General features: G+C 56.8%; 2 protein-coding genes across 14 annotated transcripts; one reads left to right on the top strand and one right to left on the bottom strand.

Annotated features, from left to right (window-relative positions):
* The first annotated feature begins 28,244 nt into the window (after positions 1 to 28,244).
* ALPL (alkaline phosphatase, biomineralization associated) lies at positions 28,245 to 47,352 on the top strand. The gene is made up of 11 exons (XM_037135881.2): positions 28,245 to 28,355; positions 32,665 to 32,784; positions 33,118 to 33,233; positions 34,290 to 34,464; positions 35,227 to 35,402; positions 38,515 to 38,658; positions 40,593 to 40,662; positions 42,704 to 42,838; positions 44,839 to 45,030; positions 45,532 to 45,651; positions 46,347 to 47,352. The coding sequence occupies exons 1-11, from the start codon at positions 28,295 to 28,297 to the stop codon at positions 46,610 to 46,612; spliced, it is 1,575 nt and encodes a 524-aa protein (XP_036991776.2). The 5' UTR covers positions 28,245 to 28,294; the 3' UTR covers positions 46,613 to 47,352.
* Positions 47,353 to 59,818: 12,466 nt separating this feature from the next.
* On the bottom strand, positions 59,819 to 121,940 carry RAP1GAP (RAP1 GTPase activating protein). Of its 13 annotated transcripts, none has more exons than XM_053660516.1 (26): positions 107,834 to 107,941; positions 105,722 to 105,757; positions 88,194 to 88,287; positions 82,122 to 82,157; positions 80,988 to 81,035; positions 79,733 to 79,771; positions 79,164 to 79,349; positions 75,823 to 75,926; positions 75,507 to 75,585; positions 75,062 to 75,115; positions 73,956 to 74,039; positions 73,662 to 73,762; positions 73,401 to 73,530; positions 71,986 to 72,141; positions 71,467 to 71,538; positions 70,743 to 70,829; positions 70,164 to 70,301; positions 68,362 to 68,493; positions 66,230 to 66,484; positions 65,430 to 65,539; positions 64,378 to 64,491; positions 62,979 to 63,102; positions 61,931 to 62,033; positions 61,472 to 61,575; positions 61,258 to 61,295; positions 60,797 to 60,858 (listed from the first exon to the last, which is right to left on the bottom strand). In XM_053660516.1, exons 1-25 carry the CDS (start codon positions 107,875 to 107,877, stop codon positions 61,287 to 61,289), a joined length of 2,439 nt encoding a protein of 812 aa, XP_053516491.1. In that variant the 5' UTR covers positions 107,878 to 107,941; the 3' UTR covers positions 60,797 to 60,858; positions 61,258 to 61,286. The 13 variants fall into 13 exon arrangements, 12 of the variants coding, with proteins under 12 accessions (XP_053516496.1, XP_036991785.2, XP_053516489.1 ...); XR_008390689.1 differs by having other exon boundaries at positions 60,807 to 60,858; positions 61,472 to 61,606; positions 107,834 to 107,942; XM_053660521.1 differs by lacking the exons at positions 61,258 to 61,295; positions 107,834 to 107,941 and adding an exon at positions 121,837 to 121,921 and having other exon boundaries at positions 59,819 to 60,858.
* Positions 121,941 to 129,559: the final 7,619 nt, after the last annotated feature.

Below are 129,559 nucleotides of genomic sequence, written 5' to 3'. Positions count from 1 at the left end.
GATCCAAAGAGCTGACTTGTTCCACTCCTTCTGCTATGATCTACAGTACCACATCGGGTGACAAACAGAGGTTAGACATGTCATTAATGCATTAAATGGGAAGATCTCGTAAAGGAGGCTCTGCTGCTGACCTATGAGACTGTCAGAGAGTCTGCCTTCCGGGACTTAAGAAGCTGGTCTTCTCCAAGCCTGAGGTCTTCAAATAGTTTAGGGCTTGGTGCTCCTAGCGCAACAATGCAATTCAGTTCACGAGGTATTTTGGCAACTGTCAATCTGAGCAAGAATAGGGGCTTCTGAAAAACAAGGCTTTGAGAAAGCTTGTCCTCTGAGTAACAGCCCATTTTTCAAGTGAGGAAAGGGACTCTGGTGAAGCAGCCACTCTCCGGAGCTGCCCCAGTGGGTGGACCAGGAGCCGCTGTGGTTTGAATTCACCTCTGTCCAACCTGAAGCCATGCCCCGTCCCCACTCAGTCTGGGCAGTGCCGGACTCTTGCACTTCCTCGCTCACCAGCATCATTCTTCATCCGTGACTGTGACCCCATGTCCCCCGTGGAAAGGGGAGCTCTTCCCTTTGGGCCTGCCGCATGCAGGCAGAGGAGCAAGAGAAGGCCTCTCCACTTTGCACGTTAGAAAACTGGGCCTGGGGTCAGACAGCGAGGAAACCGTGGTCCCTGCAACAGAGAACTCAGTGTCCTACCTGGTCCCTGGGCCTCGCTGAGCAGGTGGCCCAGGGGAACCAGGGGCAGGAGTGCTGGGCCTGCTGTGAGGTTGGGCTTACATCCTCATCCCAGATGGACCCTGTTTTAGTCAGCCGTGTGATCCTGGGTGAGTCACTTTAACACTCCCAAACTCGGTTCCCAGGCTTCTATCATACATTTCTATTTTTTTTTAAGATTTTATGTATTTATTTATCTTTAGAGGGGAAGGGAAGGAGAGAGGGAGAGAAATATCAGTGTATGGTTGCCTATAGTGCATCCCCTGCTGGGAACTGGCCTGCAACCCAGGCATGTGCCCTGACTGGGAATTGAACCATGATCCTTTGGTTTGCAGGCCCACACTCAATCCACTGAGCTACACCAGCCAGGGCCATACATTTCTATTTTGAGAGCCCTTTCCTGTTCATGAACTCACTGACTCCTTCGAACAAACAGCCCCACGAAGCACGATTATTCTTTTGAGGATGGGGGTGCTGAGGCTCAGGTCAAATCAATGGTAAAGCCAGCCCTCAAAGTCAGGTCAGGACCCCAGGCTAAGATCTTTCTTAATGTGTCCCCTTTGCCTTTGCACCCACTGTCCCCTCCCCTGCAGGGCCCACCCTGCCTGTGTTGCCAGCTGGCATCATTTCTGTTTTTCTAGAATTCGCTCAGAAATTGGGAGTCCTTTGAAATCTGATTACCCACATAGCGCCTGGCTCTCAGGAGATCCCGGAATCATTCGTGAATTCCAGTGTCTGCCCAGGTCACAAGAGCTGAATGTCCTGGAGTGAGCGAAAGGTTGCTGCCACCCTGGCAGGGGTTTCCGCAGCCCTGCGGGGCTCAGTTCCTGTGGGGAAACCTCGGGAGGCTCCCCCGTTGGCTTTGACACTGGAGCCACCCTGGTGTGGGCCCGGCCGCCCCTCCCAACAGCTCCCCACTGACGACACCGGCTCACAGCGCCTTGTTAGCGATGGGCAGCAGGACAAGCCAGTTTTCCTATTGACGTCTGGGGCCCTTAGTCAGGTTCCCCCAATGTCGTACCTCACACCAGGTTTTTTGTCCGCCTTGCTCACAGATGTGTCCTCTGTGCCAAACCTTCGTTTCTTTAATAATAATAATAGAAATAGCTGTACATAGAATAGCAAATCTGTATGTACCGTGCTTCTGGGTGCACGATACTTAATACGTATTTGGTGAGTGAGTGATCACTTGTCACGACACCCCAAGGCTGGGCCCGGGTGGAGGTGTTCAGGAAGGGAAACTGACCCGTCCCCTCACCCTTGTCTGGGGCAGCCCCCCCACCCCCCACCAGTGTCAGCTCTCTAGTCCCCTGGCACTGCCTAGAAGCACGGACTGCACCCCTCCAGGTGGGGAAGGAATATGACGGCTCTGAGGGAGATAACTGCTGTGATCTCCAGTGTGCAGAGGCAGAAACGGGGCTCAGAGTGAATAAGTGACGGGCGTGGGGTCGCAGAACTGGTGGGTGGTGGAGCTCGGATTTGAACCCAGAGCTTGGAGTCCTTCCCCTCTGCCTCCCAGTCTGCTGAGCGGACTGGGTTCGGCTCTGATGAGGGAGGATGTGTCTGTCTTGGGGATGTCTGGTCCAGAGAGCCAGGCCGGGCTCCAGACCATTGTAATCTGTTTAATAACAGTAAAAGCTGTCACGCACTGCCTCTCTATACAGGGCCTGACCAGTAAGTGTTTTCCATACCCTTTTTAATTTGGCCCTCTTAATCTCACATAGGGCAGGTACTTGAATCGCTGTCTTTACAGGTGAATAGGAGCACAGAGAAGGGACAGGACTTGCCCACATGTCATGCTGCTCATGAGTGGTGAAGCTGGAATTTGAACCTGGGCCACCTGGCTCCAGACTGTGGGCCTGTAATCACGTAATCAGAAAAATCTCTGCAGGCCAGATGTGTAAACTTTTCTTGTGATGACTTTCCAGAGCCGGTCTCAGGGAGGGAATTCGGGGCAGGAATGGCTATGTAACACTTCCTGACCCCTTGAGCTGAGAAGTGTGGAGTTTATCTGCCCCCTGTGCACGGAGATTCCGGGGGTAAGGGAGAGAGGGAGGTAGGGAGCACAGCAGGGCCATCCCCGTGTCTCTGGGACCAGGGTCGGGGGAGGTGAGAGCAATCGGCCTGGCTGAAGCTGCTGCTAGCTCAGAAACCTGTGGCGGCCGGGCCCCAGCCTCATCCAGGCCTCTGGCCTCAGGCCTGGCCCTCCTGGGTTTCTGCCTCAGCCTCCCCCGTGTATTCCTGGGGTGGGGAATCTCAGTGTGCCGGCTTGGGTGGACAACTTCGCTCTGAAATTTCCTCCTTCCACACCCAAACCCCTGGGCTGGCCTGCCTGCCTTACTTCCCCTTTTCGGAGGAGTGGATCCATTCCCGCTGGGTAGCTACATGATTTGAATAATCAAGTGTTTCCCGCCTGGCCACTGGCCAAGCAGAGCGAGCTGTGCAATGCCTCTCGCTGGGGCCCCAAGGCAGGCCTGCCAACATCCTCATTCCTTCAGCGAGGACGAAATATGGGGAAAACACCTGTCTTGTTGGCTTTGCTGGGCCAGGCCCCAGATGATGTCCTGTGACAAAGGCAGTGCCAGCTTTGTCTCCTCGCTGCCCAGAAGTAGCTCCTGCTGGAAGGAAGGGGCTGCCCTTGTTCTAGGACGTTCCTGCCACAGTGGCCTTTCTTCTCAGCCCACACGGGTGCCGGTTTCTTGGCATCTGTCAAGGCGGAAAAGGAGAAAGCAGAGTCAGGAAGGGAGAGAGTTGAGTGTAGCAGTGCACTCATTCATTCAACATTTTCTTCGCTCTTCTGCCTGCTAGGCCCAGGGCTAGGTGCTGGAATTCACAGATGAATCTGATCCAGTTTTTGCTTTCAAAGAGCATCTAATGTGCAAGGAAATGGTTGTGTTAACAGACCTATTCAGGGCCCCAGATGATGTAGTGTAAAGGAGGATGCAAAAGCCGTGGGAGCACGGGGGGGCCACCTACCCCTGCCTTGGGCAGAGTGACCACGAAGGATTTCTGGCAGAGGTGGTGCTCAACCTTTTTTTTTCCCCCTCCAACAAATATTTACTGAGCATCTTCTAGAGCAGGTGTGGCTCCAGGTGCTGGGATACAGCAGTGAACGGCAGTCTCACTTCCTGGAGCTCCATTGTACTGGAAGAGAGACGTTGAAGTCTTTGAGACAGTTTCAGGCGGTGATGAACACCGAAGAAAATAACCAGGGTTGTGAGATAGTGAGGGAGCGGGGTGTGGTGGGGGCTTCTGCACCCGCTGTGGGCAGGGAAGGACTCAGAGAATGTGGCCTTTGAACTGAGAAACGAGAGGGGGTAAGCCAAGCAAGCGTTTCTGGCCAGAGCTCAGCCAGTGCAGGAGTCCTGAGGGAGGAGAGAGGGGCGCAGAAGTTCTGAGGGGTGAGGGGCGGGGGTCAGGACATGATGTCAGAAAGACAGGACCCCTGGTCGACATCCAATCGGCTCTGGCAGAGTGAGCAGGGACCTCCCATTATTGGATGGTCCCTTAAAAACAGTTTGAATGGGGATGGCTTTGGGGGCTTGGGCTCCAGCCTTCTCCAGGGACCAATGGGGAGGCTGAGGCCCAGAGAGGAAAAGCGACCCTCCTCCTGAGGTCACACAGGATGTGGCGGGACTGGTCCCCTCTTCACCCACCCGTTCTTGCCACTATGCCCTCATAATGAAGGTGGACATTTATTAATCATTTACTGTTTGCTAAGAAAGTTACATTCCTTTGCCTAGTCTGACCGGAGATGGTGAGGCTGAAGGACCTGGTTAAGGGTCATTCAGATCTGGATTCTCTTTGATTGACCCTAGCCAGGTGACCACACCTCAGCTTGCTCATAAAGTGGGGCCAGTACTACAGTAGTCCCCCTTTACCCATGGCATGTGTTCCAAGACCCCCAGTGCATGCCTGAAACTCTGGAGGGTGCCAAACACCTGTGATCAAGTTGAATGTATAAATCAGGCACAGTGAGAGGTTAATAACAATAACTAATAGTAAAATGGAACAGTTATAACAATATACTGTCATAAAAGTTATGTGGAGGGAGTCTTCCTTTCAGAACATCTTACCGTGCGGTGCTCACCTATCCGCTAAAGGAAGCACTTTGCGGCTGCTCTTTGGTAACTCCGAATTGCCAGCATCACTACTGTTGCGCTTTGGGGCCGTTGCTAAGTAAGGTACGGGGTGTTTGTGCTGTGATACCTCTGTAGGTCATCTGATAGTGAGGTGGCTACTGGGCAGGCGGCGGCTACAGCACGGACACGCCGGACCAAAGGGTTCATGTCCTGGGCGGGATGGAGTGGGACAGCACGGGATTTCATCATGCTGCTCAGTACGGTGCACAATTTGAAACTTAGGAGTTTATTTCTGGAATTTTCCATGTAATGTTTTCAGACTGCGGATGACCACAGGTAACTGAAACCTTGGAAGACAAAACCACGGGTAAGAGGAGACGACTGAAATGCTTTCTAGCTTAAAGGGCTGTTGAGGATTCGGTGAGTTCCAACGCACGTCAGCAACTTTCTCTAGTGCTTGGCAAAACGAACACCTCCTGAGCGCTTGGTTTTCATTTAAATTATGTGATGGACCGTGGGGCCTACAAATGGACTGATTAGTCATGGTCCTTGTTTCAGGCACTCTCATCACTGGTCCATAATGGCTCTCCTGTCTATTATTAAAAAAATGTTTAGATGCCTATGAGCTATTATCCAGTACCAGGACTTCCTTTGGACTCCTTCATGCCCTCCCATGCACCCTCCTTTATGTGGGGTACCTGCTCTCCTGAATCTGGGTTTCTCTTTCTCCTGCCTTTTTTTATTAGTATTTAAAATTTTTGATTTTTATTAGTAGTATTATCACACATGCATGTGCCATGTGTATATCTGGAGTTTCTTATTCCCTTTGCCTTTTCAATTAGTATTTAAAATTATATTACATAGGTGAAAAATAAATTTATATCTATATGAAAGGTTATCATGCACAATCTCCTGAGGCTTTATTTTTTCACCCAATCTTGTATTGCTGAGATTCACTAATATTGTTGTATGGAACTGTAATTCTTTGACAGTTCCAGTGGGTCACTGTTCCACAATTTTTATTTATTCAGTTTATGGCATTTGGCTTCTTTTCTGTTGTTTGCTAATGTGGAGAAAAGCACCTGTGAATATTAATATACATGCTTTCTCATGCATGAACTTAGGGGTTTTCTCTTGACATAGGAGTGGGATTGTTGGGTCATTGGGTCTGTGAAAATGTGCTCAGTACTACAAGGTGAGAGCAAACTGTTTTCCACAACGGTTGTATCAGTTTACACTTCCATCGGCAACATACAAGTCCTAGTTCTCTGCACCTTCTGCAATACACAGCACTATCAGACTCACAATTTCTCTAGCCACGTCGTAGGTGTAACAATTTCTCACTGTGGACCCGACTGGCAATCCCCTGGTCACCAGTGGGGTTGAGCAAGTTTGTATGAGTGTGTGTGTGTGAACCCTCCTGGGAATGTCTTTTGCCCTGTTTTCTATTTGTCCTTTTATTACTAGTTTGTAACCGCTCTTTATATTCTTGAGACTAAACATGTTTTGGAAATGGAAATCCTAAAATTTAATACAGTCTCATTTAACAATCTTTTATTTAATAATTAGTGCATTTGGGTCTTGTTTAAGAAAGTGCGCCTTACGCTGAGGTCAAAAAGCTATTACCTACAATTTCTAGTAAACGCTTTAAAGGAGGGTTTGGTTTTTCTTTTTCCCCATTTAAGAACTTGATCCACATAGTGTAAAGGATACATCCAATTCAGTTCTTTCCACCTAGAAACCCCTGCTTCCTTGTCGTCTTTGTCGCTGATGTATAGGAATGCAGCAGGCCCTTTTGCATTTTGAGCTTGTCAAGCTAACTGGCTAAGTCCTTTTTCCAATTATCTGTCTGTAGAGTCTATGTAGACAGTTACAAATGATAGTTTTCTTTTGTGCTTTTAAATCTTCAGGATTTTAACATTTTGCCTTATTTTATTGAACTGGCTACAGCTGCCAGGACAGTCTTAGATAAAAACAGGAGCAGCGAGACCCTGACCAGTGTGGCTCGGAGGGTTGGGTGTCGTCCAGCAAACCCGAAGGTCGCCAGTTTGACTCCCGGTCAGGGCACAGGCCTGGGTTGTGGGCCAGGTCCCCGGTCGGGGGTGTGTGAGAGGCAGCCCATCAGTATTTCTCTCTTGCACATCGATTTTTCTCTCTTTCTCTCTCCTTCACCCTCTCTGTAAAAATTAAAATCTTTGAAAGAAAAGAAAATAGTAGTACTAAGTATCTTTGCCTGGTTTTTATTTTAGAATATTCTAAACTTCCCCCATTTAAAACGTGTTGAGGATTTTTTTTTTAAGATTTTACTTATATTTAGAGGGGAAGGGAAGGAGAGAAGGAGAGAAATATCAATGTATGGTTGCCTCTTGTGAGTCCCCTGCTGGGAACTGGCCTGCAACCCAGGCATGTGCCCTGACTGGGAATCGAACTGCGATCATGTGGTTCGCAGGCCCGCGCTCAGTCCACTGAGCTACGCCAGCCAGGGTGAGGATTTTTTATAATATTCCTTTTTTTCTGGTTAAGGAAGCTCTTTTCTATTCGTAACTCATGGAGGGGTTTTTAAAAATAGTCATTTGTGTTAAACTGTATTGAATGTTTTCAAAGAGTATTTTCAGATGATAATGGTTTGTCTCATTCTGTTAGTACTTTATAGATTTTCTAATATTAAACCACTCTTGAATTCCAAAAATAAACCTAATTTGTTCATTATATAATGAAAAATAATATTCTGAGGTGCAGATTTAAGAAAAACATCCTCCCTAGAGGATACATTTATTGATTTTAGAGAGAAAGGAAAAGTGGGGGGAGAGAGAGGAACATCCATGTCATTGGTTGTCTCCCGTCCGTGGCCAACCTGGGATTGAACCCCCAACATTTTGTGGTGGATGGGATGGTGCTCCAACCAGCTGAGCCACCTGGCCAGGGAAGCTGTAAGTAATCTTAAATTCTACTGTTGCTTTTCTTTGATCCATGAGTTATTTAGGGATGTTTTTAATCTCTATGTATATGGTGAATTATTTATCCTTTTTTTTTAAAGATTTTATGTATTTATTTTTAGAGAGGGGAACGGAGGGAAAGACACACCAAACATGTGGTTGTGGCTCTCACGCCCCCTACTGGGGACCTGGCCCGCAACCCAGGCATGTGCCCTGATTGGGAATCGAACCAGCGACCCTTTGGTCCACTGAGCCACACCAGCCAAGTGTTCGTCCTTCGAAAACAGAACTTAATTGTATCATAGTATAAGAATGTACACTTTGTGAAAACCTATTATTTAAAATGTGAGACTTGTTTCATGGTCAACTTTTAAAAGGTCTGAATGTTCCTGAAAAGAATGTGGGTATGTACTTTGTTTCTATCATCCTGCATTTTGATTTCAATTTATCTTGATTTTTCTGTTTTATTTTCATTGTTTATTACTTTAAAAAAATTGTTGGCTCGTGCTTTTCCCCACAAACACAAGATGATGGTCTTCTCAGGCCTGCTGGTCCCCCTGGCCCCCCCTCCGCCTTCATTCTCCACCAGCACGCCCTCCAGCCGCTTGACATCACCTTCCCAGCGTCTGGAACTCTGGGCTCTTAGTTATTGCAGACACGTGTTCTTCTTGTTCTTTTCTCTCTTTTTTTTTTTATATACTGAACTATTCAGTCTTTATTTCTGCTCAGTGATTAAATATGCTTCCCTTTGCTTTTGTGTGCTTTCTGAAACATGATTATCTCTGAAACAAAAAGGGAAAACAAGTTATGGATTGATGTGTGTTAACTTCACTAAGTTTATGGCTCAGTCTTCACCTGCCCTGGGTATCATTTGTGGGATTTGTCTCTGTTACTTAAACTGTTAGTTCAGAATTTGTTTTGGTAGGAGGGAAGTCTCTTTTTGTACAAACATGAGCCCTTGAACAGTTGTGATTTTTTTATTAACCTGTAACATTTGAATGACAGTTTAGCTGGCTATAAAACTTGCAGTTCAAATGATTTTCCTTCAGCAGTCAATTCAATTTGATACTTATTCCTTCATTAGTGATCTGTTCTCCTATTCAATATCTTAATGGTGTCTTTTTGATGAGAAGCCATTTTAAATTCTGGTTAAGTCCAATTTATCAATTTTATTTTTATAGTTAGGACTCCTTGCCCACCCCAAACTCATGAAGATATCCTCTTAAGTTTTCTTCTAGAAGCTATATGAATCTGGTTTTATAATTTGGTTTATGGTCTGTTTCAAAGGAATGGAATAGGATTGGGGTTGTTGATGTTTTAACTGTTTTAAAAGGATTTATTTATTTATTTTTAGAGAGGGGGAAGGGCAGGAGAAAGAGGGGGGGAGAGAAACATCAATGTGAGAGAGAAACATCGATTGGCTGCCAGTTGTATGCTCCCGGACCAGGGACCGAACCCGCAACCCAGGCAGGTGCCCTGACCTGGAATTGAACCAGCGACCTTTAGCTTTGTAGAATGACCCCCAACCAACTGAGCCACACCGGTCAAGGCTGATGTTTTAACTTCCAACTGGTGTTTTACCTTTTTTTTCATATTAACTCTTTCTTAATCCTTCCTGGCTCCTTCACGGAAGCGTTCTTCCATCTGATAGCCTGGTTCTCCGTTTCATTCCTCAGCTGCCGGGTCCATTCGACTGTTTATGTTTTTTCTTCCAACTGGTTTTTCATGTAGAATATTTCCATTTGAGTCCTTTAATACTTTCTTGTTCTGTTTTATACCACTGCTATCTTTGCTTATTTCTTTTGAATACCTCCTAGTGCTTATTTAACACTCTCAGCCCATTTGTTGAATACGACTGATTCCAGGGCTGTCTCTAATCTGCTTGTTTCTTTTGAAGTCCTTGTACTCCTTGCATTTCCTGTTTTTAACCCAGGGGTGCATTTCTTGGGGGTCTCCAGCTATTCTCTCTGATGCTGGTAAGAATTTAAGCCTGACCCTAGTTTGCGTGAGCACTGAGCCCAAGGAGATGACAGTCCTGGAGTGGAGACCACCCCTGACCCAGGCACCAGAAACACACAGTCCGTCCCTCACTGGGTTTGGCACCACCACCACCCTCCAGCCCCTCAGGGAACTAACGCCAGAGGGTTGGGCCTGACGCTCAGTGCCCCAGGAAGAAGCTCCAGGGGAGGGGGCTGCCTGCCCAGGTCACAGTCCACCAGAGAGGTCTGGGAGGGGCAGGGTGGCGGAGCAACTGTGGAGCCCTGTCTGCATTCCCACAACTCCACGTTGCCTGCTGCATTGCCCTGCCTTACTCCAGCAGGGCACCTGTGCTCTCTGCCTGGGCCTCTGATGTGCAAGTGACGGTGGGTGTGGGTTTGGGGGAGAGGGGGGGGTGGAGGGAGGTAACCAGGGAGGGGCAGAAGCACGAGCAGAAATCAACACCTATATTCTTTCTTACAATATTCTCCACCACCCTCGAGACATCGCTCTGCCCCCTCTCCTGGCAACAGCACCTCTCCCACCCTACACACACCAGCTTACAAACCCTTTCCTTCTCCCCAGGAGTGCCAGGTCTCTCCATACTTCTCAAGGTTTAGCGACACTTTGCTCTGTTATTACTCTGGGGTTGGTTTGGGGAAGAGGGCACAGGAGCCATGTATGTCCATCTGCCCTCACTGCTGGTGTTCGGGCAGCGTGCGGCCGCCACCGCGCTGCGCCGTCAGCTGGGGCACAGTGGCTTCAAAAGAGAACCTGCTGACCTAGTAGAGATACCAGTGCGGTATGGGAACTGATGGACCACTAATTTTACATAAGCATCAGAAACACATGAAAGAACTAAGGAAAGTATTGGCAACATAAAACAATAAGAAGTGTTTTTAAAAGACAGGCAGAAATATTCAGTATGAAAAACGATACTCATCCTCTGTCTGCCCCGGCTCCAACCTTTGCACACGCCTCAGAGCTCACTAGTCTCAAAAAGAGAGACCTGCATGGCCTCTAGACCTTTGCATGGGCTGTTCCCTCTGCTTGGATTGCCTTCTGCTGTAAAAATTCTCTTTCATCCTCAAGACTCCTTTCCTGATGGCCCCTGCCAGCCCTGATTCTTCAAGTAACCAGCTCTGCAACTTCGGACAAGTCACACTACCTCTCTGGACCTCAGGCTTCTGCTGGGGGAAAAAAATGAAAGTGTCGGGTAGGGCTAGACTATTCCTGGAGTCCCTGTGAGCTCTGACAAGCGGGTGCGTGGTTAAGAATAACGGTTCTGGAGTGGGACTGGCCATGATCCCCTCCTGGGTCAGCACTTAATCACTGTGTTTCAGTGGGCAGTTTTTTCAACTTGTGAAGCCTCAACTTACTAGCCTAGCATAAGGGTTAAGACCTTGTACTTTGGAGCTGGACACTTTGGGTTCATAATCCCTGCCACTTGCTTGCTGTGTGACTGCAGGCAAGTGATTTAACCTCTCTGTGCTCTTTTTCCTTCTGTAAAATTGGATAGCAACTAACAGTGCCTACCTCAGAGTGTAGGAGCACAGTGAATGCAGTTCTAGCTCTGCTGGTGGTGGCTGTTCACCATTATACAGACTTCTCCATTCAGTTCAGCAAATTTTTGATGTTTGTCTGCCGGGTTCTGCTAAGTCTTCTCTCTATACGCTGTTAAATCTTATCTCTTGACAGACACTCTCCTTTGCCTTTTATCTTTGTAACAACCTTGCAAGATACGGATGACTAGTAGTGTTTTTCTAAGGAACTTGCAGCCTCAGGCGTAAGGTCACTTTCAAAACTGCATGGCAAAGACTTAACCTATGACCACCTCCTCCACGGCCAAGGTCTTTCTAGTACACTGCAGTGTTCAGGAAGATTGGACTGGGGCTTGGGGATGACTGAACAAATTCCGATGGGAAGCTCAGCAGTGAGCGTATACCTCTTCCCTTCCAGGTATACTCCAGCTGTCTGCCCACCCTGTGCCATAGAGAAGATGTCTTTTTAGGTTTCAGGCAAATGTGGGCTTAGTGATGGGCCAGAAGTTAATTGAAGAGGCAGAACAGGGGTGGTTGGACATTTAGGGACTCATATGACCTGGGAGAGAGGGCCAGAGGGACTGTGGGAGAGGGAAGAGGACTCTTGGAGGACAGCAAAGAGGAGGATCGAGTTTCAGCAAGCCCAGAGCCGGAGCTGGAGGGGGAGGTCTATGAAAGCAAGCTTGGCCTTGCCAACAGACCGAGGGCTTCCCAAGGGCACAGTGGGGCTGAGCGCCAGCCCTGCCATTGGTCCTGTGTGTCTGGGCACAGGGCTTCACCTCTGAGAGCCTCAGTTTCCTCATGTGTTGAAGGACTCTAGTGCCGTTGGTGCACTTAGGAGAGAGGGCCCGTGGGAGGTGGGCAGCCTGCACTGCGGGTTAGGTTGGCATGCATGGGCTTGAGATTTAATCCCAAAGCTTTCATTTCCCCCATCTGCGATTTGGGAGTCACATTTTTAGCTGCAGGGGATTATTGCAAGGCTACAGCAGGGTGATTTTTGGGAGAGATCGTCTCTGCCCTGTCTGTTTAAAACTGAAGATGGCCCTTCTCCTCCCCATCCTCCTCCCGGCCTTATTCTTCTCCATTAAACTTACTCCCACCTGACGTTCTATTCATTTTCCTTTTTCCCTTTGTTGTGTACTCTCCCCACCAGCAGGGATGGGGCTGTTTTGTTCAGTACCTAGAATGGCCCCTGGCATATAGTAGGTGCTCAATAAACAGTGGTCAAACTGTTTGGATGTCCGTTGAATAACATAGGGAAGGCCCGAGTGCATACAGGATGTCAAGTCAGTGTCAGTGGGATCTCAGAGGTGAAGGGCAGAGGCACGAGACCGGCCAGCACAGCTCGCTTGGGGTGCCAAGAGTTGCCCGTGGAAGCAGCAGGGGCCTGCATTTCAGTGTAGTGCCTGGTCTCTCTCTGTTCACAGTCTGAAGAAGGTAAGCCCCGTGGGAGAGTAAGGCTGGATGGGCTTGGGCACTGGTGGGACTTCTCAAGGAGCCAAGACCCTTGGGCAAACAGGAGGCCCGTGATTCTTAGCTTTCCTCTTTTCTCTGGCTTTTTAAACCACTCTGACTGCCCCTAAGTGGAACAAACTATCTCAGAGAAGTGGCCAGTTACATCCCTGCCACCCCAAAGGCTAAGAGAAAAAGCTCTGGGTCTGGAGCCAGGTAGATGCTGGGACATGGCCTGGCTCTGCCTCTCTTTAGCAGAGGGACTTTGTTTCCTTCTCTGTGAAATGGGTGCAGATGTATGTCCCCATGTGCTGAATTCCTAGGGCTTTTGTGTAAAACCCAATAAAAATATGTATCACGACCAATTGTCGCTAGACTGAAGTGCCTAGAAGGCAGAGCCTGCACCTGCAGCCCCCAGCGCGGGCCAGGCACACAGCTGGCACTTGGAAACTGGTGGTCAGAATGGTTTTAAACTCGGCCGATAGCAGCCTGTTGTGAGAAGAGGGGCCGAGTCCTCCACCGAGTAGGAATGTTAGGCAAATCCCATCCAAGGACCTCCTACACTTCTACAAGTTTATAGACTCCGAGGAGAAAACCTAACTGGTATTCAGTTGGACTCATTTTATAATGCACTTGAAACTTACTGACCCAGCTTGAGCTTGTTTACAAGATTTGTTCTTGGGTAGGAACAACTGCCTGAGTATGACATGACGCATTTTCTTACAAAGGCTGAGAAAAGTTGAATGGGAGGCCTGAGGTCAGACTCTGTGTTTCCAGTAACCAAAAGTCCAAGGCAGACCATAAGAGGAATTAATTAGTTCATGTAACTCTACTGTTTCAATGTAGGCTTCAGGTATGGCTGCACCAAGGTGCTCAAGTGATGCCACCAGAGACTCTGATTCTCTGTTTCTCTCTGTTAACCTCCCAAGGGGTTGCTTCTCCTTCAGGTTCCACACAGTGCCCTCCCCACCACCTCACACCCGCACAACATACCATCCATGTGGAGAAAGTCTTCCAGCCCAGAGGTACTGGGGCTGGGATGGTTCGTACCCGAACCACAGGCTGCAAAGGGAGAGAGCCACTTCCCAAAGGAAACTTTGTCATATTCTGAGGAAGGAGGAAGGGATTCTGAGTGGCCAAACATTACAGCAAATCTCCACTACACTCGTCGAGGGGAGCGGTGGAGAGCCACTGAAACACCCGCTTAGCACGTCACAGCATGCAGAGTTCCTCCTCCCAATGCCCAAGAAGCCGATGTTGGTGGCAGAATGGCGTTCATCATCCCTGATTCACAACCCTAGAGTGCACCGCCTCTCTGTGCAGAATTAGGACCGCAGAGGGGCTGGCCTGGGAGCCCCGGGCCCAGTGTGACTGAAGCCTCTCTCTCCTTTTATGGAAGCCTCCCAAGGAGGCTGCAGTCCCGTGAAAGCCCAGAAAGAACAGGTCCGGGGAGGAGGGAGCGCCCGACAGGAGGACAGGTCACATGGCCCTGCTGGGCACAGAGCCCCAGTGCACACGTGCGTGCACACACACTCATGCTCACTGGGGGAGTGAGGTCACCTGCCACTCTGAAATGGGCCTCCTATATCTGGGGTGGCTGGGACATCAGGTCTTCCATCTGGGTGGAAGTTGGCGTATGACTGGGATCGGAGCCAGAAGAGCCTGGCCTAGATCCGAGCTCTCCCACGCTGTTACCATGTGACCGTCCAGCCCCCTCCCCCCTTCAGAGCTTTAGCTTTCTGTTCTGATCCTGAGCTGATGACTCCCACCTCCCTGGGTTCTTGGAAAGCTGAACAAAGCTCCAGGCAATGTAGTAGGTGCTCCCTTAAGAGTTTCTCCCCTTCCCTCTTCAGAGTGTCCTGTTTACAGCTGTGTGTCCGTGGCCAAGGCACTTCTCTGAATTGTGGGAGCAGTGATGGCACCTCCACGTAGTGCCGTGGGGAGGGTTAAACTAACTAATGCACAGACAGTACACAGGACAGTGCCTGGCATGCTTCTCATCACTGTTACTACTGACTAACGTTTGTTGAGTGTGTAACGCACGCCAAACCCGGGCCTTTATCTCGTTGTTTGTTACTGAATTCTCATTCTTACCATAGCGCAGTGACAGAGGCACTCACTGTGGTCATCCCCATGGGCACGTGAGAAAGCTCGGGCCCAGAAAGGCAAAGCGACGTGCCCAAGGTGAAGAAGCCAGTGAGCATGGGGGTCTCCGCCCAGTTGTGCGCCCCTGGCTACTTGTCTGGGGGTTGGGACATAGCGCTTGCCCTGCAGCCTTCCAGGGTCACTGAGAAGGTCAAACGCAGTAGCGACCGGGAGCTTCCGCCAGCTGGAAGGTTCCCTGGGAACGTGAGCCTGGTATCTGTGGGCCCAGCCACAGCACGCACTATCCTGGGGAACATCAACATACCCCCCGCTCTGACGCAAGCTGGGCATTTGCAAACCCCCTGCACATGCCACCCAGGGCCACTGCTTGTGTTGGCCACCACCCAGCAAGTTACAAGTTCATGGCCCATTTCCCCACAATCCAGAGCTGCTTCAATCTCCTCTTCCAGGGCCGGTGTGGGGCCCATCTGCGGAATGGAGGCTCCCCCTCCCCGGGGAGGGCTTCTCCCACACGCCAGGGCATGTGGGGTGTTGGGGGCCGGAAGCAGGGACAGTCATGGTGGTCAGGTGTCCTGGGCCAGGGCCAGCTGAGGTAAGGGATATGGGGGGGGAGGGCTGTGTCTAGGGTCACTCGTCTGGCCACCGGTGGAGGCAGGTCTTGAGCCTAAGGTCCTCCCCTGCCCCTACTGCAAGTCCCAGGTGCCTGCTGATGCAGGGCAGGCCATGGGTGCGGCACGCAGCTCTGGCGCTTGGACTGAGTCACTCGCAGAGGTGATTTGAGGCCACTTTCTCACTGTGTGGCCTTGGGCAAGTCACCTCACCTCGCTTCTGTAAAGCAGGGGGTTGGGAGAAGCCCTCTCTCTGGGGGCTGTGATGCACGCATGATGAAACGGCATTTGGGAAGTAGGTTCAGTGAGTTTGGGTCAACTGGCAGCAGCAGGTAATCCGTCTACAATCACATAATGTACGCACCGCAGAGCGAACAGGTTCGTTCACATCTGGCTTCGTAACATGCTGGCTGTGCCACCTCGGGCAAGCTACTTACCCTCTCTGTGCCTCTTTTTTTGTTAAATGGGGATAATATTGCCTACTTCCTAAGTTGTTGTGAGGTTAAATGAGTTAATATTGGTAAGGTATTTAGAACAATGCTTGGCACAGAGTTAGGGCTATGAAAAGGTTCCCTGTTACTAAGAGTACAGCTTTCGAATCAGTGGAGGCAAAGGTGCACTTTCGGTTGTCCTGAATTCACGTTCATTCACACCAGCTGCCTCTACCATGCACTGAAGTTTGACCCCAATAGGATCAAAGTCGTACACCTGAGGGGCACCGGCAGGGGAGTTAGTGCCCCCTCCGCCCTGGCCCCCAAGATCGGCCCCCTGGACCTGTCTCCAAAAAATGTCGGTGATTTCACCGTCAAAGCCGCTGGTTACTGGGAGGGTCTGAGGGTCGCAGTGAAACTGGCCATTCGGAACAGAGAGGCCCGAACTGGGCCGTGCCTTCTGCCCCTGCCCTGATCTCAGCCCCCTCACAGGACCCGTCCGGGACAGGAAGAAGCAAAAAACCAACAGAACGAAACAAAACGCCATTGAGCACAGTGGAAACACCACTTTCAACGAGGTTGTGGACATCGCCCCACAGTCATGTCACCGATCTTTAGCTAGAGAACCCTCTGGAAGCATCAAAGAGGTCCTGGGACGGCCCAGTCTGTGGGCTGCCACCTTGATTGCCGCCACCCTCGTGACGTCACAGGTGACATCACAGATGACCTCCGCAGTGGTGCTGTGGGAGTCTGGCTAGTGAACAGCTGCAGAGGAAAATATTTCAACTAAAGGTCATCTGACAACCAAAAAAAAAAGTACAATCACAAGTGAAATAAGGATTTTTCTCAAATAGTCTCAGTTCGAAGTGTTCTCTTCAGTTGACCCAAATCATCGTTAACGTCTAGAATCTCAGGACACTGGCGTTGACGCTGCGCCTCGCAGACCACCTCGTGCTTCCAGTGAAAGCTCCTCAGATCCTTAGCCGGTTAGTGGGAGACCTGTCCCTCTCGCTGATGTGCTGTGTGACCCTGGGGAGGTCACATGCCCTCTCTGTGCCTTTCTGATTGTGGAGTGTGAGAGCAAGGATGGGAGAGCCACATCTAGTGCCAGAAGGGGTCCTGCTGGGGCTGTTGACAGAGTATGGGGACACGGGTGGCCAATATCTTAGGGAAACAGTATATGCCCCTCACCCCCATCCTACTCAGTTTCCAGGCTTGACCCCGGGCAAGGTGGCCTGGAACACAGCATCCCTCTCCGTGGGACAGTGGAAGCCTGTGTGCCCACAGTGCAGCCATCCCTGACACTCCTCTGCGTGGGCACTGAGGCACAGTGTCCCTGGGACCTGCCAGCTCCCTCCCCCATCTCCCTGCAGCCAGCTTTCCTCCCACCACCGAGTACTGACTGGCTCCAGTCCTCTGCCTTCAGAGCCACTGTGTGGCATTGAGGCTGTCCGGGTGCCCAAGGGAGCCCCAGAAAACCTTTGACTCTGGAACCCAGACCCTTGGGGCTTCTGGTCCCAGCTCTGCTGGGCAGCCTTGGGCAAGTGGCAGGCCATCTGAGCTTCAACATCCTCACCTGTAAAATGGGCTGGCGATGAGGCTCCTAAAAGAGACAGGCATGTCGTAAAGGGGCTGCTGTCGACCAGGCCGAGCTCAGGGAGCAAAGCCTGTCATGGTCGGGCCAGGCCGCCTCTCTGTCCTCCACCACCAGCTGTTGGCGCACGTCTTTCTCCCTGACCTCGGAGTCCTGCCCTGTGGCCTCCTCGCCTTCACACATCCAGCCTCCTATCAGGACTGTCTTTCCTTTCGGTTCATCTCCACCCTTCCAGCCTGGCTGTCTTCCCACCCCCTCCATGGAACCTTCTGGGTTCTCTCTTTCTCTCTGTCCTTCAGGACGAAGAGAAAACATCAGACTGCCTGGTGGGCTGCTCCTCCCACACGAGTCTGTGGGTGTGTGAGAGACACAGAGAGGCAGACACACAGACCTGGTTCTCTCAGGAAACAAACAGCCCCTTTCACTGGAAGAGCTGGGACCTCTACCCTTTCAATCAAACACCCCCAACTAAATGGAGGTGCTCAGGAAGCTGGTGAGCTTTTGGTTTCTAGAGTCTTAGATCTAGAAAGACCTTGTGGGCCTTCCAGGTGAGCAGCTCAGCTCCTGGCTGCCTGGCCAAGTGGACAGAGAAGGGTCTGTCCACTCTCAGCTCCGATACCTCCTCTGCCCTACTTGGCCATCAGTCCATCCTCCCTGCCCCATAACCACAGCTGCTGGCCAACACTCGCTGAGCACGAACCCTGACCTGGGCTCTGCTTTAAGCCTTTCCACGTATTAACTCATGTCATGCTTACAACGCCCTGTGGCTTTTATGAGTCTCCCACTCGGCAGGTGGGAAACCCAAGGGCAGAGGCATGGGATCATTAGCCCTGAACTACCCAGGTTGAGGCGGGCACAGGCAGGATCTGAACCTGGAGCCCTGGCACCAGAGCTCGCTCTTACGCTGCTGAGTGGCCTCTGCAGCCAATCCCCCTGGACCTCGCCACCCGTCCACCCACTTACGGACACGTCCTACTGGGCTGGCAGTGTGCCCGGCGCTGCCAGCACAGGGGCTGCGGCCATCAGCAGAGGGAGATCCCTGCAGCCCAGGAGCTTACCCCGTGCTGAGGAGGCAACATGGAGACACTCGAAAATTCAACAAGGTCTTGAGCGCCTGCCCGGGGTTCTGGGAACTTGGGGAGAAGCTGTAATTGCCTGCTAGGCTGGGGTGGGGCAGGGCAGTCCAACGGAACTGAGGTGGAGGTGAAGGGGTGGTGTTAGGACGTCATCGGGTGAACGGCAGGGAACATTCCAGACCAGAGAACGCAATGTACAGAGGTACTGAGTCTGGAAGTGCTCAGGGGACAGCTGGCATCTCATCAGAGCCCTAAAGACAAAATGGCTTGAGAGCGGGCAGGCAGGCTGCCACCAAGCCTCCTGGACACTCCCATGTTTGTTCTGGGACGGGAGACGTTCAGCAGCTAGAGGCCAGAGTCGTGCGCCATGCCCAGCACCTGGCCCACCGCCCTCTGGGAAGTCCCTCCTTGGGTCTGACCTGCAGTCCACTCTGACCACCTCACATTCCCTTCTGAGCTGCTCTTCACTCAGAGGCTGCTTCATGGCAGCCGTGAATGATTCTCACAGTGAATAGATGAAGTCCCGGCCAACCAGGCTTGCCAGAGGCACTGGGCTTGGCTGAGGGAGAGAGTCCATGTTCCCAGTCGCTGACCCTGCAGCTGAGATGTTCCTGGGCTGGTCCAGTGCTCTCTCCCTGGGCAGCTGCTGCAGCCTAATTTGGTCTTCCAGGGCCACCCCCCAGCCCCCATCCCATTCCCCTAACCCACGGGGAGCACTCAGCACTTCTCTGAAGCCACAGCTACTTGGAATAGCCAAGAAGGGCCCAGCTGACAGCCCAGAGGACTGGCTCCCAGCTGGCTCCAGGCTGGTTCTGACGGTTCCCTGTGTGTGTCTATGGGGACTCGGAGCTGGGAGACCTGGGGTAAGTCTTCCTTCTTCTTGGGCCCTCAGTCTTCCCATCTGGGCAATGGGATAATCTCCAAGGCACAGTTTCCCAAGCAAAATGCCTGGGAGATTCTGACTGAGCAGGTATGGGGTGAGGGGAACGGGAATTTATTTGCGGGGTTGTGTCTTTCTAATTTCTCTTTAAAAAACAGATTTTATTTATTTGTTTTTAGAGAGGGGGAAGGGAGGGAGAAAAACATCAATGTGTGCAAGTTGATCAGTTGTCTCTCACACACCCCCAACTGGGGACCTGGCCCCAAACCCAGGCATGTGCCCTGACTGGGAATCAAACCTGTGACCTTTTAGTTTGCAGGTTGAGGCCTCAGCCACTGAGCCACACCTATGAAAAAGAAATGAATATGAAAGCAATGGTAAAACATCGGTTGAGAGTTAAAACATCAGCCTTGACCTGTGCGGTCAGGGCAAACGGTCAAAAGTTCTAACTTATATTGAACAAAATCTCCAGAGGGGAGAGGACTACACAGATGCAGAAATCATGCAACAACGGAAAATGCGCTAATTAGGTCTAATTTCTCTTCTTAAATTTGAATACAGCCACTCCCTTAAACTAAACCCTTCCTCACCCCCCAACACTCCCATAACTCAATTCTTATTGGATGCTCATAACACCTAAGACAGGCAGGGTGGGGTTAGTAGCCAGTAGATGAGTTTTTGCACGTCGTACCAGTACTTTTAACTGCCTCCCAGGTCATTGCAAAGAACGCTTCCGTCGCCCTGGAAAGTTCCTTCATGCCCTTTCCAGTCCGTACTCCGCCTGGGTAACCACTTGGGAATAAGACTTTGCCCAATCACCCCAAGTGATGCTTGCGGTCTGGTACCCTGAGCCCAGACATTCCAGGATCAGGACCTCGGGGTTGGAGGCTCTTGAAAGACAAACAACTGCCCCTCCGACCCCACGAGCTTTCCCCCCCGGGAAGCTCAAGGCTGGCTGGGGGTGGAGTTTCAAGGCTAGTGGGTGTCCAGGCCTGGGAATTGGGTGGGCTGGGTGGTAGTGTCCCTGTGGCAGAGAGAGCCTGGAGTGGGCGTGACTTCTGAGTAGGTCCCTTTGCAGGGCTTGGTTCAGCACCTTCCATCTGCATGGCTCTTGGTCACATTCCCAGATGCCCCAGAGTCCCTTCCCTCACCTGGGGAGAGGGACAGCTGTATGCTGCTCTCAGGGTGGTGAATGAGGATTGACATAAGGTCAGCTGGGTTGTTCTCAGCACACCACAGGTGCACTCCTGCATGGGTGGTGGATACCCAGAGGTGCAGGAACGGACAGACCCAGCATCGCATGGCTGGGAAGTGCTGGAGCTGGGGCCTGGGCCGGACTTGCTGGCTGTGTGACCCTTGACTGGATGACTTTGCTGACAAGCCCCAGTTTCCCCAAACATCAAATAAGCCCCAGCCTACCTTTTACTGCTAGGATGTTCTAAGGATTTGATGCAATTCGAGGTAATGGATTATTCAGAAAGAAAAAGGTTTGATAGAGTAATGCAACTGTTTTTCCTGTTTTCATGGTGACTTCAGTGGCCTTTCTGGGGCAAGGAAGAAAGGATCATCCTTGGCACCAAGAGGGTAAAAGCATTTCTCGTGATCTTGGAACCCAAGGGGCCCCAGGAAGCAGGAAGGGTGATGGGGAAGGGCTGGCCTCTTGGGCACATGGTGGCTTTCCTTCCAGGCTGTGTGTGTGTCCAGTAGCTCCACTTGGAACCTCAGTTTCTGAGTCTGAAAGAGGGGAGCCCTGACCTGCATCCCGACTTCTTGAGATGCTGTCAGAACCCAAGAGAGGATGGAAAAGCGGGAGGGGTGCTTCAGAAGCAGAAGGTGCTGCTGTAAGTAGTTGGCAGCTCAGCCACCTCCAGCCTGTGTGTTGTCTGAGGGGATCACTGGCTTTGGGCCAACACCTGGTGGAGACTTGGCTGAAGCCTCGCTGCTGCCCTGCAAGGCTGGTATCATCCAGGTCCCCAGACAATGCAGGCTGGGCTGGGGTCACAGTCCTGGAGGCCGGCAGATCTGGGCTCAAACTCAGGGGCCACTATTGCACCCCTGAGCCTGTTTCCTTCATCAGTGAATGAGGGTAGTAGCGCCTCGTTCCTGTGGGGCGTGGCACACAGCTGGTGCTCAGTAAGAGTTCCTTGGCCCTGGTCACGTGGCTTGGTTGATTGGAGCATTGTCCTATAGACCTAAAGTTCGATTCTGTCAAGTCATACACCCAGGTTGCAGGTTCAATCCCTGGTCGGGGCGCATAGGAGAAGGCAACCAGTCGATGTTTTTCTCCCACATTGATCTGTCTCCCCCACCCCTTCCCCTCTCTCTAAAAGCAGTGAGAAAATGTCCTCAGGTGGGGATTTAAAAAAAAAAAAGAATCAGAAGGACAGCTCCCCGTATTCTGGACGTGGGCTCCCCCCTCTGGGTGGGTGGTTCAGCGCACACTCAGGTTCCTGGCCTTGTGGATGGGGTGCACGGCCATTGTTGCTGCTGCTGGGAAGACTGGCTGTGGCCTGGCTGCGGTTCCTTCCCTGCCGTTGTTTTTATCCCACAACACGCCAGCACCATGCTGGTACACAGTAGGTGCTTTTTCTACCCTGGCCAGCCAGAAATGTCCAAGGGAACAGAGGCCGTGTCTGCCCTCTTCCCTCTGAGTCCCCGAGGCCTAGAACAGACCTGGGCAGACAGCAGGTGCTCAGTAAATGTTTGGGAGTGGAGGGTGAATAAACCGAGGTGAGCGAACAGGCATCCTGCTGCGTGAAAGGATTAGGCGGGGGGAGGGGCGCTTTGTGGGCTAGTCCCCTCCCTGTTCACCCCTCCTGGGCTAATCCCCAAAGATTAACCTGGGCAGGAAGCCAGGTCACCGGCCACTGACCCAGGGCTTTGGAGTGAGCATGCAAGGGTAGTGTGGCCAGACGTGTACAGACTGTGGAGGCCACTCCTAACAACCCTTTTCACCTCAAGATGGCCCTCCTGTCCCCCACCCTGGACCTGGTCCTCACCGCCGCCTTCAGTGTCCTCTTCCTGGTGCTGGCCCTGGGCCTGCTGTGCTTCTTCACCTGCCGCCTGGCCAGGCCGCTCAGGTAGGACAGCTCCCCTGGCCTGGCTTCCTCTCCTGCCAGATCTCCTTTAGCTCCTGTTTGCTCTAGTGGGATAGGACAGGGTGGGCACAGCTTCTCTCCCTGTCCGTGGTGGAGAAACTGAGGCCCAGAGAGGCTGCATCAGCCCAGGGTTGAATTGCACTTTCGTGGGGCGCAAGCTTTGCTCAGTTTCCTAAACTGTAAAATGGGGGGCGAGCAGTACTTGGGAGGATTCAGTGAGATCACAGAGGGTAAACCCTTAGCTCACGTGGGACTGGTAGGAGTGCCCAAGAAGTGGTAGTGATTTCTATCAGGTCTAGTATTCTGTCACTTGTCCGGGGCCTTGGAGAGCCAGCCCAGCTCCCAGGGCTCCTGTGTCTTCTGCCCCAGGATGCTGACTCAGGGCCAAGGCCCAGCCCCTCAGCTCTCTCCCTTGACCTGCCAAGTAGCAGCCCTTCTGCCCGGCCTGAGCCAGAGCCAACCGAGGCGTCTGCACACTCGTCATGAGTAATCAGGGCACGTAGCTGGGAGCCTGGCAGAGACAGTCCGGCTGGGAGGTGGCGTGATGGGGTGGACACACACTCGGGTGCTCCATTATGAGCTGGTAGCGCATTGGCAGAGGGTGGTGGGCAGCCGGGGCCCCCACAGCCTCGGCTGGGCCCCACAGAGCCGGTCACCCAGGGCTGCCAGAGAGCAGGCTTGGAGCCTCCATGTGGGGGTGGGAGCACAGGAGGCGGAGCCAGCAGGGCAGTCTGGCTTCTGAAGGGTTTCCGGGCTTCCCAGTTTGCCACTCCTTCTCCTTTCCAAGCAGAGGCCATGGGAGGAGGCACCTGTCAGTCTGCAAGACAAGCCCCTCTCAATGTCACATCCCTGGGGCCAGAATTCAGAACATTTCAGCCGTTACCATGGGCCTTTTATTCGGTCAGCATTACAGAGCCGCGTCAGTGTGCACGGGCTTGGAGATGGGTAAGGTGGTCTTTACCATCACAGAGCGGCCGTGCAGCAGGGAAGAGCGACCCACAAACAGGCATGCTGGTGCAGGGCTGGATGAGCCTTTGGACCTCCTGGGGCCACCCCTTCACTTTTATCTTTCCTCATTGCTCGTTTGTTTTGGACTCTAGGTGCGGAGTTGAGTAAGTCCGATCTCTCAGTGCGTGGTGTACAGTCGTAAGATCGGGTCTGGTTTTATTTCTTATTCTTCCCCTTCATCCCTGCTCCCTGTTGCCCATGACCAATCCCCCTACTCCCCAAAGGTCCTCATCTTAATGTGTTTAACACATCCTTGAATTTGTATGTGTGCTCATAAAGTATGCTGTTTTCTGCATGTGGGTGTGGCCTGCATAACTCATTTGTATTCTTTGTATTCTTCACCCCGTCCTGTGTTTAAGCTTCATCTATACCACTGTTGTGACTTCTGGTTTTAATGCTTCTGCCCCATAGATATTGCCACCATCACCTTTATTAATTCATTCCTCTGGTTATGGACAGAGGGGATGCCCCAAATCTTTACAAGCCGGCGGTCAGGGGAATATGCCAAACATGTCTCCAGAAGCATGATGGTTTCTGTAGGTTTTTGGTAGAAAGTCTTCGTTAAGTTAAAGGCGTTCTTTTTGATTCCTGGTTTTCTGAGGGCTTTTCTCATACAGTGGTCTCTGTCCCCATTCCCTCTTCCTAGATGGTCTCGTCAAGTTTCATCAAGGCTTAAATATCACCTGTATGCCCAGCTTTCCCGAGTGCATACCTCCAGCCAAGACCTCTCCCAAATGCTGGATGTGTATGTCTAGCCGTCCACTAATGTCTTCACTCCTAAAAGACATCTCAGACTCAACACGTGCAAAGCCACGTTGCCTATTTTCCCCACCAAGTCTACCCTATCTCCCACCTCAAAACACCACCCCAAATGCTGAAAGACCGAATGCTTCTCCGCAAGATCAGGAACAAGGCAAAGACGTCTGCTCTTGCCTCTCCAGTGTAACATGGTGCTGTAAGTCCTAGCCAGTGCAGTAAGGCAAGAAAAAGAAATAAAAGGCATACCAATTGGGAAAAGAACAACTAAAACTCTCCCTGTTTGTCAATGCCATGATTATCTACATACATGTTGGCAAAGAACTCACTACATACGCACAAAACTCCTAGAACTAATACGTGAGTTTAGCAAGGTCCCAGGGTACAAGGCATTTATTTATTTACTAGGTACAGTTGTATTTATTTGTACTAGCGATGAAGTAGGTAAAACAATGATACTGTAATAGTGAGCCCTAAAGTGAAATACATCAGTATAAATTTAACAAAACACACGCCGGGTCTGTGTGCAGAAGCGATAGAAGAGAGGCTGTTCGTGAGTGGAAGAGCGGACGTTGCAAAGAGGCACACCCTTCCCAACCTGGTTTACAGAGTTAGTGCAAGACCAAGCAAACGACAGGGATGGAGAACAGAGCTGAGGCGGCCGGGTTTCAGGAAGGGATGGGTCAGTGGGGTTGCGGGGAGGCTTCTGTGAAGATAGCGAGACGGCCCGAGAGAGCTTTTTGGGGCCGTGGTGCCGTCTCGTGTCCTGAGTGTTGTGGAGGTCACATGAATCTGTACACGCATTAAACCCCAGAATCTCTGTTCTATCCCCCCCACCCGGACAGTCCCCCCATGCCAGCTTCCTTGCTAAATCTGTGGTCGGTTACTTGCTACCTTCTCTGCTACCTGCTTGTTTGTGATTCTGGGCAAATCACATTTCCTTGCAGAACCTTGGCTTCCACACCCACAAAGAGATCAGACGTCCTGCTCCATCTACTGACCAGGTTTTTGCATTTGTTTCCATGTCCTTTGTAGATTGTGGAAATAGGCTCCCAGAGAGTAGCACTTTCATATTATGGAAGTAAAACACAGGTGCTGGAAGTGTCCATATCATAAGCTGACAGCGTATCGGGTTTTCAGCATGAACGCACCCAGCACCCAGGTCGGTCAACAGAACAGCACAGCCCCCGGGGCGCCCTCCAGTCTCCCTACCCCCCCAGTTGGGACGTCATCCTGTAACACCCTCGGTTAGTTTTTATACTTTGTATTGTGAGAATCACACTACACATGCTCTTGGGTCTGCCTCCTTCACTCACCTTCCCCTTCGCAAGATTCATGCAAGTTTTCGGGGTCTTGTCGGTTACTTGTTTGTTGTTGCGTGGATTTCCATCTTGAGAACCCTCACCATGCGTTTGTCATCCTGCTGAAGACAGACACAGTTTTGAGGTCACTGGGCATGGTTTTGAGGTGACTGGGGACAGGGCTGATAGGAACATCCCTCTACATGTCTTTTAGTGAACTTGGGAATAACGGGTGGAAGGGCGTGTGTATGGTGTCGATCCTGCGAGAAGCTGCCGGTTTTCCTACGTGGTTGTGCCAGCCTACACCCCACTGGCAGAGAGGGGATGCTCGGACTTTTCTACACACACAAAGGAAGGGTTTGGGGTGGTTCTCTCCTTCCTCCTGTGACCTCCCCCCGCCTTAGAGCCCTGGCTTTCACTGAGGTAAATATTTACTGTGCGAACACTGGAGTACAAACAAGGCAAGGTCCCTGCTCCTGGAAGCTGCCGGTGTGGCGGGTGGCGGGTGAGACAGACCAGGCAAGAATCACCACTTCCGAAACGGGGAGGCACGTGCAGAAATTGAAATAGTGTGAAGTGCGGAGATAACATAAGGGCGTGAGTTATCGTCCTGGAGGCTTCCCGACTTCAGTTTTCAACTGTGTTGAATAACAATTAAATTTTTTGGATTTCTCTTTTTAGAAATTATTTTTAGAGGGGGGGAAGGGAGGTGCCGGGGGCCCTGACCTCTGGAGTCCAGCGTGTATGATTCTCCAGCGTGTTGAATCAAGGCCCCTCCCCCAGGGGTGGAGTGTTTGCTTATCTATCGGGGCAGCCGTGGTCGAAGTCTCTGCATCCCCTCGGTTTCTTACAGCGCAACCCCACCACGGGGTCGGAGCTGCCCGCGCTCGTTACCCCTCAGACCTTTGGGGCATTGAAACTGGGCGAAATGACCTTTGGACCGGGCCCTAAGTCAGCGCTGCAGTCAGACAGATGTTCGCAGAAATAACAGAGAAAATGACTATGACGCTCTGACTGAACACTGGTGGCCTTCTTTCCGAGTTGTCACCACCGTGCTACTCGGCACCTGTAGAGAAATCCCTTCCTCGGTTTCTCTGCATCCTTAGAAATCCCTTCCTTTCGCTGATGTGATTATGCCCCTCCCTCCTGAACACCTCTTACCTTTACCCCCTAAGCTGAATGCTGTTTGGGCTTCTGCCTGAACCGCTGCTTCCCAGAATTGCAATTCTTTCTGGATCTCTTGGGACTTAAAATAAATTTCCTTTAGGTTATCACAACAAATGGAATCATCATTTTTATCTTGGTTTTGGTGGAAATAATAACAGTATTTCCCAGTAAAGCTCTTGCCAATTAAAATTCTTCATCTTCCAATAACATTTGTACACAAGAGTTAGCACATTTCTTAGCTGTCAGTGGGGTTATTCCTCATGAGCCTAAGAGGATAATCACAAGTTAAAAACATTCTTACAGCCCTGGATGGTGTGGCTTAGTGGACTGAGTGCCGGCCTGTGAAGCAAGGGGTCACTGGTTCGATTCCCAGTCAGGGCACATGCCTGGGTTGCGGGCCAGGTCCCCAGTGGGGAGCGTGTGAAAGGCAGCCACACACTAATGTTTCTCTCCCTCTCTTTCTCCCTCCCTTACCCTCTAAAAATAAATAAAATCTTTTTTAAAAAAAGAACTGTTCTGACAGCCACACTATTAAAAAAATCATTCTTATACCATCATTAATACATGCTCATTTTTAAGCAATTTGGATAATTCAAAAAATAAAAGAAAGAAGAATGACGGACGGACTGACTGACTGAATGATCACTCAGTCCTACTGCCCGGAGAAAGCCACAGTTAATATTTTGGTGTGTGTCCTTCCAAGTCTTTTTTTAATAACATTTTTTTAAATGATAAAGATAACATCTCAACGCAGAAGAAAAATTGGGAAATCCAGACAATACCAGAGTCATCTGTAACATTACTATGCAGAAATGCCCACCCTTATCAGCCAGTCTTTTCCTGTATGTCACCATGTATGGTATCTGACACCATACATGACAAGCTCTGGAAGAGAAGGTAGCAGGTGCCCCTCTAAGGTTGGGTGCTTTTTTTTTCATTCTGAGAACCATGGTTTTGGATGCTCTCAGGACACAGGTAATTAAAAGCCTGGAGACCAATGTTCTAGAACGGTGCTTTTCAAGGTGTGGTCCAGGAACCAGCGGCAGGGGCGTCACCTGGGACCTTGTCGGCAAGTGGTCAGAATCTCTGGGCAAGGGTGGGGATTTGGGGGCAGAAGACCTCCAGGAGTTTCGGACACGTGCTGAAGTTTAATGCAAGCTGCAGAAAGACTGGACTCTGGTGGGTCAGGATGGACTGAAAGTGGAGGTTCCCTCGGGAAATGGGGGGGCCCGCTCTGCGGCCCAGTCCTCATTTAACATTCAACAGCTGTGTGATTAAGCTTCCTGAGCTGGGGACCCCCTAGGTTTGTACCCCAGGCTCCAGCCTGTAACAGGTGCTCAGCAACTGCTTAATGAACGAGCCAACAAAGAAATTAAGTGAATGAACATAGGATCTCTGAAGCTGTGGCCCATGTGTCTTTTAATTTTTTTGTTGTTGTTCATTTCTAGGATTGGAACATCAGCTAACATCAGCTAACGGGTCGACCACTGCCAGCCCATCCCTCCTACCCACCACGGCAATCGCACCCCTGGGCTCCGGAGAGAGAGAGCGGGTCTTGGAGTGCGCCATGATCTCACCGTTCTTAGTGCTGGCCATCGGCACCTGCCTCACCTCCTCCTTAGTGCCAGGTGGGAGTGGGGTGCACGGGTGGGGGTGGGGGAGACCTGCTTCAGGGAGGGTGGGATCAGGGCATTGTCTGGGTTCAGCGTCATGGAACCATCCAAAGTATTTAAGAGCTGGAAACAAGCGTTCACAAGGGAAAAACTCACCTCCACCTCTGCCTGTGAACGTGTTGTAGGTCACGCTTTCCCCCTTTATATTTTCCTGTTCTTTTTAAATTTTTAAAAAATTGTATTGATTAGAGAGAGAGAGAAAGGGAAAGAGCTATTTTTCTATTCTTTAATTGGGGTTTCTTTTTTAATTAATTAATTAATTTTTAGAGAGAGGGGAAGGGAGAGAGAAAGACAGGGAAAGAAACATCAGCGTGTGGTTACCTCTCACGCCACCCCTCACTGGGGATCCGGCCTGCAACCCAGGCATATGCCGTGACTGGGAATCGAATGAGTGACCCTTTGCTTTGCAGTCTGGTGCTCAGTCCACTGAGCCACACCTGCCAGGGCTAGGGTTTCTCTTTTCTCATCTCTCTGAGTATCTGAAATATAACTTAAACTCTTCCAAATCCTGGTCTGCTAAGTCTCCTGTTGGTTTTGTCTGCTTCACTCATGGACTAGTACGTCTCCTTGTGGTTTGTCACTCTTGCTTGTGAACTCATCTTCAACGGTGTTTTGTTTTCGATTGCAGACTCATATGCAAATGTTTCTACAGTGCCCTGTGACATTTGATTTTTCAGTGAATTCTAGATCGGTTTCATGTTAATTTCTCAGTTGGAGGTTCTTAAGCTCTAAACTCAGACCCCACTTAACCCTGGCTCGGATTTGGAGTTGGGGTCACATGTCTCACGACTGGCTTCCTGTCCCCTCCCTTCCATAGCTCCAAGGCCAAGTGCGCCCATTCAAACAGCTTTGACCTAGAGCTGGGTCTCATCTGACACCCCAGGGTCCCTCAGCATCTGTTCCTGTTTACCTCTCTGCTTTTGAATTTCTTAATTGTTCCGCTTTCACCCCGCAGCATTTCAGTATCAGTAGTCAGAAAGGGGAACCCTCCTTGGTGCATCTGTCATGGGGCCGGAAGCTCCCCGCTTGCCCTCTTTGAGCCTTAATTTCTCCATCTGCTCAGCGGAAGTAACTTCTCCTTAAGGCTCTCGTGGGAAGGACATGGCACAGCCCTCACGTCTGGCAGGGGCGGAGCTCTCAGGAAGACTAGGGAATTGGGGTACCGAGAAGGCCTGGCCCCCCCAGACCACGCAGAGTCTGTGCCAGAGCTGGGACTAGGACCCGGGCTGTGGGGTTCCCAGGCCATTGCGCACTCTGTGATCCCACGATGCCTTTCGGTGTGTGTCCGTGGGGACCCGGGTCACTCTGGGACTGAGTCCCAGCTTTCGCAGCACTCCCAGCCCGCCTGGGTGACGCGTGAGTGAGCAGGTGGGTGAGAAGGGAAAGAATGAAAAAGTGACGAAATGAGAGATTTTCGAATATTCAGCAGTTTGGTTTTTTGTGATCTGTTTCATGTGAGCCATTCTGATGCATGGGCTGCGGTGGCACCTTGTGTCATCGTCGTCATCTTCTCCTTCCTCTTCTTTGAATATTTGGTGTAACTCACACTAAAGCACACAGGTCTTATACATGTAGCTTGATGAGGCAAAAGGACATTTCTGGTCATGGGACACCGAGGTCCCTTCCTGTGTCCTCCTGCACCAGCCCCCACCCTGGGGCCGAGCTCTAGTTCTGCCGCCACAGATGCGTTCGGCCTCTTCTGAACCTCGTGCGAACAGAGCGCACAGCACGCTCCGTGCGAAGGCAGGTACTCTTTACGGAGCGCTGTGGCCTGGGCATTTACACGTGCCATTCATTGGTTTCTGGATCCAGTGGCCCCCTGCCACCCGGTTGTCCAAAGCCCTCATGGCTTAAAGCAGTTCTCTGACAATGAAGTCAGCTTGACAGCCACTGTACTGCTCCAAGGACAAAGTCCTGCAATGGTCTAGTGAGAGTGACAAGGGCCCTGCAGGGAGCAAACACAGCAGGAAACTTGGCAAACTGGTAACAGAACTTGTGTGGAGAAGGAGCAACAGGTGCAGGGCAGCTGGGGGTGGGGGAAGAGGCAGGTTGTAGGTGGTCAGGGTGGGAAGAAGTTCATTGCCACCCAGATGGCACCCAAACGGCCACAGGAGGTCTTGGACCAAAGCCTGGGTACTGTGGTGTGTGGGGAGGGAGGCAGGAAGGAGAAGGGGACCAGCCCAGAGCCAGTGGGATCCCTGGTCTGAACCACCACCGGGCACTTTCCTGGGCTTTACCTCGTTTAACCCCAACACTGCCTGCAGGTAGTTCTGTCCCCCCACTTTCTTGGGGTAGAAACTGCAGTGGCAGGGACCCACGTGGATGCACACAGCTGGTGGGTGGGCTAGGGCTCCAGCTGGGGCCTCTGCCACTGGAGTTTGAAATTAGTGAGCTCAGCAGACCCCTTCAGAAGAGAGAGACAATGCTGGGGGCTGTCCCGGGTGAAGGAGGTAGGCTAAGGAATTGGGGTGGGGGTGACCTCAGGGGAGACCTCTTGCGGGAGAGATGTGAATTACGGACGGGTCCAAGGCTGGAGTTTGAGAACTGCTTCTTTCCACCTCCTCGCCCACCACCCCGCAGGCAGGGGTGCAGCCCCATAGGTGTGTGGGTTTCCTGTTTTTCTTCTTCACCTTGATCTCGGCACCCTGTGTTTCATTCTTTAATGTGGAGGAAGTAATTGCAGCGACCCCAGCAAGCTGTGTGTGCGCAGCACCTGCACTTGCCTGGAACCGTGCTTGTGAGAAAGGAGCGCTGTGCCCTTCACCCACCGCTGTCCCAAAAGGCAGCTCAGGCTCCAGCTGGGCCCAGGCAGGAGGGTTGTGTCCTCAGCCCAAGAACACACAGCGTGGCCTTGGATAAGACCCTTCCACCCTCCTGGCCTCAGCCCTCCCTTCTGTGCAATGGGAGGCTGTTTAAAAAGAGAGTCCTTACAGAGCTTCCATCTCCAGGCTTCTGCAGGCCCAGGTGCAAGTTTAATGGAGCCCGAGTACAGAGCAGAGTCTGCAGAGTCCGCAGACAGTGGGAAGGCCCCTGAGTCTCGAACATGGGGAGCCTGGGCCTCTGTTTGGAAGAATAAGGGAGCCCAGGCCTCGTGATGGAATTACTAGGGGGTGGGGGGCATTTAATCCTCTCCTGTGGGTCAGGTGTGTCACTTGCCTTATCTAATCCAGTCCTCGTAAGACCCTGAGAGGAAGGTCCAAACAGCAGCATTTGAAGGGGAGGAAACTGAGGCTCAGGGAGGTGACTTGTCTATATAGCTGACACTTGTCACAGCAGAGCGGGGGCGGGGGGGGGTTGAGGTACATCAAGCACCACAGCTGTGTTCTTGCCCCTGGAGGGTTGACCACTGCACGCACACAGGTGAGGGAGAGAGAAAGGGAAGAGGGCGTGCCTGCTTCCATTTTATCTCAAGATCAGGGATGCTGAGCATGCTGATTTATTCTAACAGGAGTGAGATTGTGCGTAGCTATTTCAACTTGCCACCTTAAACAAAAGGCAGGTCTTCACACAAAAGGCAAGCCTGGCTTTTCAGCACCACTGTTAATTCTGTCACTAAGTCGGGTTTCTGCTGAACCTCCTTTAATGAGTAAGCCGAGCAGAGTATATAATTGATGGCTGCAGATGTCTGGGGACTCCTGCAGTTGGAAGTAGTTTGTCCTCTTGAACAGCTTAAACATTACCTTCCTAATCGCACCAACACAGGTTCATTTGCTGCCTTAGCAAAATGTCCCTCTACTGGGAGGAAGGAAAGAGCCCAGGCTTTGGAGTGAAACCCAGCTCTGCCAGTGTCTGCCAGTGCTGTGTGGCCTTGGGCCAGTTGCTTGGTGTCTCTGAGCCTTGGTTTCTTCATTCTGAGATTTGAGAAGACCCATGGTCCACAGGCTTGTTTGGAGAATTGGACTGGAGTAGGTTTACAAACCACACGATGACTTTCAGATGGGCAACCACTGCTCCCTCCCCAAGTCCTGGCACCTTCCTTCAAGCATGAGAAGTTGGGGTATATGTCAGTCTGGAGATTAGAAGCTAGCCACCCAAGCCCTGGCTGGTGTAGCTCAGTGGATTGAGCACGGGCCTGCGAACCAAAAGATCTCGGTTTGATTTCTTGTCAGGGCACATGCCTGGGTTGCAGGCCAGTTCCCAGCAGGGGCCAGTTCCCAGCAGGGGTTGCACCAGAAGCAACCATACACTGATAAAAAAAAGAAAAAGAAAAGAAGCAGCTAGCCACTCCCAAGCCAAATAACTGTCTGTCTTGCTGTCCATACAGAGAAAGAGAAAGACCCCAAATACTGGAGAGACCAAGCTCAGCAGACCCTGAAAAATGCCCTGAGGCTCCAGAATCTCAACACTAACGTGGCTAAGAATACCATCATGTTCCTGGGAGACGGTGAGGCCTGGGGCCCCCAGGGTGGGGTTGGACGGGGCACTTAGGTAGGGGCCCATAGAGCCAGCCAGAGAGGAAGGGGGCTGCGTGCAAGAGGCTGGAGCCCTGGGGAGCATGTTTAAGAGGATGGGAGGCCAGGCTGTGGGCCCGTGGAGTCTGCTGGGTCGAGTGGCCCCCTAGGGACTGGGGAGGGAAGGGGGGGAAGGGATGCCCAGTCGCATTTACAGAGCCCTACTCTGGTGCCCACTGCCCAGCCTAGAGAGCTATGGGTGCCCGAGAAGGCTGATTGGAGAGGCAAGAAGCTGGAGAGGCTGAGGCCCCCTTTCCCCACCACAGGGATGGGTGTCTCCACGGTAACAGCAGCCCGCATCCTCAAGGGCCAGTTGCACCACAACCCCGGGGAAGAGACCAGGCTGGAGATGGACAAGTTCCCCCACGTGGCCCTCTCCAAGGTGAGCTCCCAAGCCCGCCGAGCCCAAGCCTTTCGCCTTGCAGCTTGACAACACGCACGAAAGGGCCCTGGCAAGGCGGTCAGCCCTCCTGGAGTCTCTGAGCGCCCCCTGTGAAATGAAGACAGCAGCAGCTACTTCCCAAGCTTCATTTTGAGGGTTTTAGCTCACCGATGTTTTAAAAATCCATTGAACAAGAACATACACAGAGAAAAGTGCACGAGTGCACGGCTTAAATATTCACACACTGAACATGGCGGCAACCAGAGGTCCCCCTGGACTCCTGTCCCGTCCCTGGGCCCTGCTTGCCCACCCACAGATCAGCTGTTCCTGCTTTTGTACTGGGTATGAAGGGGGTCGTGCAGTGAACCCTCTCTCCCCCGTGGTTCTGTTGCAGCCATTCCCTCCCAGGGTGGTTCAGGAAGCCACTCAGATTACTGAGGCCAAGTGGTAGCTATTGGTACGGGGGTCTTTGTCCTGCTGGTGGTGGTCTGTAATAAAGGTCCTCTACACACTCTCAGGGAATAGCAGGGACTGGCTGTAATGCCTTTTGGCCTTCAAGGAGCTCTCCAGCTGGTAGGGGAGGGAGAGTTTCAGGATCTCTGCTAGAGGTCTAAAGGAGGGGGGCCTCTTCCTCATATCCCCATTCTAGACCCTCCTCCCCCTCACTTTCCCTCCCTTCTCCCTGTCCCCCAATTTCTTCAAGAATCCCCCTCCCTTCTCCAGGATTCACCTGTCTCTCTCGCCCCCTTTCTGGCCCCCACAGCCCCAGGCCCAGACCCAGAGGGAGGCCCTAGCTGGCCCAGCCCTGCTCCTCTGCCCAACATTTCCATGTGCCAGACAGTTGCCTTCCTGCCCCTTCCTGCTGCTCTGGCTGCCAGGGCAGAGGGAGTAGGGGCAGGAAGCAGGCAGCTAGGTGATCCTGTGGCTCTGAGGGGACCTCAGGGCTCGGCCAATGCTGTGGGAGACCTCAGTGCCTCCCTGACGTCCTGGGCCCCGTGGTGTGAGTGGGGGAGGGCCAGGACCGGGCCATCTCCCAGCCTTCCTTTCTGCCCGCAGACCTACAACACCAACGCGCAGGTCCCCGACAGCGCGGGCACCGCCACTGCCTACCTGTGTGGGGTGAAGGCCAATGAGGGCACCGTGGGGGTGAGCGCAGCCACCCAGCGCTCCCAGTGCAACACCACCCGGGGGAACGAGGTCACCTCCATCCTGCGCTGGGCCAAGGATGCTGGTGAGTGGGGGCGGCGGTGGGCAATGGGCCCCGCTCTGTGACCAGCCCGGGCCTTCAACTTCCCAACTGTAGGAGGACAGGGTACAACAAAGATGCTCTCGAGCGCTCTTCCAGCTCCCGTGTTCTGAGGGTGTGAGACGCCCACGGGATCCTGTCCAGGACAGGAAGGCTAGTGGCTCAGGGTCCCACTCCAGTGTGGGCTCTGGGCCTGGAGTGATCCCCTGAGGCTGTTCCTCTCACTGTAAAATGGGCATGAAAACATAGTCCCCTCATGGGCTTGGTGTGAGGACGGTGAGGGGCCTAGCCCAGGGCCAGCCCCCTGGGGTTCAGTACATGCCTCCTTCTCTCTTCCTGCTGGAATCGGGAGGCCCTGACCCATGTCCCCAGGAACTTTAGAGTCAGGGTATGGGGCTGGCTGACACAGGTGACAACACTGCCACTCCAGAGCCCTTAGGAGGGACCCCTGTGTTCTTGCAGGGCATTTGGCACAATCGAGGTGCTTTCTGCAGGACTGGGGTTCAGCAGGGTCCACAGTGGAGGGGAGGGCCCCAGCCCAGGAGCTCACAGCTCAAGGGTCCTCCGGGAGGCCGACTGTCTGATCTGCCAGGGATATGGAAGCCTCCATCCCCCTCTTAGTGCTGACTGGGGGCTGAGGCCCAGGCAGCCACACAACCAGCGGGAGGCCGGCCTTTAGCTAGGAGGAGGGCCGTTTGCACACTGCTGTCTCCAGATGAAGCCAACCCTTCCTCTTCCACACCCCAGGGAAATCCGTGGGCATCGTGACCACCACTCGAGTGAACCACGCCACCCCCAGCGCCACCTACGCCCACTCTGCCGACCGGGACTGGTACTCAGACAACGAGATGCCCCCGGAGGCCCTCAGCCAGGGCTGCAAGGACATTGCCTACCAGCTCATGCACAACATCAGGGACATTGAGGCGAGTTCAGGGGATGCAGCCAGCGCAGGCGCCCTCGGGCTGTGAGGCAGGGCCTCAGGTGGGCCCAAGGCCTCGGCACGGGGCACAGGCCGGCCCGGGAGAAGCAGCTTGGCCTGGCGCCCCGTACACCTGGGAGGGCCCCCCGCCCATTAGGGGATTTGCGGTCGGGGCAGAGAGGCTCTGTAGGGTTTCTCCGCGGTGGGGCTGAGGGATAAACCCTGATGTGGCCGCCACCACGCCTCAGGAACCAGGCGCCCAGGGATTATTTCGTAAATTGGAACTTGGCGTTGCACCCCACCCCCAAAACAGGGGGGCCGGGTGACCGAGTGGCCACCTGCGGGGAGCGCCTGCCTGTACGTTCCCACACTCGCAAACAGGTATGTGTCTCTTGCACTCATCCGGCACGCCCCAGGAACGTGTGGACGGTGGTTAGCACGGGCTCTCAATTTTCAGTTTCTGGGGTTCAAATCCATGTGGCGTTAGCTATGTGACCTTGGATCAGTTACTTGCCCTCTTTGAGCCCTCCCTGTCATTACCCCTTTGCGAAATAAATGTAGCTGTCCCGTAAACCCATTGCAACATCTGAATAAAAGAACCCCCGTGGGGTTTAGCGCAGGGCCAGACACGGAAGGGGCGGCGTTTGTGCGGGAGCCATGTGTCTGCACCCAAGACGCAGCTTTTGAACACTGGGCCGGCCCGTGTGCGAGAGCACCTGCGGCCTAGACACGGCCCGGACACGGCCCGCCCGCCTGGTGTTCATATGGGCCCCCACTCTCTCCCTCAAATGAGAATCTCTGGCTTGTTCTTTTTCAGGCTCTTCTTATCTCCTGGGGGCATCGGGTGAAGGGGCCCCCTGAGCCTAGAATGGGGGTTCAGTGAGCCTCAGAGGAAGTCCCCCAGGTTGCTCCTACCCCTCACCTCTGTTTCTAACCTTACCCAACGGAACTTGCTGGCTCCCAGACCCACCTTCTGCCCCCCCACCCATGCTGTCCCCCCAGTTTCTAAGGCCCCCTGACCCTGCTCTTCCTAGTGGCGGATTGAATACCCCTTTCAGGACGGGGTCTTTTTGACCCTGGTGGCCAGCGTGTGTCTGAGGCGCATCCGCCACCCCGACTTCGCCTTCACTTGACTTGTGTCCTGGGACAGGGCACTACTCCGCCTCGAGCCTCAGTTTCCCCACCTGCCCAACATCAACAGGGAGCCCCCCGGCCCCTCCTTGCAGTGCTGGAGGCCGAGATGAGGTCATGGATGTGAGAACATTTGTTGTACAAGCACAGGCTGTAATTATGGGCTGCTCTTTGGAGAGTGTTGGCAGGAATAGCCTGAGAGGGGGACAGGCGCTTAGGGGAAGATTTCTCTGCTGGGGGCGAGGGGCGGATGGGGGGTCCTTGGGGGCCACTGAGGGACGAGGGCGAGAGGAGCCCCCCAGGGAGGCCTGGGTGACTATTGCCCCTGCCCCCCACCTCTTCCTCCTCCTTTTCTCTCCCATTGGCCCTGCATCCCCCCCAAAGCCCCTGGCCCCCAGGACCCAGCCCCCAGCCCCGGGCTGTACATGAAACAAAAATCCTGGTGTCCGCCCTGAAAATAAATATCTTTTGCTTTAAAAAAAACAAAGAAAGAAAGAAAGAAAAAGACACAAACCCAAACCCCAAAGCCAAACAGCAAGTCTGTTATTTGGGAGTTTAATGAGCCCGTGTGAAGTCCCTGCTGGGCTGGAAACGAGGAGGCTCCAGGCAGGAAGATTGGGGGCTTCGTTTCCACTCTGAGAATGCCAAGGGGTCAGGTTTTGTGGGAACAGTGGAGGGGGGGGCAAGGGGCCAGTGACCCGAGGCCCCGGTGCCTCCGTCCTGTCACAGCCTGCGCTGCCCCCCGAGATCCTGGCTGGAGCTGGCAGTGAGGCACTGGCCCCTCTGGAAATACCGTGACCTCCAGTTCCTTGTGCCAGTGAGGACACTGTCTGTGGGTCCCCCACCACGGGTGCTGGGACCCCTGCATTACCTATGTCCTCCTGTGACGGGCCTGTGGCTATGCCAGTCTATGGGTGGGTATCACATCAATTTTACAGGAAAGGAAACTGAGGCTCAGAGAGAAGTAACAGGCCCTTGGACGAGAAGGGACAGCGTCAGAATTCAAAGCCACGTCCCCTCCACGTCCCCACGATCCAGGCTGGTCCTGGGGCACCTTCCCCACCTCCCCATGGAACCTGGCTCCCCAAGAGGAAAATAACGCAGAAGGTAGCGAGGAGGGGCCTTGAAACGGCAGGCCCGAGACAGTGGATGTGAGGCCTGCCGCAGCCAGGCTCTGCTCTCCCAAGGTGTCAGCCAGGGCGGTGGCCTGGGCTGACGCCTGTGGTGACAGGAGGACACCGGTGTGGTGGTAACTGTGGGCGGCAGCTGTTATGCTCTTGGCCCTGTTTTAAAAATAGTCAGGACTTCAAACATGGACTCCCAAGGAAAACAAACAGTCCCGCGTCCCTCCGCCCGTGCAGGCAGCGTGGTGGGTAAAATTAGCCTGGCGGTGGCTCCACAGACGTGAGCCCTGGCCCGCTCTTCGGCCAGGCTCCCGGCTGGGCTGCCCCAAGACCTCCCTGGCCGAGGCCTCCAGCCTGCGGGCACCCAGCCTCTCACCGGGGAGAGGAAGCTCTGGGGCTCCATCGTGGACTCTGTGGACATGGCGGGGCCCCGGTGCCAGGGTTGGGAGAAGTCTTGGGTTCGAATCCTGACTCGGCCCCTGGCTGGCTGTGTGGCCTTGGGGAAAAGAAATCAGATTTCGGCACCGTTTCCATTTTTGGAAAATGGAGACACATTCGGTGTAAAGTTGAGGAAGAGAATGTGTCTGAACCAGTGAGAGTTATGTGTCAGGACTCCAGAAAGCCAGGTAAAGGGGGTCACCAGTAGCTCAGGTGTCTCACCCAGAAGCCCAGATCACAGTCCCAGTAGGGTCATGCTGTCCCCTCCCCAGGCGGGACAAGCAAAGGCTCGGGAGAGCGGCGCAGACAGAACCCAGGACTCTCCAGGCTGGAGAGGCGTCCACACCATCACCAGGTGGGGGCCGCTGGGGCTGCCGGACGTTTTGAAGCCCTGGGGGTACTAATGGCTCCTGTGTCCTTCAGGTGATCATGGGGGGTGGCCGGAAGTACATGTTCCCCAAGAACACAACCGACGTGGAGTATGAGCAAGACGAGAAGGCCAGGGGCACGAGGCTGGACGGCCTGAACCTCATCGACGTCTGGAAGAGCTTCAAACCGAGGCATAAGGTAGCCTGTTCAGGGGCCGGATGGCCACAGGGCGGCCTGAGTGGGTCTGGGGCTGGGTGAGCCCTCCCTGAATCGGTTTTCTCCTCTAAAATGTAGTCATCGTTCCTACCTCAACGGGCTCAAGTGCTCTAACAGGTATGTGAACGGCACATAGTAGGTAGTCAGTTCCTTCCTTTAGGGGTGGGCAATGGCAAAAGCTAGGCAGCAAGGAGGAGGGTGGGCCAAGGAATGGATGGCCTGCGTGGACACTCAGCCCACCTGAGCCCCTACTGTGTGCAGAACCCCGGGCCGGGCATGAGGCCCAAATGATGAGTCAGTGGTCAAGGAAACGTGGAATGCTCTGTGCTTGGATGGCAGGATGCCCAGGACCTACTGGAACCCAGAGGGGACAGACCACAGGGAGGGGAGGCCTGACGAGGTGGCCGGGGAGAGAGGCAGCATCCGGAGGTTTTGCAGGCAGAGGTGGCAGGCGTGAGGTCGAAGCCCTTCACGGGGAGTCGGCTGTGGCCTGGGCGAGGGCACGTGCTGGGGAGGCAGGCCAGGACGTGGGAAGGGCCTGGCCTCTGGCTCCCGGAGCGGCTCTGGCCTTTTAAATCTGTGCTGCTGGCCTCTGGGCTTGGGGCAGCTGGGGTCTGGAAATGACTGCGGTCAGCGCTGAAGACAGTGGGGAGCAGCCTGGCAGCCACTTTGATGTCACTCTGGGGTTGGGTTTCTGAGGGTTCCAGGACTGGCCCCAGGGGAGGCCTTGTGGGACAGGGCTGGGCCAAGAGCGAGGTGGGGCAGGGGCCGGGGAATGGCCCCCACAGGGTTGACGGGGTGGAAGGAGCCGCTTTGAAGCTGCACCACCCATTCCCTCTGAGTCAGCTCCAGCTGGGCCAGAGCCACGCCCGGCCCGAGCCAGAAAGACAGCCCGCCCCCCAGCCTCAGTTTCTCCAGCTGGGACATTGAACCAGAGCTTGATTCTTCTTGCCTGCAGGGAACTTCCCTTGGAGCTTGGTCTAGACCTCAAGAGGGAGGGAGCGGGCCACACAGGGGTTCACTGTGTCCCCTGAAAACCATGCCTTAAGACGGGGTTCTAGAGTGTCTCACCTTTACCACTGAGTGGCTGTGGCATCTGTGTCTCAGTTTCCTCATCTGTAAAATGGGAATAATAATGTCTACCTTATAGGGCCCGAATAAGATAAACACACCTAGGGAGGCAGAGGAGGGGGTGGGAGTGGGATGGATGGATGAGAGCCCATTGTCTTGGCCTCTTCATCTTCCTTCCCACAATAACCCTTGCATTCTGAAAACCACTGATCCCAGTGCCACTGCCCAGAGAAGGCAAGGGACTCTCCCAACGACACACAGCTGATTCCTGGCAGTACTAGGACCCCGGTCCAGGCCCTAAATGGTGCTGTCTCCAGATGAGCTAACCAGCCTCTTCCTGTGGCCTCTGTGCCCTGAAGAAGCAGCACCTCCTTCACTGTCCCCTCGTATGGGGGCCCGGGGCAGGTCTAGGGCCTCCCTCCCTCCCTGGCTCCCCGTGACCTCCAGAACACAGCTCGTGCCTCTCAGTGGGCCCCTTGTGACCTGCGCCTGCCTCTTCTCTTCCCCATGCCCCTCTACTTGGAACTCTACTTCCCGACCCCAGGCCAATCAATTTCCACTTGTCCTCTAGGGCCTCCTTAGCATGCCACCTCCACCAGAAAGCCTTCCCTGATCCTGCTCTGAGCTCACAGGGACCCCCAGTCTATCAACGTTCTCCTTCCCCTGCCTTAGAATTGCCTATTCATTTGTCGGTTCTTGAAGGCAGGAGAGCTAGGTCCTCAGGGAGGGGTTGTTAAAGGACTGAAGGAAACAAACAAAGAGGTGTCCCCAACTGTGGGACCAGCTGAGGCCCATCCTTCCAACTCCCCCAGCCCCACGTGACTGACCCAGGCCCTTCCTCCTAGCACTCTCACTACGTCTGGAACCGCACCGAGCTCCTGGCCCTCCACCCCAACACCGTGGACTACCTCTTAGGTAAGGGGGTCGGGGGTCGGGGTGCTGGTTGCCTGGCTGGGTGCCCTGGGGCAAGGGCTGTGTGACCCGGCACCTGGGGGCCAGGCCCCAGCCTGCTCCCCCTTTGTAGGGACCTTTGTGCTCAGGCTGCAGGACCTGGGAGAGCTGAGGAAGGGGTTCTGGTTCATGGAATTTCAGCCCCCAAACTGCTGGCTGTGCAGGGTGAATAGCCCCACTAAACCCAGAGGGAAGCAGGAGGTCAGAGAAGGGAAGCCACCGACAGGGTGCCCACTGCCGGTCTGAGTGTGGACGGCCCGGTGAATCTGAACACTGGTTAGGGCTGAGGCTTAAACGGATCCCAGTCTGTGGAGCAGGGCACCTCAGTCAGCCCTGATGTGTGGCTGGGGCAGAGCCAGCCTCGGTGTCCGCTGGTCGTGACGGGGCGGTACCCGCTCCTCTCCTGGGAATAGGGAGCAGTGTGGGGGCCGGGGCAGTTCTGGGCTAGGTAGGCTGAGGCCAGAGCACCACCAGGCCAACATCTGGGCCCTCGTTCCCACCTGGCTAGTGTGCCCAGCGAGTGGTAGCAAAATCCCCTGCAAACCTTTCCCAAGGAGCTCAGCCCTTAAGGGCCTGGGTGTGTCATTGGCAATTACGGGTTCGGAGCTGGGCACCTGGAGGACCCCCAGACACACACAGCCCTCTGCTTGCCTGGGTCGTGTGGCAGGGACTCCATCCCACACACAGGCTGCGTGGAGTGGTACATGCGCCCACGGAGCAAGACAGTTCCACTCCTGGACCCTAGAGCCAGACTGCTGGGTTCAAATCCAGCTCCTGCCACCTAGGACCTGTGAGGCCCTGGGCAAGTGTTTTGTCTTCTCTGTGCCTCAGTGTCCTCTCCTGTCAGGTAGGAACAGTGACTGTTCTGTCCAATGGGCATAATGATAGGGCCTACCTCAGGGCGGCCATGAGGATTAACTGAGCTGATGTGTCATGTAATTACCTGTTGCTCTATACCGATTATCCCCAAACATAGTTCAAAATCAGGGTAAACACTTATTACTTGCAAAGTTTCTTTGGGGCAGGAATCGGGAGCGGCTCAGCAGGTCTCATGAGGTTGCAGGCTTCGGCGACACCTCCCTCGTATGGCTAATAAGTTGGCAGGCGGCCTCACTTCCTGCCACATGGGTCTCTCCATAGAGCTGATTGAGTGTCCTCCCAGTATGGCAGCTGGCTTCTGCCAGAAACCCAAGAGTATGCAAAGCAGACACTGCAGTGTCTTATGCCCAGACCTGGAAGTCATACACCGTCATTTCTGCAGTATTCTATTGGCGCCATAGGCTGTCCCTGGTCACTGGGGGTTAGGACACTCCAGGGCTTAGTGGGTGCATCTTGGAGGCTGGCACCTACATGCTTCCCTAGCTCCTAGAACAGCATGTGGCCCGAAGCGGGCACTTTGTGAGCCAGAGTCATCTTTTGGCTGCACACACACTCATGGAATGGCGAGATGTTCTGGAAGGAGATCCAGAACCGAGAACACCAGCCTGATGCACGTGATATCTTGTGACACAGGCAAGGAATGGGTCGTTTATCTCCCAAGTGAGAAATCTGAGCCCAGTGGATGGAAGGGACAGTGACCCCAAACCTGCACTGCACAGAGCACTTCAAGCCTGACCTGTAAACTTGACCTTGACCAGCTGCCTTGTCAAATCCAGGACAGAGTGCTCTGCCTGAGGCCATGGTGCTGTGTCTGGGGCCCTTCAGGCTGGGGTAGGCCGATGGACACAGACCCCAGATGGTCCACTTAGCAGCTGACAATAGCAAGTTACTGACCCCGAGCCTCTGTCTCCTCCTCTGTAAATAGACGTGGTGACCCCTCACCATGGTGTGGCCCTGATGATGGCATCTGGTGCACGTTGGGCCCCAAGAGCCATCCAGAGGAGACTCCTTCCCTCTCTGTGCCCCCAGGTTGTGTAAGAGGAGCCTGTGGTCCCTGAGACACCACAGGTTCCTTGGAGACCCTTCTGGCAGGGTCTCGAACTCTCACCACCCACATCCTCCTCAGGTCTCTTTGAGCCGGGGGACATGCAGTATGAGTTGAACAGGAACAATGTGACTGACCCGTCACTCTCCGAGATGGTGGAGGTGGCCATCAAGATCCTGAGCAAGAACCCCAAAGGCTTCTTCTTGCTGGTGGAAGGTAGGGCCCCAGGCCTGATTGCAGGGCTGCTTTCCTGAGGTCAGGGGATGGGGAGGTCCAGCTCTCAGAGAGAACTGTTCAGGTTGGGGATGATGCAGGAAACTCCTTTTGGGAGGGTGGGTTATAGACTGGGGGAGAAGGGGACAGTGCTGAAACTCCCAGTCCCACAAGCTGCTTATATACACACCAGGCTTATTAGTCCAGGAAGGCTTCCTGAAAGAGGAGGCAGGTTCCTTCCTTCCAGGAGTTACTGCCTGAGGCCTGGCTCTCGAGGGGAGGGGTGTTCAGCCACCTTGGCCTCACTCCTCCCCAAAGGCTAATCAGCAGGCCCAGAAGACATCTGCATCTGAGCAGCTGCCTGCAAGGGCTCAAGGACATCTACGGGAGCCCTCACAGCTGGGCAGTAGACATCTGCTGTTACTAGGCACATGTAGGGCCAAGGTCAAGTTCATGAGTCCTATCCCTGATAGGAAAAGGCCCAGGGTCCCCCAGACTGGGAGAGCCAGACCCTCTGGGAGTCAACAGAGCCGTATGCCAGCATTCATGTCATTTCCCGGGGCCCTTGTGAGCCCTGAGGTCAGACCCCTGGGCTCTTGTCCTGATGCTGCTGTCTGCCGGATATGTGACCTCTACCTGTGCATTTCTGTCACATGAGGCCCCACAGAATCGACCTCTCCTACAAGGGTTATTAGCATCCATTGTGTTCAGAGACATAAAGTACTTGGAACAGGGCCCAGCAGAGAATACATCCTCCATGTTTCTATTATCACCGATAGCTGAGTCCATAACAACAGGAAGTCTGAGCATGTGATGAACTTTCCAGAATCTCCCGAAGCTAGGACAGCCTTTGTCTCCACGCACACACACAAACGCAACCTGTACACGACCCTCACTGCACAGACAGACCCGCTCAGGCCCCTCGGCCCTCCAGAGGTCGGTGGCCACCAGCCTGGCTTGACTGCTTTCTTGCCAAACCCTGGGGTTCCCATTCAAGTGCCGCGGTCTCCGCCTGGCCCCGAGCAGGCCTCTGACGCCGAGGAACCAGCCAGGAGCCAGTGGTGGTGAGCGCAGGCTCCCCCGGGAGCGGTGCTCTGTGTGAGCAGGGCCAGGACCAGGCCGCCAAGCCGCCAGGCCAGCTGCTCCCAGAGCCACAACAAAGGAAGGACCCACCCTTCCAGCCTGCCAGGCCGCAGTGGTGAGGCTCAGGCTAGCGAACAGGGGGGCGGCCAGGCGCCTGGGCTCAGGACCCTCAGAGCTGGGAGTGTCCACCCAGGCAGCATCTTCCGTTAGAGACAGGAAGTGTCTCTTCCCAAAGGTCACAGAACCCTTGGCTGTGGCCTGTAAGCCAGGCTCCAGGCCAGGCCTCTTGTGCTTACTTGGGGGCGGCAGCAGGGGATGCGGGCCTCCACGGGTCTTTCTGAAAGTCTGCCGCGGGCACTGCCCGCTCAACACCTTTAAGGACTGCGCTTCACCCTCAGAGGGGACTCTTCAAAGCGGAGGTGGATAAGCAGGTGATCCAGAGTGGGTCACAGCTGATTTCAAATCCCGGCAAAGCCCACCTTGGGCACGTGACTTCCCCACCTGACGGATCCACCTGGGCTTAAGTCGCTCTATCTATAAATGGGGCTGATTGTACTGGTCTGTGCCCAGGATTGTTGTGCAGGGTAACAAGCCTGGCCCCTCGTGGGCACTCAGGCACGTTGGTTCCCTCCCGGCCCCACCGATGCCTCAGGGCCAAGCCCCTGAAGAAGTGGTGCTGGGAGCGGCCCGGGGTGCAGGAGAGAGTGCACGCTTTTCCGTCAGGTGGATCGGCTTTAAGTCTGGGCTTTGCCATCTCCACGTGTGGGCCTGTGGTGCAGCGGCTCGCCCTCTCTGAGCCGCGGTACAGGTTGAATGGCTACAAAAAGCCTGGTGTGGTGAACCGGGCAGTCCTGTGGTGGGCTCGTGGTGCTGGTCTTCTTCCCCTCCCCCTCACCGAGACCTTTACCTCTGTGTCTCAGGAGGCAGGATCGACCACGGGCACCATGAGGGCAAGGCCAAGCAGGCGCTGCACGAGGCGGTGGAGATGGACATGGCCATCGGGCAGGCAGGCGCCATGACCTCCCTGGAAGACACGCTGACCGTCGTCACTGCTGACCACTCCCACGTCTTCACCTTTGGCGGGTACACACCCCGTGGCAACTCTATCTTTGGTAGGTGGGCCTCCAGTGGGGTGGACACTGGACACTCTCGGAGCCGGAGTGGGGTGGGAGGGTCAGCAAGCCCAGGGTCTGGCACAGGTGGGACTCAGTGAGGGTTTACTGACAGGTGGGGGAGTGCAGGATGTGGGGAGGGAGGGAGGCGAGCGCCTGCATGATGGACGGATAGAATGGGAGGGCTTCAGCTGGTGTCTCGGTTGGTTGGAGCACCGTCCTGTACACCAGAAGGTTTTGGGTTTGATCCCTGGTCTGGGCGCTTACTGGAGGCAACTGATCGATGTGTCTCACTCTCCAAAAGAGAAAGAAAAATCAAAAAGGAATGAGAGAGAGGATGGATGGGTGGATGGGAGGGATGTGGGCACAGCGAAAACAGGGGTGGTTGGTGGGAAGCAAATCAGGTTTGGACGGTGGCTTCCTGGAGAGGGGTCCGCCCTTCAAAGGGACTGTACCCCTGGTGCACCCACATGACCCCTGGGCCATCGCCATCCCGTGCAGGTCTGGCCCCCATGTTGAGTGACACGGACAAGAAGCCCTTCACTGCTATCCTGTATGGCAACGGACCTGGCTACAAGGTGGTGGGTGGTGAGCGAGAAAATGTCTCCATGGTGGACTACGGTGAGACTGCCAAGAGCCAGGGCTGGGAGGGAACAGGACGCCCCTGGGAGGGTGGGCCTGGGAACAGAGTGTAGGCTTGTGGTCAAGGTCAGAATAGTCAGGACCAAGCCAGAACAATCTGACTTGGACTCCCCTCCTGCAGTTTGGTAGCTCTGGGACCTTGGGCCCAACATAACTCCACCTTTCTCAGCTTCAGCTTCCTCCACAAAAGGGTTCTACCTCCCGAGGCTGTCTGAAGAACTAAATGGGTCTGATAGGTTAGCATAGAGTCTGGCACACAGAGGTGTTCGCTGTATTGCAGTCATTTTTCCCGGCTATATAATATTCCAGTATAGGAGCCTTCCAAGGTATTCATCCAGTTCTGTATTGTTAAATATTCATCTGTTTGGATGCCCCCAGATACCCCAGGCGGGGGGGGGTGTCTAACGGTGCATCCACTGGTAAGAACTCCCGGGTTGACTTTCCTGCTCATCCAGATAGCTCAGGGAGACTGATTTTCTCTTCTGGGGGTTGGGAGTACAGGCTTCTGTGTTAGAATGGACTCAGGCCAGAAGCCTGTGGCCTTGTGCAGAATGCCTTCCCCACACTGAGCTTCAGTTTTCTCTTTTGTGAAATGGGGCATTGGAGCCAGCCTGGGAGGGGCCCAGCGCCAGGCCCCTGCTGGGCCCTCTGCAAATGTTTCCTCTGGCCCGCAGCTCACAACAACTACCAGGCTCAGTCTGCTGTGCCCCTGCGGCACGAGACCCATGGCGGGGAGGACGTGGCGGTCTTTGCCAAGGGCCCCATGGCACACCTGCTGCACGGCGTCCACGAGCAGAACTACATCCCCCACGTGATGGCTTACGCCGCCTGCATCGGTGCCAACCGCGACCACTGTGCCCCAGCCAACTCATCGGGCAGCCCTTCCCCAGGCCCCCTGCTGCTCCTGCTGGCCCTGCTCCCCCTGGGCATCCTGTTCTGAGGGCCCAGGGCCCAGGCACCCACTAGCCCATCACAGATGGTCAGCCTCCCCCTCCCCGTGCTGCACAGCGCCCACAGGCCACACCTCAAGGGGCCATGGGGTGGGGGCGTTCACGCCCTCTGCAGCTGCCAGAAAGGAGACCCAGGAAACCAGTCTGCTGCCCACCTCCCTCCCCTCTGGATCCTCCCCTGGGGCCGCACCAGGTCCCAGCCTCCTGCCTCAGCCCCACCCCCACTCTTCGCTGCCCCTTTGGCTAACAGGGTAGGTTTCTCTTGGGCAGACAGAGAGTACAGACTGCAGACATTCTCAAAGCATCTTATTTTTCTAGCAAACATATTTCTCCAGATCCGGAGGCTCTGGAGCTTCCATGGAACATTCCAGATCTGACCCTCCCACTCTCCTCTCCTTCCGTCTGGAACCTCCCAGGGTCCTCCTTGCTCATGTCTGTACCTGAAGAGGAGACAGGTCCTTCTCTCCAGGATGGGGGTTTGCTCACTTGTTCCACGACCTCCCAGGGCTCCCAGGAAGTTGGCTCCTGGGATGGGCTGTCCAACCCCAGGTGGCCTCAGCTGGGACGGAGGAGCAGCCTGGTGGGCAGACACCTCCCAGCTTCGCACACACACGCCAGCTCCTCTTTGAAGCGACTCTCCTGTTTGGAACGGCCAAAAAAAATTTTTTTTCTCATTTTGGTGTTGGTTAAAAGGGAACACAAAACATTTAAATAAAAATTTCCAACTATTTCTGAGGACAGAGCTGTGTCTTTGTGGTCAGGGAGGAAGAGACTGAAATAAGCTCATTTCTCTGAGAAGAGCTGGACGCAGAGCCCAGGCGTGGGGGGTGGGGGGGGAGGGGCCTGCTCCTGGCCTGGGGGCTCTAACACCCCTCCCCTGGGTGCTGTGGACCAATTGCTTCATGTCTCTGCGTCTCAAGTTTTCTGATCTGTAAAATGGGAGACAGCTGCTCCGGGCTGCAGTGAGGACTGAAGAGTGGCTGAGCCCGGAACCCCACAGCAGAGGGGCCTTCCAGGGCCCGGATACCCTGGCTGCATGGTGCCCACAAGCAGAGCTCCAGCCCCTGGCCCATGTGGCTGTCCATTCATTCGTTCGTTCATTCACAAATGTTGAGTATGCGCTCGGCCCTCTACTGGGTCTGAAGAATTCAGTGGTGAGCAACACTGACGGGCTGCCTGCCCTTGCGGAGTGTCAGCCTCGCTTGGGGACTGTCATCTCTCCATTCCTGATTGTCGAGCCCAGGTATTGACTGGGGCTGGGATGCCCACGTCCTCACCGGACGTGAGGGCCCACAGAGTTCCCTGAGTTTGATCCTCTTGACATCAGAATAAAAGCCCCTATAACGATAGACAGTAACAGTGAGTGTTGATCATTTACCATCTGCCAGGTTTTGTGCTTGATGCTTTCTGTGGACGCAGCTCATTTAATCCTCCCTAGGAAGCAAGCCGCCATCATCTGCGTTTACAGATGAGGAAACCAAGGGTGCCGCGGGTGATGTGATTGCTCAAGGTCCTCTGAGTTGTGGAGCTGGGATTTGAACTTAGGTCTGTTTGATTGCAAAGCTCTTACACTTAATGGCATCCTTTCTTTACACTGCATTTCCAACCTCCTACCGACCAGGTTCAGAGACAGCCAATGTGAGTGACTCATACCCCAGTTAAATGTGAACTCGGAAAGGTGAGAAATCATATGTCAGAATTGGGGGGGGGGGGTTTCTTCAGGAATTAAAATGCAATTGAGCAGAAATTCCCCTGAGCTTCCTAGCAGTCCTAGCAAAAAGGGTAATACAACCAAGCTGGTGCTGGGATAAAAAAACTGTATGCCTCCCTTCTTGCCAGGACAGAGATGTCATCTTGAATTGTACAGTGCCGTGTTTTCAGGTGTTACTCTCATACCATCTTCACAGTTGCCATCACAGCCAACTGGGGCTCAGTCCTGCCCTGGAGCACCAGGAGTCGGGGTGGAGATGCACCCCAGAGGTCTCCCACCGTGGGGCCGGGGGGCTGGAGTATTTATTCTCCAACTCTCCTCCCTCACTAGTTAGGGGCTATTCCCCGAAACATTACCATGCTAGCTCTTCCAACCTGCCCCTCGAAAGGCTGAGAAGCCCCTGCAAATGTGCTAGAACATTCATCAAATGCTCAAAGGGTAAAAATGGCACCAACAGCACCTTAAACTTTGGGATACACGGGCTGAAAACCATGGGCTGTGAGTCAGAGAGATGAGGCTTCATGTCTCTGCTCCATCGTTTTCCCACTCCTAGGAACTTGGGCAAGTTCTCTAACATCGCTGATGTTCCATTCACACACCTGTGAAGTATAGGTCTTACGGTTCCACCTGGAACAAGGGGCTCCTCCCACCGAGCCCAGGCCATGGGCCAATGTGTTCTGACTCAAAAGCCCATGGTGTGCAAGTACCCACTGCTCTAAAGTCCTCACCAAGTCTAGGCGCCTGCACCCTTAGGTCACTTATCGCCCTCTATTGTAACGGTCGGTGGACTCTCGTCCTAATCAAAGCCAGGGCTCGAGGCAGAGGTCTGGGCTCCAGCCACCAGCGGCCAGGGAACTAGAAACTACAGGTGACAGCACCCACGGCACAAGGGTTCCCATGGTCCTCAGAGACTTTCTCAGGAAGGGAGAGTGAAGGTGAGCAGATCAATTCTTTTCTGCTCATCTAGCTAACCCTGTCTGCTGTGAAAGATAAACCCAGAACTTAACCCGCAGAGAGCTTATTATGTCTTACACATCTGGTGGTGCCTTTGGGCAGATGACTGGGACCCAGGCTCTTTCCACCTTGTGGCTCTTCCCTCTTCTAAGTTCCAGATGTTCTACTGAACCAGAGCCTCGGTCTACTAAGTTCTATTTGACCAACACATTGATGCAGGGGATGCGGTGGAGGAGACGTCCTTTTAACACTTCTTCTCGAAGGGAACACACATCGCTTTCCCTCAGAGTTCATTAGCACTAGTCATATAAGCCCATGAAGATGCAAAGGAGGTGGGGAAATGTAGTCTTTGGTGGAGCAGCTGTTGGTCACCGACAACTCTGTAGCTGGTTCTCAACCTGGGCACTATTGATACTTGGGGCTGGATACTTCTCTGTGGTGAGGACGGTCTTGAGCATGGAAGGATGTTTAGCAGCATCCCAGGCCTCTACCCACTAGATTTCTAGGGAGCAAACCAACCAGTTAAGAACCTCTGCTCCAGAGTAAGGAAGGGGCGTGGGGGGCGTGAGTGGTCAGCAGGCCGTCTGGTCTCAGCTTCGCTCGTATGCAGAGCGCCTTCCTGCTTCCGTGCCCCCCAGGTGTCGCAGCGCATCCTCACAGTGTTTTAAAGCATCAGGAACTTCCACATATGCTTGAGTTTCTGACTTTGTAAAAAATGGGGTGGTGTGGCTGGCACTGACCCCCATTTCTGCAAGGCAGTGGTCAGTCAGAGCTGAGAGGTAGCTGCCCACTGGGCATATAGCTCTTCCTGTTTGCCACACTTCGGGAAGAGATGGCAGGACGGCCTTGAATGCCACCCCAAAAAGCTGGGGGTTGACCATGAAGACCTTGGGGAGCCATAGAGGGTTCTGGAGCTGGGACATGAGTGTCACTTGTGAAAGATCATCTTGGCGTCCAGTTTCGACAGCAGCTTCAAGAAAAAAACTAGAGGTTGGGAGACTGTTCAAATAAACCAGGCAGGAGAAGCTGGGGCCATGGAGATAGGGAGGGGGAACAAGCCCCAAATATGTGCCTGTGTGTCCCAGCTCCTGTTTGTCAAGAAGGAAGCTGGGACAGCACGTGAATGGATGGGTCATCGCCAAACAGATCGCTGAGATCGAGGGCAGCATGGGGCCGGACACCTACTCTGCACTGCCCACCCTGCTGAGCACCCGAGAGTGGCTGTGACATTGCCACCACGAGGGTACATCTCCACGCATACCCCCACACCATCCCGTGAGGTGAACAATATCCCCATTTTACAGATGAGAAAGCTGAGGCTAGGCAGGGCATACTGACTGCTGCAAGTTGAACCCAGGTCTGCCTGACTCCCAACCCATGTTCCCGCCACCCCTCCCCCCACCCCCACTCTGCTTAGCCTCTGGGGTACTAACCTCTCCAAGAAAAACAACCCCAGCCCACCAGCCACAGAAGTCCTTCCAGGGGGTACTGAGAGCCCCAAGCTGAGTTTATAGTTAGTCCTGGTGGCTTACCAGGACCTCCCACTGAGACCTACCGCCAGCCCTTGGGGATTTGGGCTCCCAGGCCCCTGTGCGGCTTCCTCTGGCCTCCTGGTGACGCCTCCTCCATCACAGCGCCTTTTCTGGTCCCTCGGCCCTCTTTGTCCAAACCTCAGAACCTCAGGCCGGGTGCACACACGTGCCACCCACCTCCCTCTGTAGCCAAACAGGGGGCAGGCCGGGCTGGGGTCCATCACCCGCCAGTGCCACTTCACCCTCCTGCCCCTTGGGATGGAGGCTTAGCATCACCGAGGCAACGGGCACACCGGCAGCGAGCATTTCCACGGGCTCCCGAGTGCCAGGCTCTGTTCCTGTGCCCTCAACGCGCTCAATGCGCTTGTCCCCCCAAACCCTCTGCAGTGAGGGGCACTGTGGCAAACAGGGGGGCCGCACCCCTGATACGCCGCCATCTCTCCGCTCCACTGACCACTGCTCTGCAGAAATGCGGGGCCATGCCGGTCACATCTCCCAAGTAAAAAAAAAAAAACCAGAAATCCAAATCATACGTGAAAGTGCCTGATGTTTTAAAGCACTGCGCAGATGCTCCGTGAAATCTGGGGAGCACAGGAGCCGGAAGGTGCCCCGTATATGAGCAAAGTTGAGGCCAGACGGCCCGCTGACCACCCACGCCCCCCCCACGCCCCTTCCTGACTGTAGGGCAGGGGCTGTCTCTGTCCCCATTTCACAGATGCAGAAGCAGGAGCAGAGAGAAGTTCGGTAATTTGTGTGAAGTCACGTCACTAACAGGAGAGGGAGGCAGGACTCCAAGCCAAGCCGGTAGGGCTCCAGGGAGTGGGATTTGATCCTGCCTTTGTGTCCTTTGGCATTGTACGGTGAGAAGTAGCGGGAGGACTCAGGAATGTCACTGGGTGTCAGTGGCGGGATCCTGTGTTCTTGGGCTCGTGCCCTTGCCCTGGTGGGAAGGCCCAGTGGCTTCCACCTGCCCATGTCAGGGCAGGCTGGCTCCAGGGCCTCCGGGGTCAGCCTGGGCTTGCACGCCGGCTGAGGGCCCTGCAACCAGCCTCCTGCTCACTCAGGACACCAGGTTGGGGAACGATGGCAGCGGGCAGGCCATTGGCTGGGTCAGGGTGAAAGCTGTGCCCTGGGCAGGTCTGGAGGGGTCTGAGATGTAACCCTCACCCCTCCCCTCCCAGAGCCCCAGGCCGAGACCTGGGCCGCTGCCACAGCCTGTTCTCAGGGCATGAGAGGCTGCAGTCCAGACCACAGCCTGGCGGCCTGACTCGGTGCTGCCCCTCGTCTGTCCTGAGCCCTCCTGGGCCATGGGCCGCCTTCCACAGACCCCCCAGACAAAGTTCAGGCTACAGTGGACTTCTGCAGGCCCGAGGAGAAAGGCAGCACAGAGAGTCAGACACCAAATTGAAGTTGCACAGTGAAATGGGCAGAGGAACCAAGCTCCCACCTGCGGCAAAGGATTCGGGGTCCAGCCAACTCCAGTCAGCCACACCCTGGAACTGGGGGTGCCAATGATCGGGGTGCCAACTCCCAGGGACCTGGTGTCCGCCTCACACCAGAGCTTCAGCACCCAACCCAACAGCCTTTCCACCCTCTTAACAACACAGGAGGTAGACACTGACGCTGGCCCCATTTTACAGGTAGGAAAACCGAGAGAGTATCTGGGGTTAGGCTCTGCTGGAGCTGGTGGTCGGACAAGACCTGTCTGAGCAGGTGGCATCTGGACCGAGACCAGTTGGTGAGATGGTGGCCTTGCAGGGGGCTGGAGGGAAGACTATGCCGAGTAGCTGCACAGCATGCGTGTCTGGTGGGAATGAACTTCCTATGTGTGAGGGACAGAAATCAGGTGATGTGTGTGGAGCTTAGTAACAGGGGGACAGTGGATGGCACGAGGTGGGAGGGGTGGGCAGGAACTGTCACCTGGGGCACAACAGGAACCTGCATCTCCCGTTGCCAGGGAAGCTACTGGAGGCTTAGCTGCAGCCGGAGACAGGATCAAGTTCATGCTTTGGAAAGATCACTCCGGCTGCTGTGCAGAGGAGGGCCCCGTGCGCCAGGAGCAGTTGCTGGGGAGCTGTCTGGAGGCCTTTCTGTTGCCTGGGGTGGAGGTGGTGGTGGCTTGGGCCAGCTGCGTACGCTGGTGGTGGGAACAGCTGCATTTCACACATGCTCGGAGGCTGAAGTCGGCAGGGCTCGCTGACTGGCTGCATGTGGGATGTGGAGGAAAGAGCAGAATTGGGGATGCCCCTGAGTTTCTGCCCTGAGCACTTGGGTGTATGAAAGTGCCCTTAATGGGGGGGAACGTATCTGGGGAGCAAGCAGGTGGTCTGGATTGTGTTAGCTGCAAGGTGCTGGCAGGCAGTCACGGAGAGAAAGCAGCTGGAGCTCAGGGGAGCAGGCCAGGCTGGAGACAGAAAGACCAGGGCCCTGCTGGTATTCGAAGGTGTGGGGCAAAGAGAGGATATGGCGTGTCCAAGTTCACAGCCAGCCAGTGGTCAGGGTTTGAGCTGGAGCCTGTCAGACTCCAAAAGCCACAGGAGCTCTTTCTGCTGCAGCAGGTGTTCGTTCATCTCCGGGAGGTGGGAACAAAGAGGGTTTCATCCAAAGTTGAGGAGTGGGGGCGGGGGGGGGGGCTACAAGACTGGAGGGCAAGGAGAAGCCCCCTGAGAATGAATTTAGGAACAACTGAGATCCTTCCAGCGTGGGCTGCCCACCGCTCAGCTGCAGCCATCCAGCGGCAGGAGAGGCCTGAGTCCTGCCCCCAGCCCGTTGTCAGGTGGAGAAGCTGAGGCCCCAGGAAGGCAGGGCTGGGACCTGGGTCTTCTTCCTGACCTTTCTACTGGTCTGCAAGGCGGGCTTCTGTCTGAACCAGCTCAGTGGCAGAGTGGGAGCCACCTGCCAGTGACAGTCCTAAGGGGGCAGGGGTCTCTCCTCGCACCCCCGGATGGAGCTGGGGCCTGTAGTCTCCCCGCTCTGCAGCCCCGCCAGGCCGCATTTCCCCGTGCCTGCGCCGCCCCCGTGCAGCCTGAACCCTGCCTTCAGGACCCCTCCAGATCCCTGGCAGAGCAGCCCGCGTGGGGCTCCAGTTGTGGCTCCTGCCCCGTGGCCGGGATCGAGCCCCCCCGCCCCCCGCCCTGCCCAGACCACCCAGCGCCGGGGCCTGGCGGAGCCCGGCAGGGCTGGCGGGCAGTGCTCCCAGGCCGGCCAGCCGCGGTCTGGCTCCGCCCGAGGGGCTGTGGCCTGGGAACCACTAGCTGTCTCCTCAGGGAAGCGGCTGGGACCTCCAGAACAAACAGAACAAACCACAGCCTCCCTCCTAAGCCCCCAGCCCACCTCTCTCCCGACCCGGGGCGGGAGCTGCCTCTGGCCTCCTCCATTGACACCCCCTACCCGCTCTCCTGTCGCCACCAGTGGGCAAGGAGCAGAATGGGAGGCAGGATAGCTGCAGCCACGGGTGGACAAAGGGGGCTGTGACTGGGGGCTCGGGTGACCCTAAGCACCCCCTCAGAACCCCACAGGAGGGAGCTTTGACTGAGCTGGAGGGACATGTCTCCTCAGCCTCAGGCAAGGGAACAAGGCCCTGGAATTCAAAAGATCTGGGTTCAAATCCAGCTCTGCCACCTCCGAGCTGAGTGGCCTCGAACAAGTGACTTCACTTCTCTGTGCCTTGGTTTCCCCTTCTGAAAAATGGCCGCAGCAGCCCCTGCCTCCCAGAGCTGTGGTGGGACGAGCGGGCATCCCCGGGATGGAAAGTGTCCTGCTTAGGGCAGGGCTCACAGTAGGTCCTCAAGGGGCATCAGTCCCTGAACCCGTGGGAACCAGAACCACCCCAGGGACCCCGGGCCTGGCAGGGCCAGGCCGGGACAGCCCCGCTGATTCAGACCAGCTGGGGGATGGGAGCATCTGACTCCACTAAAGCCGCAATTAGAGCCCAATTTCAAGAAACGCTGTGTTAGTTCTTCCCAGGGCAGATGTGATTATAGGCTCAAGCTGCACCGTCACTGACAGGATGACACAGAGGGCCCCTTGCAGGGCTGGGCGGCATGGCCTGCCCGGCTCCCTTACTGTACAGCTGGGGAAACTGAGGCCCTGAGCAGGAGGGGACGAGCTCCAACTCACACTGCAGGTTAGACGACAGCCCGGTCGCTCTCGGCTCTGCCCCCACCGCTTGCTTTTCTCTGCAGGATCTATTACTGGATCTAGAAGCTAGAGACATCTTGAAGGAGCTGATGTTCCTTGAAAAGGAAGGGTGGGGACTGAGCTGGGTGAAGCTCGAGAGGAAGGCCGGCCAGAGTGGCCTCAGGGAGGCCCTGGCCACGCAGCCGGGGCCGTGAGGCCAGCTGCGTATTCCCTGCCTAACCTGCAGGGGCCTTGAGAGGATGCTGACAATAACATTAATAATAATTCCAATGGCTCCCGCCTCGGGAGCACTCATGGCAGGAGGGCACCAGCTCGCCTTCTCGTGGACCCTGCCTGTGTCCCCCCCACCCCCGCCGTGGGAAAGGGGAAACTGAGGTTCCCAGCGGTCAGTGCCCAAGGACAGCAGGGAGCCAGTGGCAGTGTGGTGCTGGGACAGGCGTGTTCCTGTGGGGACTGGGCGAGCAGCTGAGGCCCCTGGTGCAAGTCCAGCGGTGGGGGTCATCTCAGGGAGGGTGACAGTGAGGGAAGGAGGCGACGAGGGAGTGAACGAGCAAACGAATAAAAAGTCTGTTTAAGGGACTTTGCCCTTGGCCTCTCCCTAGTCAGCCCCTCCAGGGGGACCCCTGAGAATAACCACCCTCAGGAAAAGGCCCGTCTTACCTCCCCCCAAAACCAGTGTCCCCAACTTTCTGGGCCCCAGGAATCCCTCTGGCTGTCCAAACGCCCCCCCCCAAGGAGCACTGAGAACACGGCTCAGCCTGTCCCCCCACTCAGTCCTCACCAGTCTCCCAGTGAGCTAGTCCCCACCCACACCTGCACCCTTGCCCAGGCAGAACTCCTGGCTGGAACTGGGGTCCAGGGAAGGGGTGGGATAGGGAAGATGCTGGCCTCCTCTCTCCGTCCCCTCTGCGGGTCACTTTGGGGAGTCCCTGGAGTGGAGGCAGGTTCTGAGGAGCTTGGGAGGTGGGGTGCTGGAGCCCCCTGCTGGCCACGTGCCCCCCACCGCTGTAGGGAGGGGTAGGAAGGTTCTTCACTCATTCAAGAGATATTTACGAAGTCCCTACTATGTGCCAGACCCTGGGCAAGACATTGGGTCTCAGCAGAGGACACACAGGGACCTCCCTCCTGATGTCTATGGTTCCACTGAGGCAGTGACAGGGGACTGTCTAGGTGTCAGTGCCCCTTCCTGCTGCTCCCAGGGACTGTCCCGATCCCTGGAAAACTGAAAGCTCCCTGTACTTCCTCCTTTGGACCAATGTCCCCAGGGCGTGGCGGTGACAGCCCCACCAGGCTGAGGTACTGGCGTCTAGAGAACCTGACAGTTTCCTGACCAACCTCTCCGCTCTCTCCAGAGCCCCCCTGGACGGGGCTGCCAGGTAAAACATAGGGTGCCCAGAGAGACGGGGATTTCAGAAAAACAAGGAATAGTTTTTCGTTTCAGCATGTCCCAAATATTACATGAGGTATACTTAAACTAAAAATTATTCCTTGTTTATCTGAAATTCAAGCCTAACTGGGCTCCGTGTGTTTCTACTTGCTAAATCTGGCAACCCTACCCGGGAGCTCATTCCTTCTTCTGTCACCTGGCCTGACCAGATGGCCCAGGTCGTGCCTGGACGTGGCCCGTGCCTGCTCCGCTGCAGCTCCTGTTGGCCCCCACAACTGCTGTCCTGCCACCCAGCCCTACCTGCAACCCTAGCTCCCAGGGGGACCCCCACCCCTACCTGGCTTGCACAGTCCAGCCTGTGGACCGTCAGGAATGCTCCGGGCCTCCTGAATGATGGACCCAGAGAGAGGGGGACAGAGCCACAGCTACAGAGAGGGACAGGGTGTGTCAGAGACTGAGAGAGGCAGAGACACAGAGGTGAAGGGACAGGGAGTGAGCAGATGGGGACAGAGGGAGACAGAGAGCTTAAGCAGCCCACCAGGGTCCACTCTGAGCGGACCGGGGCAGTGGCTGGGCCTCTCCAGGGCTCTGGGACTTGGGGGGCAGCTTGGGGTCTTCTGCACTGGCTGTGCCTCCCAGTGACAAACACAAGGACATTCACGGCTTCCCAGAAGGGCCCATGGGAAGCCAGAGTGGCTTTTAAAATTAGCTTTGCTAACCAGATCTGGTTATTTCAGGAGCCTCCGTCCCTGACTGTCCCCTTGGCAGGGCGGGTGCAGGGAGGGCCCTCCACATTCCAGGGTCCCTGGTTAAGCACCCCTGTGGCCTGAGCAGCAGAGAATGTCCAGGTCGAAGTCCTCTGGCACTGGGTGGGCCTGCGTCTGTGGCTGTCTCTTTGGCAATGTGGCCCCAGGGTTAGCCAGGGATGTCCAGGGACAACCTAGTTGCTCAGGGACAGGGGAGGAGCCCCCCTACTAGGCATGGGTTCCATGCCAGGTACTTCAGAGGCCATGACAGTAACAGGTAGGGCTCCGTCCCCATTTCACAGGTGAGGAAACTGAGACCTGGAGGCACAGGTTCCAGCTCTAAGGCAAGGGGCTGGGGATGCCAGGTTAGCCAAGCACCCAAGTTCCTCCACGGGAGGCCTCTTGCCTCCTGCGTCCGGAGAAACCTCTGGCTGCCGTTTCCACCACCAGAGTTATTTCTAAGCAGAGTCCAGCACTTCCCGGAACCCGGTGCCCCCCGCCCAGGCCCTAATTCCAGCCTTGGAGCCGTGTCCTGACTCGCCCTCCCCACCTCAGAACCAGGGTGAGCACGGAGCTGGCCTGGGCACAAGAGAAACAGCCCTGGACACTGTGATCCCAGAGGCCAGGCTCGTCCTCAGCACCCCCCGGCCCCACCTCGGAGCCCAGAGAAGGGTGGGGGCCCGCACGAAACCCTGCCCAGAGGCCTGCAGACAGGGACTGGCATGACCTTGGCCGAAGGCAGGTTCTGCTGGCCAAGCTGCCCCTCGTCCGCCACCACAGACCCCAGAGCTCTGGTTCAGCTGTAGGTCAGAGCCGTGGGTGTGGCGAGGAGTCAAGCAAAGGGATCCAAGTGGGGGTGCATGACCTCTTTTTATAACAGGATCATTCACACACAAGCCTGTAGAATTGGGAAGCTGAGGCTCGGGGAAGTAGCTGACAGTCGTCCACCCCCAAAGCCTCAAGTCAGTGGTCTGTACCTGGCGGCACCAGGCACCCCATCCTCCACGCTGAGCACTGACCCCTGCACCCTGTGACGTGGGTTATGGGTGGGGTTCTCGCTCGTGCTTGTCACCACCACCAACCCCCCACACACCACCTTTGGAGACCACTGTGGGCCAGGCCTGTGGCGGGGACTTTAGGAAGTGCCACCTCACTGAATCCTCACACCTGGTGCCAAGGTCAGGGCCACTAGCATTCCCCCCGCACAGATGAGGAAACTGAGGCCCAGAACCAAAGTAACAGAGCCAGGAAGTGAAGGCAGAGAGTTCTAAGGATCCAGGACCCAGGAAGGAGCATGCGGGTTAGAGACCAGGGGTGAGGTTGAGCAGGCGAGGGCACCAGGGTTAGGAGGGGACCCCTGAGCCCAGGGCTGCCTAGAGTTGAGCTCAGCTGGGTGGGGCTGGGTTTTGGGGTGAGTCATCATCCCTGGGTGGTCCCAGACATCTGAGGGTCAGAGAAGGTCCCTGGCAGGAAATTCATGGCAGCCCCTGGGCTGCATTGAGTATTGTCCCAGGGATGGCGTGGGGGCTGGTGGCGGGGAGGGGGTAGGATGGCTGCCAGGCCGTCAGCAAACTGACACGGTTGATCCCACTGGCACCCAATTCTGTGCCTACCGCCAGGCCCAAGCCAAGCCCACCATCTTCCCATTCTCAGCCTGCTCCTCCTCCCACGCTCCTACCTCGGGGAACCCCGCCCCCACTCGCCCAGTACCCAGGCTGGACCCTTGAGAGCCTCCTGGACTGCTCCCTCGGCCCCACGTCCCATCAGGCCCTCCATCCAGAGGCCCAGGCCTCCTAACACCTTCCAGGGGCCTCCTGGCCACCCTCTGTCCCCAACGACAGCATCCGTGGTCCTCCCCCCTGCCCCCACACTGCCCCTCCAGTGCCCACGGCACTTCACTCCGTTTTAAATCCTCCATCCCTCCCGGTTGCTCTCAGCATAAAGCCCTAGCCCCTTTGGCAGGCATTCAAGGCTATGTGGTCTCGGGCCTCATCTCTATGTTTCCCAGTCCCCAAAGTCATCACCATCCCATCACTCATAACTGTTGGCCACCTTCCCGATTCCCCTTTGTATCTTCGCATCTGCGGCCCCCTCCCCCAGGGACACTTTCTGAAATGCCTGGGCATCGCTGTTCCGGTCTTCCCCGCGCCTCCCTCACCTCACCGAGGCTGGCCGGCCTCCGCCTGCACACCACCTGTCGCTCTTCCTTGTAACCGCCCTGCACTGTGAGCTCCTCCCACTTGGGGGACTCACCCCGACTGTTCCTGTACGCGGTCCCTCATTGCCCCCTGGCGGCCACAGAGGGGAAATCTTGGGCTTCACTGAGCATGAGAAGTGGGGGCGCCCACTGTGTGCCATACACATAACAAACCCCGGGAGACGTACTGTTGCTCCCATTTTACAAATGTGGAAACTGCAGCTCAGAGAAGCTAGTAAGTTTCTTACTGCCACATAGTAGGGGGTGCCGGGACTCAAACCTGGGTCAGCCAGATTCAAAGCCACGTTCATCCCCTGTGGGGTAGGGGAAGAGGTGGAGGGAAGGGCAACACCTCAGGAGGAAGCCATGGCTGGTGCTTAGAGCCTGTGGTTTGGCCTTGGAGGTGCCCTGGCCCCAGCAGCTCTGACTTGGGGGCAGGGGAGACAGGACCCCCTCTGCGCTGGCACCAACAAGACCTGTCTGGGGTGGATCTGGGCAGGGTTCATGCAGAGCCAGGTCCAATGCGGGGTACAATAGCGATAAATAGAATTTATTCTGTACAACTGTTACCAACATACACACGGCCACAGGGGCTTCCCAGATGGGTACTGGGGTGGGAAGGCTGGCCTTTGGCATGGCGCCTAAAAAGTGTGGACAGACACACAGAAGGAAGTGGACTCACAGCAGCTGTGCCTGGCTACCCCCTCCATGGGAGCGGGGGGCGCAAAGGCCAGGCCTGCAACTCTAGGCCAGAAGAGGCCTATCGGCCTGGAGTGCCCAAAATACGGGATGGCAGGGGCAAAGCTGAGGAGCCAGGTAGGTCCTCCTTTTTCCCACAAGGGGGTCACTTGTCTGTCACGCGGAGGCAGTGGACAGGGTATTGGCAGATCTGTGGCAGAGCTTAAGGGCCCAGGAGGGGCAACAGGCATAGCCGGTTTCCTGCCCCTCACCCGACCTGGGGCCCCAGGGACCCTAAGAAGCAGGGTAGGGTGACGGCAAGCCCCTGGAAGGACAGTCCCCCGTTCTGGGGCAGGTGCATGGAATCACAGTCTTCAGTGACCTCTGAAATAATCTTGTCCGTTTGCAGCTGAGGCACCCAGAGAGGGGGAGTGACTTGCCCACAGTCACACAGCAGAACCCAAATTGGAAGCCAGGACTTGGGACTCCCAAGCCAGTGATCATTCACATCTCACATCCTGCCGCCTGCTGGCTGGGTACGCGCTGAGATAACTCAGTCCCCCTTCCCACCTTGCCCCCCCCAGAGTCTAGAGGGGCATTAAGGTGTGATGGAGGGCCCAGGTGGGAGCAAGCCAGGCCTGCAGTCTTGCTGCAACTGACCCCCCCTGCACCAGCCTGGCCCCCCAGCCTGGGGGGGTAAGGGTGATGCCAGCAGCTTCCCTGCTCCCAGGTCTGGATGGCTCTGCCCTGCAGAGACAGCCCAGGTGGTAGGCTGAGGAGAGGGATGGGGAGGCAGGGGACTGCCCACAGGCTGGTGGCGGCCTTGGGGGTGGAGGTTCCATCCACCTGGAGTCGACACAGCATCTTCACTTTGTGCTTCTTCGGCCTCATCTGCAGGATGGAGGGGGATGGAGATGCCGTGAAGAGGGCAGACAGAGCCCGCCCTTGGAGTTCCAGGCTCTGGGTCTTTCCCTCCCACTGGGAGTCCCGCAGACACCCCCATCCCAGCAATTCCCAAGTCCCTTTCAGGCTCCATCAAATCCTCCCAGCATCCCATGGGTAGAGGTGAGGCAGCATTTACTAGCCCCATTGCACAGATAAGGAAACTGAGGCCCAGAGAGGGGCCAATGACCTGCCTGAGTCACCCAGTATCTGGATAGCAGAGGATTTGAACCCAGACACAAAGCTCTCAGCCCAGAGAGGGGACAGAGGAACAGGAAGGAGCTGGCCCGCCCCCGGCCCGCCCCCAACCCTCTCCCCACCAAACAAGAGCTGAGGGCTGGGTCTGACCTGTCAGTCACCTTCCGAGGGGAGCCTGGCTAACAGCCCTGCACAGACAGAGAACGGTGACGAGGCAGAGGACAGGACAGATGACGACGTGGAGCAGAAGACACAGGCAAGCAGAAGTCACTGGCTGTGCCCAGGACAGAGGAGCCCGACCCTTCCTGGCCTAGGGGACCTCTCTGTCCAGTCCCCAGGCCTGGAGCCCTGTGGCTGCACGTACCAGCTGAGGTGTGTGATGCTCAGCCCCTTCCAGCTGGATCTTGATCTCTGGACATGCAGGGTCCCCCAGCTTGCCGGCGTCTGGATGGGGTGATCGTGAGGGGCCTGGGGAGGGGGGCAGGAGGGAGCCACCTCACTGGCCGCGGGGAGGCACCAGGGAGGCAGGCACGGATGGGCAGTTGGCACTGGTTGGTGCTCCCCAACCCCGCCATGTTCCTCCCCCAGGGAACCCCACCCTGACTCTCTCTTTGCTTCCCCGTCATTCTCCAAGACCCTTCCAGAAGCCACCAGCCCTCTGAGCCACCAGTCACCTTAGGCTGAATGATGACCCACCATTGTCCCCTGTCACATACCCTCCACCTGGGGCACAAGAAATGGCCTCACCTCTCAGCACCCAACCCTGTTTCCCTCCTGCCATAAGAAAGCCCTGCTTGGGGGGCAGCTGCTCCAGGCCTGGTACCTGGGGAGCTGCCCCCACTTGTGGTGCTGACGCTGTCCTCCAGCCACGTGCTATAGATGAAGGAGTCCCGTTTGTGGGGGGTCCCTGAGGACGAGATGCTCTCCTGGGGACGGAAGAGAGGAAGACGGAGGTCAGCCTCGTTCTTGGCACTGGCTTGGCTCCCCTTTCCCTCCCGCCACCTCTGCCCTGCTTACACCCCTGACCCCCAACCCTTGCCTCCCTGCAGAGAGGATGGGGGCTGGCAGTGTCTGCTCTGGGGAGATGGAGGCATGGATGGGGGTCAGGGGGCAAAGTGGGAACAGGCACACACCACACACTCCCATTCATTCTCCTGGGCCAAGCCATGGAGAGACATCAGGTACAATCCCTGTCCTCAGAGACCCTGAAGGCTAGGAGGCGAGACGGGCTGTGAAGAGACTACTGTGATTCCAGATTCCAGGCCCCATCATGCAGGGCCTGGTCTGCATTGTTCCCGCTGCACCTGCAGCGCCTGAGAGAGGACCTGGCAAGGACCAGGTGTCCACTGAAGGTGTGTTGAAGGGAGCATGACAAAAGGGTGCAAAGGGCAGAGCTCAGGGCTCTGTGAGCACAGAGAGGGACCCCTCTGTGCCCTGGGACTAGAAACTCAGGAAAGGGTTACAACAGGAGGTGGTGTGAGGCTGAGCCACCAGGGTGAGTAGGACTCAGTCAGGCAGAGAAAAACGGCACGTGCAAAGGCCCGGGGTGGAGTGAGCCCGGGACGTTTGGGGGACTGACAGCAAAGGCGTGCAGAATCGCTGAAGTGGCAAGAAGTGAGGCTGAGGAAGGAGGGAACGAGGGAGGGACCAGATCTGCCAAGGTCTCAGAGCTTGGGCCCTCTGTGGGGGGCACCGGGGAGTGTGGAGGGCTACAGTGTAGGGGAGGGTTAGTCTGCATTATTCCTCTGGGCTGGGTCCCCTGATCACGTGTGAGCTCCCCCAGGCTCAGGCTTCCACCCAAAGCGTCTCCAGGGACCAAAGAGCCCCCATCCCAGCCTGATGCGGAGCACCCCCACCCTGGGGCCTCTCACCAGGCCTGTATCGTCCCCGTCCACACCCTCCGTCTCCTCCACCACACTGGCGAAGCTGCTGGCACTGGACGAGGAGTGGGAGAAGTCCGTCAGCACTTCTGCTCTCTGTGCTGCCGCTTCCGCTCTGCCACAGACAGCACTCCGTCAGCCGGCACCCACTTGGGGCCCCTCCTGGGCCCAGGCCCCTGTCCTCTGCCTTCTCAGCCCAGGGAGACCTGCCCCTGCCACTGTCCCTCCTAATATGTGGATCTGGCCACATCCCCGCCCTGCTCAAAACCATCTCGGGGCTCCCCAGCTGAAGTCCAATTTCTTTGGCTTTGTCTCAGTAACTATTAATAATAATAATCAGTTGGTGCACATTCGCCCTGTGCCAGGCACTGTTCTAAGTGCTTTTACCCGAATTATCTCATTACTACCATCCTTAGACCCATCCTGCAGATGAGGAGACACCAGGCACAGGGGGGCAGGCACGCAGCCCCTGGTCAGCCAGCCGTGGGTGGGAGAACGGCAGGACCCAGGCCTTCCAATGCCGCAGTCTGCTCTCTTAGCCCTCTCCCTGTTTTGTTCCATCCTCAGGCCCTTGTGTCTCCTGTTGGGAGTCTTACTCTTTCCCTCAAATCCCAAAAAGCAAATCTGTCTTTCAAAAATCAGCCAAGGACCTCCACTCAGGGAGGCCCTCCCAGATTTCTCCTCCCATGGTAGCGTGACCGCCCCTCTCTGGGTCCTGCACGCCTTGTCTCCTGCTGTCCCTGTCACCCTTTCCTGCTTCTCTGTTCACCTGTCTGACTCTTCATGCCGGGCTGAATCCCCCTGCCCCCCGAGCCAGCACAGAGGTGCTCAGCCCACGAGCAGTGAATGGGGGCGGGGGAGGGCAGCCTGCCTGCCCGCCTCCCTGCTTCCATTCCTGCCCCAGCCCCTTCACGTGGGCCTGGCCCCTCACTCACTCGGCTCCAATGCACTGCCCTTCTCCCGCCCTTCAAGCATGCCTCAGGGCCTTTGCACTGGCTGTGTTTCTTACCTGGAGCCCTCTTCCCTCTGAAGGGCTGACTCCTCTCTCAGCTCTCGATTCAAACCTCACCCCTTTGTTGATGTCTTCACTGAGCACCCACCTAACTCCCCACCCTCCCCACCCACCCAGTCGTTCTTCATCACATCCCTGCTCTGTTTTCCTCTGGCAGTAACTATCTGGAAATAGCTTATCATGGTTATGTTACCCTGAGTTGTCACCCCATGTGTGCCCTGGTCACCACTATATTCCAGAGCCCGGTGGCAGGTATGTGTCAAAGGAGGACCTGAGAGAGTGCCCAGGCCTCCCTGGCAGTCCCAGGCTCAGGCGGGGATGGAAGAAAATGGGGCCCCCACTCCCAAGTCCCCAGCCTGGCGAGCCCCGGGCCCCAACCTGTTCTTGGTCGTTGGCATCTCTGGGGAGCTCTGGGTGGAGGAGTTCTCGGACTTGGGCTCCTGTGAGACGTGCCCGCTGTCTGGGGTCTTCTGGCCAGCTGGGGGACTCTCCCTGCAGGGCACAGGAGGGCAGTGGGGGGATTCAGCACCGGGCCTGGCGTCAGGGTAGAATGAGGCCCAGGTGGTGAGAGGAGGTCAAGGGCACCTCCTGGCTTACACCTGAACCCTGTATCCTCAGAGGCCAGCCCCAGAGCAGTCGCTGCGGCTAACTGGCCAGGCCGGGGCAGGTACCACGGAGCACCTGCACCCAAGTCCTCCTCTCCGTGGAAGCGGGTAAATTGTCCCCTGTGATGGATCAGGAGACTGGAGTCCAGAGATGGGAGGGAACCTGCCCAGGGATACACAGCTAGGACATGCCAAGGCCGAGACTCGAACCCAGGATCTGAGGACGATGCCAGCACCATTTCTGTGCCTAAGTGCGCCTGCCACCCCGCTTCACATGCATCGCACGGGGCCCCCGCACCAGCCCCATGATGTTGGTTGTGTTCTTATCCTCATTTTTCAGAGTAGGATAGTGAGGCTCAGAGAGGTACAGTGACTTTCCCAAGGTCACACAGCCCCATGGTGGTAAAGAAGGGATTCACACCAGGAACTATCCTCGGCTTCCCAGGAGCTGCCCTGCTGCTGATACGGCCCACCACCCACCCCTGCCCACACAGATGGACCCACAGACCCCCACGATCCCAGCTCTGCCTGCCACTGGCTGTGTGACCTGGGCAAACCCCGAGCCCGCTGACCTACTGCATCCTGACGCACAAGGTGGGCCCCGCAGGGAGCCAGCAGAACTGCTGAGCAGATGAAAGTGTGTCACACTAGGCAGCAGGCTGGCCTGTGCCCGGTGCCCAGCAGGAACTTGACCGTACAGCTGTCACCACCAGTGGGGAACCGAGAAGCAGAAGGTAGGCATTCCTCCTGCCTGCTTTGCCACTGGATGGGGTCGGGGTGGGGTCCGAGGAGACAGACTCGTTGCGGCTGCCCTGCTCCACCCACCTCTTCTCCTGCACCTCCTGTATGTTCTCGATGCCGATGGCGCTGCTGCGGCGTGAGCCAAACGGGCCTGACTTCTTCCTCGTGGGGCTCTTCCCAGGGACAATCAGTGACTGTGGGGAGAGGCCCCCAACTCAGTGCCCACCTGCCCTGGAAGCCCTGGTGCCCCCCACATGCCACCCTGCGCCCTGCTGCTCCAGGCCCTGAAGCAGAGGCAAAGAGCAAGAAAGAACGAGAGGAAATGTCCACCTCCAGGGAAAGCCCACCCGGTTTACAGACAGGGAAACAGGCCCAGTAAGGGCAAGGGCCCCCCGAGACCACCCAGCAGGGTTGGGCCTGTGGGGGCTGGCAGCCACTCTGGCTGGGATGGGAGAGGCCCAGCCCTCACAATGGCTGTCCCCTCTCCATCCCCCAGGGCTTCACAGGACCTGCAGCCCAAAGTCAGTGGGGAGAGAGTGGTAGGGACCCAAGCCCTTGCCCCAGGCCAGCCCCACCCTGCCCCAGAGTCTCCAAATTGGCTGGGGTAGGTTCTGGGCCAGCAGCTGGCAGATATCCCCCACCTCCCCCCACACCCACACAGGATGTGGGCCCCAGAAAGGCATGGAGGGCAGGAACCCCCAGGCCTGCTCAGTGGGGGAGGAGGGATGGGGCAGAGGAGAGGGATGGCGCTCCATGCAGAACTGGCGATACTGGGGGACGTGTGGCTGGGCATAGGGTCTCTGGGTACCAGACTGTGGCGGGGTCCCAGGAGCAGGGCAGGGCCAGAAGCCCCTGGCAGGGGGCACTGGCTCTGGCATAGGTACCAGGCCCCAAAGCAGGTGCTGAGTGCCATCAGAGCTGCCAGCACTCCGACCTGCACGCCCTCCGGCCTGTCCCGGGGGGAAGGGGGCAACGTCCCCAATATGGCCTCCGTCCTGAGAGCGAGCAGAGAGCAGCGCGTGCAGGCAGCCTCCAGAGCCGGTGGCCCCGCGGGCGACAACCTCTTCCACGGTTCCTATGCCTATGGCACTGCCCCGGCGTCCGAATCTACTCGCACTTTTCCCAGGAATAAGCAATGACTGGCAAGCAGCAGAGGGCGGGGCAGAGAGAGACAGGCAGACACAGTGGGAGTCAGAGAGAGGTGAGAACAAAGAAGAGAGTAGGGCAGGGGGTTGGGGGAGAGGAAGAGGAGGCCAGGGCAGGGAAGGAGAGAAGAGGAGGGAGGGGAGAGAGGATGGAGGAAGGAGAGATTGACAAACAGATGGTTATGCAGACAGGAACGAACACATGGGAGGAGCCCACAAGAGGGGCACAGATTGAAATACAGACAGACAGGCAGACAGGCAGACAGACAGTCCCAGGGAGGAAACACAGAGAGAAAGGGAAGGGAGGGAGAGGCAAAAAGGAAGAAGCAAGGGAGAGAAGAGAGGGAGGGGGGGGAGACAGGTGCCGGAGGACAGAAGAGACACGGACACGTGAGAAGGTGGCGAGGGAGGGGAGGGGGAGGAGAAACGAGGAGGGAGGGGGGAGCGGAAGGGAAGGAAGCACAATGAAGAGAGGGAAGAGTTACGCAAAAACAAAAACAGAAATGGGTCTGGTTACTGCCACTGCGGGTGCTGCTGGCCGGGCCCTGTCTCTGGGGCCCCTCTGCCGCCACCCACAGGAGGCTGGGCTACTCCAGTGAGGAAGGGAATGGCTTGTAAGTCTGAGTTGGGGGGAGGGTGGGCTTGCTTCTCCAGTGACACTGGGCTTGGTGACTGCTGGACTACGGAGGACCCACCTTGCTCCCTGGCCAGACCAGGTTATGCATGGGGCGGGGGTTGGGGTGGGAGGTCCTTCTCACCACAAGTGACTCCCCCTCACAGCACTGAGCACAGAGCTTGGCATGCAGCAGTCAGTAAATGATTGATGGAGGGAGGGAGGGATGCACGGATGCATGGATGCACAGATGGGTGGATAAATAAGAAGGATGGAAGGAGGCAGGGTGGGGCAGAGCAGTGGGTGCAGTGTCGGGGGTGGCCACTGGGTAGCGGAAAGCAGCTAGGCCCACAGCTGAAGGCCTCACCCATCCTGTGTGCCCAGCACACCCCCTGAGTATTGAGTATTATTAGTAGCAGAATCCCAGAGGCTGGCAGACAGTAAGTAATCACACAGTAGGTGCTCACTCAGGAGATGCTCACACAGAAGCCCAATTCCTGACACACAGTAAGTATCCACGGCCACACAGGCCCTGGCACACAGGAGGCGGCACACAGCAGCCACGAGCCAGGCACACAGACATAGGCGCTCACACGGTGAATGCTCGCACGACAGCTCACCTCCTGACGCAGCGCGTATTCACTGCTATCCAGGCTTAGCACACATATGTGCTCATTCAGCAGTCCATTTTCTGACACGCAGAAGGTTCTCACACAACAGCCCAGGGCTGGGCACACAGGACCTGACACACAGTAGGTGCTCGCAGACACTCAGGGCCCAGCCCACAGTAGGTGCTCACAGAGCACAGGCCCACACGACCACCCAGGTCCCCATCAGCATCTCAGAGCCAGGCACACAGCAGGTGCTCACGAAGAAATCCAGGTCCTGACACACAGTGCATGCCCACAGCCTGACACACACAGTAGGTGCTCCCAGAAACTCAAGTAGATGCTCACACAGTAGGTGCCCACACAGCAGCCCAATTCCCAGCACATGAAAGACAGTAGGTGCTTAATAAGAAATGTGACATAGAGGCTGCCGCAGAGCTGACCCAAAGTCACACCTGAATAAGGGGCCAGGAGGGAGGGAGGGCTGAGAGGCTGGGAAGGAGACTCTCAGCACCACAGAATCATGGCCGGGGCACTTGACCCCCATGGAGAGCAGTGGCTGGACTGACTCTACAGCCCAGGATGGATGACCGTTCGATGGCAGGACAATGGGGCAGGGGAGAGCGGAAGGCCCCGGGGAAGGCACTCACTATTCCAGCGGCCTTGGCCAGGTCCGGGTTGTTGGGTGCGAAGCTCCCGCTGTGGCTGGTGGACACGGTGTTGGGTTTCTTGTTGCTTAGCCCCATAGCGTCCATGGACTGGCTGCGGCTCCGGATGACCCGCTGTGACGGTGGCAGTGGGGGGTGGGGGAGGCATAGGTTTCGTAAACACCTGCCCCTCAGGGAAACCCGAGAATCCAGGCGTCTGGTTCCTTCCCACCAGTGCCACTCTGAGTGGCCCCAGGAAGTCCTTTCACATGAGGCCACACACGAGTCAGGTCCACATGGTGCCAAGGGTAGTTTGGGTCTTGGCTGTGTCACCAACTCGCTGGGTGACCTTGGGCAAGCCACTTACCCCTCTGGGGCTGTGAGCCTCTCATGTGGCTGTGGTGAGGACTGCAGAAAATACTGGGTCCTGGCCAAGGGCGGCACAGAGAGCCCTCCAGAAATCTTGGTTTCTTTCTTTCAGGAAGGCTCGCTAAAGCTTTCGTTCCTCCCTCCCTCCCTCGCGTTTTCCGTAGGGTCAGGCACTGCGCATCCACCCTCTCACTCAGCCCGCCCCACGGGGAAGGCACGGCTGCCCCGCCCATGTTACACGGGGCTGAGAACGCTGAAGCAGATGCAAGTCTGGAATCCAGGTGTCAAACCCAAATCCTGCACTGTGGGCTCTGCTGCCTCTGGGAAACTCTCTGACCTGATCCAGGTCCACTGCCCAGCACCCACACGATGTGGGATCACTGGAGCCCTCGCTCAAAGAAGACACCAGGCCCACCCCACCCATCCCTGTCTCCAGTGGACGGAGGCAGGCTGTCCTCAGGCCTCTTTCTCAAAAACGGTCCCTTTGCTTTAGTCCAGGGAATACCTGGGCGGCTGAGCTAATGCCCCCAGGTGAACCCACAGCCCCAGCTGTGGGGCCTGGCTGGGCACCTGGAGGATGGGCAGTGTCCCTCCTGTGGGTGGAGGAGGTGGTGGCAAAGCAGCGTCCCCTGGGGGGATGCAGTCTGGGGGAGTCCAGGCGCTGTCTGAGGGGAGAAGAACTCCTTCCTCTGCCTGTCACTGGGGTCAATGGTTGCTGAGGTAGACGGTCAGGGATTCGCATTTTGCTCTTTCGATTTCCACTGCACTGATCGCACCGCTGTACAGGTGTTTCTGGACAATTTGAGGAGGTAAGTTGCGGTTGCCCTCCCTGACGGGTAACGAAGCTAAGCAAGGCTCAGAGAAGGAGCGAGCTGGTGAGTGACAGAGCTGGAACTGAACCCAGGGCGTCTGTGCTCTTTCACGCTAAGCTAAACCAGAGACGGCCGGCCGGAGTGGGTCATACGAGCTGAAGGTCGCACAAGCCAGGCCCGTCTCCTAGGGCCACTCGGTCCACACACCCCTCCGGGGCCTGTTTCTTTACTTCAGTGAGGACAGAGGCCTCCTCCTCTCTTCTCACACGCTGACCTAGCCACCACCCTTGGCACCAGAGACACCTCGTTGCCACCCAGAAGGCTCCGACTCTCAGGGGAACTCCCAGACAGCCTCCGCCCCCACTCCTAGGCCCCTCCTCCCACCCTTAGCTCCTCCCCCGAGCCCCACCTTAAACTCCCAACTGCTCTAGCTCTCACTGAATCCACCAAGGCCAAGCCCACCCTACTAAAGCCTAAATCTACCGCAAGCCACACCCCCACCCAACCCCGCCCCCCAACGTGAGCCCGCCTCTAGCCACACCCCCACTTGTCCCTAACCCGATCCTGGAATCCACGGCAGCCAGGCCCCTGGCCCTCCGAGCCCAGGTACACCTGGCCCTTCACCTTGAAAGACTCGAAGAAGCCGCCGCCCCCGCCGCCGTTCTCCATCTTGTCCTCGTCGCCGCCCAGGCCCATCATGGACTGGCTGTGGATGTGGAGTTCCTCATAGAGCGTCTCCAGAAGCGCAGCCCGTGTCCGCTCCTGCGGGCCAGGGCCAGGCCGTCAGGAGAGACCCCAATGGTCAGCCCTTCGTCCCACACTTGGAGTCCTGGCCAGTTTCTCTGAGCGGGTGGAGAGTGGGTCTGGGCCCCCACCCCGCAAGCCTACCTCCAGCTTCCCTCGGGCCCCTCCAGATCTGACCTCCTGGCCCCACCTCCACTGTTCCCCTCCCCACGGAGTCCTCGGTGCCGGCCTGCCCACCAGCCCCTCCCGGGCATTGCTCTCACATGCCAGGAAATGCCCGGCGTCCTCTCCCTTGACCCTAGCCCTACTCGTCTGCAAACCCGCATTCCCTCCCTAAGGGAATGCTCTTAGCAGCCCTCCCTAAGACCAAGGTCTGAACTTGGCTTTTCCCTCCCCAAGGGGCAGGGCTACAATTCTAAATCAGCAGGGAGGAACCCTGCCCCAACAGCCCCTCCTCACCTCCAGTTTGGCAAACTTCTCCGCCTTGTAGCAGGCATATTCAGCATTGATCAGCTTGGTCAGCAAAAATTCCTGGAACTCGGGCCCCTGTGTGGAGGAGATAAGGACGGGGGTGTCAGGCAAACACAGAGACAAGGGGCTGAGCCCCCTGGGGGTCAAGGGCTCGAGGCCCTGAGCCACACTCTGCTGAAGCCCAGATGTCACCCTCTTCACCCCCAGGGCACCTCCTTGGGCCCAGCACCCGAGCCTGGGCACCTGAGACGGCCCCGTGCCCTCGTGACTGCCTGGCCGGCCCTCAGGAGAGCAAACCTACAGATTTCAGGGGCTGGGTGGGGGGCTCCGTGGGGGGCTCCGACTGCTTCCGTCTGTGGACTAAAGCCCAGGCTCTCAGTGTGGCTTCCTGAGAGGTGAGAGAGACGTGTGCCCCTCCCCAAACATTTTAGAGGAGAACTCATTGTCAAAAAGATAATAGAAATGAACAAAGGCCACAGAGTCTGCTATGAAAAATATAAACCAATGACATAGTTTGTTTTGTGACTTTGTAACTAAAGGCCAGTTTTTAGCAAGATGAACAGAAAAGCAGGCCTCAGGTGCACAGTCAAGGGAGACCAGCTGCCTCGACACACAGTAGGACTTCAGGACCTAGAGTGGTAGAGTGTGTCCCCCTCCCAGCCCCCGCCCATGTGGTCCCGCCCGTGCCAGGGGCTGGAGGGCAGTCTCTCACCTTCCTGAACACAGCAGGGTCCGGGAGTGGGGGCCCAAAGAAGGGCACATCATCTCTGGCCGTGACAGAGACCTGGAAGGGAGGGCACAGTCCCTGTGGAGTCCCCACACCAGCCTGACACCCCTAATTCACATCCCCATCCTGCCCCATGCTGGACACAGGGCCTGCTCCTTGGCGGGGGAGGGTCAGTGACAGCTGAGTGACTAAACTCCATGATTTCAGCTCCTCCATCCTTGGCCCTGAACTTGAGTAGTGGGAAGTGGTGTAGAATCTCAAGAGTCATCGGGATGGTCAAGGGGAGGAGGTTAACCTTCCGCTTTGAGGGGGAAAGTTTGGGGAACAGAGAGGGCAGGATGGGACTCTTCCACCATAGGAGCAAGAGCAGGGCTTAGAGCCCTCAGGACCACCCCCCAGATCTGTAGCTGAGAAAGCTGAGGCTCATGGAGGCTTCGCCGTGAGTGAGGTGGTGCTGTGTCTGGGACAGTGACCGATGCCCTGGGGGGCTCTGAGATCACCCACCTTGTAGAGCGGGCCGTCGGGCGCCCCCCCCTCGGCCTGCACCACCACGTAGGCATGCAGGAAGTTGGACGCGATCATGTCGGGCACAAAGGGCGTGTTCTCATCCTGGAAGACCACGGCGACGATGTCGTTTCCGATGTGCCGCTTTCGCTGCAACTGAGCACAGGGTCACAGGCCTCCACAACTGGCCAGCGAGGGGCCCTGGGCACGGGGGAAGGTGCCCGTGGCTGGGCGGTGGGGGGCTCTGGGGTAGGCAGAGGGCACGTTTCATGATTCACTCCCCACCGCACAAATGTGGTGAGAAGCCTGTCTTAAAAAATTATTTTCATTTTCGCCCTGGCTGGTATGGCTCAGTGGATTGAGTGCCGGCCCGGAAACCAAAGTGTCACTAGTTCGATTCCCAGTCAGGACACATGCTTGGGCTGCGGGCCAGGTCCCCAGTTGGGGGTGCATGAGGGGCAACCGATCGATGTATCTCTCACACGCCCATGTTTCTCTCCCTCTCCTTCTCCCTTCCCTTCTCTCTAAAAATAAATAAATAAGCTCTTAAAACATTTTGTTTTCATTTTCTTGGAATTCTGTGACAGACGAGGACACGAGGGCTGAGAGAGGAGTGACTTGCAAGGCCCTACAGTGAGCCGGGGCTCGCAGCTCCTGGTCCCCAGGCCCTACCTCTCAGCCCTCCTCCTGTCTAAATACCCAAACGTGGTCCCTCTTGAACAAATGAGTTCCCCCCCAGTTTAAATTCATGTTGCTAAAATGAACAGAAAATCTCATCTAAAAAAAATTTAAATGACCATAAAGAAATAAGTGTTTCCATTTTTCTCACCTTACTGTCTTATGCCCCTGGGGTGGGGATGACAGTCCTGTGGGAAACTTAGGGCAAGGTGGCAAGGTGAGCCCCCAGAATGTGCCCTAAACTTCCGCACTTCCTGGCCTTTGCAGAAGCCATTCTTTCTACCTGGAACCCCCCCCCCCCACTTCTCCCGCCTCCTCTGCAGCCTAAAAGGCACTTTATCTTGAAAGCCTTTCCCGACTCCCACCTCTGCCAAGTCTAAGCCACTCCCCCCCACGTGACCCCGTAATGCCCTTCACTCCCTTAGAAAGACTAACTTGTATGTGTTGAGTTACTGCTACACCGTCTTCCAGCCACTGTATGTGCGTCCCTCACTCACACTCACCTGTGAGGGAGGTGCCATTACCATCCCCATTTGACGGATGGGGAAACAGAGGCTTTCACAACTTTGTAATATCTTGTCTCCCCTGCCCCAGCTGCTCCACAAGTAGTGGGGACTGGACCACTTCCATCTGCTGTACCCCAGGGCCCACTCAGCCTGATCTTGTGGACACTGAACAGACCGGCTGTGGGGAACAGGGGGACAGGTGGGAAGCGGGCGGGTAAGTGCCCAAACTACCTGCTGCGCGTCCCCTTCCGTGTAGGGCAGCTTGGTGGACACGTGGAACATGATCTCCTTGTTGCGGAAGTTGCAGTACACAGACTCGGTTCCCGTCTGCCCGTGGGTCACATCCAGGCCTCCTCGGAACCTGTCCCATTCCCCAGGCCACGGCTCAGTCTCCAGCCCTGGCCGGGCCTCCACGGGGCCGGGACAGGGGCTCCCTCCCTGCCCAAGGGCATGAGTCAGACTGTGCTCTGCTTATCCCAACCTTGCGCTCACCCCTTAAAGTCCTGCAGTTTGACCTTCTGGCCAAGAAATTCAAGGAACTCCACGAAGGCAGGGCTTTCCTCGTTGGTGCTGAAGAGTTCCTCCTCTGAGGTCTGGGGACACACAGAGGGTAGAGGTCGGGGAGCTGGAGCTGCCCCTTCCCCACACCCCAGAGAAGGCTGGAAGGGCAGCCCCCCGAAGCCCTGGGAAGCTGAGACCCTGGGGAGGCGCTCTCCCTGGCAAAGGTCTGAGGTTCCAGGTACACGGCCAGGCGGGTGAGGGAGCAGGGGGAGGAGGCGAGCACACCTGCCCGAGCTTCTGATAAATGACTCCAAACTTGAAGTTATTGCTGATAACATGTTCATCAAAGGTGACGATGAGCCGGGAAGCCTGCGGGGAGGGGGCAACGGGTGACACAGGTGGCTTTCTCCAGTCGCTGTTTATTGTTCAAGTCTTACTACGTGCCGAGCCCTGTGCCTGGCACGCCACACGGATCACCTCATTTAACCCTCGGAGCAAGCCCCAGGGGGAGACATTCCTGCTGTTCCCATTTGACAGATGAAGAAACCAAGGTTCAGAGCTTACATCACTTGTCTAAGGTCCACAGCTTAGACAAGTGGGGTTGGGACTTGAACTCAGGTCTGGATTCCAAAGCTCATTGCTCCCAAGTTTCGCCTACGAGACCCCAGCCCTACCCCCCTCACCCTTCTGGAACAGGCTGAGTCCCACCAACTTGTTGTGGGACCTCAAGCTAGTTCCCCTACTCGCCCTGTGCCTCAGTTTCCTCTTCTGTAACTGAGACGAAATCTAATTTCTGAAGCCCCTTCCTTCAGGGACCTTTCCTGGACCACATCACCCCGCAGGGGCCACATCTTGTTCTAGAATTCAGCCACAGCTACAAGGGTTTACTTGTCTTTCAAGGAAGATCTCTTTCAGGAAGCCCCCCTGGCTTGTTGAGGACGGAAGTCCCTCCCCTCCCCCCACAGTGTCACGGCGCCTGGATGTGCACCGCTCTCTGTGGGGCGGGATTTATGCAGGTGCTTGTATTATTCTCTCTCACCAGGTCTCCTCCGGGTCTCAAGGCAAGGCCCGTGAAGCTCCTGGCTCAGGGGCCAGGGTGCCCTTGCGGGGGTCCCCAGATTACAGTGAGAGTTTCCAGAGGTAAGGCACGCACCCAAGGCTGGCAACCCTGGGCTCGAGTGCAGACCTTTATTGCCTGCTGTGCATCCCTGGGTAAGACACAGAAGCTTCTGGGCCTCTGGTTCTTCTGCAGACTGTGGACTTGGCAGGGTTACAGTGAGGATTACGGGAGAAACTAAGGAAAAATACCCTGTACACAGCAGGCACCCATAAATGCTCAGTCCCATGGCCACCCACCGGCCGGCAGTGAGTGGGCCGAGACCCAGCCTTACCTTGGGGTAGAGCACAGGATAGAATCGGTCCACATTCACATCTTCACACACCAGCTGCAGGAGGAGATAAGGGGACACCTAAAGGCCAGGCCGGCAGGAGCGGGTGGGGCCTCCGGGCCTCCCAGGCCAAGGTCGGGTGGGCCCGGCACAGACAGACAGGAGAGGGAACAGCCACGGCTGAAGCAGCACCGTGGGCTCATGGTTGCTCAGAACGACGTGCAGAGAACCGAGGCCCCCCGTTTCCAAAAGTGCTCTAAAACAGTGTCCAAACACTCAGGCAGGGGACAGGGCCCAGCACGTGGACATCATGGGAACACGTGAGAGGCAGGAGGACCTCAGACATGGGGCTGCATGAGTGTGTGCCAAGGCCAAGCGGCAGCCCCCATGCTGTGGGCCCACCTGGGGAGACCAAAGGGAGCCCAGCATGCAGGAGCAGAGGCCTCACCTTCGCCATCTGGACCACGTTGGGGAATTCAGTGAGGCAGGAGATGGGGATGACGTCATGGTATGTTCGGCATTTGGTCCTGGGAAGAGAAAGCCCATGGTGAGGGGCTAAGCGTTGGGAAAGGAGACTGAGGCCCCTCCATACAAAGGAAGACCCCAGGGAGGATGGGGGCCAGGCCCGCTCCGGCTCTAACATGCTGTGCAACCAAGGGCATGAAGGCAAATCCTCGGCCCTCTCTGGGCCTCAGTTAGAAGAGCAGGTAAAACGAGATGGGTTCTCAGGTTCTAGGACCTCGGGGCCCCTCACCCGCCCTCACCTGAGCAGCAGCCGCAGGTGCTCCTGGTCCCCGATGACATCATACTTGAGTGAGAAGACCAGGTTGCCCAGGGCAGTGTCCAGTGAGTAGTAATTGAAATGCTCCTGTGGTGGGAAGTGGGGGCCAGGGGAGTGGGTGAGGCTGAGCCCGGGGTCTCTGGAAACCAGGCCAGAGGCCAGCCCACTCCCGGACGGGGTCCTTCGCCAACCGGCAGGCGTCACGGCGAAGAGCAGATTCTGCACCAGCCAGACCCACGTTCCAATCCCTCTGCTACTTGCCAGCTGGGTAGTCTGAGAGGGTCACCTCCCCTCTCTGTGCCTCAGTTCCTAGTCCAGTTTCCTAATAGGAGGGAGGCCACCTACCTGTGGGATGGTGGCAGGGACCGAAAGAGATCAAGTGCCTGGCACAGAGTAGCCGTTCAATGAATGTTTATAGAAACCCTGGCTCTTTGGGTTCTCACCGAAGTCAGGACCACATTTGGATCTCCCTACCTGTGCCCCGCCCTGCCCTTCTCAGGGCTGAGCACACAGTAGGGGCTCAATAAAAATATGTTGACTGACTGATTGCTCAACCTCTGGTCCCTGAAGCCAGGGCCCATGAGAAACAGGAAGTGAAACACCTCATGAACACATTGGGTGGCTGACCAGGCAGGTTCCCACACTCCTACCTCACCGGAAGAAGCTGCAGGATGGGAAAAAATGGAAAAAATACCCAGAGGGCACAAGGGGAAGCTGCTGCAGAGCCGGTACCCTCAGAGAGGAGTCCAAGGCTGGTACCTCTAGGTGAGGAAGTCCCAAAGCCAAGGGCCAGGAGTGCTGGGAGATTACACCCCAGCCTGGCCCTGGGCTCCCTGGCCAGCCCCAGCCCCAGCCCCAGCCCCAGCCCTGGGAGTAGGGCTGGCTGCCTAGCCACACCCACCCCAGGAGTCATCCTGGAAGTGAGTCCTGTTTAAACACGAACACCTGTGCTCCAAGGGCTGGAGGAGAAAGGGGCAGGGGCCGGGGTCGTGCCCCACAAGTCCACAGCTCAGGGACAGTCTGAGTGCACGGTCAGGGACAGGCTGAGGCAGAAGGTCCCCCTCAGCCCTCCTGGGCACAGGGTGACTGACGGGAAACCCCAACACTGGGCACGATCTGTGGAGAGGGAGCGGCAGGCGTTGGCAAGGAGAGCTGTGCCGAGTCCTCAGGGTGGGGAGTTTCCCTAGACCTCGTGCCTAGGCCCAGAGGAGCCCAAGGGACGCGGGGGGAGAGTGGGCTCAGGTCCCAAGCAGTCAACGCCTGGAGTCACCCTAACCTCCTTCCTCCACCAGGGCAGGCCCAGGTGTCCGCCCCCACAGTCGCCCCCCTGGAGTCGGGAGACGGCCCTGGCTCTCTCCCCGCCCCTGAGGTCCCCTCCTCTCCGTGTTGCTACCCTCACTCTGATCATCACGCCACTCCCAACCCGTCAACCTGCACCTCCTCAGATCCTCCTGTGGCCCAGGCACTTGTTCGGTCACTTGTCACTGCGTAGCAAACTCTGAGTGTCAGCTACATGCTAGGCCCACAGGGTCCCCCGGAGCATGACACCTGCCAGACCCAGCTGAGAGCCGCTAGACAGTGGGTGCCAGGGTGCAGGTCTCTCTCCGCCCGCAGGGCTCAGCCTGGAGGTGCGATGGCCTTCCCCGTACTGGGCTTGTTTGTCCCCAGGCAATGGCTTGTGGGTGCAGTCTCAGTCACCATGGACTCCACTTCTTTCCCCCCAACCTGAGCTCCAGTACCCGCCGCGGTCAGCCAGCGCCTCGGGCTCAGGCCCAGGTCAGACAGCTCCCAACTCCCAACACACATGCATGCATGTGCACACGCACACCTAGCAACATGCCCCCTCCCACAGCATGTCATTTAAAAAAAACTGACATATAACTGTATACATTGAGGGTATACAACATGTTACTTGGATACATTCACATATCGTAATAGGATTGCTGTTGGGAAGATTTCTATCACAGCACATTGCACGCATCACAATGATATTTATCGTGTTACATAATGACAGTACAATGCCGTTGTCTGTCCCTACGGCGTGCCTCGGTGGAAGGTCAGCCAGAGCTAGGTCCGATTCTCAGCTCAGCGACTGTGTGACCTCGACCGAGTCGCTTTACCTCTCTGAGCCTCAGTTTCCTCTTCTGAAAAACTAGGACAATTCCAACCTCACAGATTAATTAAGATATAATAATAACAGCTAACATTTATTAAGTACTCACTATGTGCCAGGAGTGGTTTTCTATGCTTTAATGTACTTTTATTTTAAATTTTTATTTTAGAAAGAAAGAGGAAGGGGGGAGAGAGAGAGAGAGAGAGAAACACCGATTTGTTGTTGTTCCACTTATTGATGCATTGGTTGACTCTTGTATGTGCCCTGACCAGGGATCGAACCTGCAACCTTGGTGTATTGGGATGTTGCTCTAACTGACTAAGCTACCTGTCAGCGTGCTTTACTGCACTTAATAATTATTGTTTCATTTTTATAGAAGAGGAAACAGAGTCAGGGAGGTTAAATAACTGGCCTCAGATCACACCATTAATAAAGGGAAGAGCCAAGATTCCCACCCAGGCCGGGAGACCCTGGGCCCACGCTACGATCTGTCACCTCAGAGTACACTGACGCAGAGACAGCACCTGGAGTGGAACCTGGCACGTACAGGGTTCCCGAGTGGGGACTTCCCCTCCAGCTCCACAGCCTTGCCCTGAATACTGCAGGGCGAGGAACCTCTGACATGCTGAGACCCGGGAGGGCTCCAGCTTTGGGGCTAGTGGCTGGCGGGGGCGCTTCCATCCAGGCCGCATCAGGGCATTAGGTGCCTTCCTCCCCGCCCCCCGCCCCTGGCCACCTCGAGCAGCCGGAGGACAGGGCCTGGGTCCGTTGTGTTTGCTGCTGTATACCTGCTGCCTTGAGCAGGCCAGGCACACAGCTGTGCTCATTATTTGCCAGCTCTGATTGACACTTACTCTGCACCGAACACCATTCAAGACATGTTATAAGCACCCCGTCATTAAAGCTTTGGAGTGACCTCCTGAGGTGGGTGTCATCCTCATCTCCATTTTTACAGGTGAGGAAAAGGCACAGGGAGGCGGAGTCCCTTGCCTGAACCCCCTGCAGCAAGCGCAGAGCGAGAATGCAGACCTTGGTAGCATCTCTGCTCTCGACCACCGGGCCTTCGCAATAACTTTGCCAAATGGACGAGCGAATCCATCCCACATGCTCCCTGAGATTCGGGGCTCTGGGACTGTCACCCGGCTCCAGCTCAAGGACTCTCTCCCTCCCAGGCCCAGCCCTCCCCCCCCCCGTACCAGTGGGTCACCCACCTTGCCAAGAAAGTGCTTCCGGTAGATGCGGGCTGTGGGGTTGCACTCCAGCTTCACCTTGGTCGTGGGTGACTGCAGTGGCTCTGTCTCTGGGATGCTGGTGATTTCGTGATTGGTGCCTTCAATCCAGTAGCCCCCAAACTGGGGCAGCAGGATGAGGGGGAAGGGCCCTTCTCGCCCCAGGACCTAAAGGGGGGACTCAGCTGAGAGCCACCCACACTCTACTCCACTGGGGGCCCCAGGACAATTCCCCAACTCAGACCGAAGGGGTACCAGGGAAAACCCGGAATCTATGTGGGTCCCAGACCACATGGAGCCCAAGTCCCATTCTCAAAGGATAGGGCTGGGCCAGATAGAACTGACAGCATGACCTTGGCAGACAGGCTGAACTGTTTGGCTCAGAGGCCTTGGGTTCAAATGGGCTCTGAAGTCCTTGGCCTGTAAACTGAGTCTCCAGCCCCCACTGTGGTTAGACTCCTGACAGGAAGGAAGACTGGAGCATCCCAACCCCCTGTGCAATGCCTTCTGGGCTTAGGGTGAGGATGGGTTCGGGGGAGCCCGGCGGTTACCTCGTGGACGCTTGGGTAGGGAATGTAGTCCTCCTCCGTCTGCAAAACACAAGCAGGGCCGGGCCCAGCTGGGGTGGGGTCTGCGCCCTGCACCCCCAGCCTCCCCCGAGGGCTGTGTTGCTCTGCCAGCCACCAGGCTGTGCATGGGGCCCTGACCTCATCTCACTGTCTCACAGGAGGGGCAGGGCTCGCTTTTGGGTGACCCCACAAGGCTGGGGCGAAGCAGGCTTCGCTCACTGAGTACGGGCAGCCTCTTCTGGGCCTCGTCTTGCCCAGGGAGGGCGAGGCTCACTGCCTCCCCAGAAGGAAGGAACCCGCAGACCAGCGGTTCTCAGGGCAGCAGCACAGCCTGGGAACACTCTTGAACACAGAAGGCCACATCAGGCGCCTCTGATGCCCTAGGTCAGGTGGGCCCAAGGACTGACATCTCACCAGTCCTCAGGAGGTGCTGGCTGATGGAGCCACTCTGAGGACTGCACTTTGAAAACCCGTGCCCTGAACAAAGTGTCAGGCTTGTGCCCCTGAACCCCCTTTAATCCTCACCCCTGCAGCCTGAGCCCACTCCCCTAGGCCCAGCTGCCAGTCTTCTTGATGGCTGGGGTCCCCAGTCACCAACCAGAGAACCAGATGCCTACCTAGTGGGGCAATTCAGTTACCGCCTCCCCCTCCCCCCAAGAAAATTTTGAGTGTAAAGGAGAGCCTTCTGGAATCTGTTTCAGTCCTCAGCGTCCTGTCAGTCTCCTCAGGGGGGCGGGACACAACCAGGTCACCCCTCCCCCTGCCCCCTCAGCCTTCTAGGCAGAGGCTACAGGGAGCAGAGAACAAGCCTCCTGGGTCCTGGGTTTGAGTCTGCCTACAACTGCTCATCAAGACTGGCTTCCAGGAAAGCGGGTTACGCAGGCTGTCTTGTGAGGGATGGGGTTTCGACTCCGAGAGGGGAGAGCCTGGAGAGGCAGGCTGAGTTTGCATGGTGAGATGGGTGGGGAGGAGCTGGAATGAAGGCCCCAGCCTATGGCGAGGAGGGGTCCTCCACATCTGGGAACTAAAGGGCAGAGCTGGGGACCCTGGCACCTGGCCCATGGTAGGACTACTTCATGAAAGTGGTGAGTTCTCCTGGGCTGGTTGCTTCGTAGGAGGCTGTGGCAGGACTCCCCAGGCCCCGGCCCCACCCCCACCTGAAGGAGGGAGTCTGTCTCCTCCTCCAGCCCCATCCAAGTCCCCCAAACTCTTTGGAGAGGTTGTGGTTCAGACCTACTTTGAGGGGTGGTGGGAAGGAGCATCGTTGTTCATCCATCCTGCTTCCCTGCAAAGAGAGGGCAGCACTTCCAGTTACACCCCACCCTCCCACGCTTGCTGCAGAGCCCCCTCCCCTGGGCTCACCACCCATCCCGTGGAGTAAGGGAAAGCCCACTGATGTGGGTGACTCCCAGGGCAGGGTGCTCAGTTACTCAGGTCTCCCTGCAGGGCTGGGTGTCCCGCTGGCAACCTGGGCTGTGGGAGGCAGGCAGCAGGGGTGGGGGGCTGGGGGCTTTGTGCGGGAATGCCTGCCGCAGGGAGTGGGGGCAGGGGTGGCATGCACGTGCCTGTGTGTGTGTGGGGAGGTGGGGAGGGAGGCTATTGCATCTACACAGTTACGTGTTGTTGAGAGAGAGAGGGAGGGAGATGGGGAGAGAGAGAGAGAGAAAGACCCGGAGAGGGAGAGGGAGAAGGGGGAGAGAGAGGGAAAGAGAGGAGGAGGAGACAGAAAGACCCAGTGAGAGAGGCTGAGAAACAGCAAGGGGCAGGAGAGAGGGTTTAGAGGGTGGACTGACATCAGGGAGAGCTCCTGTGTTTTGTTTCCAAGCCACCCCAGCCCCCTACTGACCTCCCAATACATACCAATACAAAAAACAGACCAGGGCCTGGAAGCAGGGGCCAGGCACAGGGGGCAGGGGCTGCCTGGCTCGTCAACACCTCCCCCTACCTGCAGCACAGCCTCTGGATGCTCTGTGCCCTGCATCTGTCCCCCCTCCCATTTTACATGGTGGGGGGGTCCTGCAGAGTCTGTGATGCCTCTTGGGGAATGGAAAATAATGTGTATATGGGGGTGGGCTGAAGTGGGGACCCCAGCCCTGCTGGGGACCTACATAGAGATGGGAGGTGGGGAGACACAGTGGGGCCTGGGCCCCAGGGTCAGATAGGGAGTTGGGCACTACTGGTCCCCACCCTACTCTGGACAGAGGGCTCTGGATGACACACTGCCACCATCTCCTCCCTGCATGGTCTGCCAAGGGCTCCTGGACTGTCTTCAGAGACAGAGGTCTATGGCTGGAGACACAGCAAGGGCCCCCCCACCCCAGTCCAGTCCCGTCTGTGGGCTTCCAGGAATGAGCAATGGACCCAGCCTCACCTGCATCTTTTCAATCATCTCAAACAGATCTGTGTTCTGTAACCAAGATCAGGAGAGCATAAGTCAGTTTGTAGGTGGTCCAGCTGATCCCACTGAGCCCCCAAGGTGTCTGCACCCACCCATCTGTCATGGTCCCCCTGGCTCTGACCAACTGTCTTGGGCCTGTCAGCCCAGAGTCTGGGTCCCTGAGGGACAGCCCACCCAAGTCAGTCCCTTTCCCCAAAGGAGGAGGCTGGTACCCCAGACAGAGGGATGTGACCCTTAGGGAGAGACATATCTCCCTCATGTCACTATAGGGTGGGCAGTGCCAGGTCCAGCTCATGCACCCCTCAAAAGATCCCCAGATCCAGCTGGGACCCTCAGGAGGGTATGTGGTTCCACCGGTCCTCACACCCCGCACCCTAAGCAGTATGGGCTGCTGGAGGAGAGGATGCTGGGATATCCCATCAGCCTACACACATGAGGGAGTCCACACACACCCCCCACCCCTCACAGACAGCCTCTCCTGAGGCTAGCCAGGGCACATGCAGGGTTAATCAGGCATCTGCCAGCTGCCTTGGCAGCTTCAGCCTCTCCAGCGCCAACTCCCTGTGAGCCTTCCTGGAAGACGGCATCCTTGATGGCTGGCTGGGCGGGGGGCCGGGCGGGGGCCTGGGCAGGGGGCTGGGCCTGGAAAGCCCCCAGAGTCTCCAGGATGATGCCCCTTCCCTCCCTGTTCTTGGCTCCCGCTGCCCAGCAGGGGCATCACCTGAGCTCACACAGATGCGCTATGGGGTGGTGCACCAGGAAGCACATACTCTTTTCTCTCTCTTGCTCAAACACACACACACACACATGGGCCTACACACCAATATTTAAACAGTCTCACTGTACCAAAGAAAGCAAACACACACAAACCCACAGGGTCTGTGCACACCAATCCTTAGACTTAAAGCTATACGCTACCCCGAAAACACCCATGTTGGTGTCCCAAGTTACACACCCACTCACACATACACAGGTCCATGTACAAGACCCATATACACAAATGCCAACCCTTCCCTGAGCAGATCTGCACACCAGTAATTGCACATGAAGCTACACAAACACAATGAAACCACTCTCACACCTGCATGTGGGGATACAATGACAGCCACATGCAGCTACAGGCAGGTGTGTTAGTGGAAACTTAGGCACAGAGTCCCACTCCCACGTGGCCCCCCACTGGAGCCACACACCCAGTGCAGTATCAGACACGACAGACCTGCTTCCACAACACTACATGAGTTTGAGGAAAAGGAAAAGCATGCACAACTGCGGAGCAGTTACTCACCAAGGGTGAGGGGCACAGGTCTGAACCTCACACCCACGTGAGCACATACCACCCATCTCTCTCTCTCTTTCACACACACACACACACACACACAGCTCTGTTAAAAATCACGAGACACAAACACCCCATGTGTACACTCTGAGGCTTGACCACAGGGGCAAAACCCACCCCATGAAATGCACCAGAAGAAGCCATGGGAGACGCTGACCCATGGTCACCTTGGCCACACCCAGTGTTTCTGAGCTTGGACAATACACACCTGCAGCCCAGGTAGACAAACATGCCTGTCTACACAACACCCTGCACAACAGCAGCATCAGCACCCACACTCACACCACGTCAGGCCAGCAGAGTGCCAGCATGACAGCAATGGGGCGCACTGATGTCCCCCGGAGCACCCTGCTCAGGATGACCTATCATGGCCAGGAACAATGCACTAGGAGTCACATAAACACAGCCACATAAATACTGACACATGCTACTGTCATACAGAGTGTACACACAGCGACAAGTGACACCCACGCTTACAGTCTTATGGGGGCAGCAGACATGCTGACACATGGAAGGCTGTGAGCCAAGTGGCCCAGAGCATCACCCAAAGTTACACTGTGACATTCAGACCACCCTAAAGGGAACAGGGGATGGACGAAATGGTCCTGAGGCTAGTGCGCACACACACAGTCACTGAGAGCCACAGTGCAACTAGGGCACTCTGTTTTGTGGACAGCGGCAGAAAGAGCCGAAGACCCGGGACCCTAGGGCAGGGGTGTGCCTTGTGGCCGCTGTGGCAGGGTGTCAGCCCAGAAGCTAACACACCCTCCATGACGGCGCCTCGCACACGCGCCCTGGCTAGGGCAGAGCCTGCCGGGCTCCGAGGAAGTCGGGCTGACCCGGAGGCTCCCACAGAGCCCCTCCACCAGGCCACCTTGCCCCAGTCCTCACCTGCCAGGCGGCCCCAGTGGGCAGCGAGCCCCTCCGCGGACGGCCGGAGGGTGCCAGGGACCTCATCTGCGCCATCCTGAGCCCGGCCCGGCCCCAGCGCCCGTCCCAGTGGCGCTTCAGGTGGTCCGGCTGGCTCTGGCCCACGCGCGCCCCGGCCCGGGCCCCGCGGCGCAGAGCTCCGCGTCGGGCTCCGGCTCCCGGCGGCGCGCTGCCTGCGCTGGGCTCGCCGGGTGGCCGGGCCCGGAGGGGGCGGGGCGCCAGGTACAGGCCGTGCGGGGCCGGGGCGGGGTTACGAGGATAGGGGCGGGGTCACTGGAGACCCCGCCCCCAGAGCGGCCAGACCCGGTCTCTGAACACTGCGCCTGCGCGCACTTGGTGGAGCGCTTAAATACTTAAGTAAGTGCACCAAATTATCTGGCACACCCGCCAGGTTCTCCGCAGCGCGACCCCATCCCACCTCTATCTTCCCGGACTTTGGGTACCTCGCCTCAGGGCCTCTGGGGTGGGGTTCTTGGGACCTGCTGTGAAGCCAGACAGGATAAGGAGGGGATTACATTGGAGACAGAAGACTTTTTTGAGTACCTAACTATTGTTGGACCCTTGGCAAATCTCATCCTCTCCATTCAACCCAGGAGGTACTAGTGTCATCCCCACTTTACAGAAGAGAAAACTGATTCCGAGGTGTGCAGCGTCATGCTCAAGATCACACAGCCAGGAAAGGCAGACCTAGGAATCCCCGGAAAGTCCTGGGGCTGCTCTCCCCTCCCTCCCTTCCGGTTCCCTAATGCCTGACAGTGGCTGGCCTGTCCTCTCCCTTCCTCAGGGTCCATGCTATACCTGGTTCTAACTACCCCCACCACTGTCTTAGTTGGCCTTGACCCAAGAAGATAAAACCACAGTGCCTGGGGAGGGGCTGCCAAGGCCCCACTGTATGGAGCCGACTTCTGGACATATGGGTTCTAGCTCTGGCCTTGCTACAACTTGCTGAGTGAACTTGAGTGAGTCCCTGCCATCTCTGTAGCTCTCAGTTTCCCCATCTGTAAACTTATAAGGCCTCTGCAGGTCCTTCCAGCTGACCCTGCATCGTGTCTGCCATTGTACAGTGTGGGCAGGGCTGGGGCCTCAGCACCCCTTTACCAGACAGATGCTGGGAAAGTGGCAATTGCTCCCTGAGCTGGCCAAGTCAACACCAGCTGCTCTGGAGCCTGCAGGGGCAGGGCTGCCCACCAGCTCAGTGCCCAGCCCCTCTTTATCCAGAAGAAGCTGCTGGCAGCTGCCCACCACCGTCTGTCTCCAGGGCCCAGGACTCCTGGAAAGCAGGCACTATGTCTTCCTCTCCCCAAGATCTGGACCTGAGTCAGGTTGGAGCCTAGGGAGCCGGCAGGAACTCCAGAGATGTGTGTTCCAGACACGGTGTAGCTTTGTTTTTAATAATTAACAGCAGCAAATATTGATTTATGCAGGCACTTCCAGGCCTGAGCGCTTCCGGGCACCCATCAAAAAGCAGCCAGAGAAACATCCATTCCCACACTGGGAGGAGGCAAGACCTGCCCGTACCGCCGGAGAGGCCTATGTGCCAGGCGGAGTGGAGGGGGTGTGCCCATGTGCACGCAACTGTGTGTGTGTGTGAGACTGAGACTAGGTGTGGCTGTGTGTACCTGGACATCCTGGGTATGTGTGCTTGTACATATGTATCTGTACATGCTTGCATGTGTACATGTGCAAGGTTTTGAATACATGTGCAGACACGTGATTGTGCCCATGGACATGAATGTGGGTAGACTGTGTATGTACCTCTGTGCAGATTTCTGAATCCCCAAGTGAAGAAACCCCCATAAGAGGGCAGGGTAGGAGGGTCCTGGCCATCTCAAGTGTGGCTCCCCAGTGAGGAGGGTCCCTCCTGGGTGTTCCGTCCTACCCTGGGAGCATATTATGCTGATAATAGTTCAGCTTCCTGATTTCTACTTTCCAAAGTTACTTTCAAGGTCATCACTCAACTGCAAGCTGGCAAGGTGGGTAGAGAAGGAACCGTCACCTCTATTTTATGGATGAGGAAACAGAGGCCCAGAGAGGGGCAGGGATGTGCCCACTGGCACAGGGACTGTCAACACTATGAATGTGTGCAAGGTTAGGGGTGCGAGGGGAGGGGCATGGCACAAGTGTCACAGGCCAGGTTCCCTCAGCGCCACCACTGGTTTGCTGGGATCCAGACGAATCGCTCGATCTCTCTGGACCCTGGTCAAAGGAGGAGGATCCACAGACCGTGTCCTGATGCTGAGGCAGGGGTAGGCAGTCAGGAGCCTACAGTCTGGGTCGTGCTGGCACAATCAGAGGCTTCTAGACAGACTGGGTGGAGGCCAGGAAGCCCAGGGGGAGGCATCTCAGAGCTAATCTGAGAGGGCCAGCCCCAGGCTGTGCGAGCAGGCAGGACTCAGGGCAAGGGGCCGTTCCGACCCTCCTTTTCCTGATGGGAAGACTGAGGCCCAAGGAGAAGAAGCTATGGTCCAAGGGCACTCAGCCCTGGGTGAGAACCCAGGCCTCCTGCCAGATGCTCACTCACAAGCCCAGCTGCCGTTGAGTCACTCCCTTCCTGCCAAGCCCCAGGATCTACATGGCCCGTCTTGGGCTATTGCCCAGGCACAGAGAGCGAGAAAGAGTCCCCCCCTGACACTGTCCATAGGATCCCCACTTGGCGCCCCCTTGGAGGTGGTGGTCCCTCACAAGGACACCATTCCTTGGCCATCTGTCCTTCCAGCCTAGGAGAGGAACGTGGCCCTCGTTTCAGGTCAGAGCACTAGGAGAGGAGTTTGGCAGATCCTGCCTCTGCTACTTCCTGGCTGTGTGACCCTGGGAAGGTGACATTGCCTCTCTGAGCATCTCATCTGGATCCTCATCTGGAGAATGCCTACCACCTGGTGTTTAATGAAAGGACCAAGAGGCAGGATGTCTGTGGACATGCTTTAGAAACTGTAAAATGCACTACAAAAGTGAGGACTTGTGACCCTCTGCGTTGGAGAGGCCATGAGATCAGCACTCTGGTCACACAGACATGGTTCCAGCCCCAACCCCATAATATCCTACCTGTGTGTCTTTGAACAAGTAACTTAACCTCTCTGAGCCTTGATGTTCTAATCTGTAAAATGAGACTAATACTAGCAGCTAGCACACAGTACTTACAGTTCGAGGATGAAATGAGATACTGTATTTAAAGCATTAAGTACCCACGTGGCCCACAGATCATTTCAACCAGTGCTAGCAGTTATTACTGGTATTTGACTCTCTGCATACGTTTAATTATTTCTCTCTAAACTGGACCGTGACTCCTGGAAGGCAGGGTTTGGGTCTAGTTGATTTCTGGCTGCTCGGTACCCAGCGCAGTCTGACACCAATCGGGTGCTGGGTGAACATTTGATTTTGATGATAACAACAACAATGGCCTCATTTATAGGACTTTTGCCCATGCCAGGTATTGAGCATAGAAAGCTTTATGCGCACTTTTCCACTTAGTCCTCACAAGGGCTGCATGACGGGGGCACTGCCACTATACCCGACGTGCAGATGAGGGAACGGATGGTGGTGTCGACAACGAAGGTCATGAAGAACAGTCGGGGCCAGTTTATTCCCAGTTATCCCTCCCCGTCCCAAGCAGCACTACAGACCCCGTCCAACCTCTGAGACTCGACCAGGCCCACCCAGGGCTGAGCAGCGGTGGCCTGAACGGTTTACCTCCTGCCCAGCAGTCGTTCTCAGGTATTCTGAGCCATTCTCTTGGCCCTGGGGGTCTCCACACCTGGGGCGGTGGGGAGGCAGGCACTTACCTTTGGGTGGAGCGAAGCGGCGGGTGGGAGGGCTAAGTCCACTCGTGGCAGGTCTAGTGCCCGAGGGAAGCGCGGGTTCTGCCCATCACTCCTCCTGGAAGAGAAGAAGAGACTGAGGTCAGGGAGAGCCCCACGGAGGGACACTTGTGAACTCTGGGAGTCAACCTTGGCGCTGGGGGATGCGAGGGGAGGCAGACTTCACGCAGGAGTGGGTACTGGGACCCCCAGGAGGAGGAGCTTCCTGAGCAGGGCAGCCAAACAGGGTCTCCTTCCCCGGAGACCGGAGACGTGAGCGGGTCCCTCCCAAGCTCTCCATCAGGCCTCCCTCACACATACTTTGGCCAAGAGGATGTCGGCCGCCCATTCTGAATGTGGGTAGACTGAGGCAGGGGCAGTGAGGGTTGCTCTTGATGGCTGAGCCGGGACCGCTGGATTCAGCAGAGTGCGCCAGGCAGTGTGGACCCCTCCCCAAGCCTTCAGGGAGACAGCAGCCTGTGGGCTGAGAGGCCACTGGGCTACTGCTCTCGTTGACAGTAACAATACCTGATACTCATTGGGCCTACTATGTGCCAGGCCTGAGGGCACAGACCCCTCACCACACCGGTATCCCCACTTGACAGAGAAGGACCCAGAGGTGCACAGAGGTCAGTGAGCCGGTTGGCGGCAGAGCAGGCGTTGGAGCCAGGCCTGACTGACTCCGGGCCCGGACTCTCTGCCCGCACCCACGCCCCTCCCGGAGGAAAGGGAACAGGTCTAGCGAGGGTGAAGTCAGCTCCCGCCACCCTAGAAAGCCTGCTGAGAAGGCCACCTCCAGGGTCAGGGAGAGGAGGCACCCAGTGGTTCCTGGGACCCAGGGAGCCCAGGGCTGGGGAGCAGGCCTGGCTTCCGCTGGCTGCTGAGGGCCACCATGACGTGGCCGTACCCCCGCCCAGGTCCCAGCAACCCAGAGGATGAGTCACGCAGGCTGCCAGAGGATCCTCAGCGGCCAACGGCTGCTGGAGTCAGGTGAAGTTGGGACTGCCACGCCTCCAGAGGGCATGAGCTGCAGGACCCGGGCCCAGGAGGGAGGCCCTGAGGAAGCCCGGAGCCCCCCCCCCCCCGCCGTGGCCCCCGTCCTCGGCACTGCTGCACACACCTCTGCACCTCTCGGGTGTGCACTTCAAAGGGAAGGTCTTGGCCCGAAAGAATGGCTATGGTGACAGTGGCACTTCCAGGCTGTGGCATCAGTGTGGGGGAGACATCCCCAGGTACCTACCTACTGTGGGACCTCGTGACACACTCCTCTCAGCCTCAGTTTCCAAAAAAATCCATCATAGAGCCTGAACAACTCCTAGTTATTCACTCAATAAACTCTTTGATAGTCATTCACTCATGGTAAACACCAGCTCCCCGGGTCAGGATCTCATTTGGTGTTTGTTGAATAGATGAACGACTCAGCGGAGGCTGGCAGTAGGGAGGTACTGAAGATTCGTGGCCAAGGGAACAGACTAAACGCGGTTTCCCACAGACTGCAAGGCACACTGATGTGGGGAGAGACTGGGGACAAGGGCTAGAGAGGGGCCGATAGCGACAGTCCAGGCAAATTCCACTGTGGCCACCACAGGGGCTCCTCGATGAGACCTACTGTGTGCTTATACTGTGCCAAGTATATTATACCCTCGCTACAGTGCCAGAAGGCTGGCATTATTTACCCCCATTTTTACAGGTGGGAGAAGATGAGGCTCAGCAAGGTGCAGCCACTTCCCCTAGCAAGTGGGTGATAAAGCCAGAATTTAAAGCTCAGGCCACTGACCGAGCAGGCCCAGGGCCAGTGGGATGAAGAGCAGATGGTGCCCAGGGGCCAGGAGTTCCTGGGCTTGAAGCCCAGGGGAGGCTGGGCCCCCTTGGCGGTAGGGACCACTGTCTGGGCGTGGCCCTGGCTGTGGAGCGGAGGTTGTGGCCCATGACGGAGCTATTGGGGTAGTGTCCTTCTGTCTGTCCCCCCCCAGGCTGAAAGCGTAGCCACCGCAGGTCAGCCTGGCAGCAGCTCCCTAACATGCTCCTCCCCCTCCAGAACGCTCTCAGCTTCAGCCTCCTCGTGCCCAGGTGCCCATCTCAGGACTTCGCACACTGGCCCAGGACTACGGAGGTCTCTGAGGACAAGGGGGCCCTGGCTTCCACCCAGGACCCAACCTCTCCAGGTCCTCAGCTCCCATTTTCATCTGGCCAGTCCTGCTCCTCACAGGAAATGCCATCCCCACCCTGCCCAGACAAGTCCACCTAAAAGGTCATGCTTCAAGGTCGCAAAGGCCCGGGGAAGGAAAGGAATTCAGGATGAGGACAGAGCAGGAAATCAGAGGCTCTGGGACCCGCCTGCATCATCATGCTGGCCCTGAGGGATGGAAGGCTGCAGTAACAAGAACCACCAGAGACCCGTGCCTTGCATGGCCTTATTTAACCCTCAGAGCTCCCCCAGGAGACAGGTGCTTGGAAAGAGTGGACTTTACACATGAGGAGACCGAGGCTCATAGAGGTACATTAACTTGCCCAAGGTCACACAGTTCAGGAGGTAGAGCAGGGCTTTGAACCCAGATTTGTCTCTCTGGGGCCCAAGAACTGCACAACACGGGCAGCCAGTCCTGTGGACGCAGCCCATCCCACTGGGTAGGCAGCCACCCGGATCACAGCAGCAGCAGCAGCAGTCAGTACGGAGGCAGACAGTGCCACGTGCGGGCTCAGCTCCGCCTGCTTCCCTTGTATTAACTCGGCTAATCGTCATCTTTCAGAGGCAGGAACGAAGACACAGAGAGGGTAAGCGATCTGTCCAAGGTCACGGTGACGGTACAAGTAGGCGAAATACGGAGGATTTGCACCACCAACCCTCCAGGTCTAGCTGCTGTGCCCCAACGCTACACTACACTGCCTCTTAGTAAATTTCTCAATAAGTACTTTGGAAGGAATGAGTAAACACAGCCCCTCGCCTCCCTCTGACCCCTCTAGCCTCCTTGGATGCCTTCTCCTCCTCTGTCCTCACCTCTCGCCATCTCTTCTCCACCTTTCTAGCCCATCCCTCCCTCCCCTTCTGCCTCTGGCCTCTACAGACCTTCCCCAACTTGGTCATTCTCCTTCCTTTTCACGAATCTCTCCGTCTTTCCCCTCTCTCTCATCCCGTCCTTGACTCCTCCTGGTCTCCGCCATTCCATTCACATGAGGTTTCCCAAGCCTCTACCCCTCCCCACTTCCCCGACAACCTCCCTGATGCTCTGGCCTGGCCCAGCTTAAAATGCTTTGCATTCTTCCCGCACTTGCAGCCGCAGCCCCGGGAAGGTGCCTGGAGCAGGCCTCTCCGACCAGGACCACAGCCGCACAGCTGGCTGTATAGCACTCGACAGCTACTGCTTCGTGAGGTTGGACTGGTGTCAACCTTTTCCCCAACAAGACAACTGAGGTTCAGGGAGGTGAAGTGACAAGCCCAAGGTCATACCAGAGAAAGGGTAGTGCCAAGGTCTAACTCCAGCCCGAGGTTCTTCTACTACACACGTCACAGCTGCCCTCAACCCAGGCCCTCAGTCCTGCCGAGTAGCCTTGGCCCCCAGGGGCCTCCCCATCAAGTAGCCTGGACCCTAGTGGCCTCCCCATCTCGCAAACCCTGCCAAGCCTCTTCCCTAGGTCCAGATTAATCCTGCCCTGTTTGGCCTGGACATGTGCCTACAGGTACAGAGGACACCTGGACACAGGAAAAGGTGGTGGCCAGAGAGGAGGTAACTTGCTCAAGGTCACAGAGAGAGCTGGAGCCAACGTGGAGTTTGGGCCAGACACATTCCCCGGGTCACCTTCAGGCCTGCAGATGCATGGCCGCCAGCCAGCTGGCCCCAGCTCTGCCCTTCCCCGCCCCAGCACCCATCTCTCCCAGGGAAAGGGTATGGGGTGGGGTGTGGGGGCAGGGCCAGCGGCTCAGCTCCTGAGTGGGACGGGCCAGGCAGGAAGCTGCTGCTGCTGACGGCTCCCAGGTTTCTTGGCAACTGTCACTGCGCCTCCTCCCCCTCTCTTATCTCCCCATCAAGGTAACAATAATAATCTCACCATCGTGAGTACAGCTCTTTGTACTTTTCAAAAGCCCTATTTATCTGTTCACCCCTGGGAGACTCACCGGAACTGGAGACGGAGATAAGGCAGCCGCTAGAATCCCCAATCCCCATAGGAGTAAACTGAGGCTCAGAGAGGTTAAACCACCACCTCAAGGACACCCAGCAAGGTCAGGGCAGACTGGGGGTTAGAACCCAGGTCTTCTATCAGTCCAGGGCTCTAGATGCCACCCTTGGGTGGGGGCATCTCAGGGAGTTCCCACACTTAGCAAATCGCAGGTCAGACCCAGACACGGTGGGGGAGGGATAGAAGACAGGCGAGACGGAGGACTGATGGCCAGAGGCCTCCCTGGGTTGCTTCCACCTGTTGACCAGCTAGAGAGTTGGCGGAAGATCCTGTCTTTCTCTCATCTGCAAAATAAGGGAGGACGTAGCCACCCCCCTGAAGTCGCTGTGAGCCATGGAGTGGAGGGAGCACTCCAGAAGTGACTGCGGTTATGACGACTACGACGAGCCACTCTCCTGGAGCACTCTCTGGACACCAGAGCAGGGACTGGACTGACCTGGGGATAGGACTTGGCCCTTTGCCAAGAAATCTAGAAATCACTGCACTGGCTGGAGGTCCCCAGGGGGCCTGGCTGCTGCTGACTCTCCCAGGCTCACCTCCACACATGCACAGCCCCTTCCGGTCCTGCCCCAGCCACCCCGTCCTGGCCTGGGCTGCAGGCGGTTTTCCCGACAAGGCACACCGTTCCACACTGCTGGGCCTCTGCACCGGCTGGTCCCTCTGCCGGGGCTCCCTTACTTTCTTTTCTGCCTCAAGAACTATTCATGCTTGAAAATTCCATTCAAATGGGTGAAACACTGGTGGCCAGCGCAGGCGACATCAGGCCACCAAGGCAGGAAGCCTGTGATGGCGAGCAGGGGAGCTGGACAGCACCCGCACAAGCTTGGGAACCAGGATCAGGGACTCCGGAGGGCAGAGGATGGGCTTGCCAGGCAGGGAAGGCAGAGCTGAGAAGGATGTGGGGGGGGGGGACTAGCCCAGGACGGGAGGCTGAGGGGCCCAGACCAGACGAGTGCTGGGCAGCGGAGGGCCAGGAGACCGACTGGCTCTACCAACCTGATGATTCTCGGAGCAGGGAGGGGAGGAGCAGGGACCTTAAAGTGAGTAGAGGGTGCAGAGGGCTGCTCCTGGAGACCCCAAACCCTGAGAGAGGCCCCTCCGGGTGGGGCTGGGGGCTCCCTGTGTCTCCCAGGCATGGTGTCGGCTCTGAGGGGACCCTAATCTCCTGAATCAGAGACCAGCACCTCCCTGGAACTGCCCCTTCCCAGGGGCCACAGAGGCCCATTGTCTCCAGAGCATAAGCCTCTGGCACTGCCTCCCTGCTTGCCCCTGGCCCTGCCAAGGTGCCAGGGAAGGTGGCCAGGCGCAGCCCGCTGAGTGAATTTTTGAAGCCAGGCCCAGGGAGTCTGGGCCCTCCTCCCAGGCCCACGGGGAGGGAGAGAGGTGGGACACAGGCATGGCCACCCTTGGCTCTCTTTTCCGGGCACCTTTGACCTCTCCCAGGACTGAGGAGGGATCGAGGGAGCAGGGGAGCCAATCACTGTGATGTCATGTAATCTATCACAATAACTCTGAGGGCTGCTCTTCTCTTCACCCCATTTCAGAGATGAGGAAGTGGGGGCCCAATGAGGTTGCAAGATGGGCCTGGTCTCGCAGCCATTGAGGGGTAGGGCTGGCAGGGTCCTCCTGGGATGGAGAAGAGGGCCCCCAGCTCCAGGCTGGGCAGAGAGGTGAGCTGGAAGGTGGCACATGCTGCCGCCCCCCCTCCACCCCGACACTGAGCTGGCGGTGCGCCGACACAGCCGGATCCCGGAGCTGGGCCAGGCAGCGGCGTCCTGGGAAAACAACAGGTTGGCAGCCCCGAGAGGAGGTCACGGGACTCGCCCCCACCCAGAGGCAGCACCTGGGGACTGGGCCTCTGGTCCACCTGCTCCCTGCCCAGGTGGCCTGAGCCCTGCTGTGGCTTAAGTCTGACCCTCTCTGCCTCCCAGGGGACAGACTCCTCCCCGCCCTGGGGACAGGGATTGGGAGGGGGCAGGGACACAGAGATGACCTAGCCTTTAGGTGACCTGGCTATTATCTCTGCTTGGGTAATAACATGTTTACCCAGCCTGGTGCTGGACAGTTTACAAACTGCGTTCCCTCTAGACCCTCTCAGCAGCCTTCCAAGGAACCTAAGTCAGGTAACATTATCTCCATTCTACTCAGAAGAAAACTGAAGCTGGTGATTTGCCCAAGGTACCACACCTGAAGCTCAAACCCAGCTGCTCTACCCCTGGCCACATCGGCACAGGGCACCTCCCAGTGCTGGGCCTGGAACATGCCGCCCACCTTACAGCCGACGAGCAAGGACCTTCCTAGGACGGACACACACACACACCCTAGGTCTTACTGATGCCTATGTCCCTCCTCCCTCATTAACCTATTGTCCTTCGCCCACCTCTGCAGCCAGGGGTCTCCCCCTCTGAACTCCATGCATTCCTTCACTCACTCCCTCATCCACCCGCTCCCCCCTGTGCCCTTCATTCCTACGCTCAGTCACGCATGCAGGACACACATCCTGACTCCTACTCTGGGCTGGACAACGGGGCTGGGTGTTGGCATCAGCGCTGGGAGAGTCAGGCCTCCCCCACCTCAAGGCAAAAGCCGAAGTGACAGGGGCCCAGGCCATTTTCCACGCCGAGTGCCACACTGCTCAGACACTGGCCCCTCTGAGGCCAAGGCCTCCTTCGCTCCACCCCTCTCCCTCCCCGGCCTGTGGTGTTGCCACCTCGTGGGCCCCAGGCCAGGCTGGCGAGCAGAAGTTCCTGCCAGGCCAAGGTGGAACTCCCTTGCAGTGAGACAGGCTCACCGTCTCCTAACCAAAGGCAACGAGGAAAAGCCGTGGCACTTTGACTGGCTGGCGCTCAAGTCTTGTTTGGACACTCTGCAGGAGGGTGAATGGGAGGATGAGAGACTGGGAGCCCTGTCAGCCAACGACTGGTGGAAATAGGAAGCCCAGAGGGCCCACTGTGCCCGGCCGGGGCTGTGGGGGGGGGCCTCGGACTCCACGCTGCTTCCCTTCTCTGAGCTTCCGCTTCCTCATCTGCAAATGGGACAGTAACACCTACTTTCCGCAGGGTTGTTGTGCAGAATAAATTAGACAGTGCACGTACCACCCAGCTAGCCAGAGCTGGTACAGTCACGTGCTGCGTAATGACGTCTTGGTCAATGACGCACCGCATATACGATGGTGGCCTCACACCACTATAATGGAGCTGAGACATTCCTATCACCTGGTGACGTCGTAGCAGCAGCCCTGATGTGGCAGCGTGACACATGACTCACATATTTGTGGTGACGCTGATGCAAACAAGCCTGCCGTCCTGCCAGTCGCATGACAGTCCAGCTCACAGTTATGCTGGATGACACACCACACTAGGTGGTGATGCTAAATGGCTGGCCCCGGTTTCTGCACTTACTACATTATATTTTGAGATATTACCTTAGAGTCACTCTTCCTACTGACCTACAAGTCAGCCGCTGTGAACCGTGTGCTGCGTCACGCCAGCAACAACTGCCTCGTGCGCCTCGTGCTGACCACACCTTTCGACTGCATCATTTCTCTTGTGCTTGATCTAATCTCCCACTGTCCTAAAAATTTTGTGTCATCCTAGTGTGCAGTGTGTAGAAAGTGTGTCTCCAGCACTGTCCTGTGACGCCTGGGGCTTCACACTCACGCACCACTCACCCACCGACTCCCCGCAGCAGCTTCCAGGCCTGCGGGCTCCACTCGCGGTACCTGCCCCGCACAGGTGCTCCACTGTTTATCTTTCATACTGCATCTTCCCTGGGCCTTTTCTGTGTTTAGGTTTCTTCAGACGTCACAAATACTCACCGCTGGGTCACAACTGCCTACAGTGCTCAGTACAGTAACATGCTGTGCAGGTTTGCAGCCTGGGAGCAGTAGGCTGGGCCGTAGAGCCCGGGTGTGTACTAGGCTGTACCGTCCACGTTTGTGAAAGTGCCTCTATGATGTTTGCACAATGATGAAAGCACACAATGATGCATTTCTCAGGAAATATCCCTGCTGTTAAGTGGCATGTGACTGTACGAAGGAGGTGTTCAGTCAATTATAGGCTCCTGCCTGGAAAGGTACAACATCAGAGGTGTGAGCTCTGGAGCCAGGCTGCCAAAGTTCGTATCCTGGCTCTGCCACCGAACAGCTGTGTGACCTCGGGCAAGTTACTTAACCTCTCTGAGCTGCAGTTTCCTCATTGGTAAAATGGGATAGCAGTGCCTGCTTCCAAGGGTTGTCCTGAGGAGTAAATGAGTTGATACATTATGAACATTAACTGAGAGCTCTTGCTGGCCTTCCCTGCTCTCTTCCTTTCTATCTTTCCTTCTCTGCAGGCGGCTAAGGAGTGAGGCAGGATTCTGGGTGAAAACTGTGAGAAGGTAGAAGGGAGGACAACACGAGAACCAATGTGATAGAGCTGCCCAAGAGCAAAGCCACCTACTCTGTAAGGTGCTCAGAGCCCTGGCACGCAGAGGCAGGCAGCACTCTCAGGGACATAGTGGGGGGGACACTAAGGTGCAGGGACAGGCGGAGTCCAGGGTGCACGGGCTCGCCCAGGAGCCTTCCACTCCTGGAACCTATGTCTCTTGTTGCCTCTAGGGTCCCCGTGGTTGAGGACAGAGGCTTGGGTAGTTCCCATTGTTGTGAGGAAAGGGACTTCCCCACTACTGGCTGGGGGCACACGGTTCACCGTGGCTGCAGGGTTGTTTGGCCGCCCCCGTTAGAGATGGAAACATGCACTGGCACGGCAGCTCCAGCCCTAGACACTTAACCTCCAGGGACCCTTACAGAGATGTACATAAATATGCGAACAAGGCGCATCCATGCAGCAGGGGCCGCGATAGTTAAACCCGGAAGCCACCCCCAATGCTCATTCAAAGGAGGCCGGTTAAATACATGGAGGCGCGTGTGCAAACCGCACACCACCACGTGGCGGTGACAAAGGGGGTCTCTAGTCCTGACGGAAAAGGGCTTTGAGGCACCATGGTGGAGTGAAAAGGGCAGGTTGCGCAACAAAACTCTCCCTTGTAAAAATTTAAAATTGCACATAAAAGTTCACGTGGCTTACCCCTGGGAATCAGGGCCCTGAGGAACTTCTGTCTTCTACAGGATATATTTTTCTGCATTGTTTGAATTTTTACAATGAGCACTTGTTTTTGTCCTCAGGAAAAAAAAAACTAAAGATTTTTTAAAAGCGAACATTTACTATGACTCAGCTCTCAGAGTACACGACTCCTTTACCTCTCTCAATCGTCTTGAGAAGGAGTTATTGTTCCTCACTCCTTATCCCAAGGAGGACACGATGACACTGTGGAAGCTGAACAGCACGGCACAGTCCCCCAGCCCGGAGTGACAGAGCGGGGCTGTAACCCCCGTCTGGCTGACCCTGAAGCCCACACCCTTTCCCCTATATAAGCAACCTGTTCTGAGGGTCAAGAAAAAGCGAAGGTGGGAGAGAAGCAGCCCGGGCAGCTGGGCACAGGGCATAGGCGTCACATCTGTCCCATCCTGGGAGCTAGGTCAGCTGAGGTTATCCCCATGCAAGGACAGGGCTGTCTGCCTCATTTGCAAAATGCAAATGCAGTCTCTGCTCTGGGCTTCTGCTCCATGCCCTGAGCTGCCCCAGGCCAGCAGGCTGGCAGGTGACCGGCCCCACCCTTGGCACTCCCCCCAAGGCCACAGGGTTAGTCGGCAGGTGGGCACGCTCTGGGGCTCTAAACAACTTTCCGTGTTGATCAACCTGTTTCTGGAAGAATTCGGCACTGAAGGTCGCCTGCCACCTTCTCGGGAAGAGCCTGGCAAGAGGAGGGGCACAGCTGAATGGGCCGAGTCTGAATGGGCTGAGTCCGGATGGGCCAGGAACCGGATCTAGAATCAGATGGACCTGAGCTCAAAGCCTGCCCCTAGAGCTGTGTGGCCTGAGACAAGACACTTCACCTCTCTGAGCCTTCCTGTCCTCAGCTGTGAAACGGTGTTGCTAAGTCTTCCCTGCAGGCTTGCCGGGAGAGTTTGATGAGAACATGTGTGCAGAAGTACTCCCTGAGCCGGAAGCCCCCTTCCACGTGCAGGGGAGCATTATGAAACATGCACGTCTGTGCACACGTGAACAGAGGTCGCTCCTGGCTGGAGTTGGGGGGCTGTACCCCGCAGAAAGAGCAAGCAGGTGGAGCAACTGCCTGACACTTTGCTGACGGCCGGCCCCAGGTTTACTGCAGCTCTGCCCGGCGGTGACAGCGGGTGTGTGACTCTGTGGGTGAAGATGTGGATGGGAGGCCTGGCAGGAACGTGAAATGTGGGTGGGAGAGAAAGCGCTCGTGTCCGGGGCATGCGTAGGTGTGTGTGTGTGAGCATGTGTTACCTATCACGTCACCCACCTGCCTAAAAGCCCCCCCGTGGCTTCCCACGGCAAGAAGGATGGAGCCTCACGTGGCTCGTGAGGCCCTGGGTGTCTGTCCCACCCCCAGGTCTCTGTGCACACTGCGCCCTCTACCTGTCACACTCTCCCCAGGCCTCCCCCGTCATGTCTCAGGCGCTGCACCCCACCCCACCCCCAGACTGGGCCAGGCTGCCCCCATCCTGACTGGCTTTCCCAAAAGCCTCTGTTGGGCGACCTCGATTCATCTGTTTGTTCTGCACATGTGCTGGTGCGATGATCAGGTCACCAAAAGGCTCTCCCACCAGAAACGGAGCTTCCTGTGGTGAGGACCGACCCGTCAGGGGCGTGGCACACAGCCGATGCCCGGGCATGGTCTGCTGCCTGAGTGACCGTGCGTGCGCGTGTGTGTGTGTGTGTGTGTGTGACTCCACGTTCACGACAAAGCTGTCCACTGGAGAGTCCAGCCTAGGAGTGTGAGTGGGAAAGTGTGTGTGCGTGAGAGAAAGACAGACAGACAGAGCAGGTACTGGCATCTTCTCAAGAACCTCTGGCCGTGTGGGAGGGCAGGGTCTAGGAAAGGCTGGTATGTTCCGTGGTCACAGCCCCGGCTGGCTCGGGGGAGAGGGAGACCAGGCACACGTTGCTGTCCCCCTCCCCCTGGCCCCTCAGAAAATAGTCAGATCCAGGGTCTCTGTGTCAGACTCCAGCAAGCCTCTGGGCAAGGGGGCCGGCCAGGTGGGTGCAGGCTGGCCTCCTTCCTCTGCTCTGCAGTGGGGTCCCCTCCCCTCACCAGCTCAGAGGCCCAGCACGGCCAGTCTCACCTGAGGCCCCACCCAAGCCTGGTCCTGTGCCTGACCACAACGCCCACTCCTGCCTCGGGGGCAGCAGTCCTTGATCCGTGGGAAGGTGGGCCTCCAACCTCCCTGCCTGCTCAGCCACCTTCCACCAGCTGCCCAGAGATGACCTGGAATGTTCCAGAACTGGGGTGGGAGAAAGGAATCTTGTTTCCACCTCAAGGTCTTTACACTTACTCTGCCCTCTGCCTGGACCACCCTTCCCACAGCCTCAGAGAGGCCCTCCTGATACCCTTCACGAAGGCAGGGCCCCTCCCACCCACCCTGTCCCTCACTACCCATGACCCACCTGAAACTGCCTTTTGCAGTTTTGCATCTGTCCCTTGCACTGGAAGGGAACATGCATGATGAGACCAGGGACTGCATCCATCAGAGTCACTGCTGTGTCCCCAGTTCTTAGACACTACCTGGCACATGGTAGGGACTCGATAAATACTTGCTGAATGAACATATGGCCGATGGAAGCCTTGAAAGAACCCCTACACTGTCCTGTTTATAGGCGTGGAAACTGAGCTGCACAGAGGCCTCTGGTCCAGTCACACGGCGAACAGCGAAACCAGGTCATGATTAGAAACTACTTGACTCAACTGGAATCCTAACACGTCAGAGTGTTTTGTAGCCCGTCTTCCCATTTGCAGGCAGGAAAATGGGCCTCAGAGAGCAACATTTCTCCCCTCCGGCAGCCCTCGGTCTGCAGCAGCCACGCTGCCGGGCGAGGCCACCCTTCCACAGCACCTCCTCACTCCTCTCGCTCACCCTGCGGTGGGAACGACTCGTACCCCCGCTGCACAAAGGGAGAAATCGCTGCCACCTCCCAGCCAGGGGAGGTGCAGCCCAAGGTCACCCAGCTGAGTCCTACTCAGCACAAGGCTGTTAGGCTGCAGCGCCAGTGTTCTCAGGGCCAGTGTCAAGGTCGGTGCCCAAGGCCTGAAAGCGTGCTCGCGTGTAAGCAGAGCTCACCCCCAGGCAGGGGGTGAGCTTCCAGAGGGCTGAGTCTGCACCCTGAGTAATTCTGTCCCCGCTACGGGGCCCGGCACCTAAGACGCACGGCAGTAGCTGTGATCGCTGGCGTCACTCTGCGCCAGGCCCTGGTTTTCCAGGGGGGTCCAACCATGCGGCGTCTCTGGGCCACACTGGAAGAAGAGTTGTCTTGGACTGCACATTAAATACACTATGACACATAATTACAAAAAAATCTCATCACGCTTTAAGTAAATTTACAATTTTGTGCTGGGACACATTCACAGCCGTCCTGCACTGCATGCGGCCCACGGGCTGCAGGTTGGACACCCCTGTGACCTTGGCATTAAGTGAGGCCCAGAGAACCTCGTTTATGTACCACAACAATCTACCGGTTGGTGCTTTTATTGTCCTCATTTCTACAGGTGAAAAGGCCAAGACCCAGGGAAGTTAACCTACACCGTACACAGCACCGGACTGACAGAGAGTGAAGAAGATTGCAGTTGGTGTTTGAACTCAGGTCTGCCAGGAAGCAGAACCCAAATATTTCCATGTGCCATCCATACAAAGGGACCTGAGCCGGAGCACCACCAGGGTGTAGAGGTCAGGAGGGCCACCCGGCTGGGAACCTTAGAGCTGTAGGTGGCCATCTGTGCCTCTTCATTGTGCCAGAGAGGGGGCATGGGGAAACTGCCCGAAGTGGGGGACTCGCTCCCCAAGATCACACAAGGAAATAGTGGTGGTCCCAGGACCAAAGCCCATCTGGAGGGGATTTTGTCTTTTCTGCTTAAGCTAGAGGGGTTTTTTCCTGGAAGAGGGGGTCCTCTCTGGCCTTGGGTCTCTCCCTGGAGTCCCCCCAACCAAGGATGTGGCATCTATGGGCTCACAGGAAGACAGGAACAAGTAAGGGGCTTCAAGGCCTGCAAAGGGCTGAGCCGAAAGAGAATGGAAAGGCGCACGGACTAGGATGAGTGACCGTTTAGACCGGAAAGAGCAGACTTGGGGAGGCGCTAGGTAATCCCCATCCTTATCTCACTGAAGGGCCACTGTGGGGGGCAGGAGGCCCGGGGGGCGTGCATCTCGGCTCAGGCAGCTGGATCCAAGTAAGGGAGAACTTTGGACACCCATCTGAGCTGCCCGGAGATGGAATGGGCTACTTTTAAGCAAGCAAGGGCTGGTCAAGGAGCAGCTGAGAGGTTGTGATGGCCTCAGCCAGGAAGAGTGGCTTTCAAGAAGTCTATGAAGTGGCTGAAAATAAAGGTGTGATTTCTCAGGAGGCCCCAAAGGCTTCTTCCAATACAAGGGGTCATGAACCAAAGGAGGGATTCCTTGCTGAGTGGGAGGCCATAGGAAGGTACTTCAAAGGGCTCTTCCATTTCCAAAGATTCTAGGAGGCCCAGATTCTCTGATTTTAAGATTTTACAAAGCCAGGAGTCTAAGATTCAGTGGTTCTGCATGTCAATCACTGACACTTTATCAAAAGTTTTACTCTGCCTACAAGAATCTGATCAATCTGGCCCCTCCCTTCTCTGTAAACTCCCTCCGCCCCACCATGTCCCTGCTACAGAACAAACTAAGCTAGTTCCTGCCTCAGGGCCTTTGCACCTGCTGCTCCCTCTGTCAGGCTGCCCCTTTGCCCCTGCTAACTCTTCCTACTGCCAGCTAGTTTCATTCTTCTGCTTTCGGTTCAAATGCTACCTCCTTAAAAAGGCCCTTATGATACCCTCTGTCATCCTCCATCCCTCAGCTTAGGGTAATGTGCAGACAGGAGCCTGGTCGCTTAGGTTCAAATCTCAGCCTTGCCGAGAGACCTTGAAGGGGTTACTTAACCCCTCTCTGCCTTAGTTTCCTCAGCCCCAAACCAGGGATAATAACAGTACCTGCCTCATGGGATGGTTGTGAGGATTAAAGTCATCAATATAGGAAAGAGTTTTGGAATATAGCCTGGCATGTAGTAAGCTCTAGGTAAGGATCAGCTCTTCTTATTGTGCACCCTCGCTCTAAAATTCAGCACAATTACCCTGGCTGGTGTGGCTCAGGGGATTGAGCACGGGCCTGGGAACCCAAAGGTCGCCAGTTTGATTCCCAGTCAGGGCCCATGGCTGGGTTGTGGGCCCAGTTGGGGATGTGCAAGAGGCAAAGGATTGATGTATCATTCACACATCAATGTTTCTCTCCCTCCCTTCCCCTCTCTCTCAAAATAAAATAAATAAAATATTTTAAAATTCAGCACAACCATCATAGTTATTCTTTGACTACTTACAGACCACCCTCCGCACGCCCTGTTTTATAGGTGAGGGAACTAAGGCTCAAAGAGGTGAAGGCCTAGCCAAACCACGCTCTCTGAAGATGGGGGCTGTGCCTGCTTTGTTTTCCACGGGATCTACAGTCCCCAGGACAGTGCCTGGTGTACCGCAGGTACTCAGCAATGACTTGTTGCTGAATGAATGCATGATGAATTAATGGCCGTGACTCAGTCGCTCTGAGGCACTATGCAGGCACCTCCGGACTTAAGATTCTATTTCAGCCCACCTCTGCCACCCTAGTCCCAAACGACTCCCAGCTCAAGGTCCCAGACTCTCAGACTAAGTGGCTGCCGGAACAGGCCGGCTAGTGGAGTAGGGACCAGAATCCGTGCCTCTGTCCCCCTGGGGTCCCCTTACTCTAGCAAGGCCGGGGCGGTGTGGCAGGAGCTGCCTTGGCATTCGCCTTGGGGGATCCCTGCCCAGAGGTGCGGCGGCAGGTGTGGGCTCAGGAAGCAGCTGCTGGCTTCCTCGTCCTGTGCTCAGCCAGCTTCCCTCCAGGGGCCTGCCCAGCAGATGCATAATAGATGAGGAGGCCCAGCGGGCTGTGCCTGCCTGGCATTTCAGAGCCACTAATGAGGCCAGCCTTGTGCTTCCTGCAGCGGCACACAGACCCCCAAGGCCTCCAGCTCAGTGATTACAGGGAAAAGCCACCTGAGGACAGGAGCTGCCCACCCAAGCCCCCCACTCATCACAGGTAGCATCCAACTCAATGAAAGATCCGGTTCAACGAAAACTTCTGAGCGTCGAGCGGGGCTCAGAGAAGGGAAGTGACCTGCCCACGGTCACACCACTAGGACGTGGCAGAGGCAGATTCAAACCCTTGTCTGCAGGCCTCCGAAGGCCATGCTGTCCCCACCACCCCAGGCGAGAGCACGCATGTGCGGCCTGCAGGTGTGACGGGCAGCGGGGATGGTGTGCTAGGGAGACGAAGATGGGGTGGGGGGTCAGGGAAGCAAACACTCGACAGTGACGAGAGTGGGCTGGAGGTGGGGCGGAGACTTGTGGGAATGAATGGGAGGGCCTACGGGGGGGGCAGCGTGAGCAAAAGCAGCCGGTGGCACTTACTGGGGCTGTTCCTGCTGATCGGAGATGTAGGGCAAGAGCGGAGTGCGTCCCGGCTGGAAAGGGAGGTGGGGACAGGCCTTGAATGCCAGGAAATCATAAATAGTCAAAAAGTCAGCACTTTACACTAATTATATGCCAGGCACGGGCCGGGGGCTAAGTAATCGGCTTCCAGAAGTGGGGGCGGTGGGGGTGGCCTAGGGGTTGGCACCTTGGACAGCAGCTCCAGTAAGGAGGGCGTGGGGCTCGGCTTTCTAGGTAATGGGCAGTCCTGGCGATTCCAGAATCTTGCTCTACAGGCGCCACCTGAGGCCCCAGCGGAGAGGGGACCCGCCCAACATCACAGGGCAGGTTACTTCTGTCGGGCCTGGCCCTCCCCTGTGACCCTTCGTGAGGGCTCCCTAGGGTGGGCTTTGTGGGTCACCCTTCCGTCTTCAAGTTCCCCTCAAGTGCATCCTTCACTAAGACCCCCCCCCCCAGCCCCACTGTGGCCTGGAAGCCCTGGGACAGAGTGGGTGAGACTCGGGACTCTGCAGACTCTGGGAGACCAAGATTTCAGTCCCAGCTCTGCCAGTGACGAGCTGTGTGAACTTGGGGAAGTCACTTCCCCACCCGTTGTTTTCATCTGTAATTAGAGATAAGGGTCCCTAAGTCGGGAAAGATTATGTCGGATGATGCAGTTCAAGCACCTAACAGTACCCGGTGCACAGCAGGTGGCTGACACGCAGGTTGTTGGGATACTGTTTCTGAGCTCCCTGGAGGAGGAGACGGCATCTTCCTCACCTCCATCTCTCTCTCTCCTCACCCTGCCTCTGCCCTGGGCCGACTCTCACACGGAGTAGAGGCTCAAACTGACTGGGCAGCACAGAAGGACAAATGCCCAGGGAGGGGAGTAAGCGGCCCCAGGCTACACAGACAGCATCAAAGGAAAATGGACGAGCAGACCCTGGAGCTCAGCCTGGGTGCCTCCCGCCCGGATGGGAGTCATCCAGCAGCTGCAAGGCACTGCAGGACCTGGGGACGGGTCCTCAGCAGGGGCAGGAACCAGGAGCCAGAGCCCTTGGGGGCTCTCCTGCTGGAGCTGAAGTGGCAGCAGGAGCAGCCAGCTGGGCCCGTGTGATGCTGGTACCAGGGAAGCTGGGAGGCGCCCACCTGCTGGGGCCCCAGGGGGCGCTGCGCACCCCGAGGTGAGACTGCACCTCCACCCACTGCTCTGCGTGTTGGGGAAGCTGCAGAAACAGCCGCCGCCTTCCCTCCTCCTCTGAACACAGGGCAGCCTCCCTGGAAGGAAATGGGCTAGAGGAAAGGCTTCTGAAGGCGAGGAGGCCAAGGGCACACTGAGCCCAGCTGGGAGCCACCGTGACGCGAGGAAGAAAAGAGAGAAGGGAAGGACGCACTTTCAGTGAGGGCCTATAATATGCCAGGCCCTGTTCTGTTCTGTTCTGTTTTTACAACTTACGCTCTGCTAAACAGGCAGTTTAATCTCCAGGTCACAGGTGCGCATGCTGAGTTTCAGAGAGGTTGGTGAAGTACTGAAGGTCACACAGGCAGTGGCAGAGCTGACATTTAACCTGATATGCCTGACTCCAAGGAGGGGCTCTGGCAGGATCTGTGGGGGGGAGAATCCCTGGGGGCAGAGCTGGGGAGAAGTCTGCCCACCCACCCCATCACCTACGGAGGATGGCTGGCGGGTGTGTGGGGTCTGGTCAGGCATTAAAGGGGGAGGTATCGGTCCCAGAGTGTCCCCAGGGTATAGCTGCACAGCCCAGCCCAGTACTTACCACACACTCCGGTGAGGGGTGAGGGACTTATCCACCCTGAAACATAGCAAGGGGAGCAACAGGTGAGGGGGTGGCCCCTCCTTACCCAGCCTTGCCCAGCATATTGCCAACCCGCCCTGCGCACAGGAGCCTGGAGGGAGTGCTGGATGCACTGGCCCCATCCCCCCATCTCCCCCCCCGCAGGCAGGAGCCCTAAGGTCAGATAAGGGGCATGGGAAGGTGTGCGGAAAAGGAGTAAGGAAAAGAGGCAGGGCTGGGGACATGGCGGCCAGAGGGTGGCAGTAAGAAGCAGTGGCCCAGGACAGGCTATGGGGCGGCAGAGGAGTGGGGGTCAGTGGGCAAGGTCCCGCAGCAGGTGGAGTGGGACAGTGACCACAGCAGCTGGGGTCAGAGCGAGGATGTGGGATGTGGTCAGGCCAGCCTGCAGTGTGTCTGAACAGGACTAAAGGGTGTGGGTGTTTAGGAAGAACTGCTGCCCCCCCCCCCGTGGCCCCCCCCCCCCCCCACACACACACTTCGCCAGCAGCCTGCCTTGTTTTGGGAGCTGGTGTTCACTCGTAGCTCCCAGCAAATCTGGGGAGCAGGAGGTCCACCTGAGCTCCCTCCCCCACCACACTCCCAACGCACACACGCCCTGCCCCGAAGCAGAAACAGAGAAAGTCCTCAAGCCCCCAGAGTTCAGGGCCACCGTGGCTTTATCTGCCCAAATCCCTCCAGGTCCCGCTTCAGAGAGTGTGGGTGGGCGCTGCCCCCTCTCAGGTGCTCCCCCATCCACCTCTGAGGGCGCCTTGGGGCTGGGAGGCCTGGAGAGGGCCCCACCCTCCCGCCCAGCTGGGGCCAAGGGGCTCAGCTACTGTTTGGACAACAAACAACTCTTGCCTCCTGCCCAGGGCCCAGAGGAGAGTGGCAAAGGGGCCCCAAACCAGACTCGGCCAGCTAGGGGGCACCGTCTCAGGGGACGGGGCCGGGTCTCTCAGGGATCGGCCGATGTGGATGGACTCTGCAGACGGCTCAAGGAGGCCAGAGAAGCCGGGACTTGCCCAAGGTCACCCAACAGAGCCCAGCCTGACTCCCTGGACGGCGTGCTGGCATCAGCTGACCAGCCGTCTCAGGACTCCTCTCTTCACCTCATGGCTCCGCAGGGCGCCAGACGGGGGAGGCAGCCCACCCAGCCCCTCTGCCAGGACCCCCTGAAGGCCGGGTATCCACAGAGGGGAGGCACCTCAGACACCGCCCCACAGCTCAAAGAGCACCTAGCCTGCATCAGCAGTGTTACCTGTGTGAGCCCCAACTGCTCTACACCCTAAAGGTGGGTCTCCCTCTAACTGCAGGGAGGCAGAGCCTGGTGAAGGTTACGCAGCTACTTGTCCAGCCAGAGAAGGGGCTCTGGCCCGTCTGTCCACTCAGTCTTCCTCTCCGTTTACCAAGTCTCTGCCCAAGGCAAGCACCCCCCAGCACACCTCTACGCCCCTTTGAGGAGGCACTTGGGGTCAAGAAGGATAGTGACCTCGACATGGACCAGCCACCACTCCGACTACCACCCCCCCACCTGCCCTGGGTCTCCAGGCCCAGGCAGCCAATAGCCTTGGCAGGCGGGGGTCCCTAGAGATGGGGGCAGCGCAGGGGCAGGGTACCGCTAATGGCTTCTAGGTTCCCTTGGTCCAAAGCCTCAGTCCAGGGGCCCAGCGTATTCAGAGACCTAGCGAAGTCCCCAGCAGGGCCTCCCTGACCTGCCTGGGCCCACCCCACCATGCATGCACCCAGAAGCGCATACCCAGGCCCAGCTTCCGGTCCACAGACCTGTCACATGCATAAGCACGGTCCCGCACATGGGACACAAACACAGAAACGTTCATGACCCCACATGTGCACATGGGTCACCCAACCACAACACACAGGAACACACACACACCACCCTGCATGCTACACACAGACCTCAAATGGCCCGCTTCACACACAAGCACAAACTCACAAACTAGGAAAGAACCATCCAAACCCAAGCCGGAGCACGGCGGCCCTGCGCACACAAGTGCACACGCTCTCGCGTCAAGTGCACAAGTGCCTACTGCGTACCCCGCGAACGCACGCGGGCGCCCCGTCCCACGCACCTACCCTCCGTAGGCCCCAAAGGTGAAGCTGCGCTTCCGGCAGCTCATGGTGCCGTCGCCGCCGCCTGGCTGCCCATCTGGCCGCGCGGAGCTGGAGCCGCCTTCCCCGCACCCGCCCGGGTCACCTTGGCAACTCGGGCCACCCCTCCCCCAGCCACAGGCCCCGGGATTGTCCGCCCCCCACGGGCAGCGGTCCAGCTGCCGGGGGCAGCCGCGTGCAGAAAGGGCTGCTTGTTCGCGCCGCCCTCGGACCGGGGCGGGGGCTTCGCTGGACTTTCCCAGCTGGGACCTCGGGGGCAGCGGCAGGCGTGGCCTCAGCAGCGACGGCAAAAAGGAGTTAAGGGCCGTAGGATGAGACAAACCTTCCATCCCAGACCAGAGACCGCACTCGGCTGTGCGGACCCTCTTCTGGGGGCGGCACCCTCTCTCATCTCCCGCCCCCAGCTGTTAGCGGACCTGTCCAGGTCATCACGAGTGGAAAGCTCATAGCAAACAGGTCAGGCCAAGAACTTGGAATCCAGGGTCAAATGGACTGCAACGTGGTCAGGTCCGTGCCCTCCTTGTGAGTACCTCGAATTTCTCATCTGTGAAATGGAACTAACCCCCACCCCGCCCTGTGCTAATGGAATGAGTTACTACACGTAGAGTGCTCAGCCCAGGCTTGACACACAGTAAATGCTCAGTAAATACCAGCTATATGCGTCCCAGACTAGGGTAGAAGCTCTGCTCAGGCAAATAAGTAAAAGAAGGAACCGAGTCTCCCACAGCCCCTTGAGTGCTCTCACCCCCCTTTCCCTGGGGGAGGAGGAGGAGGTGCAAAGAGGCACGAATGGAGATGCTTTATCCTCTTCTCGAACATTCGTCTGCTCTGGTTTCCCTCACTCAGCAGCACCGGGCTGAGTCCTATCATCTATCATACATTCACTCAACAAATACTCTGAGCCCCCCCCCCTGCACCCAACTCACCCCGAACTCACAGTCCAGTCCACCACACAGGAAGCTGCCCCTCCTGACCCAAGCAGAAATGTGTCAGGAGACACAGGACACTGGCGTGCCCCTGGGACTCTCCCACCCCTTCCAGAATGCCTACTCTGCCCCTCCAAGAGGGAGCGATTATTCTTCACTCCCGGCCCCGAACCCAGGGAAGTCCCCAGAGCCTTGAGGCTTCCTATGGAGTTTTCTGTTTAAAAGGACCTCAGGTGACAGATGCACTGGGGTGGGGGCGGGCAAGGAAGGAAGGACAACCAAGGACACGATGATGGGGTGACAGAACCCTTTCAGGAACTATTCCTCCTGAGCCCTGGGCCAGGTAGTGCCATCTTCCCCTGGGAAATGGCCAGTCTGGGTTAGAGAACCCTGCAGTTTGACTCACTCAGACGAGGGAGGTGGGACAGCAGTCTCCCCATGTCAGACAAAGACCCGGATCACCCAGCAATCACTTCTCTCTTGGGAGGTCCACCCCCAGGCCCCTCGCAGCTCCCAGTCTGGACCCCTTCTCTTTCCACACTCTGGTGGGTGGAGGAGCCCTCAAGGACCCCTTGCAGCGTTGACTCCAGCAGGGCAGGCGCGATTTCCTGCCCCTTAGAACTGTCCCAGGAGTTGGTTCTCCGAGAAGGTCTGGCTCCCTCTTAGCAGGCTGCTCTGGGGCCAGGGTGGAGGGACCCTGGGTGGAGGGGCCACGCCTGGGCGGTGCAGGAAGCCCACTCCGCACAGGGCAGTTCATTGGGCTCCGAGGGGCACTGAGGAGGGGGGAAGTCTCCTCTTCCTGATTGGTGGGGGTGGCAGAGAGCAGACAGGAGGGGAGGACAAGAGCTAGGCCTCGGCCGCTCGGGGCTGTGTGCAGTTCCAGGGCTGGGACCCAGGACCCCTGCCATACTCAGGCTGCAGCACCCCCTGGGACACGGCCCTCTGTCTGGCCAGTCTGCCTGTTCAGTAGGAATGACTCCTAAGCGGGCTCTGCATGTCCACTTGGCAGGGTGGCCAAGGGGCCTCCAATGTGCCAAGTTTCCCAGCCAGGCCTAACCCCCGGGAAGTCCTGCTGGTATGGGGACAGTGGGCCCTTGAGAAGGGCTGTGGGGGCCACAAGTTTCCCACCAAAGACAAAGAACCCAGTGTGGGCTCCCGCCTCTTGATTTCTGACCAGCTGCAGCTGCCTCACTGGCAAGAGCTGGGGGTGGGGTGGGGGTCACGTTCCCTTAGCCAGGAATGCACAGGACATTCCCTGGCCAGCTCATAGCCCCTCAGGCAATAGCATAATGGAAATGCACCTTATTAACCTGCAAGGCCACTTCCAAGAATGTAACCTTTGTATCACAGCGTGCGAGCCTGAAGATGCCAAGGACAAGGGACATGGAGGCATGAGCTCCCTCTTCCTTTCCCTCCAGCCTTTCACCTAGAAACCAGAGCCAGGTTGCCCTCCAGAGCCAGACCCTCCTTCCAGAAGGAAGTCTCCTCTTTTGGGTCCTAGATTTGCACCCGGGCTGTTCGAATGAGTGCCAGACTGTGTGAAGGAGGAGGGAAGGGCGCAGGGGCGGAGTGTTGCAGAGCTGCCTTTCCAAGTTCACCCTGGATTGAGCCCTGGAAGTTCTACTTGCCCACCTGCCTCCGGCTTCCACTTCCCAACCCACAGCAGGGAAATGTAAGCGAGGGGCAGACTCCTGAAGAGATCTCAGGCTGGGCTCCAAGTGGGGGCGGGGGGGTCAATTCTTGCCAGGGCACCTAGCAACCGCAGCTGCCCCGGGGGCCTCCTGGGCAGGAGACAGGGTAGTCCTGGGCTTCCTGCCTGGCCAGCAGGCCCCCGGGTGTGTGGCTCTGTATTAATCAGTTTTCCTCCCTGGACCTCAGTTTGCTCATTTGTTAAACACCCACTCTCACCTTGCTGGGTTAGAGACAAAACAACAGAAAAATGCATTTGCCTTCAGAGAACTCCATTATCCACCATCCATCATAGAAGCATCATTATCCTTAGCCCGTGGCCTATCACAGCCAAGTCACACCTACCTAATCCCAAGATACTGCAAACCTTGAGCTCCTGGAGCAAGAGTCTCCTGGGGGGTCCCCAGGCCCTGGGGAGGGTGGGAGGAGTGGGTGTGGCCTGGCTTCCCAAGCAGCAGTCCAGTGAGGTTACTGATTCAGCCATCTCCTGTCCTGGCTCTAAGACTCCTACCCCATTCAATGGGTTCCTGAGACCCCTGCCTACTCGAAGTGTCCCCATCAGGGATCAGGACAATCTGGCCTGGACAAAATAGCCAGAATTAATGCCTCCACTCAGGCCAGTACCTCATAGGGACCATGTGCCTCTAAGGTCCCTGACAGCAAAACCCTTCTAGAAACACAAACATACATAAGGGCGTGCCTTCCTTCCTTCGATCACTCAGCAAATACACACTAGCCTCTGCTGCGTGCCTGCCACCATCCGGGCACTGGCGATAGACAGGGAACTAGACAGGGAAAGTCTGGGGTGGGCCTGCACGCACAGCCACCCCGGAGCTGCGGGCTGCACAGGCGCTTGCCCTCACGCACTGCACAGAGACATCTAGCTCATGCCCATGGAGATGGCTCAGACCAAATACCTGTGGATATGCTCACATGGACACCAGCTCCTGCTCTGCAGACCCACATGCAAAAGTCAGGTCAAGCTCACACACACAGGTTCCCAAATCACCGTGTAATCACCTAATGACTGTGGCTGGGTTTGCACACACATGTGAACACACACCAATGACAACAGCTTCATGCACAAAAGGCACAGACCCACATGCCCTTAGGTCACATGTAATACACACAGACACATGTGCACAGACATACATCACACACACACACAGTGCCCAGCTCACTATTGGGAAGAAATCAAGGTAGGAGAGAGGGTGGCTCTTTGAGGGTAGGGGGTGTACAACTGCTGCGTCCTCAATGACAGGGGAAGTCAAGGCCCTTCCCTGACGTTGTAGGCTGGAATCCAGACAGCTTCCTTCTCCTGACTCCCTGCTAAAGGCCTTGCCCATTCTTCCCATTTTCAGGGGCAAGTAGGCAGAACTGGAAGGGAGATTGCTTGATCGCCAGAGCTCTACCCAGTGCGACAAGGCTCGCCAAGCCCTGTACCAGTTGTGGCCCCAGCTCGGCTGGGGGTCACAGAGGTCACTCATCCTGTTTTCTAGCACAATCCTTCCCACTTGGGGCCTCTGTTGGTCCATCTGTAAGATGGGGGCCCTGACAACTCCTTAAGCCAGTCTGAGAATCTGTGAGCCCCTCTTCGCCCAGGCCAGTCCCCCACTCTGGCTGTGGTTCTCAGTGAGGGGGTGGCACTGACCCCAGAGGGCATTAGGAAAATACATGAGGATGGTTTTGTCTGTGGCAATTACTGGGGATCATCACTGCCATTCAGTGTCTGGGGCTAGAAAAACTGAGCTGGGAAAAGTCCCACCCAGGAAGGCTTGCCATGCATCAAACATCTCTGCAGATACTCATGGGGGTGAAAAGCCAGTGTATCCCATCCTAGAACCTAACTCTGGCTTATATGTGTATATATACACGTGCATACAGGTTAAGGACTTGGTACCTTTACTAGGTCCTGGGGTGTGATCATGCTAGAGTATTTATCTATGAAAGCAGAGAGCTTCTTCTTCTCTTAGGGCAGTCTGTCGTTTGGTTTTTTGAAATTAGGTGTGTAGGTAGGCCATTACAGGGAAATGAATGCACCTTTTTTTAAGTGTTCTGAAACAGGCCTCGGAAGTCTGCCGCGGTCCCGGGCGCCCTCCGATGGCCACCACAGGAACTGCACGACAAGGAGAGGGCAGGCTCCAGGACCAGGGACAGCGCCCCGGGCGTCTCTCCTGGGGAGGGTGGGGAATTGCAGGGCGCCAGGAGGTAGCACCCTGCGTTCCTGGCCCTGCACTCGCCGTCCCCGCACTCCTCACTTGTCCCCTTGTGCGGAGGCTGCTTGCAAAGGCTGCCCTCTCCCTTCTCCCTGGCGTGAACTGCCGCGCCTCTCTCGGGCCACAGTGGCACACACCTGCGCACCACAATCATGGCACCTGCGCCGACGCCCACTGTGTCCCTGACGCTCCCGCTCCCCCGGGACGCGTTCGCTCCGTGTGCAGATCACGGAGCCGCGCCTACGCACCCTGAGATCTCTGTGATCTCCACGACAGCCACGCGAGGCCAATCAGGCAACAGTTACATGTCAGCCATGACTGATGGGGAAACTAAGGCTTGCAAACAGAGCAGATCCAGCTCTTCTGGTGCCTCCTCAAGACCTCAGCCCCCAGCACACACGCACCCCAGCTCAGTAAGAGAAGCTACTGGCTCCAGAGGCCGTGCGCCCAGCACCCTGGCAGGGCCGGTTCTCACCATCACCCTGCAAACTAGGTGCCGTTATCATCCCCAGTTTAGACCAGGGAGCTGAGGCCCGGCCCGGCTCGTCCACAGGCGAGTGAAAGGAGCGGTGGCCTTAAAGGTCCTCTGAGGCCTTAGCGCTGCTCTAAGTCACTCTTAGGGACACTCCTGCCAACAAGAAAGTCCTTCAAACAGCACACACTGCCCTTCCCTGACACCACTGGAGGCCTGAGTGCCTCCTCTGCCTTGGGCCTTGGGTGCAGCCGCCGCGTGGGGTCCCACATCCCTCAAAGAGGAGCTCCATCTCCTGATCTTCACAAGCTCCAGCATCATGAAGCACTTTCCCAAGGCACACAGTCGGTGCCTACTAAATACTTGCTGCTTGGCTGAAGCTCCGCCTCCCCGGAACCAGGATTCTAAACCCATGACCACAAAGCTGGGCACAGGCCACGTGGCCACGGCTTGTTTTCCAGCAAGGAAACAGGCACGAGAGCCAACAGGGCAGGGCGCTGGCCCAGTCTTGGCTGTGTGACTCTAAGCCTCAGTTTCCTCATCTGGACAATGGAGACAGACTAGCTCTTAGCTCACGGAGTGATGCAGGGTATTGACGAGGTGATGCCCATGGGGAGAGGACTTAGCACACATATCGCCTTATGCCCATGAAGAGATTGGTGGCACTGGGTGCCAATTCTATTGCCAGTAGGGTCTTCTTTGGGATGTTCTAAATCCAGAGGCCCCTCTTTCCCCCAAGGGTAAGTCGTGCTACAACGTACAACATGGGCAAACGTAAGGGGCAGGGAAAGAGGTTGTAAACACACAGTCTGGGGCTGGGTTTGGGGGAAAAAGAGGGGAGGGGCAGCCATCCTTGCTTAGGGGTGTCTGGAGACCCTCTACCTTCTGCCTAATCTCTGACCCTTGACCCCTGGCCTCTGACTCCAGACCAGCACCCTGGGCTCCTGAGCATAGTAGGCACTCTGTAAACATTCAATGAATGAATAATGTTCTAGGTCGGATATAAACAAAAAGATAGAGTCAATTTTCTCCTATCATGATGTATACAGGGACTGACATCAGCAGGGTCCACAGTCAGAGGGCCGTGTGTTGGAATTCTTGCCTCTGTCACTTCCTGGCTTGTGACTCTGGGCATTTTCATAACCTCTCAAAGCCTCGGGTTTCTTCATCTGTAAAAAGAATATAATGATGAAAATGGTACTTGCCTCATAGGGCTGTTCTTAGGACTCAGTGTGGTGTGCTCGGCCCCGGCCCAGAGCAGGCTCTCAACAAGGGGGCGTGTCCTTACTCCTCTCAGTGGACGCATGCTCGCAGAGTCAGGAGACCCCGGTCCCAGCCACAGCTCTGCCACGGGCTCATTGTGACTGTGGGCGGGTCCTCACCCCTCCGGGCCCAGTGTCCTTCCCCATATAAGGAGGGCTCTCCAAGGTGCCTCTGCAGGCTGATTTTCTGGGGCAGCCTGGTCCCCATGGTGTATTGGTTGGGGAGGCCTCTAGAGAAGGGGTCTGCCCCTCAGTTCATCACTGATGTCATGGAAAAGGGGACTGTGTCTCCACAACAGGGAGAGAAAGGCTGACAGCCCCGGGGGTCTCAGAGCTTTGCCTAATACCTGTCCAGCTCCTATGCTGACCTCTCAGGGCCAGCCCCCTGCCCCACCCCCAAAGCAGAATGCAGTCCTGAGCCATACTTCATGGGCCCTGGGCCTCCAGGGCCCAGGAAGGTGCAGCGAGCTGAGGGGGGAGGGAGAGCTGGGTCTGGAGCCCAGTACCCAGGCCAGGTGTGCGCCCAAGCCGCCTCTCTGCCTCCCTGAGCCCCGGGGATCCTCAGCCGCAAAGTGGGGAGGGAACAACAACGGCCACACGAGCTCTGCCAGCCCCGAGGGCTCTGCCACGTGCAGAGGCAGCCCAGATGTAAAAGCCCTTTGTGAATTGCCACTATCGGGCGTAATCATAATTATTATCTGTAAAACGAGGGGGTGGGACCAGCTGATCTCCACGGGCTCCTCTCCAGCTCTGGTGCTGAGGATTTCTCGGTCTCCGAGCTGGGAGTTCAGGCAGACAGAGGGGGCCGGGGGAAGCCGGTGTCTGTGGGATTGTATGTCCCTCAGATCGTCTGCAAACAAATCTCCCCATTCATCCTCTTTCCCCAACTTGTCCCTGGCTGCTGAGCTGCAAGAACCGACCTTGGGGAGGGGAAAAGGGAGGAGGGAGGAGCTGGAGGTTCGTGGGCAGGTTCTGAAAGTGCGGGGACAGCCGAAGAGCTGAAGAGCTGGAGCCGCACCGGCCCCTGCCCACTACCATCCCCACTCGCTAGGGCACAGCCCATTCCTCTCTGTTTCACACTCCCCTCCCCACCTACTTCTGCATGCAGTACACGAAGTGATTGAAAGTGGAGTCAGACAGCCCTTAATTCAATCTCAGCTCCAGCCACATACCAGCTGGGTGACCTTGGGCAGGCTAATAAAGGTTGCAGTGAGGATTAAATGAGATAGATCCGTGAAAAGTGCTTGGCAGAGGGCCCAGCTGCGTTCTACCGCCCAGCCTCCAGTCAGTTTCTCCCCTGCCCGAACCCCCGGAACCCCTTGGCCAGCCAGTTCTCATCCTGGGACACGGGGCAGACTCCAAGGCATGGCGTGGGAGCAATGGCGGGGGCAGGGCCCCGCTTTCTCTGCCCCGCAGAGGACCACTGAGGGCCAGACCTCTCTAGCCAGCAAGGCCTGGAGTCTTGTCTGGTAACTGGGACAAGCGAGCGCTCTGCCCCAGGGGCTCTTCCCTGTCCTGTTTCTAGGACCCTGAAGCCCTGGGAGAGGGAATGTAGGGACACCCTTTTGTACTTAGAAAGCTCCCACACCTCAGGTGGAGGCAGGCGGCGAATGGGGTGAGGCTAGAGCCCACCTACCCAGAGCCTCCAACCCAGCGGCGTCCAGAGCCTGAGACAGCACGAGGGCCCGCGGCAGTCTGCCATGGGTAGGTGGCCTCTCTCGGGACCCCCGAGGCTGGGCAACAGCTTGCCCACCATCAGCCTGGGTCCTGTCCTGGTGGCCCCTGACCAGTCAATGACACTCCCTGCTCTTGAGATTCAGGGCTGCCCCAGCAGTTCCGGCACTGAGCAGGCACGCAGAGAGGAGTTCCCAAGGTCACCATCCATCAGCCACTCCACCCCGCCCCCCAAGGCTCCAACGCCGAGGCATGTGGCCTTGGAAAAGGCCATGTGCCAAGCTGGGGACCCTGATGTCTTTCCCTCACAGACTTGGCCCCAAGAACTCAGGAGCAGAGCAGAGGGCCGCACCCACATGCCTTACCCTCCATTTCCTCCACCAGTCTGCTTGGGGCAGGCATGTGGCTCCTGTGGCCTTGAGAAGGTCACGGCCTTTCTGTCATCTCATGAGTCTGTCCTTCTCATGAGCACAGTCCCCCAAATCCCAGCAGCCCCACATTCTCAGGGGAACCTGGGGAATAGGTAACTGCAAGAAACAACACGATTCCCCCAGAGACGTGACACACCCGAGGCGCGTACAATGTTGTCACCAGCTCCCGTCTCATTGGAGTCGAACTGCAAAAGTGGACACTGCGTCCACCCATTGCACAGATGAAAGGGCGGCTCATGGAGGCAGGTGACTCAGTCAAGGTCACCCAGCTGGTGGGGTCGGGTCCGAGGGGGGAGCACGGGTCTCTGATTTCCAGCACAGATGACGGCCTCCTTCTTCCCTGATGGGTGGGTGCCAGGCTGTCTCACTTGCCCCGGGATGGAAAATGCTGGAGGCTTTCCTTTGTACGCATGGGAAAACGGGACCCAGGGAAAGAGCCACAGACCCGAGGGGCAGGGCGGAGAACTGCTCCAGGCTATGCCCTCACTCCTGGCCGCTGAGCCTGGCTAGGTACCCGAGGCCTGTCCACTGAAGGCCCACCCAGTCCCTCTGATAGTTTCCCGCACTGACCTTCAGGGAAATGTGAGCTCCTTCGTTTGGCATTCCAGGCCCTTCATAAACTGAACCCCGTTCCACCCTACACACACCTCGCACTGAGGCGAACCCAGCGCTCTGATCGTGGTGAGGCGGGTCGCGACCCCAGACTCAGCTCCCCTCACCGTGGAACTCATCATTGCACTCGCAGCCACCATGACCATGACCACCTGCTCGGTGCCCGACGTGGGCTGCTCGGAGAAAACTGGCCGCCCTGCATGAGGGCAGCAATGCCAGCTGCTCTGGGCACGTGAAATCATGAAAAAAACTACCCACGACCCCCAAACACTGAAGAAAAGTCTTCTGTTTTTCTTGCTGTAATAAAATACTTGAAGTTTGTAAAACTATATTTTTCTCCACACTTCTCTGTCATTTGCTTTCCCCCCTGTGCATTCGCTCCAGGTTTTCTGCAGCGGCTCCCGGCTGCCGCGTCTGAGTGGCACGGATGCCACTCCCCAGGGGACAGGCAAACCCAGGCTCGTCTTCCCTGTCCCATGGAGAAGGGGGTGAGGCACGGAGAGGACAAATGACTCGTCCAAAGTCACACGGCAGGGACAGACTTGGATTCCTGACCGCTCCCAGCCAGTCGCCTCTTGGAGACCAACAAGTGCCTGCTCATGAGGAGCTGGGCACTGGCCTACATGAGTCCCCTTAACCCTTGGAAAAACCCCCTCAGGTGCATGAAGTGGGTGATCCCCACTTTAGAAAGAAACCGAGGCTCAGACAGTCGTAGCAACTCACCCCAGGTTGTGCCAACTAGCCAGTGGCAAAGTCTGAATTTGAACTCAGGTCTTCTTCTGAAAGGGGGCCCCAGGGAGGGTGGCTTCCGCCGGCAGAGGCCAGAGGCACTCTCTAACAGAGCGTGCGCAGGGCACTTCTCCTCCCCGGGCCTCTCCTCCTCATCTGAGGTGTGGCCACGGCAAGGCCACACTGAGCTGTGGTGGGGACCGAAGGCGGCCACACCTGGCTCAGCTCTGTATCCCTGGGACATACTGCACCTCAATACCGCTTAGCGAGGGTGCCAGTGAGGGTCCCACCGTTGTGCCAGCATCCAAGGATTGGGAAGGCTGGTATCCCTGCGGGACACCCCTGTTTGGGGACGCCTCCCCACCAGCACCTCCCTTCATCCTCTCTGAGTCACTGCCTGCAAGTACTAGTCTTCAGCCCTAAAAATAGAGGACATTTGGGGGGCAAGAAAATACCTGCAGATATAATTTACAGCTGCAGCCCCCTGTTCTCAGGCCCCCTTCTGTTGACCCCAGGTGCCACATCAGGAAGTCCCAGACTGGCAACCCCTGCTTGACCTAGTGTTGACTAGTGTCTTCAAGCTGCAGAAGTCCTTAGCCAGAGCACTGCCCACTGCCCAGCAGAGCCAGACTTCCCCTCCTCATTAGCACAGGGCTGCCACCTGCCCCTCACACTCCCTAACCAGGCTGAGCTGCCTCCCAGAGCTGGAGGAGGTTCCCAGAGAGGGGAAATGACTTGCCCGGGCCACACAGGCAGCAAGAGGCCGAGCCAGGCCTGGCCTCGGAACCAGTGCTCTGGCAAGCAAGCCTCGGGTGAGCACCCAAGCGAGAACAGCAAAGCCCAGAGCCCTTCGCTGCTCGCCCTGCCCTCAGCACCAGTCTGCCCTGGAGACTCATTTGAGCCCACAGAAGCTGCTTTCAGCTGCTGCTCTCCAGCGATGCCAGAGACCCAGCCATGGGGTCAGGGCCCAGCCTGCAGAGGTTCTGCCAGGCGAGGAGGTAAGCAGAGGGGAACTCAGAGGATTCCCCTCCCTTCACACCAGCTGGCCCTTAGCCTTGCTGAGAGGGCAACGCAGAAACCAGGACTTGGCAAGGCCTCCTGGCAAAAGTGACAAAGGAAATGAAACCCCGGGGCTGCTTGAGCCTGGGCTGAGAGTGTTCTGTCTCGGGAGAGGCCTGTGGAGCAGTACTTCAGGGGCAGCCAAGGGGGCGCCTGGGGGGAAGAGGCTCCTCTGGTAACCTGGCAGGTGCAGGTGTGCATGGGGAGGGGCAGAAGGAGAGGAGGGTCCATTGAAGCGAAAACATAGGCAGTCTCCCAGTATTCTCAGCCAAGCTAGGTTCACATAAGGCAGGAAAGAGGGGAGAAGGTGAGGTTTCACTGGGGGTGCTCAGAGGGGCCTCTGCCACCCCCTCCAGGGTGATGATAAGTTCACGTCCCACACGCAGGAAGCTGATGTAATGCAGGGCATGTGCACCTGCGGTGGCCTGGGTGGGGTGGGTGCCTGTGCCTACCCGACACGTTCATCTTTAGGAGCATGGGACTTCCTGAGCTCCTCCCCGCATGTGCGCGCGTCGTGTGAGCCTTGAAGGAGACAATGGGAGCAGATGCCAGCTGGACAAGTGCTTTGGAGGAAGCGCTTCTTGCAGACACCCACCTCCAATCTGTGCGTACACGTCTGGACGGCGTGTCTCAATGTTTGCAGTGTTGCTCACAGTCGGAGGCTGGGGTCTTGACCTGGGTGTGCCCTGGCTTCCTGTGTCTGGGTCTCAGGACACTTGTGAGCCGGACCCTGTTTGCGTCTGTGTCTGGCTGTGCACGGGTCTCGGTATTTGCACAGCATGTGTGGCTGCTCCACAGCCTCTGCCAGGACAAGGCCTCCACAGACAGACAGGTAGCAAAGAAGACAGACCTGCCCCAGGAATCCTCAAAGAACCTCTAGGCTCCAGAACTTGACAGCCAGGCAGGGGCAGGGCCTGGTGACAGAGAGGTGGGGAGCAGGGTCTCGGGGCTCCCTAACCCCAGGCCTGTGCAGACCCTGCTGGGAGGCTAAGGCCCAAGCGGCAGTGATTCTCAAGCCAAAAGAAGAGTCTCTGCATTTCCAGGGCCAAAGGAAGAATCCTCTTGTCCCCTGGGAGTGGCTAGGCAGTCAGAGCCAGGACAGAGACCCCCTGAGACCCCTGCCAGGGAGACACCCTGGGGCAGAGAGAACAGGGTTTTGCCCAAGAAGGCTGTGAGCTGGAAAGATGCAGCGTGGGAACACTGTCATAGCTGTGAGAAGGGGTGACGGAGCCAACATGGGGTTCCCAGATGGGGACAAGTTCTAAGTTCTGCACCCTGAAGAAGATGGCGGGGTTCTCCTGGACCTGAGCCAGCTTCTCCACTACCACCCAGATGCATCCTGACAGCACAGGGGAGCGGATCCCCTTGGGTCACTCCACCCTGTCCCCGACCCTTCCTCTACCCCACCACTGTGGAGCGGGAGTCAGAACACGGATCCTGGCCCAGGCAGAAGGTGGCTCGGTGACCTTGGGCAGCTCGGTTGGCCTCTCGGAGCTGTGTGATGGAGACCTCAGTCCCTGCCCTGAAACGCTGCTGTGGATGGGGAAGGCGCTCACGCCACTTGAAGATTAATCATTACCCTGGAATTCTTTCCAAGGCCATGAAGGTGCGCCCACCCCTTCCCCAGATCCTTCAACCGCCAGGGGTCTCAGAGCAAGGCTGAGGTCCTGGATAGAGAAAAGGGATCCCCGGGACCAGCTGGGCACAAACCCCCAACTCAGCTGCTGCCCTTGGCTGCTGTGCCAGGCCCAGCTGCCCTTCAGGGGTACCTTTGACTGAGTTCCTCCTCGTTCCTTAGAAAACTCAGGGTTGTTCCCCCCTCCCCGTTTCTTCCCTCAAACAGCCTGGGGCAGGAGGAGCAGGGTGGGCTAGGAGCCCCCCACCCTGCTCTTTTCTAGGAGGAAATGATACCTTCTTACTTCATTTCCCCTCTGCCTTCCACTCCTGCTATGCCCTGACCCAGCTTCTCTCAGTGCCCGCTCCTGCCGGCCTCTGACTTTGGTGGGGGAGGAGAATGAAGCCAATGTGTGTGTGTGAGGGCTGGGGTATCCGTCCTCCTTCGGTTCACCCCAGGCAAGAATTTGGGGGTCAAGCACAGGTCAGGGTCTGATGACCATGGAGGAGGGCGCTCACCTACTGAGCTAGTGTGTGCAAGTGCGTGTGCGTGCACGGAGACACACAGGGTATCTTTCCCAAGCCCAGGGGCCACGCGACTGGCACCAGAGCGCCTGCGGGGCGCGAGGACCGCCCTGTGGATTCCCACTGAGTCTTCAGATCCTGCGGAACCAGGGAAAGCGACGAGGGGGCGCCCGACTGCGTGACGCGTGTGCCCTGCTCCGCGGCGGGTCACGGACAGGGGGAGGGGGAAAAGCGCTCCATCCCTGTGGAAGCAAGGACATCACCGCCCTCCCAACCCGGGGTCGCTAGACCTGGGGACCCCACACTTCCCTCCTCTGAGAACCCGTGCGCCCCCTTCTGGGGATGTTAAGGCCGCTCCTGAGAGATCCAAGGAACGCGCCCACTTCCTTCTCCTCTCCCTTCTCCGCGTTCTGTACTCGGAATCCCAGGCGCCCCCTCCTCTGGTGGAGCAGAGGCAGTATCCCCCCACCGCACCCCGGGGGTGGTGGTGGGACCCGAAGCCCCTCAGCGGGGCCTGGCCCCACCCCCGTAGGCGGGGGGAGGGGGTTTGGCCGGCTCAGCCCTGGCCTGGCTCCTTGCTCCACGCCTCCAGCCGCTGCCAAGCGGACCCTGCACCCCCCACTGCCCACCCTCGGGACCCGGGTCCCGCCCGTTCCCCCCGCCCGCCGGCGCGGGATCCTGGCTGCCGGCCGTGGGGACTCCAGAGCACCTCCATGCCTTCCTCTTCCCGGGGCCGCGCCCCGGCGGGGCGGACTCACCCGCGGGCCTGGGCCAGGGGCGTCCTGGGCTCGGCGCTCCGGTGCCCGCGGCAGCCGCTGCAGCTCTGCTCAGACGCGGCTCCGCGTCCGCTGCCGCCGCAGATCGGGGAGGGGGCGTCACGTGACCGCCGAGCGCTCCCGCCCCGCGCCGCTCCCCCCTCACTGCGGAGCCGGAGCCGCGGGCGCGGGAGCCGAGGCCCCCACCCAGCCGCCTGCTGCGCGGCCGCCGAGGCTCACAACAGGTTCCGGGGGCGGGCGCTCTGGGCCCCCATCTTACAGGTGGGGAAACTGAGAACAGGAGAGGACAAGGACTAGCTCAAGGTGACACGGCTAGACCGGGGCTGGGCCCAGTCTGTGCTCCAAATGAAGGGGGACAACTGGGGCGAGCAGGGACGACAGGAAAGATGGGCTAGGCGTCCTAGGCCCCAGTGGGCTTCAGGGACTGGGAGGAAGCACGAGGCGCGCTGAGTTAGCTGGGCGTGGAGGCTGTGCCCCTGCTCTTAGTGACACTCCCCAGCGGTTATCGATTATAGATAGGCTCCCTGACATGATCCTGGACTGGGCAACTCGCTCCCCACTCCCGACCTAACCCAAAACGGAGTGCAGGGGGAAGGTGGGGTCAGGGCAGGAGTTGAAAGCCAGGCAGGAAGGGGTCGCAGAGATCCCCTTCGTCTGACCCCTGAGGCCACGGAGGGAAAAGATTTGACTGAGGTCACACGCCAGCGAGCAGCAGTAGCGGCGCAGCGGACACTTGTGGCTCCAGGGCCCTGCTCCCCACCTCGGCCTGGTCTCCGCGGGGCTCCTCTCCAAGGGGCAGCCCAAGATGAACCAAGGGAACGGCGTGCCCACAAGGTCAGAGCTGTGGGAGACAGGGGTGAGGGTGTGCTCGGTGGCTCAAGAACATGCCCAAGTCATACAGAACATTGTTAGAGGGGATCTTTGAGACCTCTGGACCTCACTCCCTTGCTAATAACTGGGGAAACTGAGGCCAGAAAGCAGTAGAGACAAACCTCCATTTCATTAAACATATAAGACTAGTAGGTCGAGCAGCCGGTCCAAGAGGCCCACCTCGCAGGCAGGATTTATAGGGCGGACTCAAGTCTTGTATTCATTTATTCGGCGTATTTATTGAACACCTGCTGTGTGCTTAACAAGTGACAGTCAGTTCCGCCTCCCCCTCTCTCTTCCCAGCCGCCCTGGGACTGCATTTCATTAAGAAAGGGATGTGGGGCCTCCAGAAGCCCTGACATCAGTCTCCTGAAGGTCTGAGACACGCAGGCCCCGGGGTTCAGTCCCAAGGAGCTGTTCCCTGAATCCAGAACCTCGCCCCAACCGAGAGATTAGAATTAAGGGACTAGCAGGATGGGCCTCACTATCATCCCACCCCCAGCAAATGTGAAAGGGCAGGAGGGGCATAGGATTGGGCACTCACTGTCCAGCCCTTCTCGGTCAAATTCTCCCTCGGGCAAGCTCCCGCCAGCTGTGGGTGAGGAAGGGGCCCCGCCCAGGGCTTCTCAGGCTTCTAGGAGTGGCCCGATCCCAACAAAAATCCCAATTACGTGGGTCTGGGCATGGAGTCCCTACATTTCTAATAAAGCTTTGCAGTGTTGCTGGTGCTATGGGGCGGCACACATTCTGACTGGGGCTGGTAGAACAAGGTGAAGTTCAGGGCAGGAGGGAAGACAACTGCTCAGCTCCAAGGACAGACTCCTGGAGCATCGCCTGCTAACTCTGGGCTCACCCCACTACTACCCCCGGGAGCCCTTTCATTTCCCACCTAGCAGGCAGGCTCAGCCTGGACCCTCCACCCTTCTCAGGGTGCACCAGGGCTACGGAGTTGGTCTGAAGTGGGAACAAGGGGAAGAGGTTGAATGAGTGTGGCCAAGGCACTTGTGGAGACGGCACAGAAGGGGGTTCGTGGTGTAGGGATCACCGCAGCCAGGTAGGTTCTGCAGGGCGCTGGTTCTGGCAGATGCTTGGTGAAAACAAATCCTGTTCGGGAAGGGCTGGCTGAGGGCCAGCCGACCTCCTGGGGCTGGGCTGGCTTGCCCACGGCAGGGCTGGGCTCACACATCTCCGGAAGGGCATGCACATTCCAGGGTCCTCGGAAGCATATCTCTTTCCATCCTGTGGCTTTTTTTTCTTCTGCTTGGCTGGATGGATCCTCAATTCTGATCAAGGGCCTCTTCCTGCTTCTCCTCATCTACCCTGAGATGAAGAGACAGTGAACCCCCAGCTCCGGCCAGGAAGGCCACGCTGACAGTGCCACTCCAGACTGTGCACGGAGACAAGGCGCCCCACTGGAGCGGGAGCACGGGTGATGCGCAGACCGCGGCGATGCGCAAATGCACTCGGGGACGTGTTGCGGCCGTGACCTTCCACGGTCTGGACCTTGCAGACTCCAAGATTCCCAAGAGCCTAAGGTCCTGCGGGCACCGGGGGACGAGGGGTGAAACGTGCCCGACCCTGGCTGAGCAGGCCAGAGAACGAAGGTCTTCTGTGCCAGGCCTCTTGATTTCTTCTTTATAATCAAGGAGCTTTTCAATTACAGCATTTTCCTCTTTACAGAAAACCTCAGCGCCAGAGCCTTGTAATCTCCAGCCTGTCCTGGGATTGGGAGGGGGGCACCTTCTGAGACTGTCAGGGGCCCTGGGGTGGGGGGGGCGGGCAGGCCACACGTGCTGTGCTGTGGGGGGCTGGGCACCAGAGCCTGGCGTGCAGCCAGGGTACCGAAGGGGGGGGGGTTGGACGGAGGCCCCGCAGCTCTGCTTTCCCTGCCCTATTTCAGTCCGAACTACTCAGGACTGACCACTCACGCATGGCTGCCTCTGAGCGCATGCCTTTTCTTTCTCACTGAATATGCTGCGACCTCGCCACCACCCCTGCTATCCCCCTCCTGCCACTGAGAAATGAAAGCTGGCTTCAAAACACCTGCCATCTATGAAGGCTGGAGAATGAAGGTGTGCATGGCACAATGAACTGGGAATGTGCACGATGGGGTTTTACAGTGGCAGTGATGCCCCTTGGAAATGACTCTCCTCTGGGCAGCCACCCCTCCCTGGCAGGATCAAAGGGGAGAAAGATGGGGCTAGAGACTGCCTGGCAGAAGGGGAGAAAACTCCAAAGCAGGGGACCCCAAATTGTGTTTTGTGTGCAGTAGTAAGGTCTAGGAAGGACTGGTGTGTGTGTGCAGCGGGGGGTTCTGCAGGAGTGCCTGGGAGAAGACGGTGCCATTCCGGTGAGCACCAGACAGGAGGGGGAGTGGGGGTTGGGACCAGGGCACGGCCCTCAGGGAAGGACCAGGGCCCTTGGTGTCTGGGTGGGGGGCTGCCCTGCTGAAGCTGGGGGCACAACAGAGGATGCGGCCCTGGGGGACGCACTCTTGGGGTCACAGAGGTCTGGATCATGAATGTGAAATCCCTAAAGGCGGGGCCAGCTCTGGCTCTACCTAAGGACCAGAAGCTGTCTCCTGGAGAGGCCCTGCTGTCGTAGAAAAAGGAGCGTCTAGTGGACCCTGAAGTGCGCATTCATTTCCTTGCTGAGGACACGCCATGTGGCTTGCGGTGGGATGCAGGGATGCACAAGATGGCGGAGCCCCTGCCCCCGGGAGCTAGAACAGGCCGATGCTAATGAGGTTGATTTGTTTCTGGGAGCAGGGTGGTTTTAGGCGCAGACATAAGATGCAGCCCAGCCCTAAGACAAAATGTAAACAATTCACTCTAGTCCCAGAATTCTAGACAGTCTAGCACAGCTTGGAGTGTCTTGCCCAGAGTCAGTACGTGCTACAGATGGGAGAAGAGGCAGCAAAAACGCCAGACGTAAACCAACCTCAGAAGCGACTCGCGGGCTGATGACAAAACGAGAGACGCCCTTCGAGGCGGTCCGGTTGGGCGGTTTTCCAAATGCACCCTCTGGGGCTTCCAGGGGGTGGGTGGGTGTGGGGGTGGGAGCAGAGATGAGGCCCCGCTGTCTCCTTCCACCTAGTGCGTGTTTGACAACTTCCACACGTCCAGCTTCCTTGCAGAGAACACTGACGGGGGCCCAAAGGGAAACACACTTGTCCAGGATCATAAAGCTCGGGTAGCAGTTCGGCGTTCCCTAGGTTACGAATACAAACACAGCAGAGCACACTGCAGGGGAAGTGGGGACCAAGATACGAGTGTGCAAAGGCCAGCCAGTGCGCCAGCTGGCCTTGGTTCAACCCTGGACAGAAAGCCTAGGCCTTCTGTCTCCCCTGGGGTGTGTCCCCCACTTCCTGTGGCCCAGGGCTGGCCTGCCTGGCAGCACGAACAGATCTGGAATTCAAGCTGCCATTCCAGCTGCCGTTCTGAGGCTGGCTCCCTTCCTGACCGAGAGCAATTTCACTTCAAAGGGCCTGGCCCTCTTCAGTCTTAGCCAAGTCCTTGAAAGCAGGGTGTTTTTTTTCCTTTTTGCTTTAAGCACGGTGGTGGTGGGAACAGACAATGCCCTCTGTTGCAGACTGACACGATAATTATGCTGGACAAGCTCTCCTGTCTTCGTGGGGGATTCGGATGGCCTCGTGAGTGAGGAAGCGTGGAAACTGCCTGAGAAGGCCAACATGTCACTTGTGCTTGTGGGATCGTGGCCCATAGGGACCCACTTCTTCATGGATCTCGGTCTTGCTTCTGCTGGGGGCACATGGCAAAGGCTCGGTGGGGGCACAAGCCAGTTGATGCAGGTCCCAATTCTAGCAGCAGACCAAAGTCACCCAGGAGAGGTCACACAACTGCTTCACAAGCCACAAGGTGAATTCTGCAACCTCCTTCTCCCCAACACCTTGAGAAGGCTCAGCAGAGAGACTTCAATCTCACCATCCGAAGAAATACAACCAACTTGTCAGAAACACACACGTTAAAAAAGTAGTGAACCTGATATGGTTAGCAGTATGCTGTATCAACAAAAACTGGTTGCATGGTTTACCTGTTGGGGAAGAGAATGTGTAAGAAATACCTGTTCTGTGTACTCTATTTTTCTTAGGTTGATCTGATGGGGGGAGGGGCATCGGTTTGTTGTCCCGCTTTTTTATGCCTTCATCCCTCACTGTTGCATGTGCCCGGACCAGGGATCAAACCTGCAACCTTGAGGGTACTGGTGGCTTGAACCAACTGAGCTGCCCGGCCAGGGCTGAGTACTTTTTCCTGAACAATATTACTATGTCTCAAGAGGTAAATAAAGAATGAAAAACATGATTCTCAGGTCAGAAAGGAGACTGTAAGCACTGGCCAGCCTCCTGCATTCCTTTGTGCTGCCTGGTGCCTGCCTAGCCCCGTTTCCAAGGCTCACGGCACCTGCTCCTGATGCTCTTGGCAATGAAGGTCAACACATGGGAAGCTGCCCCTCTGGGGCAGGACCTGCCCATCACAAAGACATAAATCTTCTACACACACTCTAAATGTGTTTGGAATACCTTTCAGCATGATCCTGCCGATAGACAGAGTCAAGGAGGCTTAGTATTGGCCGCTTCATTTTCCATACGGGCCGAGGAAGGATTTATGCACGAACGGGATGATCAAACGCCTTTCCAGTCATCACCTGGCTCCCTGCATGAGGGGGCTCTGAACGCAGAGAAGGGGCTCCAGGTGGCTTCGCTGCAGTGTTTTTGGAGACTTTCAAAGAGGACTCCACAGCACTTCCTCACAAAGGCTAGAATTTAATGATGAAGAACAGGTCAAAGTATTTTACCCCCAAAATACCACTGCTTGACCTCGGCGTGGGAGGGAAACAAGGCAGCAAACACCACCTTGTTGTACAAGGTAAGAAAACCGAGACAAAGCAGAGCAACTCCCGAGTTACAAGGTAAATGGTGACATGATCTGGAACGCAGGTGACCCACTCGTCCTTTTAACACTTGCTCACACTCGTCCTTTTAACACTTGCCTCCACATGTGTGTGCTGTCTCAACAGCTAGCAGCCTCCTTAGCCTGCTTTACTGAGAAGCCAGACTTGAAGAGAACCACAAAGGCCGGGGATGGGGACGGGGGAGGTTGTTCTCCGTCTCCCTACTAGACTTTCTCTGGCACACAGGACTGAGTGCAAAGCTGTTTGCTCAGTGAAATAGCTGTTCAAGTGGCAGTGTTTTCAAAGGGATTCCAACTCGTATTTTAATAAAAAGAGGATCCCAATGTTGATAAATCCCCCAGCTAATACTGGTATCCATACCATATCTGGGGGTTGCAGGTTGGAAATGTAGCTGCCGACAGAACCCTGCACCGTGTGGGAAGGGGGGCAGCGGGTGAAAGGTGCACGGGGCGAGCCTCTTTTTAAAAGGGAAGCACGGGCCTTCCACCCGGCTGAACTCTGCTCGCTGTCCCGTCACGCTGCACCCGCTGAGCACGGAACTGCCGGCGGGAAAGGGTGGGACTCCTCCGTGACTTGCAGCAGGAAACACGGGCTTTAATGCTCATTTCACTTCAGCAGTTAAATCAGCAGTAAATCATCCCTGGGGTATTCAAAACAGGTCACTCAACCCCAGCGTCAGCTTCAAACATTAACCAGGGTCTGACTGCACAGGCTAGCCGACTGGACATTTAAAGTGACCAAACACTCGCTCCGGGTTATGACTCCACAGAAATGATGGGAAACATCTTTTTAATGCGGCAGAAAGAGAACAGTAATTCCAAACAACAGAGTTCATCGACACAGAGGAAGGTGCTCATTTCCCCGAGGAATGAAGGTGTCCAAATGGCGACCCATCTTCCAGGCAACGGCACGCTCTGTGGCAACAGGCGCTGGACGCGTTAGTTTGGGATCGAGGAGTGGTCAGAACGAGAGCGGGGAGGCCCTTGGGCTTTGTGACACCTTCCACAGAAGACAGATCTGATGTAAAGAAAAGCGCACAAGCACATTAAAAACCCCAATGGAAAGGTCTCCGCTCTGCAGCAGGGTCACGGCCAATTGGTCCCTGCCTATTTGTAAACACAAAGCAAGAATCAGGTTTTAGGTTACAGCTTATACCTGTTTTCCCAGTACAAAGTGGTGAGGGCAGCGACGCAAGGCAGCTACATACTGAGGGTGGGAAAGAAGTGCTGGCCCAAGGCTTCTCCACTCAAAGAGCACAGGACAGCAGCTTCTGGGTGTAGATTCCAGGTCAGTGGGTCTTGGCCCAGGACCCTGAACTTGTAACAAAGATCCAGGGTGCTGTCGGCGTTATGGGGCCACAGCCCTGCTCTGAGCAGCACTGGGAGAACCAGGATAAGCTGCCAGGGTGGAAGGAAGACAATTGCTGGGGCTCTGGGAACAGACTTGTGGGGCATCACCTGCTCACTGCAGGCCCACCGATCCCATCCCTGGGCTGTGTTAACGAAGGAGCCAGGACTGAGACTGGGTTATCGGCCTGGCAGACAGACATACAGAAGGCCGATATTCTGTCAGATTTTAGAACTATTAACAGCAGACTGGGAGAAACAGATCAGGTTTCTGGGGGCTGACAGGTTGATCTTAATCCCCAGAACCTCCTCTGGCCAAACAGCTGCTTAGCAGAGAAAAGGCCGCCACCACTGCTGGCACCTAACGAGCTTATACCCGTCTTTATCTTGGGAAAGAGTAAGTTGCTTTTTAAATTACTTTTATGCTCCAGCTTCATTGCTTTGGAGCAAAATAAAAGACTGAGCTCTACAATGAGGATCGACTATAGGTGATCTTGACTGAGCCCTTTCCCTGTGCTCACCTCAAGGTGGCAGCCCCCACCCCCCATAAGCCCATT

The sequence above is a fragment of the Artibeus jamaicensis genome, unplaced genomic scaffold, assembly GCF_021234435.1.
Source record: "Artibeus jamaicensis isolate MK-2021 breed Jamaican fruit bat unplaced genomic scaffold, CSHL_Jam_final scaffold_847, whole genome shotgun sequence".
NCBI classification, from domain to species: Eukaryota; Metazoa; Chordata; class Mammalia; order Chiroptera; family Phyllostomidae; genus Artibeus; species Artibeus jamaicensis.
The sequence above is the reverse complement of the archived record's forward strand: the minus strand, read 5'-3'. Positions and strand labels throughout refer to the sequence as shown.

Excerpts from the sequence above, each read along its gene's own strand:
- ALPL (XM_037135881.2), top strand. The coding sequence starts at position 28,295 with ATGATCTCACCGTTCTTAGTGCTGGCCATCGGCACCTGCCTCACCTCC. Across the intron at positions 40,663-42,703 it reads CACCGTGGACTACCTCTTAG|GTCTCTTTGAGCCGGGGGAC; the intron begins GTAAGGGGGTCG and ends CATCCTCCTCAG. Across the intron at positions 45,031-45,531 it reads CCGTGGCAACTCTATCTTTG|GTCTGGCCCCCATGTTGAGT; the intron begins GTAGGTGGGCCT and ends CATCCCGTGCAG.
- RAP1GAP (XM_037135890.2), bottom strand. The coding sequence starts at position 107,877 with ATGAGCTGCCGGAAGCGCAGCTTCACCTTTGGGGCCTACGGAGG. Across the intron at positions 70,830-71,466 it reads ACCCTGCTGTGTTCAGGAAG|GGGCCCGAGTTCCAGGAATT; the intron begins GTGAGAGACTGC and ends TCCTCCACACAG. Across the intron at positions 63,103-64,377 it reads ATGCCAACGACCAAGAACAG|AGCGGAAGCGGCAGCACAGA; the intron begins GTTGGGGCCCGG and ends TGTCTGTGGCAG.